Here is a 127,638-nt window from a genome sequence, read left to right as displayed (position 1 = left end):
ATTGTACTGTACCATACTGTACTGTACCTCACTGTACTCTACCTCACTGTACTGTACCACACTGTACTGTACCATATTGTACTGCACCATACTGTACTGTACCACACTGTACTGTACCATACTGTACTGTACCATACTCTACCTCACTGTACTGTACCACACTGTACTGTACCACACTGTACTGTACCATACTGTACTGTACCTCACTGTACTGTACCATACTGTACCGTACTATACTGTACCACACTGTACTGTACCACACTGTACTGTACCATACTGTACTGTACCTCACTGTACTGTACCATACTGTACCACACTGTACTGTACCTCCCTGTACCATACAGTACTGTACCATACTGTACCACACTGTACTGTACCACACTGTACCACACTGTAATGTACCACACTGTACTGTATCATACTGTACTGTACTATACTGTAATGTACCATACTGTACTGCATCACACTGTACTTTACAATACTGTACTGTACCACACTGTACTGTACCATACTGTACCATACTGTACTGTACCACACTGTACTGTACCATACTGTACTGTACCACACTGTACTTTACAATACTGTAATGTACCACACTGTAATGTACCACACTGTACTGTACCTCACTGTACTGTACCATACTGTACTGTACCACACTGTCCAGTGGTGTATAAAGTACCAGAAGGCCGTACTTGAGTAAAAGTACAAGTATCTTACCAGAAATTTACTTAGACAGAAGTAGAAGTCACCTCATAGAATATTACTTGAGTAAAAGTCTAAAAGTATCTGATGTTTAATGTACTGAAGTATTAAGTACTTAAGTAAAAGTAAATGCTGTTAGTATAAACTGAAGCGGTCATTTTGAAAAATATGAAGATTGTTCTTTTAATCCTGTAAACCACCTTAACAACCTTTTTTCTTTCTTCCATCTGAACATGATTTGTGCAATTCATCATTATAATCAGCTGTTGACATCACCTGTTTAAAATCACGTCATTTGTTTTTATCTTATTATTAGCTCTAACTTCCAGCTTTCCAACTTTTTTAGAACGTGTTGTAGGCTTAAAATGTCCATGTTAAGAATTGTAATGAAGTTGACCAGACAAAACATGAAATATAAACGAAAGATATCAATGTAAATGTAAGAAACACTGTAACTTTTTTATTTGCATTTTCTATATTGTCCCAATTTTTGATTTGGGTTGTACAAGTCATAGATATATCTCAACATCCTATAACCACTGAACTTTGGTGAAATTAATTAATCGTAATTAATTAATTGTATTTAAATAATCTTGTTTGGGCCAGATCTACTCCCTGATTGGCATGTGTTAAACTAAAAAAAATATTGGTATTCATATTTTTAAAAAGCACAATTTCTAACTTATGTCAGCTTGAAGAAGCAGCTGAAAAATCATCCATGAAAAGTTGGAAATGTTAAAAACTAGTAAAAGCAAAGAAATAATCTTTTAAACATTCTTTTATTGTTGAGACCATTAAAGGGTTAAAGACGTGCTGCATTTTCCTCAACACCCTGAATCTTTTTACTGTCGGTGTAATACAGAGGTTATCTGAGGAAATATTTGTTTATCAGTTTTTGTGAATAATGGACGTGTCTTCATGTCTGCACTGAATTCATTCCAAACTCATTTAGTGAACCGTTTTATTTGTGGTTCGAATGTAATTGAAAATGGTAGCTAGATATCTGAACAATCTCAACGCTAATAATAAGAAATAAAAATTGGATGCTGTGGTTTGGATCAGTGTGTTTGGTGAGGTTAGACGGAGGTTCTGATATTCCGGGATTTTCGTGTGTTTGGGTGAACAGAGCGACGCGCTTCACTCAGAACGTGAGTTGCCGAAAATTTTTATACTCCAGTAAAGTACAGATACTCCAAAAAACTACTTAAGTACTGTAACGAAGTATTATTTCTTCGTTACTATACACCACTGACACTGTCTGGTGGAAAAGTGACATATTGCTCCACATTTACTTACAGAAGTAACTTCCATCATCATCCTCCTCCTTTTTTATTAGTTTCTTCTGGAATCCTTCATGTTGTAGATCCACAGGGGCGACGTGTCCCTCTTCTGCTGACTGCATTATTACAGATCTGACAGACAGACAGATAAATAGACAGACAGATAATCAAGCTGTGTATTGTTTGTTGTGTTGTTTGTTTAATATTGGCTGGTTCCACCATTTTTAAGAGTTTTGCAGGCATCAAATTCAAACATTAATCTTACGTTTGGATTATTGATAAATGACAGAATCTGTTTACAGAAGTTTAGTTCAAACCTTTCTGATGATCTTTAAATCTAGTTCACCATCCACTCACCATGATTTTTTAAATAATTTTAATGATAGAAAAAATGCCACATAGCCCTAGTAGGCAGTCCCCTAGGACCGGATCCACACATCCCTGGTTATATTTTATACAAATAAAAAATAAACAAATATTTTTTAATCTGGTCGAAAAATAATGACTTCAAATGCAATTCTTCTCTGCATAGAAACTGTATTCATGAAACAGTACAATCTGGATTTAGACCCAGCCATGGTACTAATGATGGATTAATTAGGGTAGACCTATTAATGTGCTCTTTTTTGTTCTTTTAGAGAAGTATGGTGTTCCACAGGGGTTAGTGTTGGGAATCGTATTGTTTACACTCTACATGCTACCATTTGGAAACGTTATTTATAAACAATTTTACTGTTAATTTTCACTATTTTTATCAACACAGTACGATTGAGGATTGAGTAAACGACATAAAAAACTGGAAGTCATGAAACTTTTCTACTAAATTTAGATAAAACAGAATTATGTCTACTGTAAAAAAGTGCTGTACTAATACCTTTACTACAAAACATTAAAAAACTAAACAAAACAGAAAATGTGATGCGTTTATATCAAAATGTGAGATTTAATAATGAAAAAACTCCGTTACGATCGACTGATTCATGTTGCTGGGTCGGTTCAAATGAATCGGTTCATAAGTATTGAATCATGTGATGCTAACAGTTAGCGCAGCAGCTAGCAGTTTGTGTGTTTAAATGAAACTGGAGTTAAATCTCCTCAAATCCTCAGTGATGTTTTATTATGAACTCTAGTTTCATTATTAATTAGAATGTAGTTATAATTAAATATAAGGGTTATAATTAAATACATATTTTACTTACATATGAGGCTCTACAGTACAAACACAGCAGCTTCTTGTTCTTCTGATGATGTTTAATGGCGGTTGGCAGAACAACTTAAGACGCACCAGCGCCGCCAACTGGACTGGAGTTGAACAGCAGCTTAGCAGTAACAAACCTCCATTAGCCCTGTATCCAGGCACGTGCACAGATAGACCCCTAGTGCCCTTTCTGCTGGAGCCCAATTTGTTTCTACATTCATCAGTATTTAAAAATAAAAAATTACCCTCTCTGTCATCAATTCCCCCCAAAAGTGTTTTGATATCGGACGGGCATTTATTTAAGTTCTTGTGAGAATTCTGCCCCTCCTCCTCCTCCGGTTAGCACTCATGCAGTGCTGAGCGCCAGGCCAAACCGCTGCTACACACTTCTCCTCTGACCCGCAGCATCAGACAGACAGGTAACGACAGTGTTTCATACAAAGAGCATCCATGCATAACGCATAGCCTACACGTTCTGTACTCATGAGTCATGAAGTAAGTGATTTCAAAGCCTTGTCCAGCTGTTTACTGACATTTGTCATGTTTAATGAAGGGGGAGGGGGACAAACTGCAGCAGACAGACAGACAGACATACAGAGAATTTAAAGACAGTTTTACTGTTTTACAAATTAGACAAGTTCACTAGATTCACTAGATAAGTAAATCTTACTTATTTTTATGTGAAAGCCTGAAGAAGAAAAAAAAGCATGAGCACAAACATTTTGCAGGAGAATGTCATGTAGCTCTCACAGTAAAGTGTTGCAAATAGATACAAACATACACTATTTTATAATTACAGCATCCTGGCCAAAACGGCGTGTAGGAAAAGTCACCTTTAGTCAAGGAGTTATTTTCATGCCAGCATTTATACTTCAACAGTTGAGGTTTACAAATGAGGAATAATTTTGCTAGGTAATTAACATTACAAACTAATATATGTGGAAGGCTAAATTTAATGCTCTATGATATTAGAACAGCATACAAAAAATGATGAATAAATAGGAAAATGTTATTTAGCTGTCTATTTGATTTTATTGGCATAATAATAGGCCCATTGTTAACATTAACACCCCAAAGTGGGTTTCTGATTTGAAATCAAAGGTAGGTCTTAAGTTGAGCTACATGCCAGTCTGGTGAGGTAAATTGATACTAGTAATGGTATATTATTAGTGTAATGCTTCAACAGTAAAATGATGTATACTGTGTTCTCCCCTTTATGGAGATTCAGTAAATCACTCTTGATTATTATGCACAACATTGATTGATCTCATTTACAAATTTTGTATCGCTGTATCTCTCAGGTAGCTTTACAGTAGAGAGGACTACAGTCAGTCCTAGACGTTCTTCCAAGCAGTTTCTCTAATGTCATGTTTAGTTTTCCAACATGCTTCTCTAACTCTGTTCTTTCTTTCTGATACCTTTAACAATCTGATAATCCGAGTTTGACTGTTTCCTGTGTATTACAGTGTTACAGTGGGGTGATTCCTTATTCTGTGTAATGTTTGAATCCGGCGCTGATGTTGCTCTGTGTATTGGAATATGACTGTAGTGACTCTCACCTCATCCTCCAACCTGCTTAGGAAACTAGTTTTTCTGCTCATTTGAGAGGTCACGATCATCCTGACCCATTTAAAACTGTTTATCACATGTTGACTCAGATGTTACTTATAAAACTTGTTCTTCACGTACCTGAGCGGTTGCTACAGTCTGAGCAAATGGTCACCTGTCATAACATTGTAAACCAGTGAGATGTGTATGTGTGTGTGTGTGTGTTGGGGGGGGGGCTAGGTGGTCAAAAGTTTGAATAAGGTTGACTTGACCAGTGCAGCGACTGGATGGGATTTGTGATTTTCGTATTATTTATGGCTCAGGTGTATTTGAGTAACCATAACCATTTCTATATGTAATGAATATTTAATACAAGAAAATAATATAGTAAAAACATGATTTAAAAAGGTTAAAGATAGTGGAGATGAAGGAGCTCATACATGGAGAAGATGGAAGCTAAAGTTCCTTGAGGAGCAGAAAAGTCCTGAGTTACTTTCTCACCACAGTCAGCAGGATAAATCATCAATCCATCTAAAGTTACTACATCACTCACTCAAACCCAGAGACCCTCACTCACTCACTCACCCAAACCCAGAGACCCTCACTCACTCACTCACTCAAACCCAGAGACCCTCACTCACTCACTCACCCAAACCCAGAGACACTCACTCACTCACCCAAACCCAGAGACCCTCACTCACTCACTCACCCAAACCCAGAGACACTCACTCACTCACTCACCCAAACCCAGAGACCCTCACTCACTCACTCACCCAAACCCAGAGACCCTCACTCACTCACTCCCTCAAACCCAGAGACCCTCACTCACTCACTCACTCACCCAAACCCAGAGACCCTCACTCACTCACTCCCTCAAACCCAGAGACCCTCACTCACTCACTCACTCACCCAAACCCAGAGACCCTCACTCACTCACTCACTCACCCAAACCCAGAGACACTCACTCACTCACTCACCCAAACCCAGAGACCCTCACTCACTCACTCACTCACCCAAACCCAGAGACACTCACTCACTCACTCACCCAAACCCAGAGACCCTCACTCACTCACTCACCCAAACCCAGAGACCCTCACTCACTCACTCCCTCAAACCCAGAGACCCTCACTCACTCACTCACTCACCCAAACCCAGAGACCCTCACTCACTCCCTCAAACCCAGAGACCCTCACTCACTCACTCCCTCAAACCCAGAGACCCTCACTCACTCACTCACCCAAACCCAGAGACCCTCACTCACTCACTCACCCAAACCCAGAGACACTCACTCACTCACTCACCCAAACCCAGAGACCCTCACTCACTCACTCACCCAAACCCAGAGACCCTCACTCACTCACTCACCCAAACCCAGAGACCCTCACTCACTCACTCACCCAAACCCAGAGACCCTCACTCACTCACTCACTCAAACCCAGAGACCCTCACTCACTCACTCAAACCCAGAGACACTCACTCACACACTCTCTCACCCAAACCCAGAGACACTCACTCACTCACTCACCCAAACCCAGAGACCCTCACTCACTCACTCCCTCAAACCCAGAGACCCTCACTCACTCACTCACTCACCCAAACCCAGAGACCCTCACTCACTCACTCACTCAAACCCAGAGACCCTCACTCACTCACTCAAACCCAGAGACACTCACTCACACACTCTCTCACCCAAACCCAGAGACACTCACTCACTCACTCACTCAAACCCAGAGACCCTCACTCACACACTCACTCACCCAAACCCAGAGACACTCACTCACTCACTCACCCAAACCCAGACACTCACTCACTCAAACCCAGAGACACTCACTCACTCACTCACCCAAACCCAGACACTCACTCACTCACTCACTCAAACCCAGAGACACTCACTCACTCACTCACTCACCCAAACCCAGAGACACTCACTCACTCACTCACTCACTCACCCAAACCCAGAGACACTCACTCACTCCCTCACTCACCCAAACCCAGACACTCACTCACTCACTCACTCACTCAAACCCAGAGACACTCACTCACACACTCTCTCACTCAAACCCAGACACTCACTCACTCACTCACCCAAACCCAGAGACACTCACACACTCACTCACCCAAACCCAGAGACCCTCACTCACTCACTCACCCAAACCCAGAGACACTCACTCACTCACTCCCTCAAACCCAGAGACCCTCACTCACTCACTCACCCAAACCCAGAGACCCTCACTCACTCACTCCCTCAAACCCAGAGACCCTCACTCACTCACTCACTCACCCAAACCCAGACACTCACTCACTCACTCACTCAAACCCAGAGACCCTCACTCACTCACTCAAACCCAGAGACCCTCACTCACTCACCCAAACCCAGAGACCCTCACTCACTCACTCACTCAAACCCAGAGACCCTCACTCACTCACTCACCCAAACCCAGAGACCCTCACTCACTCACTCAAACCCAGAGACCCTCACTCACTCACTCACCCAAACCCAGAGACACTCACTCACTCACTCACCCTGGATAGAGCATCAGTCCAATCCCAATCTAGTCGTATCCAATTACCTGATCATAATTCCCCTCTACTGCTACACAAGCCCCCTCCGACACCTCCACTAGCTGGTACTCTCCAGTGTGAGTGCGCTGGTGTTTTTTGAGATTACTCTGTGTAATAAAACTCTTCCCACACTGTGAGCACTGATATGGCTTCTCTCCAGTGTGAATGCGCTGGTGTATTTTGAGATGACCCTGTGTAATAAAACTCTTCCCACACTGTGAGCACTGATATGGCTTCTCTCCAGTGTGAATGCGCTGATGTATTGTTAGATCACTCTGTGTTTTAAAACTCTTTTCACACTGTGAGCACTGATACGGTTTCTCTCCAGTGTGAATGCGCTGGTGTTTTTTGAGATCATTCTGTTGATTAAAACTCTTTCCACACTGTGAGCACTGATACGGTTTCTCTCCAGTGTGAATGCGCTGGTGTGTTTTGAAATTACTCTGACAATTAAAACTCTTTCCACACTGTGAGCACTGATACGGTTTCTCTCCAGTGTGAATGCGCTGGTGTGTTTTGAAATTACTCTGACAATTAAAACTCTTCCCACACTGTGAGCACTGATACGGTTTCTCTCCAGTGTGAATGTGCTGGTGTATTTTGAGATGACTCTGATGATAGAAACTCATCCCACACTGTGAGCACTGATATGGTTTCTCTCCAGTGTGAATGCGCTGGTGTATTTTCAGATTACTCTGACAATTGAAACTCTTCCCACACTGTGAGCACTGATACGGTTTCTGTCCAGTGTGAATGTGCTGGTGTTCTTTGAGATAACTCTGTTGACTAAAACTCTTTCCACACTGTAAGCACTGATAAAAATTCTCTCCAGTGTGAATGCGCTGGTGTCTTTTGAGATGACACTGGTACTTAAAGCTCTTCCCACACTCTGAGCAGACGTTTCCTTCTTCCTGTGTGGGACTGAGAGAGGTGTTAATGCTGACAGTACCAGAGGACGTTTGCTGATTACTGGAGCTTCTGGTGGGCGTCAGATCCTCATGTTCAGTCTTAATCTTCACCAGCGCATCATCATATTTATCATGGTTGCAGCTCTTGATGTGATTGTGGAGGTGATTTTGGGTTGTAGAGGAACGTGGACACGAGGAGCAGGAGAAATCCTTGTTCAGTTCTGAAGCAGAAAATAATCAAATACATTTATAACATTATTAAGCAATAGAACACGAGAGGGAGTGTGTTATCGCGAATAACATCACGGCTGTGATTTGGTCGCAGGCACGAGCCGAAGGCGAGTGCCGTAGACCATTGTATTTTATACAACAGTTTTTACAAAATAAAGAAAGAAAATAAATCAACGAAGCCCTGAATTTCATATTAATTATGCTTTAATATTAACAATACCTTCCGCCAAAAAGTAGTTCCCCAGCGAATGAGTTGCTATGCAACGGTAAACATTCCCTACCTGTACAGTAGGCTAAAAAAAAAAGGCATATAGTTTAACATTACAAAGTTACGCTAGTTTGGAATAAAAATAATAATCGAATATAAATAAGGGAAGTGTGCAGATTAACATATATAAATAACGCAATAACTATTTTCATTCTTAATTAATTTTATTTTTAGCTTTTTCTCATTTTCCTTTCATCTTCGCTTATTCGCTATAACACCCTCCCTCTCGTGTTCTGTTGCTTAATTAAAATATAGAATTTATTTATTTATTAGAGTTATTGTGTTATTTGTATATGTTAATCTGCACACTTCCGTTCATTGTGCAGTTACAAAAAAAAGGCTGCTCTGTAGGATGTGCATCGGCGTCAAACTGTCCGGCTCACTTCGCTGGTGGCCTCTGTACTGTGTTTTCTGGGTCATGTTCTGCACTGAGGACTGCACTCCACCTTTTTCTGTCAGCTAGTGTGGGTCTCCAATAGCTTTTTAACGAGCCCTCAGACCTGTAATTAGTTAATCTATTTAGAGTTCTAAAATACATATGCTAGTTTAAGGTCATTTGATAACTGGACATGCACATTTCTTTTATTTCTTCTTACCGGTGTCCAGTAACAGACATAATCTCCTTTGACTCCAGACCGGCATCGGACAATCTCTGAACTGCTGTGGCTCGCAAGCAGTGGTTGGTGTACATGCGGCTCGTACCAGCCTCTCTGCATATCCGTGGAAGCATAGTTGCAAGCTGATTCACTCCCAGAGGACTGGCGATGTACCACACTGCATCTGCTGCACACGCTGACTTTTTGGGATGTAAATAAAAGGCTGGCGCATTCAGTGGCATTTTGCTCAGATATTTTTCTAATGTTGCAACTGGGCATAGGCTGTCTCCGGGTTTGGCAAACATGAATCCCCTATAGTTTTCACGGTCTCGCTCCATAACGTCTTTGTGGTTGTGCCGTTTTCATCTGTTTTGATAACAAATGACTCTTTTGTAAGTGATCTGTTGCCCTCCTTACCTCGCCGCCCAAAATGAAGTTGGATATCGAACCAAACTTTGTTCAGGAGTCCTCTTGGATGGTTGGGATTACATGCGTTAGATTCCCTGATCATTTTCTCATCTGCGGGTGAAATCGATGGATGATGGGTCGTTTTGTCTCTGCCTGCGCGTCTGATTGTTTTAATTGTTCCGAGGAAGATGTTGTTTGCAGGCTTAAACTCAGGGTCATTCTTTAAACAACAGGAACGACTAAGTGGAGGTTCGTTAAGGTACCTGTTGAGCCCCGTGCGCAGTCCGAGATAACTGCTGATACTATAGGGCTCACCTTTTGCGGCACAGATAGAGCCATAGAAGTGTCGAAGTATTAAGTTCAGCTCAGCCTTTTCAATTGTCGCCAAATTAACCTGAATGTCATTTTGTAACAGCCAGTCTGTAAAGCACTTAGTAGCCCATCTTGTTTGCCGAATTGTATTCTGTTCGTTTCTCGTCAATTCTAGCGTAATCAGCTGTTCTTCCGTCACTGCAGCCGACCTAACAGCGTTTACCGAAACAGAATTTGATGTGCGTTTGCTTTCACACTCTTCTTCAGAGTCTGACCAAACAGGCTTCAGGTCGAATGTAATCTGAAAGTCATCCATTGTATCAATTTCTGGATGCGTATGAGCACTAATAGACCTACAAAACAACCGGCGGCTTGTGTGCGTGAAGCTTGTCGTTATGGCAACGCTTGAGCGGAGTAATACAGTTATTGTGTGAAAAGCCCGTGCTGTTATCACGAATATCAGCACAGTTAGAACGCTTCTCAACCAATCAGATTGTAAGGTCGGAACTACCTGTTGTATAATAAATAATAAAATACATTTATAACATTATAAATAATAAAATACATTTATAACATTATAAATAATCAAATACATTTATAACATTATAAATAATAAAATACATTTATAACATTATAAATAATAAAATACATTTATAACATTATAAATAATAAAATACATTTATAACATTATAAATAATAAAATACATTTATAACATTATAAATAATAAAATACATTTATAACATTATAAATAATAAAACACATTTATAACATTATAAATAATAAAGATTGTTAGTAAATGTTAGAAAGGAAACACATTGTTCACCCAAACTGAGAGTTTATAAATTAAAACCCAAAGAAAAATCTTACTGAGTTCATCTTCATCTTCAGCTTCTTCCTTCTTCACAGGCTTCATCTGGAAACCTCCACACTGTTGGTATCCTGGGGTGAGATGTTCCTCAGAGATGACCACAGGGATTATGGATCCTTCATCTGAAATTCCATGAACATGTGAAGAAGAAACTCAACAACTGAAGGAAACTGAAGGTTGTGGGTTTGATTCTCTAATCACAAATAAATCCTAGTTAGATTAAAACTTAAATCCAGACTGGAGTGTATCAGCATAGGACAGTACGGTACAGTACAGGTTCTAATCCCACTATCCACATTCTCTTATTATTTCTACTGATTCATTATTATTATGCCTGTAGGCTCCTTGTGGAGCAAAGAGCTGCAACCACACCCCTCCACACCCAGTGTTTCCCTCCTCAGCTGGGTCCATGATAGGTCTCTTGCCTCGCCCTCCACGTCTGCTTTGGCGTTCCCACTCTGAGTTTCCCCTGTGGGTTCCAGTCCAGGGCTTGGTCTGTGTAGGGTATGGCCAATCCAACTCCACTTCCGTTTCTTCATGTCCTGGCTGATGGAGTTCTGGCTGGTTCTTACCCACAGGTCTGTGTTGGAGATCTTCTCAGGCCACTTGATGTTGAGGATGTGGCGCAGGCATCTGTTACTGAAGGTCTGAAGCTTATTGGTGATGGTGTTTGTCACTCGCCATGTCTTGAACCCATACAGGAGGACCGCCTATCTGTGAGAGACCCTCACTCACTCACCCTGGATAGAGCATCAGTCCAATCCCAATCTAGTCGTATCCAATTACCTGATCATAATTCACCTCTACTGCTACACACGCCCCCTCCGACACCTCCACTAGCTGGTACTCTCCAGTGTGAGTGCGCTGGTGTTTTTTGAGATTACTCTGTGTAATAAAACTCTTCCCACACTGTGAGCACTGATATGGCTTCTCTCCAGTATGAATGCGCTGGTGTATTTTGAGATGACCCTGTGTAATAAAACTCTTCCCACACTGTGAGCACTGATATGGCTTCTCTCCAGTGTGAATGCGCTGATGTATTGTTAGATCACTCTGTGTTTTAAAACTCTTTTCACACTGTGAGCACTGATACGGTTTCTCTCCAGTGTGAATGCGCTGGTGTTTTTTGAGATCACTCTGTTGATTAAAACTCTTTCCACACTGTGAGCACTGATATGGTTTCTCTCCAGTGTGAATGCGCTGGTGTGTTTTGAAATTACTCTGACAATTAAAACTCTTCTCACACTGTGCGCACTGATACGGTTTCTCTCCAGTGTGAATGCGCTGGTGTCTTGTAAGAGTAGTCTGACGATAAAAACTCTTCCCACACTGTGAGCACTGATACGGTTTCTCTCCAGTGTGAATGTGCTGGTGTATTTTGAGATGACTCTGACGATAGAAACTCATCCCACACTGTGAGCACTGATATGGTTTCTCTCCAGTGTGAATGCGCTGGTGTATTTTCAGATTACTCTGACAATTGAAACTCTTTCCACACTGTGAGCACTGATACGATTTCTGTCCAGTGTGAATGTGCTGGTGTTCTTTGAGATGACTTTGTTTACTAAAACTCTTTCCACACTGTAAGCACTGATATAGTTTCTCTCCAGTGTGAATGCGCTGGTGTTCTTTGAGATTACTCTGTTGACTAAAACTCTTTCCACACTGTAAGCACTGACACAAATTCTCTCCAGTGTGAATGCGCTGGTGGGTTTTGAAATAACTCTGTTGACTAAAACTCTTTCCACACTGTGAGCACTGATATCGTTTCTCTCCAGTGTGAATGCGCTGGTGTATTTTGAGAGCACTCTGTTGATTAAAACTCTTTCCACACTGTGAGCACTGATGTGGTTTCTCTCCAGTGTGAATGCGCTGGTGTCTTTTTAGACTCCATCGGGAACTAAAGCTCTTCCCACACTGTGAGCAGATGTTTCCTTCTTCCTGTGTGGGACTGAGAGAGGTGTTAATGCTGACAGTACCAGAGGACGTTTGCTGATTACTGGAGCTTCTGGTGGGCGTCAGATCCTCATGTTCAGTCTTAATCTTCACCAGCGCATCATCATATTTATCATGGTTACAGCTCTTGATGTGATTGTGGAGGTGATTTTGGGTTGTAGAGGAACGTGGACACGAGGAGCAGGAGAAATCCTTGTTCAGTTCTGAAGCAGAAAATAATCAAATACATTTATAACATTATAAATAATAAAACACATTTATAACATTATAAATAATAAAATACATTTATAACATTATAAATAATAAAGTACATTTATAACATTATAAATAATAAAGTACATTTATAACATTATAAATAATAAAATATATTTATAACATTTTAAATAATAAAATACATTTATAACATTATAAATAATAAAATATATTTATAACATTTTAAATAATAAAATACATTTATAACATTATAAATAATAAAATACATTTATAACATTACAAATAATAAAATACATTTATAACATTATAAATAATAAAATACATTTATAACATTATAAATAATAAATACATTTATAACATTATAAATAATAAATACATTTATAACATTATAAATAATAAATACATTTATAACATTATAAATAATAAATACATTTATAACATTATAAATAATAAAATACATTTATAACATTATAAATAATAAATACATTTATAACATTATAAATAATAAAATACATTTATAACATTATAAATAATAAAATACATTTATAACATTATAAATAATAAATACATTTATAACATTATAAATAATAAAATACATTTATAACATTATAAATAATAAATACATTTATAACATTATAAATAATAAATACATTTATAACATTATAAATAATAAAATACATTTATAACATTATAAATAATAAATACATTTATAACATTATAAATAATAAATACATTTATAACATTATAAATAATAAAATACATTTATAACATTATAAATAATAAAATACATTTATAACATTATAAATAATAAAATACATTTATAACATTATAAATAATAAAACACATTTATAACATTATAAATAATAAAATACATTTATAACATTATAAATAATAAACTACATTTATAACATTATAAATAATAAAATACATTTATAACATTATAAATAATAAAATACATTTATAACATTATAAATAATAAAATACATTTATAACATTATAAATAATAAAATACATTTATAACATTATAAATAATAAAATACATTTATAACATTATAAATAATAAAATACATTTATAACATTATAAATAATAAATACATTTATAACATTATAAATAATAAAATACATTTATAACATTATAAATAATAAATACATTTATAACATTATAAATAATAAATACATTTATAACATTATAAATAATAAAATACATTTATAACATTATAAATAATAAATACATTTATAACATTATAAATAATAAAATACATTTATAACATTATAAATAATAAGATACATTTATAACATTATAAATAATAAAACACATTTATAACATTATAAATAATAAAATACATTTATAACATTATAAATAATAAAGTACATTTATAACATTATAAATAATAAAGTACATTTATAACATTATAAATAATAAAATATATTTATAACATTTTAAATAATAAAATACATTTATAACATTATAAATAATAAAATATATTTATAACATTTTAAATAATAAAATACATTTATAACATTATAAATAATAAAATACATTTATATCATTATAAATAATCAAATACATTTATAACATTATAAATAATAAAATACATTTATAACATTATAAATAATAAAACACATTTATAACATTATAAATAATAAAATACATTTATAACATTATAAATAATAAAGTACATTTATAACATTATAAATAATAAAGTACATTTATAACATTATAAATAATAAAATATATTTATAACATTTTAAATAATAAAATACATTTATAACATTATAAATAATAAAATATATTTATAACATTTTAAATAATAAAATACATTTATAACATTACAAATAATAAAATACATTTATAACATTATAAATAATAAAATACATTTATAACATTATAAATAATAAAATACATTTATAACATTATAAATAATAAATACATTTATAACATTATAAATAATAAATACATTTATAACATTATAAATAATAAAATACATTTATAACATTATAAATAATAAAATATATTTATAACATTATAAATAATAAAATACATTTATAACATTATAAATAATAAAATACATTTATAACATTATAAATAATAAAATACATTTATAACATTATAAATAATAAACTACATTTATAACATTATAAATAATAAACTACATTTATAACATTATAAATAATAAACTACATTTATAACATTATAAATAATAAAATACATTTATAACATTATAAATAATAAAATAAATTAATAACATTATAAATAATAAAATACATTCATAACATTATAAATAATAAACTACATTTATAACATTATAAATAATAAACTACATTTATAACATTATAAATAATAAAATACATTTATAACATTATAAATAATAAGATACATTTACAACATTATAAATAATAAAATACATTTATAACATTATAAATAATAAAATACATTTATAACATTATAAATAATAAATACATTTATAACATTATAAATAATAAAATACATTTATAACATTATAAATAATAAAATACATTTATAACATTATAAATAATAAACTACATTTATAACATTATAAATAATAAAATATATTTATAACATTATAAATAATAAAATACATTTATAACATTATAAATAATAAAATACATTTATAACATTATAAATAATAAAATACATTTATAACATTATAAATAATAAACTACATTTATAACATTATAAATAATAAAATACATTTATAACATTATAAATAATAAATACATTTATAACATTATAAATAATAAAATACATTTATAACATTATAAATAATAAAATACATTTATAACATTATAAATAATAAACTACATTTATAACATTATAAATAATAAACTACATTTATAACATTATAAATAATAAAATATATTTATAACATTATAAATAATAAAATACATTTATAACATTATAAATAATAAAATACATTTATAACATTATAAATAATAAAATACATTTATAACATTATAAATAATAAACTACATTTATAACATTATAAATAATAAAATACATTTATAACATTATAAATAATAAAATACATTTATAACATTATAAATAATAAAATACATTTATAACATTATAAATAATAAATACATTTATAACATTATAAATAATAAATACATTTATATCATTATAAATAATAAACTACATTTATAACATTATAAATAATCAAATATATTTATAACATTATAAATAATAAAATACATTTATAACATTATAAATAATAAAATACATTTATAACATTACAAATAATAAAATACATTTATAACATTATAAATAATAAACTACATTTATAACATTATAAATAATAAACTACATTTATAACATTATAAATAATAAAATATATTTATAACATTTTAAATAATAAAATACATTTATAACATTACAAATAATAAAATACATTTATAACATTATAAATAATAAAATACATTTATAACATTATAAATAATAAAATACATTTATAACATTATAAATAATAAATACATTTATAACATTATAAATAATAAATACATTTATAACATTATAAATAATAAAATACATTTATAACATTATAAATAATAAAATATATTTATAACATTATAAATAATAAAATACATTTATAACATTATAAATAATAAAATACATTTATAACATTATAAATAATAAAATACATTTATAACATTATAAATAATAAACTACATTTATAACATTATAAATAATAAACTACATTTATAACATTATAAATAATAAAATACATTTATAACATTATAAATAATAAAATAAATTAATAACATTATAAATAATAAAATACATTCATAACATTATAAATAATAAACTACATTTATAACATTATAAATAATAAACTACATTTATAACATTATAAATAATAAAATACATTTATAACATTATAAATAATAAGATACATTTACAACATTATAAATAATAAAATACATTTATAACATTATAAATAATAAAATACATTTATAACATTATAAATAATAAATACATTTATAACATTATAAATAATAAAATACATTTATAACATTATAAATAATAAAATACATTTATAACATTATAAATAATAAACTACATTTATAACATTATAAATAATAAAATATATTTATAACATTATAAATAATAAAATACATTTATAACATTATAAATAATAAAATACATTTATAACATTATAAATAATAAAATACATTTATAACATTATAAATAATAAACTACATTTATAACATTATAAATAATAAAATACATTTATAACATTATAAATAATAAATACATTTATAACATTATAAATAATAAAATACATTTATAACATTATAAATAATAAAATACATTTATAACATTATAAATAATAAACTACATTTATAACATTATAAATAATAAAATATATTTATAACATTATAAATAATAAAATACATTTATAACATTATAAATAATAAAATACATTTATAACATTATAAATAATAAAATACATTTATAACATTATAAATAATAAACTACATTTATAACATTATAAATAATAAAATACATTTATAACATTATAAATAATAAAATACATTTATAACATTATAAATAATAAAATACATTTATAACATTATAAATAATAAACTACATTTATAACATTATAAATAATAAAGATTGTTAGTAAATGTTAGAAAGGAAACACATTGTTCACCCAAACTGAGATTTTACAAATTAAAACCCAAAGAAATATCTTACTGAGTTCATCTTCATCTTCAGCTTCTTCCTTCTTCACAGGCTTCATCTGGAAACCTCCACACTGTTGGTCCTCTGGGGTGAGATGTTCCTCAGAGATGACCACAGGGATTATGGATCCTTCATCTGAAATTCCATGAACATGTGAAGAAGAAACTCAACAACTGGAGGAAACTGAAGGTTGTGGGTTTGATTCTCTAATCACAAATAAATCCTAGTTAGATTAAAACTTAAATCCAGACTGGAGTGTATCAGCACAGGACAGTACGGTACAGTACAGGTTCTAATCCCACTATCCACATTCTCTTATTATTTCTACTGATTCATTATTATTATGCCTGTAGGCTCCTTGTGGAGCAAAGAGCTGCAACCACACCCCTCCACACCCAGTGTTTTCCTCCTCAGCTGGGTCTATGATAGGTCTCTTGCCTCGCCCTCCACGTCTGCTTTGGCCGTCCCACTCTGCGTTTACTCTGTGGGTTCCAGTCCAGGGCTTGGTTTGTGTAGGGTATGGCCAATCCAACTCCACTTCCGTTTCTTCACGTCCTGGCTGATGGAGTTCTGGCTGGTTCTTACCCACAGGTCTGTGTTGGAGATCTTCTCAGGCCACTTGATGTTGAGGATGTGGCGCAGGCATCTGTTACTGAAGGTCTGAAGCTTATTGGTGATGGTGTTTGTCACTCGCCATGTGTAGGAGCCGTAACTGACGTAACAGATGACATCACTTGTCATTTCTTTACGACATGACGATGCGTTCTATAATTAGACAGTTTACGTTAAATAGTATTGGGGAGACGGGGGGACAACAAACAGTTTTCCGACCGCATTATACACGTTAACCGGATTTGTTTCATGAACTGTTCTGTACGCATTCCACTATATTTGTTTCTGAAAGTCAACCGGAATTTGTTCAATAAACAATTAATTGCTGGGACTTATTCTGCGCATGCTTATTAGAAATGCGAGTCGGGATACCCTTCAGTCAACCTCAGCCACCAAGTAGGATCTGTTTGGAATAGCCTTAACATTGTCGGAAAACTTCGATTGATGACCGACGCTTCAAAGTGGAATATAACCGGCGGACAGAGGAAAGTCAGCGGTTACACGCAGAACGGAACGGACGCGACGGATGACTGCCGGTCGTGAGTAACGATTTAAATATTTGGATTAAGCGAAGTTATAACTGACGTTTACATCTCGAAATCGTTTGTCGTACAACTAACGGAAATAACAGTAAACGAATTAAACTGGAATCATGAGCGAGAAACAACCACAGAACGCCGCGGAAGCTGCGGATCTTCTAAAAGCGCGGATTGCGTCACGGAGGGGTAAATTAGGAGTATGCACGCGTAAAATGAATGAAATCAAAGCTCTAATGAAGGACGGTGGGAACATCGACCAGGTTGGAGACTACATGAAAGTGTTAACTACTTGCATTCAAGATTTAAAAAACTTGCATAAATTAGTCCAGGAGCTTCTATCAGAGGAGGAAAAGGAGAATGATTATGTGGACTGGTACGAACCGCGTGCAACGAACTTTGACTACTTCTTTAAAGAGGTGGAAATGTGGAAAAGTGAACAACAGCACCTGCAATCGGCTATAGAACCAAAAGACAGTATATCTAATGTCTCTAAAGGGTCATCTAAATCTAAGACCTCCTCTGCTGCTAAGATAGCTGCTGCTGAAAGGGCTGCTCTGGAGGCTCGCTCCAAAGCCCTCCCAACTTTACACGCCTTACAGATGGAAGAAGCCATTATAAAATCAAAAAAGGAAACGGCGGAACTTCAAACACAAATGGCTGAAGCAGAAGCGAAGCTCAAAATATTATTAACTGATGACAAAGCCGAACAAAATGGCGATGCTATGAATTTATACTATGAGGCAAACAAGAAGAATCTCGCTGAATCCACTCTTGTAGAGACCTCTACCATAGAATTCGCTCCTCTAATCACAGTACCCAAGACTCCACTTCAAAGAACTGTCAAGCAAGTACAAGGCAGCTCACAAACATCCACAGATTCATCCAGCCAAGAGGATGAAACTGACCACGGCTTTCAAGATACATCTGCCATGCTACAAATGCAAAAGGAAATCACTGATTTGATGATCAAACAGCAAAATGTTGCTCTGCTACCTAAAAGAGAGGTTCCAATATTCAGTGGTGACCCATTATCCTATCAACCTTTTATTAGTGCCTTTAAATATCTCATTGAAGACAAGACTAGTAGTTGTCAAGATAAACTCTACTTTCTTGAACAGCTCACATCGGGAGCTGCCAGAGATCTGGTTCGAAGTTGCATGCACATGGATCCTAGTAAAGGATATATCGAGGCCAGGCAAATCGCTAATGCTTATATAGAAAGGGCACTACATTGGGCATCCATCAAAGTTGATGACGAAAAATCTCTCCATGCCTTTGCACTGTACTTGAAAGAATGTTGTAATGTCATGCAAGATCTGATCTGGAATATATGGATGAACTGAACGTAGCATCAAACCTAAAACTAATTGTATCCAAACTTCCATACAAGCTCCGCAAGAGATGGCGAACTACAGCTTATGAGTTATACCAAAAGCTAAACACACGTATCAAATTGAAACATCTTGTAAAATTCTTGGAAACCCAATCAAACATCTTACTGCATCCAATATTTGGGGATATAAAAGATTCAATTTCCACTAAAACCACAGCTATAAGACCAAGGGCTGTTAACACAAAGACACCCAACAGGAGCAGTAGCTTTGTTACCACTACGAAACCAGCTAATGAACAGAAAGTCAAACCGACATTAGAAGGGCAACAGCATAATCAAACCTACATTACTGCAACTGCACATCAGCTATGCAGCTTCTGTCAAGGTAAACATGAAATACTCGACTGCATTAAACTGAGTTCAGAGCCGCATAACAAAAAGGTGGAACATCTTAAAAGGAATGGACATTGCTTTGCATGCTTAAAAAAGGGTCACTTAAGCAAAGACTGCAATAGGAGGCTGGACTGCAAATCATGTCATCGTAAGCATCCAACATTACTGCACATTCAGACTGAAACTCCAAGCTCGGGAATTAGCCCAAACCTCGCACTAAGAAGAGGAAACCTTGTCAACAGTGCACTAGCATCAACTGACCACGCAACAGGGGCCAGCAAGGAATGTGCACTAGCAATTGTGCCAGTTCAAGTAAAGGCTGCAAAAGGCAGCAAGATCATCAGCACTTACGCTTTCCTCGACCCAGGTAGCTCTGCTACATTTTGCACAGAAAACCTCATGAATCAGCTGAATGCCAAAGGTCGCAGAACCGAAATTCTTCTACGAACGATGGGACAAGAAAGATTTGTCAAGAGTTATGAGCTCAAAGGACTAGAGATTGGTAATCTAGATGGCACTGTGTACATCAATCTTCCCAACGTATACACTCAAAGAAAGATTCCTGTTTCCAAAGAAAACATAATTACTCACAGTGATCTCGAAAAGTGGCCTCACTTAAGTGGAATCCACCTGCAAAGGATCGATGCTGACATCGAAATTCTCATAGGCGTTGATGTTCCGAAGGCTATGGAACCCTGGCAATTAGTGAACAGTCAAGGTAATGGACCATATGCAGTTAAGACAATGCTTGGATGGGTGGTCAATGGCCCTCTCAATACTCACAAGTCTTTGGGAAAACAAGGAATAGTGTCAGTGACAACCAATCGTTTATCAATGGAGGACCTCAAAGGTCTGATAATCAGACAATACAATCATGACTTCCCTGAAAAGGATTATGATGAAAAAAGGGAAATGTCAGCTGAAGATAAAAATTTCATGAACATGGCAACAAGCTCAGTTAAATTTAAAGATGGGCACTATCATTTACCATTACCATTTCGAGATGATAAGATAACTTTGCCAAATAATTACGAGTTGGCATCCCAGCGAATGTTGGACCTCACAAGAAGATTTAAAAGGGACTTCACATATGCTCTGGAATACAAAAGGTTCATGGAAGAAGTGCTAAAAAGGGGCTACGCTGAACAGGTACCTCAAGAACAAATAACCAGAGATGACGGAAGAGTATGGTATATACCACATCACGGCGTTTATCACAAACAAAAGCAGAAACTTCGAGTGGTATTTGACTGTTCAGCTTCATTCAAGGGCAAAAGTCTTAATACAGAACTTCTTCAAGGTCCCGACCTAGCCAACTCACTTCTAGGTGTTATTCTATGATTCAGACAAGGAAATACCGCTATTATGGCAGATATTGAAGCAATGTATTACCAAGTTCGAGTTCAAGAACATCACCGAGATTTTCTTAGATTCCTGTGGTGGCCACAAGGGAACACAGAAAAACCACTGAAAGTTTACAGAATGAAGGTTCACCTTTTTGGTGCGACATCCTCTCCTAGTATTGCCAATTTTGCCTTAAAACAAACTGCAGTTGACAACTCGGGTCAATGTGGCACTGAAGTGCTCGACACAATTAAGCACAATTTCTACGTGGATGATTGTCTAAAGTCTGTAGATTCAGTGGAACGAGCCATCCAGCTCACTAAAGATCTTACAGAGACATGTGCCAATGGAGGGTTCACGTTGAAAAAATGGGTGAGCAACAGACACGAGGTGCTCGCAGAAATTCCAGAGCATCAAAGAGCTGCAGTGGTTAAACACCTAAACCTAGACAGAGAAAGGCCACCAATTGAAAGAGCATTGGGAATTCGATGGAACATTCAGAAGGACACTTTTACCTTCCAGATAGCCATTAAAAACAGAGTTCCCACAAGACGGGTAATCCTTTCTCTGGTCAGTTCCATCTATGATCCACTAGGTTTCCTTTCTCCATTCATTCTCAAGGCCAAACAAATTTTGCGAAGACTCTGTGAAGAGAAATGTGGATGGGATGCGATCATCCCAAAGTAATTGGCCAAGTTATGGCAAAGATGGCTCGAAGAGTTAAATCAATTAAGTAAATTTGAAGTGGACAGGTGTATAAAACCTGAGAACTTCGGTGCTATAAAAAATGCAACTCTTCATCACTTTTGCGACGCAAGTGAAACCGTATACGGAACTGTAAGCTATCTTCGACTAGCAAACAATGTGGGAAAAACTCACATTGCCTTTGTGCTCGGAAAATCCAGAGTAGCCCCTCTGAAACAGCAAACGATTCCAAGACTTGAATTGGCAGCTGCCACAATGGCTGTCAAATTAGACAGGATGCTAAAAAATTAACTGCACATGAAGCTTCAGAACTCTACTTTCTGGACAGACAGTACATCAGTACTAAAGTACATCCGTAATCAGACAAAACGCTTCCATACCTACGTTGCAAACAGGATAGCAGTAATTCACAGTCTCTCTCAACAGAGCCAATGGAGACATGTGAATTCCAAAAACAATCCGGCAGACGATGCCTCACGTGGATTACATATAGAAGCACTCTTGAAATCAACTAGGTGGCTCAATGGACCTCACTTCCTTTCAGAAGATGAAAATAAATGGCCTGTAATAGAAGAGGTAGGCAACATACCTTTAGATGACCCAGAAGTAAAGAAAGAAGCAACTATAAATTACATAAATCTGCAGAATGATGCAACTACTTACTTGATTTCATACTACTCATCATGGAGAAAGTTACAGAGAGCCGTAGCGTGGTTTCTAAAGCTAAAACGACTCTTACTTAAAAGGCATAAAAATAAAACCCTGGGTGCTACATCTAAAATAAAGGAGGAACAACTAAACTTAACCACGGAAGATTTGGATGAAGCAGAAAAATCAATTATTTGCTATGAACAGGGAAGATACTTTAACACAGAACTGGATCTGCTAAAAAAGGGCAAGTCGGTGAAAGCAAGTAGTCCAATAAGCAAACTAGATCCAATCATTGATGAGGGCATCATAAAGGTCGGAGGTAGAATAAATAAAGCAGCTATGCCTGCAAATCTTAAAAATCCAATCATCCTTCCCAAAGATTCACACACATCCAAATTGATTCTATATGACATCCATCAACAAGTAGGACACTCTGGAAGAAACCACATGCTCTCAAAACTCAGACAGAGATTCTGGTTACCTTCTGCCAATTCCGCTTCCAGAAAAATAATAAAATCCTGTATCTTCTGTAGACGAGTGCAAACCAAGAGTGGAGCACAAAAGATGGCCGATCTACCAATGGACCGTGTCACTCCAGGGCTACCACCCTTCTCACATGTTGGTATTGACTATTTTGGGCCTATTGAGGTAAAGAAAGGTCGATCATTAGTGAAACGGTGGGGAGTAATATTTACTTGCCTAGCCAGCAGAGCTGTTCATTTAGAAGTGGCAAGCACTCTGGACACAGACTCTTGTATCAATGTAATTAGGCGGTTTGTATGCCGAAGAGGACCGGTACTTACTATTAGAACAGATTGTGGCACAAACTTTATTGGTGCACAAAGGGAACTACAGACTGCATTGACTAGTATAAACGATCAAAAAATCCAGCACGCTCTGTTAAATAACCATGTCAAGTGGTTGTTTAATCCACCATTTGCAGCCCACTGTGGAGGTGTATGGGAAAGATTACTTAAACTTCTTCTTTCAGTATTGAAGCAACAGACACTGGATGACGAAATGCTACAAACAGCTTTGTGTGAGGTGGAATCCATTCTAAATGACCGTCCCATTACAACAGTATCTGATGACCCAAACGATCTAGAGGCTCTGACACCGAATCACCTTCTTCAGCTGAAAGTTCAACCTCTGTTACCACCAGGAATCTTCAACAAAAATGACTTGTATGCCAGGAAACAATGGAAACGAGTACAATACCTAGCAGACCTCTTCTGGAAAAGATGGACTACTGAGTATCTTGCACTGACGCAACAACGACAGAAATGGGTAGATGTCAAAAGAAATTTGGAAGTAAATGACATAGTCATCATAGTGGATCATACAGCACCAAGGAACTCCTGGCCATTAGGTCGTATAATGAAGACCCTGCCAGACTCGAAAGGACTCGTTCGTAGTGCCTTGGTAAAAACTAAAGGCAACATTTTACAAAGACCCATCAACAAACTCTGTTTGCTATTAGAAGCTAAAGGACCGGATATGGAGCCAATGGGCGTCAGACCCTAGAATCCACTGCATGCGCATGCTCACTTCTATGTGTTTACACATTCGTACAAATGGACTTTAGAATTGAGCTTTGAATTGAATTGATAATTATTGATTTTCAAATACATGGACTAAGTATTTCATTATTTGTTCATAAACTAAACTTTGAAGAAAAGACAATAAGAATGAACTTGGAACTCGATTTATGTTTGTATGTGTCATGATATAAATGAAGTGTATTTGATTATTTATCTCTCTTATAGTTTAATCATGATATAAATGAAGTGTATTTGATTATTTATCTCTCTTATAGTTTAATCATGATATAAATGAAGTGTATTTGATTATTTATCTCTCTTATAGTTTAATCATGATCTAAATGAAGTGTATTTGATTATTTATCTCTCTTATAGTTTAATCATTATTTTGGCTCCTTTATATATAAGTTTAGGTAATTGTTCTCCTTGAGTATAACAATTAGGGAGCCAATTAGCCAGTATGTAGGAGCCGTAACTGACGTAACAGATGACGTCACTTGTCATTTCTTTACGACATGACGATGCGTTCTATAATTAGACAGTTTACGTTAAATAGTATTGGGGAGACGGGGGGACAACAAACAGTTTTCCGACCGCATTATACACGTTAACCGGATTTGTTTCATGAACTGTTCTGTACGCATTCCACTATATTTGTTTCTGAAAGTCAACCGGAATTTGTTCAATAAACAATTAATTGCTGGGACTTATTCTGCGCATGCTTATTAGAAATGCGAGTCGGGATACCCTTCAGTCAACCTCAGCCACCAAGTAGGATCCGTTTGGAATAGCCTTAACACCATGTCTCGGACCCATACAGGAGGACCGCCTTAGCCTGACTTAGCCTCGGCTTCGAACGGTAGCTGTGGGATGTCAGCTACTGATGGTGGTGGTGGTCGATTAAGAATCTCCTCAAAGTGCTCCACCAAACACGATCTGCTGTTCAGTTTCAGTAGTGATGATTCTGCAGGTTTTGTCCTTGACTGGTTTGGTGAGGTTGAGGTTTTTTCCAGACAGGGTACGTGTAATTCCGTACAGCCTCTTCATGTTGTTTTGCCACTCTGTACTGTACCATACTGTACTGTACCTCACTGTACTGTACCATATTGTACTGTACCACACTGTACCACACTGTACTGTACCATACTGTACTGTACCATATTGTACTGTACCACACTGTACTGTACCATACTGTACTGTACCATACTGTCCTGTACCATATTGTACTGTACCACACTGTACCACACTGTACTGTACCACACTGTACTGTACCATATTGTACTGTACCATATTGTACTGTACCTCACTGTACTGTACCATACTGTACTGTACCATACTGTCCTGTACCATATTGTACTGTACCACACTGTACCACACTGTACTGTACCACACTGTACTGTACCATATTGTACTGTACCACACTGTACCACACTGTACTGTACCACACTGTACTGTACCATATTGTACTGTACCACACTGTACTGTACCACACTGTACTGTACCATACTGTACTGTACCATATTGTACTGTACCATACTGTACTGTACCACACTGTACTGTACCTCACTGTACTGTACCTCACTGTACTGTACCTCACTGTACTGTACCATACTGTACTGTACCACACTGTACTGTACCTCACTGTACTGTACCATACTGTACTGTACCACACTTTACTGTACCACACTGTACTGTACCTCACTGTACTGTACCATACTGTACTGTACCACACTGTACTGTACCTCACTGTACTGTACCATACTGTACTGTACCACACTGTACTGTACCTCACTGTACTGTACCATACTGTACTGTACCACACTTTACTGTACCACACTGTACTGTACCTCACTGTACTGTACCATACTGTACTGTACCACACTGTACTGTACCACACTGTACTGTACCATACTGTACTGTACCATATTGTACTGTACCACACTGTACTGTACCTCACTGTACTGTACCATACTGTACCACACTGTACTGTACCACACTGTACTGTACCACACTGTACTGTACCATACTGTACTGTACCACACTGTACTGTACCTCACTGTACTGTACCACACTGTACTGTACCTCACTGTACTGTACCATACTGTACTGTACCATACTGTCCTGTACCATACTGTACTGTACCATACTGTACTGTACCTCACTGTACTGTACCATACTGTACTGTACCTCACTGTACTGTACCACACTGTACTGTACCTCACTGTACTGTACCATACTGTACTGTACCACACTGTACTGTACCATACTGTACTGTACCTCACTGTACTGTACCACACTGTACTGTACCTCACTGTACTGTACCATACTGTACTGTACCATACTGTCCTGTACCACACTGTACTGTACTGTACTGTACATTTACATTTACATTTTCAGCATTTAGCAGACGCTTTTATCCAAAGCGACTTACACAATGAGCGGAACACAATGAGCAATTGAGGGTTAAGGGCCTTGCTCAGGGACCCAACAGTGGCAACTTGGTGGTGGCGGGGCTTGAACCGGCAACCTTCTGTTTACTAGTCCAGTACCTTACCCACTGAGCTATTACTGGCCCCACTGTACCATACTGTACTGTACCACACTATCTGGTGGAAAAGAGGCATCATGCTCCACATTTACTTACAGAAGTAACTTTCATCTTCTTCCTCCTTCTTTATTAGTTTCTTCTGGAATCCTTCATGTTGTAGATCCACAGGGGCGACGTGTTCCTCTTCTGCTGACTGCATTATTACACATCTAATAGACAGACAGATAAACGTATTTCTCCTTATAGGGAATCAGACTGTTTTAACTGCCTATTTTTTAAACTGTAAACATGGTGAAAATGTTGAAACTATTGTGGAACTGAGCAGCATCAGGTAGAAGAGATCTCTAATAGAACTTTCTTGAGTTTGGTGGAAGCAGTTTTGTGGCCCAAAGTTAAATTATTAAGTGGAACTTAAAACTGTTCAATCAAACATTTCCAAAATACATGAATCAGCCTAAACATGAGAAATGTGATGCGTTTATATCAAAATGTTAGATGTAATAATGAAACTGAATCCGTTACGATCGACTGATTCACCGGTTCAAATGAATCGGTTCATCAGTACTGAATCATGTGTGATGCTAACAGTTAGCGGAGCAGCTAGCAGTTCGTGTGTTTAAATGAAACTGGAGTTAAAGCTCCTCAAATCCTCACAGTGATGTTTTATTATGAACTCTAGTTTTATTATTAATTAGAATGTAGTTATAATTAAATATAAGGGTTATAATTAAATACATATTTTACTTACAGATGAGGCTCTACAGTACAAACACAGCAGCTTCTTGTTCTTCTGATGATGTTTAATGGCGGTTGGCAGAACAACGTAAGACGCACCAGCGCCACCAACTGGACTGGAGTCGAACAGCAGCTTAGCAGTAATAAACCTCCATTAGCCCTGTATTTCTCAGGTAGCTTTAGAGAGGACTACAGTCAGTCCTAGACGTTCTTTCAAGTTTGTTTTACAGCATGCTTCTCCAACTCCTTACTTTATTTCTTTCTAATAACATTATTATGAGTTTGTTTCCTGTGCATTACAGTGTTTACAGAGTCCAGTGGGGCGTAATGTTTGAATTCGGCGTGGCTGATTCTTAGATGGATATATAACATTTCCTCCCTTGGGTTCCCACCCTGACTCATGTTCATGCCTACATGTTGTGTAGATGTCGCCCTTTATTGATTCCATATTTTGTACATATGATAGTTGTCAGTGGTGGATAAAGTACCTGAAGGCCGTACTTGAGTACAAGTACAAGTATCTTACCAGAAATTTACTTAGATAGAAGTAAAAGTCACCTTTTAGAATATTACTTAAGTAAAAGTCGTAAAGTATCTGATGTTTAATGTACTTAAGTATCAAAAGTAATAGTAAATGCTGTTAGTATAAACTGAAGCGGTCATTTCGAAAAATATAAAGATTGTTCTTTTAAGCCTGTAAAGCACCTTAACAACCTTCCTTCCATGTGAACCTGATTTGTGCCAATTCATGATTATAATCAGCTGTTCACATCACCTGTTTGAAATCATGTCATTATTTAGTTTTTTTTTTTTTTTATTGGCCCTCGGCTGGATCTCCAGCCATGGCGACTTGATGAATGAACGATCTGTAGGAATATCGATTCCACTCCATCGAGTCCACTACAGTCTTGTTTCCTTTCAGGTTAATCAGTGCTTCTGATATCAAGTTCTGATATCAACTCCACATTCAGCATAACCCTGATCTACGGAGCCCCTTAGGGGTCACTAAGGATAAAAATATGTGAAGAGCAAAATCCGTACCCTCGGTTTAGTAATCCGTACCCTCGGTATAGTAATCCGTACCCTCGGTTTAGTTATCCGTACCCTCGGTTTAGTAATCCGTACCCTCGGTTTAGTAATCCGTACCCTCGGTTTAGTAATCCGTACCCTCGGTTTAGTAATCCGTACCCTCGGTTTAGTAATCCGTACCCTCGGTATAGTAATCCGTACCCTCGGTATAGTAATCCGTACCCTCGGTTTAGTAATCCGTACCCTCGGTATAGTAATCCGTACCCTCGGTTTAGTAAACCGTACCCTCGGTTTAGTAATCCGTACCCTCGGTATAGTAATCCGTACCCTCGGTATAGTAATCCGTACCCTCGGTTTAGTAATCCGTACCCTCGGTATAGTAATCCGTACCCTCGGTTTAGTAATCCGTACCCTCGGTTTAGTAATCCGTACCCTCGGTATAGTAATCCGTACCCTCGGTATAGTAATCCGTACCCTCGGTTTAGTAATCCGTACCCTCGGTATAGTAATCCGTACCCTCGGTTTAGTAAACCGTACCCTCGGTTTAGTAATCCGTACCCTCGGTATAGTAATCCGTACCCTCGGTTTAGTAATCCGTACATTCGGTTTAGTAATCCGTACATTCGGTTTAGTAAACCGTACCCTCGGTATAGTAATCCGTACCCTCGGTTTAGTAATCCGTACCCTCGGTATAGTAATCCGTACCCTCGGTATAGTAAACCGTACCCTCGGTTTAGTAATCCGTACCCTCGGTATAGTAATCCGTACCCTCGGTTTAGTAATCCGTACATTCGGTTTAGTAATCCGTACATTCGGTTTAGTAAACCGTACCCTCGGTATAGTAATCCGTACCCTCGGTTTAGTAATCCGTACCCTCGGTATAGTAATCCGTACCCTCGGTTTAGTAATCCGTACCCTCGGTATAGTAATCCGTACCCTCGGTATAGTAATCCGTACCCTCGGTTTAGTAATCCGTACCCTCGGTATAGTAATCCGTACCCTCGGTATAGTAAACCGTACCCTCGGTTTAGTAATCCGTACCCTCGGTATAGTAATCCGTACCCTCGGTTTAGTAATCCGTACCCTCGGTTTAGTAATCCGTACATTCGGTTTAGTAAACCGTACCCTCGGTATAGTAATCCGTACCCTCGGTTTAGTAAACCGTACCCTCGGTATAGTAATCCATACCCTCGGTTTAGTAATCCGTACCCTCGGTTTAGTAAACCGTACCCTCGGTATAGTAATCCATACCCTCGGTTTAGTAATCCGTACCCTCGGTTTAGTAATCCGTACCCTCGGTATAGTAATCCGTACCCTCGGTTTATAGTAATCCGTACCCTCGGTTTAGTAATCCGTACCCTCGGTTTAGTAATCCGTACCCTCGGTTTAGTAATCCGTACCCTCGGTATAGTAATCCGTACCCTCGGTATAGTAATCCGTACATTCGGTTTAGTAATCCGTACCCTCGGTATAGTAATCCGTACCCTCGGTATAGTAATCCGTACATTCGGTTTAGTAATCCGTACCCTCGGTATAGTAATCCGTACCCTCGGTTTAGTAATCCGTACCCTCGGTATAGTAATCCGTACCCTCGGTATAGTAATCCGTACATTCGGTTTAGTAATCCGTACCCTCGGTATAGTAATCCGTACCCTCGGTTTAGTAATCCGTACCCTCGGTATAGTAATCCGTACCCTCGGTTTATAGTAATCCGTACCCTCGGTTTAGTAATCCGTACCCTCGGTATAGTAATCCGTACCCTCGGTATAGTAATCCGTACATTCGGTTTAGTAATCCGTACCCTCGGTATAGTAATCCGTACATTCGGTTTAGTAATCCGTACCCTCGGTATAGTAATCCGTACCCTCGGTTTAGTAATCCGTACCCTCGGTATAGTAATCCGTACCCTCGGTTTATAGTAATCCGTACCCTCGGTTTAGTAATCCGTACCCTCGGTATAGTAATCCGTACCCTCGGTATAGTAATCCGTACATTCGGTTTAGTAATCCGTACCCTCGGTATAGTAATCCGTACATTCGGTTTAGTAATCCGTACCCTCGGTATAGTAATCCGTACCCTCGGTTTAGTAATCCGTACCCTCGGTATAGTAATCCGTACCCTCGGTATAGTAATCCGTACATTCGGTTTAGTAATCCGTACCCTCGGTATAGTAATCCGTACATTCGGTTTAGTAATCCGTACCCTCGGTATAGTAATCCGTACCCTCGGTTTAGTAATCCGTACCCTCGGTTTAGTAATCCGTACCCTCGGTATAGTAATCCGTACCCTCGGTTTAGTAAACCGTACCCTCGGTATAGTAATCCGTACCCTCGGTATAGTAATCCGTACCCTCGGTATAGTAATCCGTACATTCGGTTTAGTAATCCGTACCCTCGGTATAGTAATCCGTACATTCGGTTTAGTAATCCGTACCCTCGGTATAGTAATCCGTACCCTCGGTTTAGTAATCCGTACCCTCGGTTTAGTAAACCGTACCCTCGGTATAGTAATCCGTACCCTCGGTATAGTAATCCGTACCCTCGGTTTAGTAATCCGTACCCTCGGTATAGTAATCCGTACCCTCGGTTTAGTAATCCGTACCCTCGGTTTACACTTTCCATTCTTTCTCACCTATCGCATCAACCTTCAAGCTTTACTTTAAATAGTGTCACATGGAAATCAGAATTCAAATTTATCTTAACCATTTAACTCGAAGGAAAAGGTGTTTGTCTTGCAAAGAAGCAGCAGCTAAACTTTTCTGACGGCGATGTTCTGAAGAAACTGAGAGCTTGATTGACCATGCTGGGTTACGTTTTGTTATTAGTAAGTACGAATACTTTATTATTATTATTATTCATGATTTTTATGTGTGTTATAAATCAGTATTAAACTCAATTATATTGGTAGTAAGTTATAAATAATGTAAAGCTGTGTTAATAATGTAAAGGTGTGATTTTACCACTTCAGTTTTTTGTTCTTTGTTAGATGTTTTTATATATTTATATAGTTTTTAGATTGTTATATATTTTTTTGCATTAAATTAGTTTGTTATTTCTTATCTTCTTGCTCTACATTCACGTGGTGTTGTGTGATGCTTGTGATAATTGTGAATTGTTGCTGTAACGCCGCAATTTAGCTTCAAGGATCAATAAAGTCATTAATCAATCAATTAATGTAAAAAATGTGAATAATGTTAAGATGTGTAGATAGACAGACAGACAGACAGATAGATAAATTGATAGACAGACAGACAGATAGACATACAGACAGACAGATAGATAGATAGCTGGCTGGATGGATGTATAGACAGATAGACACAGACAGACAGATAGTAGATTAGATAGATGGATAGACAGACAGACAGATAGATAGTAGATTAGATAGATGGATAGACAGACAGACAGATAGATAGTAGATTAGATAGATGGATAGACAGACAGACAGATAGATAGTAGATTAGATAGATGGATAGACAGACAGACAGATAGATAGTAGATTAGATAGATGGATAGACAGATAGATAGATAGTAGATTAGATAGGTGGATGGATAGATGGACAGACAGACGGACGAGGTGAGGTGATACAGCTTATGATAACAACTATAGTGTCTTTAATTAATAGTTTAAATGCTAAATTGCCAAGATTAGCTTGTGATTTTGACTGGCGACTCAAAGCCACAATCAAGGCAGCAATAGGAGTGAATACTGAAGTGAAAATAGCCCTAGTCAGTACTGAATGGTGTAAAGAGTACTGAATGGTGACTGTATGGGGACGTCATCACGTTGGTCTGACAGATGGAAGTACATCGTATGACCCACTGTATTCTAAAGGGACGCAACTCAAGGACATTCACAGAGTTGTCCCGAAGCCACACCTTTGTTCTCTTGGCTGTGTGCTTCGGGTCGTTGTCATGTTGGAAGGTAAACCTTTACCCCAGTCTGAGGTCCAGAGCACTCTGGAGCAGGTTATCATCAAGGATCTGGGTGTACTGAGCTGCATTCATCTTTCCTTCGATCAGGACTAAACGCCTCGGTCCAGCTGCAGAAAAACATCCCTACATTATGATGCTGCCACCACCATGCTTCACTGTAGGGATTTAGCCAGGTGATGAGCGGCGCCTGGTTGCATTCAGATGTGACGCTTGGTATTCAGGCCAACGAGTTCAATCTTTGTTTCATCAGACCAGAGAATCTTGTTCCTCATGGTTTGGGAGTCCAGACGGTCCGGCATGTTTTTTTTTTTTACTGAGGAGTGGCTTCCATCTGGCCACTCTACCATACAGGCGTGATTTGTGGAGTTGCTGCCTGGATGGTTGATCTTCTGATAGGTTCTCCCATCTCCACAAGGATACACTGGAGCTCTGTTAGAGTGACCCTCGGGTTCCTGCTTACCTTCCTGGCCAAGACCCGTCTTCCCCGATCACTCAGCTCTAGGAAGAGTCCTGCTGGCTCCAAACTTCTATTTACGGATGATGATGGCCACTGTGCTCATTGGGACCTTTAATGCTGCAGAAATGTTTCTATACCTTCTCCAGATCTCCTCGATACGATCCTGTCTCTGAGGTCTACAGACGATTCCTTGTACCTCATGACTTGGTTTGTGCTCTGACATGCACCATCCACTATGGGACTTTATATATACAGGTGTGTGCCTTTCCAAATCATGTCCAATTAATTGAATTTAGCACAGATGAACTCCAATCAAGCGGTAGAAACATCTGAAAGATGATCAATGGAAACAAGAAGCACCTGAGCTATCATTTTAAACAAACTGTTTTCACTTTGTCATCATGGGGTATCGTGTGTGTGTAGAATTTTGAGGGAAAAATAAATGTAATTTATTACAAGATTCTAATGTAGACTCCCCATTGCTACACTCCCACTTCTACAGAAACTCCCTCTTCTGTGGAAATTGAGGATTGTTCATGAGTACTCAAAAAGAGGAACATGTGGCAAACCAAAAACTTGCCCCCGGACCTCAGGGCTTATTTTTGGAGGCAACACTTTTACAGGAAAAACAGCTAAGGATCCTAAATTGTGACCCCCCTCACCTTGATCTAGAAATTCGACAGATGGCTCTAGAAAGTCCTCAAGGTTCTACTGGCCTCCGGGTTTCCTGCAAATGGGGGAACATACACGCTCTTACATTAGGATCCATGCTCTGACAAAAAGGGGCTATTAAATGACCTCCAGAGCCATTCTCCACAATCCCATCCCATCAACCTTCAAGCTCCAGTTAGGATAGTGTCTCATGGAAATCAGAATTCAAATTGGGGTTAACCATTTAACTCCTGTTTCAAGGAAAAGGTGTTTGTTTTGCAAAAGAGCAGCAGGAGGAAGTCCTGAAGATACCCATTTTCATTTACATTTTCAGCATTTAGCAGACGCTTTTATCCAAAGCGACTTACACAATGAGCAACTGAGGGTTAAGGGCCTTGCTCAGGGACCCAACAGTGGCAACTTGGTGGTGGTGGGGCTTGAACTGGCAACCTTCTGTTTACTAGTCCAGTACCTTAACCACTGAGTTATCACTGGCCCTAGATACCCGAGAGTTTTTGGCTATTAGTAAGTGCAAATTCATGGCCCACTGTCTGTAGTTCTACCAAGACTAAACATCCCAGTATGTTGTTTTATTCAGGAGGGTCAGACATGTGAAGAACTTGGTGAGTGGATCACAAAATCTAGAAAATAAGCAATTTGATCTGCTAAACCAAATTTCCAACAAGAAGTCAAATTGTTCAGTGTGACATGATTAAGGTATAAGCAGCTTTTGGTTCAATCCTTCAGTGAAGTATTGAAGCTTTTAAAGATCCAGTCAGTGGTTGTACAGTGGTTTATTAGGTTCTTATGTTGATTCATGTTGTTCATTTTTGGTCCCAAAAGCTGTGTGGAATTATACATTTAGATTAGACTTTATTGATCCCCTAAGTAAAATGAAGTTCTCCAGTAACACATCAGTGATGAAGCAGATGCTGACCATCCTCCTGTTTCTCATAGGTAAGTCTGTTCCTCTTTACACTGAAAAACATCAACACCTGTTAGGCGTTGGATTACAACCCCAAATCAGGAAAGGCTGAGAGTCTCTGATGAGTAAATATGATCAGAGGATCCAGTTTGTCCACAAATGTGTGAGAAAATGATTGAAATGTTTAAAAACAATGAACCTCAAAGAAAGACTGGAAGGGATTTGCATGTTCTCCCTCTACAGTGCAGAATATCATTAAACCATTCAAGGAATCAGGAGGAATTTCAGTGTGTAAAGGTGGAGGGTGTGAGCTTAATCTGAACGCTCGTGATCTTCCATCCCTCAGACGGCGCCGCATCAAGAACCTCCACTCAACACTAGCTGATATAACCACATGGGTGAGGGATTAGTTTATCAAACCTTTATCAGCTCTACAATACAGAGTTACTGCACAAATCATACTTAACACTTCACGGTTTGAAAAAGAAGCCTTATGTTAACCATGTCCAGAAGCGGCGTCAACTCTGGGCTCGGAGGCATCTAGGACGGACCATCACACAGTGGAAACGTGTATTGTGGTGATGAATCAGCATTCCAGCTCTTTTTTGGAAAAAAATGGAAAATAACCATCCAGACTGTTATCAGTGACAGGATGAAGATGAAATATCTCAGGTTCATTCTGTCTGACATCAAATTAAAGTCAAAGTCAATGTAAGAAACTCTGTGTTTTTATTTTATTTGCATTTTCCATACTGTCCCAACTCTTTCTGATTTGGAGTTGTAATAATAATAATAATAATAATAGGGCTGTCACACGATTAAAAATTTAATCGAGATTAATCGCGATTAAAGACCAAAATTAATCGCGATTAATCTCGATTAAAATTTTTAATTGTGTGACAGCCCTAATATAAATGTATTCATCTCAATTAATCGCAAACTAATAATTAAGCAAAATTTGAACAGTTATGCACATTGTTATTGCAAGAACGTGTTTACCAATAAAACATTCATAAAATATGATAAAATTATTAAATCTAAATTCATTGTAGAAAGCACATTATCTGACAAAAGTGAGGATCTTTTCCTGTTCATGACCCTGACACTGAAAACAGGTGCACCAACCATAATGTTTTGATCTAATATAAGGCATCAATAGAGCATCAAAACACAGATATGATTATTTCATAGATCTATTAAGAAAACCCTTTAATACTGTGTTTGTGCAGAAAGAATACTGGGAAATACTCTTCTACATTACCATTTAAACACCTATAAATACCTGAAACAGTCAAGTTAGCAAACATTATCTATAAGTAATTGACTGAAAAAAGTGTTAATTAAAACAGTCCATGTAAACGCTTAGTCCATATAAATATCAGATACGAATGTGTTTTTAGAAAACTACAAACATCACAAATATAAATCATGTTTATAACCATGTGATAGAATAACCTGAATAAACTGTAGAGATGAAACATCACACAGAGTTTCACTTCTTACCGGAGGGGGAGGAGGCGGAGCTACGCGGTTTAGATGGACAGCTCTAGCAGCCAATGGAGATACTCGTTACAAAGCTCGCGTGATTTCATTCATCTTTTCATCAACACGTAAAAAAAGTGAAAACCGCTAAAAGTAGTTTATCATCGGACAGTTCATGCGCTTTACATCCTAATTCATCTGAAATACAGATAATTACCACAGAGACACACATGTATGTGGCACAAACAGCCAAATAAAAATAGTTAGATTAAAAATTTTAATCTTGATTAATTTTTTTAATCGCGATAAAAATTTTAATGCGTTAATCGCGTTAATTAACCTGACCCACTTAAATACTTAAATTAACCCCCCCCCGGTAATACCGTATACCGCTGTATTTCCTGAAGACGGTATGACGGTATGAAAAACGGCAATATCGCCCAACCCTAATTGGGGCTGTATTGTTATTATTATTATTATTATTATTATTAATAATTTTATAAATTAAAACCCAAAGAAATATCTCACCCCAGAGGACCGACAGTGTGGAGGTTTCCAGATGAAACCTGTGAAGAAGGAAGAAGCTGAAGATGAAGATGAACTCAGTAAGATATTTCTTTGGGTTTTAATTTATAAAATCTCAGTTTGGGTGAACAATGTGTTTCCTTTCTAACAATTACTAACAGTGTTTATTATTTATAATGTTATAAATGTATTTTATTATTTATAATGTTATAAATGTATTTTATTATTTATAATGTTATAAATGTATTTTATTATTTATAATGTTATAAATGTATTTTATTATTTATAATGTTATAAATGTAGTTTATTATTTATAATGTTTGTAACGGTAGTGTTGTTTATACCATCACTATTAATAAATCAGGGTCCCACTAGTCTGTCATATGCCGTACTACGATATAATCATTCTCAACCACAGAAAATATCAGCAAAGTGTGTATTGTAGACATGTACAAAAACGAACATTATTAACCACGTATAACCCAAATCTTTATTTATAAAGATGTACAATATAATTATACATACACTATACTCTTTTACAGAATGTCCATTTCTGTAACAGCATGACTTGGATCGATCTCACCAGTTAGTCCTTTTGTTGATAAGGTAGAGATACCAATATGGATGGAGATGGACTTGCTACACTGGAGATCCTGAAGTCCAATGAACTTTTCTTTCATACAGCTCCTTTGCAATCTTTTGCATAAGTCCAGCAATAATCCACCAGTTCTTATGAGCATGTGGTTAGGAACTCCAAAACCATGAAAATTACAAATCTGTATTGAGCATGAAAACAGCGTTTCCTCAATCCGTATCTACCAAACAACATTAAACAGCCGGTTTTGTTTTCTCCCCTCTGGTCCAGTGTCCTTCTTCTTTTATCTTTTTTTCCTCAACTCTCTATCTCATTATCAGTCCCGATTGGTCAGCACCGGTATAACATTTAAATTCATTATGGAACCGCAGGGAAATCGGTTACACAGTTTCAGTTGAAAGGACTCCCGGTCCGAAGTATTTTTTAAGATTAACCACGTGTACTACATCTACATTATTGGGAGTATCAATAAACTGAACTTTATAATTTACCTTACCGAGGCATTTGAGAATTCTTGCTGGACCTTTCCACTTTGGTGCTAATTTTGCACAGAAACCAGTCTCAGCTTTGGACAACGGATGAGCCTTAACCCACACTTGTTCACCAACTTGAAAATGTTAAGATTTTCTTCTCTTATTATAGTAGTGGGCTTGTTTACATTGGGCTTTTTCCACATTGGAGCGTACCTGCTCAATGAGTCGCTGCTGTTTGGCAATGTTCTCGTATGCATCATGTTCTGGGGTAAGTGGTTTTTGAGCAAGCCTTTCCAATGGCCCCTTCAACTTCCTGCCTAGTGCAACTTCAGCTGGCGTAAATCCTGTACTCTCTTGCCATGCTGTGTTGATGGCATACCGGAACTCTGAGATCCACCTATCCCATTCTCTATGATGTTCCTGAACATATGATGCCATCATTGTCTTTAGTGTTCTATTGACACGCTCTGTCATGTTGGTCTGTGGGTGGTATGCTGTAGTCAGTTTTTGGATGACACCCCATTGCTTGCATACTAAATTTAAAAGCTGTGATGTAAATTGTGCCCCTCGATCTGACACCAAATAGACAGGAGTACCCCATCTTGTAAAGATGTCTTTGATGAGTATTGCTGCAATGTGTGCTGCTTTTGCCACTCTCAATGGAAAAATTTCCACCCACTTACTACAGTAATCAACCACAACTAGCAAATACTCATTTTGTTTACGGCTTTTGGGAAAAGGACCCATAATGTCCACTCCAAGCATATATCCCGGCTCCAATACAGGTGTTGATTGGAGGTATCCCGATAGTTTAGTTATCCTTGGCTTGACCTTTTGGCATACTGCACATTCTTTGCAGTGTCTCCAAACGTCTTTCCTGATGTCTGGCCAATATGCTACATCCAGCAACCTACGAAGGGTCTTTATTCGTCCTAAATGGCCACTAAGAGGATTTTGATGTGCATATTGCAGAAACGTTTCTCTTAGGGATTTGGGGATGAACAGCTGAAAAGTATGACCTCGGTCCTGCTTGGAAACTGGCCGAAACAAATAGCTATTTTTCAGAGTATAATGAATTCTATTTGGATCTGGGTTTGACTCTATATCTTTTATTAGCGCTTGTACCTCTGCATCCTCCTGTTGGGCCTGGCTTACTTCTGTCCACTCAATTGGTAACCCTTCACTTGGTATCACAGTTTTGCAGACTGCTATAATGTCTGGTTGAGCCTGGGATACTTGATTATGTGACAAAGTGTCTGGAACAATGTTACATTGACCCTTTCGATAGACTACTTTGAAATCATAACCTTGAAGTCTTAGAACCCATCTGGTAAGTCTTGAAGAAGGATTTGGATGATTAAAAACCCACATAAGTGCAGCATGGTCCGTTATCACTTCAAAGTGGGTTCCTTCTAAATAAGACCTCCATTTCTCAGTAGCCCATACAACGGCCAAACATTCTTTTTCAGATACCGAATATGCCTTCTCTGCTTGGTAGAACAATCTGGAAGCATAAGCAATTACATGCTCTTCTCCCTCTTCCTCTTGTGTTAAGACTGCTCCAATTCCATACTCACTTGCATCTGTCTGCACTCTAAACTGTTTCTGGAAATCAGGTGGTTTGAGGATTGGTGCAGATAGAAGTGTGTTCTTTATGTCCTTAAAAGCTTTCTGGCACTCTTGAGTCCAATTCCACCTCACGTCTTTTCTTTTCAGAGCGTGTAATGGTGCAGCTCTTACAGAGAAATTGGGAATATAGCGATGGTACCATCCTGCTAAACCCAGGAATCGTTGGACTTCCTTTATATTCTTTGGGGTATGAAATTCCTTAACAGCTCTCACTTTTTCTGTATCATTCTGGATTCCCTCGCTAGAGATAACATGCCCCAGAAAAGTAAGTGCTTTCTGCATCAAGTTGCATTTCTTCAGGTTCAAAGTCAAGCCTGCTCACTCTAGACACTGAAACAGTTCTTCAATGTCTTTTAGATGTTGCTCTTCACTCCGGGAATATATGACCACATCATCAATATAGATAAAACAGTTCTTTCCTTTCATACTTCGTAATACATTCTCCATTAATGGTTGAAATGTGGCTGACGAATTTTTTTAGGCCAAAAGGAAGACGCAGAAATTCGAATATTCCTCTGTGGGACACAAAAGCTGTTTTCTGTACACTCTGAGGATCCATTCCAACTTGCCAATACCCACTTCTCAAATCAAAGGTACTGAACAAGGAAGCTCCATGTAATGATTCTAAAATGTCTTGTATTTGAGGCATTGGAAAAGCATCTAAATGCGTTTTGTTATTTAGAGCTCGGTAGTCAACACAAAAACGCATACCACCATCTTTCTTCGGTACTAACACCACTGGAGCCGCCCATGGAGAGTTAGATGGTCATATAATCTGTTTCTCCAGCATCTCATCAATAGTTATAAATGTTATAAATGTAGTTTATTATTTATAATGTTATAAATGTATTTTATTATTTATAATGTTATAAATGTATTTGATTATTTTCTGCTTCAGAACTGAACAAGGATTTCTCCTGCTCCTCGTGTCCCACACAGGAAGAAGGAAACGTCTGCTCACAGTGTGGGAAGAGATTCAGTACCCGGAGTTATCTCAAAATACACCAGCGCATTCACACTGGAGAGAAACCATGTCAGTGCTCACAGTGTTGGAAAACTTTTAATCAACAGAGTGAACTAAAACACCAGAATAAAATATAAATCCTTCTTCGAGTGAGTGAGTGAGTGAGTGAGTAGATGAACAGATGTGGAGCACAAAGGTCATCACGCTCTGTGTAATCCGGTGGAGAGGTTAGATCAGTGTTTCTCAACCTTTTTCAGTCATGGCACCCCATTTAAAGTATTCAAAATCTCGAGTCACCCCAGTCTAAAATGTATTAAAAAGCTGAATAGCGACTTTACTTTGACCGGTGGTAAAGTTCAGAAGCAGACAATTCAAGTCATGTCCAAACCCAAAAAACCCGAAAGGTGAACTGAACAACTGAGATGACTTGTTTATCAGCTGTGTGAGCTCTAAAACTCCAGCTTCCAAAACTTTCAAACTATTTCTATTTTTGAAAATCTCTCCTTTGAAAATTTCCTACTTTGAATGACTGTGTGGCGAGCAGAAGATGAACTTTCCTTAAGATCACGTAAGGAAATAGATGCCGCCCACCATGCAGGTCACCCACTTGTGGTCAGTAGGTGATTCTAAAAGCTTAGTTTTGCCTCACAAAAGAAACTGATCTGATTATAGAAGTGAACTCTTAATATCACTAACATAATAACAGAACTAAATCTAAATACTGATATATAGATTAAACAGCTCTAATACACAGAGATCAATACAGATGTGATGTAAGCATGCAGAACTGATGTTCTTCAGCTGTGTGTACAGTATACTGGTATAACATCATTCCTAACACTAGATCTCCACTCACACACTGTATTAATATAGATACGATAGATAAATGGTATAGTTATGGTACAGGAGGTTTTTGGTCTATCGGTCCTGGATTCTGTAAAGTTACTTTGAGACGATGTTTATTGTAAATAGCTCTGCATTCATAAATTTGACTTGACTGCTTACTGGGACAGTCTGTCTGATGATTTTATTCATAATAAATTCATGAAATAGTCCATTAGCAGCGTTCTGCTACATCAGTGTCTCCAGACAGATCTATGCTTTATTTAACCGACTGTGGGGAAATGAAACACAAGACGTTTGGACTTTTCTGCCCCCCAGTAAACTGAACTTTAATACTTTGAAGTTGAAGCATTGAGTGCTAATTAAATTATGTGTACAGCTACATCAGGTATATCAACATTTACCTCAGGTGTGTTGGAGCATTGGCCAAAGAAGTCTCCACATTGATGATATATAACTAGTAGCATTGAGTGCTAACTGAAATTCTGTGTTCGGCTACATCGAGAATATCAACATTTACCTCAGTTCTGTTGGTACGTTGGTTATAAATTACTCCATATTGCTAATATAACAATAATTACATTTAACATTGATCGCTAACTGATATTCTGTATTCAAATATGTTGGGAATATCAACATGTTCCTCAGTTCAATGCATAAAGTCCTTTGATTGGCTTGGCTGGAAATATCAACCATCATAACCAGTATGACCAGTTTAGATGAGCATGAATCCATCCAGTGAGCATCATGATCTTGTCTAGGCTGGATTATTCATCAGGGTTTCATCTACAGAGTTTGTTACAGGATGAACCACAACATCAACACAGCAACAATATTTCATTGTTTAATAAATACAGGGTTGGTGATTATGATTCAGTGTAAGTGATTAAATATAGTAAATTATAATGAAGAGCACCGCGACCTTGATCAGGATTAATACAGCTGAATGGATGGATGGTGGTGATGTCAGCACTCACACTGCAATCCAGTAGGTGGCGCTAATGAACCTGAACATTATAAACTACCTCGATTCTAACAGAAGAAAGTTCAGCAGCTGGTGTGTTTGTACTAAAGTGAAACATCTGTAAGTAAAATATTGATCCATTTGTTTGTTACACTTTAATTATTAACTACATTCTGATTATTAATAAACTAGAGTTCATAATAAAACATCACTGTGAGGATTTGAGGAGATTTAACTCCAGTTTCATTTAAAACACTATTAGCTGCTATGCTAACTGTTAGCATCACGCATGATTCAGTACCGACGAACCGATTCATTTGAACCGACGAATCAGTTGATTGAAACATTCTGATATAAATCGAGTTATTTTGATATAAACGCATCACATTCCTTATGTTTAGGCTGATTCATGTATTTTGGAAATGTTTGATTGAATCAGTTTTAAGTTCGACTTAATAATTTAACTTTGGGCCACAAAACTGCTTCCACCAAACTCAAGAAAGTTCTATTAGAGATCTCTTCTACCTGATGCTGCTCAGTCCCACAATAGTTTCAACATTTTCACCCTGTTTACATCCTCACAGCTTAATTTTCCTTTTAATAGGGAATAAAGTACATCAATCTGTCTGTCTGTCTGTCAGATGTGTAATAATGCAGTCAGCAGAAGAGGAACACGTCGCCCCTGTGGATCTACAACATGAAGGATTCCAGAAGAAACTAATAAAAAAGGAGGATGATGATGATGATTTCTTCTGTAAGTAGATGTGGAGCATGATGCCACTTTTCCACCAGATAGTGAGGTACAGTACAGTATGGTACGGTACAGTATGGTACAGTACAGTATGGTACAGTACAGTATGGTACAGTATGGTACGGTACAGTATGGTACAGTACAGTATGGTACAGTACAGTATGGTACAGTACAGTGTGGTACAGTACAGTATGGTACAGTACAGTATGGTACAGTACAGTGAGGTACAGTACAGTGTGGTACAGTACAGTGAGGTACAGTACAGTATGGTACAGTACAGTGTGGTACAGTACAGTATGGTACAGTACAGTGTGGTACAGTACAGTGAGGTACAGTATGGTACGGTACAGTATGGTACAGTACAGTATGGTACAGTACAGTGTGGTACAGTACAGTATGGTACAGTACAGTATGGTACAGTACAGTGTGGTACAGTACAGTATGGTACAGTACAGTGTGGTACAGTACAGTGAGGTACAGTATGGTACAGTACAGTATGGTACAGTACAGTGTGGTACAGTACAGTGAGGTACAGTACAGTGTGGTACAGTATGGTACAGTACAGTGTGGTACAGTACAGTGTGGTACAGTACAGTACAGTATGGTACAGTACAGTATGGTACAGTACAGTGAGGTACAGTACAGTGTGGTACAGTACAGTATGGTACAGTACAGTGAGGTACAGTACAGTGTGGTACAGTACAGTATGGTACAGTACAGTGTGGTACAGTACAGTGAGGTACAGTACAGTATGGTACAGTGTGGTACAGTACAGTATGGTACAGTACAGTGTGGTACAGTACAGTATGGTACAGTACAGTATGGTACAGTACAGTATGGTACAGTACAGTGTGGTACAGTACAGTATGGTACAGTACAGTGTGGTACAGTACAGTATGGTACAGTACAGTATGGTACGGTACAGTATGGTACAGTACAGTATGGTACAGTACAGTGTGGTACAGTACAGTATGGTACAGTACAGTATGGTACGGTACAGTATGGTACAGTACAGTATGGTACAGTACAGTGTGGTACAGTACAGTATGGTACAGTGTGGTACAGTACAGTATGGTACAGTACAGTGTAGTACAGTACAGTATGGTACAGTACAGTGTGGTACAGTACAGTGTGGTACAGTACAGTATGGTACAGTGTGGTACAGTACAGTATGGTACAGTACAGTGTGGTACAGTACAGTATGGTACAGTACAGTATGGTACGGTACAGTATGGTACAGTACAGTATGGTACAGTACAGTGTGGTACAGTACAGTATGGTACAGTACAGTATGGTACAGTATGGTACAGTACAGTGTGGTACAGTACAGTGTGGTACAGTACAGTATGGTACAGTACAGTGTGGTACAGTACAGTGTGGTACAGTACAGTATGGTACAGTACAGTGTGGTACAGTACAGTGTGGTACAGTACAGTATGGTACAGTACAGTATGGTACAGTATGGTACAGTACAGTGTGGTACAGTACAGTGTGGTACAGTACAGTATGGTACAGTACAGTGTGGTACAGTACAGTGTGGTGCAGTACAGTGTGGTACAGTACAGTATGGTACAGTACAGTGTGGTACAGTACAGTGTGGTACAGTACAGTGTGGTACAGTACAGTGTGGTACAGTACAGTGAGGTACAGTACAGTATGGTACAGTACAGTATGGTTAGTATTGGAGTCACTAATCAGTAGAAATAATAAGAGAATGTGGATAGTGGGATTAGAACCTGTACTGTACCGTACTGTCCTGTGCTGATACACTCCAGTCTGGATTTAAGTTTTAATCTAACTAGGATTTATTTGTGATTGGAGAATCAAACCAACAACCTTCAGTTTCCTCCAGTTGTTGAGTTCTTCTTCACATGTTGATGAATTTCAGGTGAAGGATCCATAAACCACATGAAGCCTGTGAAGAAGGAAGAAGCTGAAGATAAAGATGAACTCAGTAAGATATTTTTTATCTTGAACAAAATAAAATTTTTAATACTACCACTACCACAATCTTCAATACTACCACAGCCACCACTACTAGTACTACTATTACTAGAACTAAATTCTAATGTAATTGTATAGCACTTTTTACAATAGACATTGTCTCATAGCAACTTTACAGAATCCAGGACCGACAGACCAAAAACCTGCTGTTGAGCAGCACAGGGCGACAGTGGCAGGAAAAACTCCCTTAAAATTACAGAAATAAACCTTGAGAGGAACCAGACTTGGCAGGGATCTCCATCCTCCCTGGGTGGCCACTCCACTCTGTTTGCACTCTGTACCACATTCCACTTGACCGCACATATTGAAACTTGTCTACTTTCATCACCTCAATTCATTTTTCTACCCTTTGTGCCACCCTCCCTTTCATTCATGCAGATTCACTCCTGCTAACTTTTGTTCCACTTCTCTCCAGTGCTCACCTCCATCTCTCCAGGCTCAACTTAACTTGCTCACTTCTCCTGCTACAGATCAGTGTCATCAGCAAACATCATATTCCTGTCTGACCTCGTCTGTCAGCCTCAAATTCCTCATATCCCAGTTCCTCTCTTGGCACTTTATCATGAGCTTCCTCTAGAAAAACCCACAGTGCAGCTTCTTCTGGCCTTCCCTAAACTTCTCCATCAACATTCTCAAAATGCAAACATCAAATCTGCTCACAAACTCTTACTTGTTTTCTCAGTCTAGCTTCCACCACTCTTTCCCAGATCTTCATACTGTGTTCCTCTTGTCTGGCCAGTTGCTTCAAGTCCTTTTCACTTTCCCTAGTGTCCAACTTCTCATGTAGCTCAGCATACGCCCTTTTCTTTATCTTCACCACATCATCTTGTACTTCTGCCTCCTTGTCTGTCTGGAGATTCCAGTTCACCGACCTCTTCCTTCTTAAACTTTCCTGCACTATTCCACCTCCAAATCTCCTTTTCTTCCACTTTTTGCACCTTCCACTTTGTGGTCATTGCCCAGTTGTCTTGCTCCCCTTCACCACCATCCAGTGCCTGTCTCACCTCTGATTTTATCACCAGTCTTTTTCTTTTACCTTCCCCTATCTGATCCTTGATTCACCCTCTCTCCTCCTGCTCACCTCCAGAACCATCCTGCAGACCAGCATCTGGTGCTGTCAAACCACAGTTCTTCCACCTTAGATTTCAGACCAATGTCACTGTTCAGGATGAATCACGTTACAGGACTTTAGCATCGGATCTCAGTTTAACATTTACTAACAATCTTTATTATTTATAATGTTATAAATGTATTGTGGCATCGTGCCTATAGCAGTTAGTGCCAGTAATTAGGGGGCGGAGCATTCATGTTTCCCAGAATGCTCCCTGGGTTCAGTCTAGTTACCGTGAAAGTGTTTCATGGCTGGGTCTGTGGGGTCCGCCTGCGTTTGCATGTGAAAGTAACACTGCCAGTACTGTAGTACTGTTCAAAAGTATGTGTATCTTGGTGAGTGAGTTTAATAAACTGCTGAAATGAGTAATTTCCCTGCCTCTGGGTCCTTCACTTCGTCACAGTATTATAGTATTTATAATGTTATAAATGTATTTTAATATTTATACTTAAGTGTTCCAAGATGGCGCCGAGTATGGCTGCCGTGTTGCGAGCTCCCTCCAGTGTTTGTAGTTTTTTGTTAATTTTATGTATTTATGTAACTTTTTTTACACTAAATGTTGCCAGCACCTTTATCTACGACAGACAGACACTTTTGGACATAAGATCTTCAATAACTCACCGCGCACCGGACTTCGAATTTCTCAACGAAGTTCCATTGTTTGTAAACACAGACGAGCCCCCATTCACCTGGGCAACGCGTCCGAGGAACGCCGGAAAAGGGGCAGCAGAGCCGAAGTCCTGGTCAAGCTGAGACGGCGTACTAACCGTCCTCCTCTCCCCAGCATACTGCTGGCAAACGTACAGTCCTTGGACAACAAACTCAGCGAACTCGGGGCACGGATCTCTTTCCAGCGAGAGACAAGGGACTGCTGTATTAACTGCCTCACAGAAACGTGGTTATCATCGGACACGCAGGACCAAGCCATTGAACCAGCGGGATTCTCTGTGCACCGCGCCGACAGAACAAAGGACCTCTCCGGGAAGAGTAAAGGAGGTGGTGTGTGTTTTATGATCAACAATGCTTGGTGTGATCAGAGAAATGTTCACTTCATCAAATCTTTCTGCTCCCCGGACCTGGAATACCTCATCATCTCGTGCAGACCGCTGTGGCTACCGAGAGAGATTTCAGGAGTCATTGTTACGGCTGTGTACATCCCACCGCAGGCTGATACGGACTTGGCACTTGGGAAACTGTACGAGGCGATTAACAAGCAGGAAACCGCGCGTCCTGAGGCCGCTTTTATTGTTGTTGGGGACTTTAACAAAGCAAACTTTTGCAAAGTTTCGCCAAAGTTTTTCCAGCATATTACCTGCAAAACACGGAAAACACGCACGCTGGACCACTGTTACAGCCCCTTCCGCAATGCTTACAAAGCCCTCCCCCGCGCTCCTTTCGGCAAATCGGATCACTCTACCTATAGGCAGAAACTGAAACGGGAACCGCCTACTCTCAGGGAGGTACGTCACTGGTCGGACCAATCAGACTCTATGCGCCAGGATTGTTTTGATGACGTTGACTGGGAGATGTTCAGAGAAGCGTCCAATAACAACATTGATGAGTACACTGACACAGTCACTGGGTTCATCAGTAAGTGCATAGATGATGTTGTTTCCACTAAAACTATCCGTGTGTATCCGAACCAGAAACCATGGCTGAACTGTGAGGTCCGTGCAGCCCTGAACGAATGTACTGCTGCTTTTCAATCAGGAAATACAGAGGAGTATAAAAAGCCAGCTATGCCCTCCGTAAAACCATTAAAGCAGCTAAACGCGAGTACAGAGCAAAAGTGGAATCGCAGTTCAACAGCACCAACGTGAGAAGCATGTGGCAGGGACTAAACACAGTAACGGACTATAAAGTAAAAACTCGCGGTGCAGTAAACATCAGTGCTGCACTTCCAGACGAGCTAAACACCTTTTACGCCCGTTTTGAGGCAAATCACACGGCGCCTCTGGTAGAACCCACCGCTACTGAACCGAACACACTCACTGTCTCTGTGGCTGATGTGCGCAGATCTTTTAAACGCATTAACACGGCAGCCGGACCGGACGGAATTTCTGGACGTGTCCTTAAAGTCTGTGCGAATCAGCTAGCAGGAGTGTTCACAGACATTTTCAATCTCTCTCTTTCTCTCTCAGTCATGCCAGCATGCTTCAAACTGGCCACCATTGTCCCCATCCCAAAGACTGCTACTGCTTCTGCCTCATGCTTAAATGACTGGCGCCCAGTTGCTCTGACCTCTGTCATAAGCAAGTGCTTCGAGAGGCTGGTCAGAGACTTCATCGGCTCATCACTGCCTGAAACCCTGGACCCTCTACAGTTCGCTTACAGACAGAACAGGTCCACTGATGATGCTATAACCCTGACACTACACACTGCTCTATCTCACCTGGACAAGAAGGACACATATGTGAGAATGCTGTTCGTAGACTACAGCTCAGCTTTCAACACCATTGTACCTTCGAGACTGGACATTAAGCTCCACGACCTGGGTCTGAACAGTTCTCTGTGCAGCTGGATCCTGGACTTTCTGTCTGATCGACGCCAGGTGGTCAGGATGGGAAACATCACCTCCTCCTCACAGACCCTCAACACCGGAGCTCCCCAGGGCTGCGTTCTGAGTCCCCTGCTCTACTGCCTGTACACACATGACTGCACTGCTAGTCACAGCTCCAACGTCATCATCAAATTTGCAGATGACACGACGATCATAGGTCTGATCTCCAACAACGACGAGACAGCCTACAGAGAGGAGGTCAGCTTCCTGACACACTGGTGCCAGGAAAATAACCTCTATCTGAACGTCAACAAGACCAAGGAGCTGATTGTGGACTTCAGGAAGCAGGAGACAGCGCACGCCCCCATCACCATCAACGGAGCCACGGTGGAGAAGGTCAGCAGCTTTAGGTTCCTCGGGGTCCACATCACTGAGGACCTCACATGGACAGAACACACCACACGGGTGGTGAAGAAGGCCCAACAACGCCTCTTTTTCCTCAGACGGCTCAAGAGGTTTGGCATGAGTACCCGTATCTTTAGGACTTTTTACACGTGCACTGTGGAAAGTGTATCGACAAGGCTGCATCACCGCCTGGTACGGGAGCTGCACTGCTCTGGAACGGAAAGCCCTGCAGAGGGTCGTACGGACAGCTCAGCGTATCACCAGGGTTCAACTGCCAAACCTCCAAGACCTCTACACCAGCCGCTGCCTGAGGAAGACCAGGAGGATTATAAAGGACTCCACCCACCCGGGCCACTGCCTGTTTTTACAGCTGCCGAGCGGCAGGAGGTACAGGAGCATCAGGACCAGAACCAGCCGGTTCCGAGACAGCTTCTTTCCCCGAGCCATCAGACTGCTGAACAGCAATGGTCAAGCACACCCCTCATAATCTATACAGTGACCCCCCCCCCCATACCCCCCACCACCATACAACCCATTCTGCACTCTGCACTTTACCATGTGTATTCATATCTCGCACAATAACTGTACATCTCGGACTTATTATTCAATTGTATTTTATATATTTATACTCATTCACTTTTTATAATTGTGTACATCTGCACATAAAGAGTCCTGCATTATATCTGTATATACTGAAATGGTGCTAGTTTTATTCTGTAAGCTTTATTCTGTAAGTTAAGGTGTATATTTTTGTTTTATGTGTGAGGGACCAAGCACCTAAGCATTTCACTCACCTTTCACACCTGTGTTAATGTGATGTGACAATAAAGTGATTTGATTTGATCATAAATGTATTTTATTATTTATAATGTTATAAATGTATTTTATTATTTATAATGTTATAAATGTATTTTATTATTTATAATGTTATAAATGTATTTTATTATTTATAATGTTATAAATGTATTTGATTATTTTCTGCTTCAGAACTGAACAAGGATTTCTCCTGCTCCTCGTGTCCACGTTCCTCTACAACCCAATATCACCTCCACAATCACATCAAGAGCTGCAACCATGATAAATATGATGATGCGCTGGTGAAGATTAAGACTGAACATGAGGATCTGACGCCCACCAGAAGCTCCAGTAATCAGCAAACGTCCTCTGGTACTGTCAGCATTAACACCTCTCTCAGTCCCACACAGGAAGAAGGAAACGTCTGCTCACAGTGTGGGAAGAGCTTCAGGTTCCAGAGTGCTCTCAAGATACACCAGCGCATTCACACAGGAGAGAAACCGTATCAGTGCTCACAGTGTGGGAAGAGCTTCAGGTCCCGAAATGAACTCAAAATACACCAGCGCATTCACACTGGAGAGAAACCACATCAGTGCTCACAGTGTGGGAAGAGTTTTAATACACAGAGTAATCTCAAAATACACCAGCGCATTCACACTGGAGAGAAACCGTATCAGTGCTTACAGTGTGGGAAGAGTTTTACTGGACAGAGTGCTCTCAAAACCCACCAGCGCATTCACACTGGAGAGAAACCATACCATTGCTCACAGTGTGGGAAGAGTTTTAATGCACAAAGTCATCTCAGTTCCCACCAGCGCATTCACACTGGAGTGAAACCGTATCAGTGCTCAGAGTGTGGGAAGAGTTTTAATACACAGTATAATCTCAAAACCCACCAGCGCATTCACACTGGAGAGAAACCGTATCAGTGCTCACAGTGTGGTAAGAGTTTTAATACACAGAGTAATCTCAAAATACACCAGCGCTTTCACAATGGAGAGAAACCATATCAGTGCTCACAGTGTGGGAAGGGTTTTACTGGACAGAGTGGTCTGAAAAAACACCAGCGCATTCACACTGGAGTGAAACCGTATCAGTGCTCACAGTGTGGGAAGAGTTTTAATGCACAGTATAATCTCAAAACCCACCAGCGCATTCACACTGGGGAGAAACCATATCTGTGCTCACAGTGTGGGAAGAGATTTAATACACAGAGTGATCTCAAAACCCACCAGCGCATTCACACTGGAGTGAAGCCGTATCAGTGCTTACAGTGTGTAAAGAGTTTTACTACACCGAGCCATCTCAAAAAACACCAGCGCATTCACATTTTACAGAAATGATGCTCACAGTGTGGGAACTGCTTTAGACACAAGTGTGACACATCAGATTATACCAAACAGGCTAAAATAAAAATATATAAATGCCTCGAGTGAGTGAGTAATGGGAAAATGGTTAGCAATGAATTCATTGTACTGTGTAATTAATAGCTAATAATCAATTACAGGGCACCACTGTCAGTTTTAAGAAAATTGGCTCTATGAACGCAAGCTCTGTGATGTGTTTCCGTTTAGCCTTAGTCGGGCAGTCTAGCTTCTGGTTAAAAGCCTCTTTATTATGTAAACATATCTTTTATATCTACACTCTTTGATTATTTTATCAGTTCTACAATTACAGACTGTAGTTCATCTGTTTCTCTCTATACCGTGTTAGCCTCCTTTCTGTTCTTGATAATCAGGACCCCCACAGAGCAGGTATTATTTAGGTGGTGGATGATTCTCAGCACTGCAGTGACACTGACATGGTGGTGGTGTGTTAGTGTGTGTTGTGCTGGTGTGAGTGGATCAGTCACAGCAGCGCTGCTGGAGTTGTTAAATATCATGTCCACTTACTTACACTTACTGTCCACTCTATTAGACACTCCTACCTAGTTGGTCCACCTTCGCTCATCTATTGCTGCTGTTTGAGTTGGTCATCTTCTAGACCTTCATCAGTGGTCACAGGACGCTGCCCACGGGGTGCTGTATTTATCGCCTTATTTACTCATACCAGCACAACACACACTAACACACCACCACCATGTCAGTGTCACTGCAGTGCTGAGAATGATCCACCACCTGAAAAATACCTGCTCTGTGGGGGTCCTGACCATTGAAGAACAGCATGAAAGCGGGCTAACAATGCATGCAGAGAAACAGATGGACAACAGTCAGTAATTGTAGAACTACAAAGTGCTTCTATATGGTAAGTGGAGCTGATAAAATGGACAGTGAGTGTAGAAACAAGCAGGTAGCATTCATTTCATGATGAATAGACCACTTGAATGGTGTTAAGGACTTGAAATGAAATCTTTTTACATTTAACTTCAAATGAAAGTCATTTTTTTCTCTTTTGTAATGCAAGGTTTTGAATTGAACAGCATATATATTTGATACCCCTTGCTGCCAGCCTGACACTGATAAATTCTGTAATGACTTTAAGTCTTGATAACCTGCCGTAAGAAACATAAGAATAAAAAAAATCTAAATTCCTCGCATTTACAACAAAAATGTTTTTTGGGAAAAGACATGTTAATAGTGTAACATCAAATTAATCAATTGACATGAAAATTTAAAGGTCTAACATATACAGTGTATCACAAAAGTGAGTACACCCCTCACATTTCTGCAGATATTTAAGTATATCTTTTCATGGGACAACACTGACAAAATGACACTTTGACACAATGAAAAGTAGTCTGTGTGCAACTTATATAACAGTGTAAATTTATTCTTCCCTCAAAATAACTCAATATACAGCCATTAATGTCTAAACCACCAGCAACAAAAGTGAGTACACCCCTTAGTGAAAGTTCCTGAAGTGTCAATATTTTGTGTGGCCACCATTATTTCCCAGAACTGCCTTAACTCTCCTGGGCATGGAGTTTACCAGAGCTTCACAGGTTGCCACTGGAATGCTTTTCCACTCCTCCATGACGACATCACGGAGCTGGCGGATATTCGAGACTTTGCGCTCCTCCACCTTCCACTTGAGGATGCCCCAAAGATGTTCTATTGGGTTTAGGTCTGGAGACATGCTTGGCCAGTCCATCACCTTTACCCTCAGCCTCTTCAATAAAGCAGTGGTCGTCTTAGAGTCATTATCATGCTGGAACACTGCCCTGCGACCCAGTTTCCGGAGGGAGGAGATCATGCTCTGCTTCAGTATTTCACAGTACATATTGGAGTTCATGTGTTCCTCAATGAAATGTAACTCCCCAACACCTGCTGCACCCATGCAGCCCCAGACCATGGCATTCCCACCACCATGCTTGACTGTAGGCATGACACACTTATCTTTGTACTCCTCACCTGATTGCCGCCACACATGCTTGAGACCATCTGAACCAAACAAATTAATCTTGGTCTCATCAGACCATAGGACATGGTTCCAGTAATCCATGTCCTTTGTTGACATGTCTTCAGCAAACTGTTTGCGGGCTTTCTTGTGTAGAGACTTCAGAAGAGGCTTCCTTCTGGGGTGACAGCCATGCAGACCAATTTGATGTAGTGTGCGGCGTAGGGTCCGAGCACTGACAGGCTGACCCCCCACCTTTTCAATTTCTGCAGCAATGCTGACAGCACTCCTGCGCCTATCTTTCAAAGACAGCAGTTGGATGTGATGCTGAGCACGTGCACTCAGCTTCTTTGGACGACCAACGCGAGGTCTGTTCTGAGTGGACCCTGCTCTTTTAAAACGCTGGATGATCTTGGCCACTGTGCTGCAGCTCAGTTTCAGGGTGTTGGCAATCTTCTTGTAGCCTTGGCCATCTTCATGTAGCGCAACAATTCGTCTTTTAAGATCCTCAGAGAGTTCTTTGCCATGAGGTGCCATGTTGGAACTTTCAGTGACCAGTATGAGAGAGTGTGAGAGCTGTACTACTAAATTGAACACACCTGCTCCCTATGCACACCTGAGACCTAGTAACACTAACAAGTCACATGACATTTTGGAGGGAAAATGACAAGCAGTGCTCAATTTGGACATTTAGGGGTGTAGTCTCTTAGGGGTGTACTCACTTTTGTTGCCGGTGGTTTAGACATTAATGGCTGTATATTGAGTTATTTTGAGGGAAGAATAAATTTACACTGTTATATAAGCTGCACACAGACTACTTTTCATTGTGTCAAAGTGTCATTTTGTCAGTGTTGTCCCATGAAAAGATATACTTAAATATCTGCAGAAATGTGAGGGGTGTACTCACTTTTGTGATACACTGTAACATTTGATAATAAATAAAAGATAACTCTAATAATCTATATTAGATTATAAACTCTATAATTAATATATTTGCAAACAAAACTTTTTACACCTAATCAAAAGATTGAGGGTAAATTGGTAATATATCCAGTCAGATATTTTTAGTTTGTTTTATGTTTTATTAGGATTATAACGTCATGTTTTACACTTTGATATAACATTGTGATCTGATGAATCTACCGTTTCTGTCATGAATGTAACCAAACACAGTCATGAACAATTTGTATCTCCTATTCACCTCACTCACACGCTTCTGTAAGTAGATTGGGGGTCTGTTCTTTCTTGTACCAGTGTCTGGTGGAAGTTGAGATTGTTCTAAGCTTCAAGCTTCTCAGCATGAAATGGACAGATAAAGAGAGAAAACTTTAAAGAATAATTCATGGAATAGTCCTTTAGCAGCGTTCTGCTACATCAGGGTCTTCATATAGATATAAAAATGAAATATATAAATATAAATGAAACACAGAACTTTTGGACTTTTCTGCCCCCCAGTAAACTTAACTTTAATCAATTTATACTTTGCTAACATGCTAAAAGTTAAAAGTTGGACCGTTCCATGTAAAACACCTTAGTATGAAACTGTAAAAGTCTCAATATTTAGGGATGCATCAATCTAAACTCATAATGTGTAACATGACATTAATGTCAAAGATGTAAACCATTATTAAACAGTGTAAACCCAGACAATCATATTATTTTAGTGTAGGATGTTATTATTATTATTTTCTTGATTATGGGTCAGTCTCCAGTTTTAGTGCATAGACTTCACATAGTCTCTTTCAACCAGAAAGCTGGTTCTTGAAATGCTTCTGTTCAGACTGTTTGCACCAGTTTTTATTCGAACCAATGATGTGTCTTCAACGGAGGGCTCTGCATAATGCAAGAAAACAGTAGTAACAAGATGGTGGAGTGCATAGATTATGCACTCTGAGAGCATTTGTGCTGTTATTTAAGATAGGCAAGCCTACTTGCACGGTCAGGGCTATCCTGTTGGCACAGATGTTACAAATGTTTTCGCATACAGCAGTTTCTACAGTTTGGGCAAATTTCTACTCATGCAAAAAGCACACACTCAAGTTTGGTATAGAAGTTAGGGGTTCATGTCAGCTTGTCAGAAGCTCACCTGGGAGTAGACGTACTAGCCAGGATTTTTCCTGATTAGATGAGCTCCTGCCAAGACTGCACAGGCCTCCCAGTCTAGAGGTGGCAGGATGATGAAAAGCTGATCTGTGAGGTTGTTCTTTTTTTCTTCTTTTGCTCTGTGTTACATGTATTAGTATCAGTTATTAGTTATGGTCATTTATGTGTCATTTTTGCTTGTTATTGTTTGTTAATAAAATATCTACATATTGAACCTTAATCCTCGGTCTCATTATTGATTCCTGAAAGCTTCTGTCCTGTTTTCAGATAAATAAAAACATGTTTAGCCTCACTAAACATGTCCCAGTCAGTGTGCTCAATACAGTCCTAAAGAACAGATGGTTACTGCTGGCCAGGTCTTTTCCTGGTTTAGTTCTGGTTTGTAGTGACCGGTGAGCGTCTCTACGCTGGAATCAGCATAACAGAGATGTGGTCTGAGTATCCACATGTCCACATGTTGGTACAATTTAGGGAGCACAGACTCGAGATTTGCATGATTGAAATCTTCATTATTTTTATCTTTATGCAGTAATGCAGCGCTGTGAAAAAGTATTTAGCTGATTTTTCAATTTTCTCTGTTTTTGCATTTGTCACACTTTTACGTATCAGACCACAAAACAAATTTTTATAATGAAGACCAAATAAACACAAAATGTTTTTAAACAATGGATTTATTTATTGAAAGAAAAACTATGTGCGCGGCCCTATTAACATTTTCCTAAGTTCTGTTGGTACATTGTTAAAAAACTTCTCCATATTGCTAATATAACAACAAGTAATATTAGCATTGATCGCTAACTAAAATTATGTATAGAGCTACATTGAGAATATCAACATTTACTTCAGGTATGTTGGTACACTGGTTAGAAATGACTCCATATTGCTAATATAACAATAATTACTATTAGCATTGATCGCTAACTGAAATTCTATGTCCAGCTATAATGAGAATATCAACATTTACCTCAGGTATGTTGGTACATTGGTTATAAGTGACTCCATATTGCTAATATAACAATAATTACTATTAGCATTGATCGCTAACTGAAATTCTATGTCCAGCTATAATGAGAATATCAACATTTACCTCAGGTATGTTGGTACATTGGTTATAAATGACTCTATATTGCTAATATAACAATAATTACTGTGAATAGTACATAATGAAATCATTACATCTAATGTGTCATAATGTGACACTGATAAGCGTATCAGTATATAAATGCAAACATATATTTATACATGGTCAATAGATTGATTGATCTTAAACAGAAGCTAAAGTGACAGAGTACCGTGTATTTTATTATTAAATATAATCTGTTGTTTGAGTGCTCAATATATGAAGAGATATAAGAACTTTGTGATCTCACCATTAATTCTTATGCTGCACAAACATGACTTACCTTCATCTGCACTAATGCGCTGCTGCAGACAGAAGTTCTCTCTCTTTAATTCCATTATTTTAGTAGTTTTAAAAACTCCAGCAGCGCTGCTGTGTCTGATCCACTCATACCAGCACAACACACACTAACACATTACCACCATGTCAGTGTCACTGCAGTGTTGAGAGTCATCCACCACCTAAATAATAATAAAGCATGTAGAGAAACAGATGGACTAACAGTCAGTAATTGTAGAACTACAAAGTGCTTCTATACGGTAAGTTTTTCAGGATGAACTCAAGTTCATATGTGTGTGAAGGCAGGCGAGCGAATACTTTTGGAAATATAGTGTATATGTACAGTGGTGCCAAAAAGTATTTAGTCAGCCACTGATTGTGCAGGTTCTCCTACTTAGAAAGATGAGAGAGGTCTGTAATTTTCATCATAGCTACACTTCAACTATGAGAGACAAAATGAGAGAAAAAAAATCCAGGAAATCACATTGTAGGATTTTTAAAGAATTTATTTGTAAATGATGGTGGAAAATAAGTATTTGGTCAATAACAGAAGTTCAACTCAATACTTTGTAACATGACCTTTGTTGGCAATGACGGAGGTGAAACGTTTCCTGTAAGTCTTCACCAGGTTTGCACACACTGTAGCTGCTATTTTGGCCCATTCCTCCATGCAGATCTCCTCTAGAGCAGTGATGTTTTGGGGCTGTCGCTGGGCAACACGGACTCCACACATTTTCTATGGGGTTGAGGTCTGGAGACTGGCTAGGCCACTCCAGGACCTTGAAATGCTTTTTACGGAGCCACTCCTTCGTTGCCCGAGCGGTGTGTTTGGGATCATTGTCATGCTGGAAGACCCAGCCACGTTCCATCTTCAATGCTCTCACTGATGGAAGGAGGTTTTGGCTTAAAATCTCACGATACATGGCCCCGTTCATTCTTCCCTTAACATGGATCAGTCTTCCTGTCCCCTTTGCAGAAAAACAGCCCCAAAGCATGATGTTTCCACCCCCATGCTTCACAGTAGGTATGGTGTTCTTGGGATGCAACTCAGCATTCTTCTTCCTCCAAACATGACAAGTTGAGTTTTTACCAAAAAGTTCCATTTTGGTTTCATCTGACCACATGATATTCTCCCAATCCTCTTCTGGATCATCCATATGCTCTCTGGCAAACTTCAGACGGGCCTGGACATGTACTGGCTTAAGCAGGGGGACACGCCTGGCACTGCAGGATTTGAGTCCCTCTCGGCGTAGTGTGTTACTGATGGTAGCCTTTGTTACTTTGGTCCCAGCTCTCTGCAGGTCATTCATCAGGTCCCTCCGTGTAGTTCTGGGATTTTTGCTCACCGTTCTCATGATCATTTTGACCCCACGGGATGAGATCTTGACCCCAAGGGAGATTATCAATGGTCTTGTATGTCTTCCATTTTCTTACAATTGCTCCCACAGTTGATTTATTCACACCAACCTGCTTGCCTATTGTAGATTCACTCTTCCCAGCCTGGTGCAGGTCTACAATTTTCTTCCTGGTGTCCTTCGACAGCTCTTTGGTCTTGGCCATGGTTGAGTTTGGAGTCTGACTGTTTGAGGCTGTGGACAGGTGTCTTTTATACAGATAACGAGGTCAAACAGGTGCCATTAATACAGGTAACGAGTGGAGGACAGAAGAGCTTCTTAAAGAAGAAGTTACAGGTCTGTGAGAGCCAGAAATCTTGCTTGTTTGTTATTGACCAAATACTTATTTTCCACCATAATTTACAAATAAATTCTTTAAAAATCCTACAATGTGATTTCCTGGATTTTTTTTCTCATTTTGTCTCTCATAGTTGAAGTGTAGCTATGATGAAAATTACAGACCTCTCTCATCTTTCTAAGTAGGAGAACCTGCACAATCAGTGGCTGACTAAATACTTTTTGGCCCCACTATATATTTACATGTAGAATATACAGTGTTTTCATGGGGCTCAATAAAGGAATCTGATCTACCCCACTGGACTCTGTAACACTGTAATACACAGGAAACAGTCAAACTCAGATTAACAGATTGTAAAAGGTATCAGAAAGAAAGAACAGAGTTAGAGAAGCATGTTGGAGAACTAAACATGACATTAGAGAAACTGCTTGGAAGAACGTCTAGGACTGACTGTAGTCCTCTCTAAAGCTAGCTGAGAGATACAGGGCTAATGGAGGTTTATTACTGCTAAGCTGCTGTTCAACTCCAGTCCAGTTGGTGGCGCTGGTGCGTCTTAAGTTGTTCTGCCAACCGCCATTAAACATCATCAGAAGAACAAGAAGCTGCTGTGTTTGTACTGTAGAGCCTCATCTGTAAGTAAAATATGTATTTAATTATAACCCTTATATTTAATTATAACTACATTCTAATTAATAATAAAACTAGAGTTCATAATAAAACATCACTGTGAGGATTTGAGGAGATTTAACTCCAGTTTCATTTAAACACACGAACTGCTAGCTGCTCCGCTAACTGTTAGCATCACACATGATTCAGTACTGATGAACCGATTCATTTGAACCGATGAATCAGTCGATCCTTCATTATTAAATATAATATTTTGATATAAACGCGTCACATGTTCAGCTTAGTTTACAGTATTTAATGTTTTATACAAACACACCGAGTTCCTGTAGCTGTGTTTACATGTTTTATAGTTTTATAGTAGAAGTATTAGTACAGCACTATTTTACTACAGTAAACATGGTATTCTAGGGGACAGTTTAATAAGGCTGTGTGACACACTTTCTATCTTTTAGATCGTTAAAAATATTAGAGAATCACGGTGATTTGATGGTAAACTTCAGCGTCAGAAAGGTTTGAACTGAACTTCTGTTCTATTGGAGGTCTTTTCTGTCTGATGCTGCTCAGTTCCACAACAGTTCCAACATTTTCACCCTGTGTACAGCCTCACAGCTTAAGGAATAAGCAGTTAACCCTTGTGCGGTCTTCAATCTTGGGACCCTCGGGTCAAACTGACCCGGAACCAGGGGCGGCTCGTTCCTTCGGGTGATCGGGCGACGACCCACCAAAGGGTGAAAGGGAAGAAATGTTTCTATCATATTAAGCCAGCGTTAAACTGGCGGTGACTGTTCTGGACCGTCTGTCTTGCCTCTGAATATCGTCGTCCAATCAGCGCCGAGTTTTGTTCCGTACGGTACCGCCCTTTTTGAAAATCGCCCGGATCGCTCTGATAGACTCTCATGTCAGGCGCTGCAATACAATCTGAATGGGTTCCGGGAGGGCTCGCACTTACATCCCTGCGTCACACGTAACCTGGTGTTGCGATCTCGTCACCATGACTACCATCACCTCAGTTCGGAGCTACTCCATCGTGTCATAAGGGAAATGCCATCCAGTCATTGTAGTAATCAGGATAAATCAGCAACTAAAGAATTAGGGCCACCCAGACCAAATTTAAACATCAAGCATCTACAAAGGGGGGGGGGGGGGGTCATATAAGTAACAAGTAAATTACAAGTAAGTCATGTCATTTATAAATTGTGAATTGTGATTGCACTTCTTGTATCTCCCCAAATTGTTTAATTGTACTTCTTTATTCATTGCACATCAGCCCCGATGCCCCGATCTTTCTCTTCCCGATGCGCCTTTCTCTTCTCCCAGTTTGTCTCTGCACATCTTCACCTTGTGCCCATGTTATCATTACAGTATAAACACAGTGTTACTGTGTTAAAGCAGCGTTAATTACCACAGAGACTCATATTTACGTGGCACAAACAGCCCAATAAAAATAGTTTGATTAAAAATGTTAACGCTTAACCTAATATATATATTTATATATATATATATATATACTGGTGCTGGTCATAAAATTTGAATATCATGAAAAAGTTGATTCCATTCAAAAAGTGAAACTTGTATATTATATTAATTCATTACACACAGACTGATATATTTCAAATGTTTATTTCTTTTAATGTTGATGATTATAACTGACAACTAATGAAAACCCCAAATTCAGTATCTCAGAAAATTAGAAATATTACTTAAGACCAGAACAAAAAAAAAGGATTTTTAGAAATGTTGGCCAACTGAAAAGTATGAAGATGAAAAGTATTTGCACAGCTTTGAGTCTTTTGTATGTAAAACATAATTTAATTTGAGTGTTATTATTTAATATATGCCAATAGTTTATTTTTGAGCAATTTCTCATGTTCAGCTGAATGTTAATAAAAGTGCCTGTAACATTTGGAACTTGTAGGTTTGTCTCAGAAGTGTCTTTTTGTTATTTATTACCTTATGGGATTGAAAAAAATATCGAGATATATATCGTATATCGTCATTCAGCTAAAAAATATCGAGATATTATTTTTGATCCATATCGCCCAGCTCTAGTGTGAAGCTTTACTTCATTTTATGACTGATGGTAAAGCTGCTCTCTCTCCATGTTCAGAGTTATTTGTGAGAGCAAACTGACAGATGACTTAAGACGTTTATTATTTAAGCTTTAATTTACTCATTGAACGGGTCACCTTGGCCATCTCTCTTACTGGGGATGAAAACCATTCAGTCTATCCATTCTTAGACACACGTCCTTGTGGCTCTTCCAGTGGCTGTCTCTTGGGCTGCTCCAGCGGCACCTTGTGGTGAATATTCCGAGTGAAGGCCATCTTCATCTTCAAATCTGTCTGTCTGTCTGTCTGTCTGTCTGTCTGTCTGTCTGTCTGTCTGTCTGTCTGTCTGTCTGTCTGTCTGTCCGTCCGTCCGTCCGTCCGTCCATCTAATCTATCTAATCTGTCTGCCTATTTATCTGTCTATCTGTCTATTAGATCTTTAATAATGCAGTCAGCAGAAGAGGGAGATGTTGCACCTGTGGATCTACAACATGAAGGATTCCAGAAACTAATAAAAGAGGAGGAAGATGAAAGTTACTTCTGTAAGTAAATATAAAATAATATGCCATGTTTCCAAAAGTCTGTGAGGTACCGTACAGTATGGTACAGTATGGTACAGTATGGTACAGTATGGTACAGTACAGTATGGTACAGTACAGTGTGGTACAGTACAGTGTGGTACAGTACAGTGTGGTACAGTAGATTGTGATACAGTAGAGTGTGGTACAGTACAGTATGGTACAGTACAGTATGGTACAGTACAGTGTGGTACAGTACAGTGTGGTACAGTAGATTGTGATACAGTAGAGTGTGGTACAGTACAGTATGGTACATTACAGTATGGTACAGTACAGTATGGTATGGTACAGTACAGTGGGGTACAGTGTGGTACAGTACAGTGGGGTTAGTATTGGGGTCACTAATCAGTTGAAAAACTTTGCCTTGAACCGCTTTGTGGGACAAAGAAGGCGGGTTGGGCATGGGGTTAGCAACCCCACCCTGCAAAACAAAACATACTACAGAAACCACAACAGCCTGGACTTCAAGAAGCCAGGCAAGAACCAGGGTAGGGAGCTGGAACATCACAACCCTATACGAGAATGGGAAACCAGTCCAGGTGACCAGCGGGATGAGGAGATACAGCATCAAGGTCCTCAGCCTGTGTGAGACCAGATGGAATAGAAGCGGTCTGTCCACAGGGGAGACCATGATCTATTCCAGACATGAAGATTTAGACCATGACCACACCCAGGGAGTAGAGATTCTTAATCGACCACCACCACCATCAGTAGCTGACAGCAGGCCCCGATGGCATCCCTGCTGAGGTTCTGAAGGCAAATCCAGCAGACACAGCTACATCCCCAGAGCAAATTCCAGAAGACTGGAAGCTGGCTACCAAGAAGCTCCCAAAGAAAGGCGACCTGTTCCAGTGTGGCAACTGGCACATCATGCTTCTTTCCATTCCCAGCAAGCTGCTGTACAGAGTCATCCTGGAGAGACTGAAGGATGCCCTGGATAAGAGACTGATATCAGAACAGGCAGGCTTCCGGCAGCACATATCTTGCACAGATCACATCATCATGCTGCTCATCATCATCGAACAGTCCATCGATGGCAGTCCCCGCTCTACATAACCTTCATGGATTTTGAGAAAGCCTTTGACAGTGTGGACAAGGAGACCATCTGGAAGCTGATGCAGCACTACAAGATTCCACCCAAGTTCATCAGCATCGTCCAGCCTCTTCACAGTGAAGACCGGAGTGAGGCATGACTGCAATCTCTCGCCCTACAGTCTTCCTGATAGTCACTGACTGGATCATAAGAAGAACAACCAATGGCACCAGTACGGACGACCTTTACCAAGCAACTTGAAGACCTAGACTTTGCAGATCACATCACTCTTCTGTCCCACAAACAACAACATGCACAGGCCAAACTCACACGGCTCTCTGAAGAAACAAAAAAAGATTGGCCTGAAGATAAGCACCAGGAAGATGGAGGTGATTAAGATCAACAACAAGCAGAACCTCCCACTCCAGCTGCAGGGAGAGAGCCTCCTGGACATTGACCACTTCACAAACCTTGGGAGTGTAGTCAACAAGGACGGCATCGCAGATGAAGATGTTCGAAGCAGAGTCAACAAAGTCAGGCTCACGTGTAACTCTGAGGCACTGTCCCTGCGCAGCAAGATCCACATCTTCAACACCAATGTGAAGGCAGTCCGCCTGTACGGGTCCGAGATGTGACGACACCATCACCCACAAGCTTCAGACCTTCAGTAACAGATGCCTGCACCACATCCTCAACATCAAGTGGCCTGAGAAGATCTCCAACAACCAACCTGTGGGCAAGAACCAGCCAGAACTCCATCAGCCAGGACGTGAAGAAACAGAAGTGGAGTTGGATTGGCCATACCCTACGCAAACCGGCCGGTAACGTCACAAGACAAGCCCTGGACTGGAACCCACATGGGAAACGCAGAGTGGGAAGGCCAAAACAGACATGGAGGAGATCATTTAAGGGCGAGGCAAGAGACCTGTCATGGACCCAGCTGAGGAGGGACGCACAGGGTGTGGAGGGGTGTGGTTGCGGCTCTTTGCTCCACAAGGAGCCTCCAGGCTTAATAATAAGGGGTGTGTTAGAAAACCTAGGGAGCTGCCTTGCTGTCTTACTGTCTACATAGGCAGCTGCCTTAGTAGAGAAGATTCTAATAAGTCAATGACTTATAAGGCAGGTTATTCGAACGCACTACTTAGATAGCGATTCCATCGGGTTTTGCATTTCGCGTTTAGCATCTTGCCATTAAAACCAATGAATTGAGGTAGCACAGCATGCTAACGTCAACATAACATCTTCCTTCATGTACCGATAACGGTTAAATTTCCTGACAAGCCCAAACTTAAAGTTAAAAATCAGTAATATTTTATTTACGTTTGAAAATAACTCCATTAGTTTCTCCGCCTCGTCAGAGAGAAGAGAGAAGAGCACCCGACCCGCAATGAATTCTGGGATTGCCTTGCTCACTAAGGCAGCGTCAGATGCTCACTCGTTCTTGAGCCAAAATAACATTGAAATATGAAGATGCCTCAGAAGTGAGGATTTTAAGGCATCTAGGATTTCGAACAGCCTCCTTCTCGGGAGCGCAGCACAGGATGACGTAAAATGCGTCTATGTAGAGAGAGAGCTAGCTTCTCGAACACACCCAATGAATCAGTAGAAATAATAAGAGAATGTGGATAGTGGGATTAGAACCTGTACTGTACCGTACTGTCCTGTGCTGATACACTCCAGTCTGGGTTTAAGTTTTAATCTAACTAGAATTTATTTATGATTAAAAAATCAAACCCACAACCTTCAGTTTCCTCCAGTTGTTGAGTTTCTTCTTCACATGTTGATGGAATTTCAGATGAAGGATCCATAATCCCTGTGGTCATCTCTGAGGAACATCTCACCCCAGGATACCAACAGTGTGGAGGTTTCCAGATGAAGCCTGTGAAGAAGGAAGAACCTGAAGATGACGATGAACTCAGTAAGATGTTTCTTTGGGTTTTAATTGATAAACTCTCAGTTTGGGTGAACAAACATTTACTAACAATCTTTATTATTTATAATGTTATAAATGTATTTTATTATTTATAATGTTATAAATGTATTTTATTATTTATAATGTTATAAATGTAGTTTATTATTTATAATGTTATAAATGTATTTTATTATTTATAATGTTATAAATGTGTTTTATTATTTATAATGTTATAAATGTATTTTATTATTTATAATGTTATAAATGTATTTTATTATTTATAATGTTATAAATGTAGTTTATTATTTATAATGTTATAAATGTATTTTATTATTTATAATGTTATAAATGTATTTTATTATTTATAATGTTATAAATGTATTTTATTATTTATAATGTTATAAATGTAGTTTATTATTTATAATGTTATAAATGTATTTTATTATTTATAATGTTATAAATGTGTTTTATTATTTATAATGTTATAAATGTATTTTATTATTTATAATGTTATAAATGTATTTTATTATTTATAATGTTATAAATGTATTTTATTATTTATAATGTTATAAATGTATTTTATTATTTATAATGTTATAAATGTATTTTATTATTTATAATGTTATAAATGTAGTTTATTATTTATAATGTTATAAATGTATTTTATTATTTATAATGTTATAAATGTATTTTATTATTTATAATGTTATAAATGTATTTTATTATTTATAATGTTATAAATGTATTTTATTATTTATAATGTTATAAATGTAGTTTATTATTTATAATGTTATAAATGTATTTTATTATTTATAATGTTATAAATGTATTTTATTATTTATAATGTTATAAATGTATTTTATTATTTATAATGTTATAAATGTATTTTATTATTTATAATGTTATAAATGTATTTTATTATTTATAATGTTATAAATGTAGTTTATTATTTATAATGTTATAAATGTATTTTATTATTTATAATGTTATAAATGTATTTTATTATTTATAATGTTATAAATGTATTTTATTATTTATAATGTTATAAATGTATTTTATTATTTATAATGTTATAAATGTAGTTTATTATTTATAATGTTATAAATGTATTTTATTATTTATAATGTTATAAATGTATTTTATTATTTATAATGTTATAAATGTATTTTATTATTTATAATGTTATAAATGTATTTTATTATTTATAATGTTATAAATGTAGTTTATTATTTATAATGTTATAAATGTAGTTTATTATTTATAATGTTATAAATGTATTTTATTAATTATAATGTTATAAATGTATTTTATTATTTATAATGTTATAAATGTATTTTATTATTTATAATGTTATAAATGTAGTTTATTATTTATAATGTTATAAATGTATTTTATTATTTATAATGTTATAAATGTAGTTTATTATTTATAATGTTATAAATGTAGTTTATTATTTACAATGTTATATATGTATTTTATTATTTATAATGTTATAAATGTAGTTTATTATTTATAATGTTATAAATGTATTTTATTATTTATAATGTTATAAATGTATTTTATTATTTATAATGTTATATATGTATTTTATTATTTATAATGTTATAAACGTATTTATTATTTATAATGTTATAAATGTATTTTATTATTTATAATGTTATATATGTATTTTATTATTTATAATGTTATATATGTATTTTATTATTTATAATGTTATAAATGTATTTTATTATTTATAATGTTATAAATGTATTTTATTATTTATAATGTTATATATGTATTTTATTATTTATAATGTTATAAATGTATTTATTATTTATAATGTTATAAATGTATTTTATTATTTATAATGTTATATATGTATTTTATTATTTATAATGTTATAAACGTATTTTATTATTTATAATGTTATAAATGTATTTTATTATTTATAATGTTATAAATATATTTTATTATTTATAATGTTATAAATATATTTTATTATTTATAATGTTATAAATGTATTTTATTATTTATAATGTTATAAATGTATTTTATTATTTATAATGTTATAAATGTATTTATTATTTATAATGTTATAAATGTATTTTATTATTTATAATGTTATAAATGTATTTTATTATTTATAATGTTTTAAATGTATTTTATTATTGATAATGTTATAAATGTATTTTATTATTGATAATGTGATAAATGTATTTTATTATTTATGATGTTATAAATGTATTTTATTATTTATAATGTTATAAATGTATTTATTATTTATAATGTTATAAATGTGTTTTATTATTTATAATGTTATAAATGTATTTTATTATTTATAATGTTATAAATGTATTTTATTATTGATAATGTGATGAATGTATTTTATTATTTATAGTGTTATAAATGTATTTTATTATTTATAATGTTATAAATGTATTTTATTATTTAACGTTATAAATGTATTTAATATTTATAATTTTATAAATGTGTTTTATTATTTATAATGTTATAAATGTATTTTATTATTTAACGTTATAAATGTATTTAATATTTATAATTTTATAAATGTGTTTTATTATTTATAATGTTATAAATGTATTTTATTATTTATAATGTTATAAATGTATTTTATTATTTATAATGTTATAAATGTATTTTATTATTTATAATGTTATAAATGTATTTTATTATTTATAATGTTATAAATGTAGTTTATTATTTATAATGTTATAAATGTATTTATTATTTATAATGTTATAAATGTGTTTTATTATTTATAATGTTATAAATGTAGTTTATTATTTATAATGTTATAAATGTAGTTTATTATTTATAATGTTATAAATGTATTTTATTATTTATAATGTTATAAATGTATTTTATTATTTATAATGTTATAAATGTATTTTATTATTTATAATGTTATAAATGTAGTTTATTATTTATAATGTTATAAATGTATTTTATTATTTATAATGTTATAAATGTATTTTATTATTTATAATGTTATAAATGTAGTTTATTATTTATAATGTTATAAATGTAGTTTATTATTTATAATGTTATAAATGTATTTTATTATTTATAATGTTATAAATGTATTTTATTATTTATAATGTTATAAATGTATTTTATTATTTATAATGTTATAAATGTATTTTATTATTTATAATGTTATAAATGTAGTTTATTATTTATAATGTTATAAATGTATTTTATTATTTATAATGTTATAAATGTAGTTTATTATTTATAATGTTATAAATGTAGTTTATTATTTATAATGTTATAAATGTAGTTTATTATTTATAATGTTATAAATGTAGTTTATTATTTATAATGTTATAAATGTATTTTATTATTTATAATGTTATAAATGTATTTTATTATTTATAACGTTATAAATGTATTTTATTATTTATAATGTTATAAATGTATTTTATTATTTATAATGTTATAAATGTAGTTTATTATTTATAATGTTATAAATGTAGTTTATTATTTATAATGTTATAAATGTAGTTTATTATTTATAATGTTATAAATGTAGTTTATTATTTATAATGTTATAAATGTATTTTATTATTTATAATGTTATAAATGTATTTTATTATTTATAACGTTATAAATGTATTTTATTATTTATAATGTTATAAATGTATTTTATTATTTATAATGTTATAAATGTAGTTTATTATTTATAATGTTATAAATGTATTTTATTATTTATAATGTTATAAATGTATTTTATTATTTATAACGTTATAAATGTATTTTATTATTTATAATGTTATAAATGTAGTTTATTATTTATAATGTTATAAATGTAGTTTATTATTTATAATGTTATAAATGTATTTTATTATTTATAATTTTATAAATGTGTTTTATTATTTATAATGTTATAAATGTATTTTATTATTTATAATGTTATAAATGTATTTTATTATTTATAACGTTATAAATGTATTTATTATTTATAATGTTATAAATGTGTTTTTTTATTTATAATGTTATAAATGTATTTTATTATTTATAATGTTATAAATGTATTTTATTATTTATAATGTTATAAATGTATTTTATTATTTATAATGTTATAAATGTATTTGATTATTTTCTGCTTCAGAACTGAACAAGGATTTCTCCTGCTCCTCGTGTCCACGTTCCTCTACAACCCAAAATCACCTCCACAATCACATCAAGAGCTGCAACCATGATAAATATGATGATGCGCTGGTGAAGATTAAGACTGAACATGAGGATCTGACGCCCACCAGAAGCTCCAGTAATCAGCAAACGTCCTCTGGTACTGTCAGCATTAACACCTCTCTCAGTCCCACACAGGAAGAAGGAAACGTCTGCTCAGATTGTGGGAGGAGCTTCAGGTTCCAGAGCGCTCTCAAGATACACCAGCGCATTCACACTGGAGAAAAACCATATGAGTGCTCACAGTGTGGGAAGAGTTTTAAATCACAGAGTCATCTTAAACAGCACCAGCGCATTCACACTGGAGAGAAACCGTATCAGTGCTCACAGTGTGGAAAGAGTTTTACCCGACTGAGTTATCTCAAAGAACACCAGCGCATTCACACTGGAGAGAAACCGTATCAGTGCTCTCAGTGTGGAAAGAGGTTTAATCATCAGAGTGCTCTTAAAATGCACCAGCGCATTCACACTGGAGAGAAACCGTATCAGTGCTCTCAGTGTGGAAAGAGTTTTAATCACCAGAATGATCTTAAAATACACCAACGCATTCACACTGGAGAGAAACCGTATCAGTGCTCTCAGTGTGAGATGCGTTTTTATCAACAAAGTGCTCTCAAAAAACACCAGCGCATTCACACTGGAGAGAAACCATATCAGTGCTCAGAGTGTGGAAAGAGTTTTAATACACTGGGTAGTCACAAAGATCACCAGCGCATTCACACTGGAGAGAAACCGTATCAGTGCTCAGAGTGTGGTAAGAGTTTTAATCAACAGAGAAAGCTCAGAAGACACCAGCGCATTCACACTGGAGAGAAACTGTGTCAATGCTCACAGTGTGGGAAGAGTTTTAATCAACTGAGTCATCTTAAAAGACACCAGCTCATTCACATTGAAGAGAAACCGTATGAGTGCTCACAGTGTGGGAAGAGTTTTATTACACAGATTCATCTTGAAATACACCAGCGCATTCACACTGGAGATAATGCATATCAGTGCTTACAGTGTGGGAAGAGTTTTATTACACAGAGTCATCTCAAAAGACACCAGCGCATTCACAGTGGAGAGAAACCGTATCAGTGCTTAGAGTGTGGGAAGAGTTTTACTCATTTCAGTCATCTAAAATCCCACCAGCTCACTCACACTGGAGAGAAACCGTATCAGTGCTCACAGTGTGGATACAGTTTTAATACTCAGAGCAAACTCAAAATACACCAGCGCGTTCACACTGGAGAGAAACCGTATCAGTGCTCACACTGTGAAAAGAGTTTTACTAATCAGAGTAATCTCAAAATACACCAGCGCATTCACACTGGAGAGAAACCGTATGAGTGCTCACAGTGTGAAAAGAGTTTTACTAATCATAGTGCTCTCAAAAAACACCAGCGCATTCACACTGGAGAGAAACCATATCAGTGCTCTGAGTGTGAGAAGAGCTTTAATATACGGAGTGACCTCAAAAGGCACCAGCGCATTCACAGTGGAGAGAAATCGGATCAGTGTGGGGAGATTATTGTTTAGTATAAATGAACCCACAGGCTCTGCGTTCATCTGCTCAAACACTCACACATCTTCACTCCAGCTCTCAGTCGTGTGTTTCATTAAGTGAGTGTGTGAGCAGTTGTGTGCAGGTGAGTAAGTCAGGTGATCAGGTGGATTAGTTCTGTATCCAGGGTGTTTTAATGTGTAAATATTGAGAGGATGTGATGTAATACTGATCTGCAGGAAGTGCTTACTGAAAATAAATGAATGGATCACTTTGTTGTCTCGTATTGACCATCCTGTTACCTGCTAGGGTTAGGGTTAGGTTTAGGGTTAGGATCAGTGTTGAGTTTTCGTCTACATCTGCTTACATTCTTCCATTATGTTCTTAGCAGAGGACTGCTTTAAACTCAGTGTCCAGATCAGGATCAGAGATGGAACATCTCACCTTATTGGTGTCGTCGGGGCACTGACTGTGGTGGATGAGTAACCCAGGATACTTGGAAGATCACTCACTGGTTCAGCATTTAGCGGACACTTTTGTCAAAAGTGACTTAAAGTACTGGGACAGTATACAGTCTGAGCAATTGAGGGTTAAGGACCTTTCGATTACTAATCCAGTACCTTAACCACTAGGCTACAACCGCCCTACGTCAAACCTAGGTCTTTTGGTAACTCACTGACTGCGGTGGACAGCAGAAACGTCATACATTTTTTTTATTGTGGTAGCTTTTTGTCTCCTGGCAACAACATGACGTTCAGTTGAAGTTCTGCGCTTTTCACATTTCACAAGAAACATATTTACATCTTTTCAATGTTTGTGTTTTTTGCATTAAATCATGTTGTGGGTTTATAATGAATTAATATGATTGTAATGGTAATAAGTGTAGTTTAGTTTTTGTTGTTAATAAAGAATTTTTAACTGTGTTTTTAAGTGTAAATGATTTGCTTGTATTAGTATCACTTTTCTATAGATTTCGTGTAGCGCAGGACTGACATACTGGCTTGGACGTACTTGTAGAGACGTACTGATCATCATTTATTAAAACTAACCCGACTGATAATAAACCATAGACGAGGCAGCTCTTAGATAAATGCACAACAGAAAACTTGACTAACTCTTAGAACAACTAAGACAAACTTGAACAGGTTTTGGATTCAAAATAAATCAACAACGGGTGTGTTCAAAAACCTAGTGAGCTGCCTTGCTGTCTTACTGTCTACATAGGCAGCTGACTTAGTAGAGAGGATTCTAATAAGTCAGTGACTTATAAGTCAGGTTATTCGAACGCGCTACTTACACAGCGATTCCATCGGGTTTAGCATTTCGCATTTAGCATTTAGCATCTCGCCAATAAAACCAATAAACTGAGGTAGCACAGCATGCTAACGTCAAGTCAAGTCAACTTTATTTATATAGCGCATTTTACAACAGACATTGTCTCAAAGCAACTTTACAAAATCCAGGACCAACAGATACAAAAAAACCCTGTTGAGCAAGCCGAGGGCGACTGTGGCAAGGAAAAACTCCCTGAAAATTACAGGAAGAAACCTTGAGAGGAACCAGACTCAGCAGGGCCCGTCCTTCTTGGGTGGCCAGGAGGATACTTTAAATAAATACACGATTTACATAGAGCATACGAACACAGAATTAAATGATCTAAAAGTTATAACTGGTAATAAATAGATAAATAATAATAGAGTTGTTCTTCGCTGTAGTCTTCAATAATGTCTGTAGTGATTTCTTGTCATTCTTGGTGCAATTACTCCAGTCCGTCACATCTGACAGGAGCAGCATCGTTGTCCCGGCAGTCTCGACTTCATTCCTTAACCTCGGTGGGTAAACAGGTTTCCATCAGAATGCCTTTGGAGTAAAACAACAAAGAATGTAGTTAATAATGTACAATGCTAGTTGAGTAAATCAGTTTTACAGAGAGTTTTAGACTCCGGCAGCCCTAATTATTACAGCATAACTAAGGGAGAGCGAGCAGGTAACAAGGTCATGAAGGCTTTCACAGGACATCAGCGCTCACCTCCCCACCGTCATCAAACCTGAGTGATCGGACAAGAGAGGCAGGACGACAGCAACCCAACATCCCTGATCACCACAAGTTTCTATGACCAAGAACCCCCAAGCCCTGCGCCTTTGTCTATACTAATCAAAAGCCTGAGAAAATAAATATGTTTTCAGTCTAGACTTAAACATTGAGACTGTGTCCGAATCCCGAACAGAGGCAGGAAGATTATTCCAGAGTTGTGGAGCTTTGTAGGAAAACGCTTTTCCACCAGCCGTGATCTTTTTAATTTTAGGAACTATAAGTAACCCTGCATCTTGTGAACGAAGTGGACGTGCTGGGTTGTAGTAATTAATAAGCTCACTCAGATACTGTGGTACAGACCATGTAGCGCTTTATAAGTTAGTAAAAGTATTTTGTAATCAATGCGGAATTTAACTGGCAGCCAGTGTAGAGATGATAGAACAGGAGTAATATGGTCAAATTTTTTAGTTCTACACTCGAGCTGCTGCATTTTGAACTAACTGGAGTTTGTTTATGGATCTACCAGAGCATCCAATTAGAAGAGCATTACAATAATCTAACCGAGAAGTTATAAACGCATGGATCAGTTTTTCGGCGTCATTAACAGATAGTATATTTCTTATTTTAGAGATATTACGCAAATGATAGAAAGCAACTCTAGTAATATTATTAATGTGTGTATCAAAGGAAAGATCTGAATCTATTGTGAGACCCAAGTTTTTTACATCTGGGCTGGGAGTAACAGAGAACGTGTTTAAGTTTAGCACCAGGTTAGACAACTTGTCTCTTGCAGCTTTAGAGCCAACAAGTAAAACCTCAGTTTTATCTGAATTAAGTAAAAGAAAATTACACGACATCCAGTTTTTTATGTCGTTTACACAATCTTCTATCTTACTGATTGTGTCAGTATCATTTGGTTTGGCTGATATATACAGTACAGCTGTGTGTCATCTGCATATCAGTGAAAGTTTATGCCATGTTTATGAATAATTTCTCCTAGTGGAAGCATATAGAGTGTAAATAATAGCGGTCCCAGTACCGACCCCTGTGGAACACCACACTTTACTTTTGTAGTTTCCGAGCATTTATTATTTACATAAACAAATTGCGAGCGGTCAGTCAGATATGATTGAAACCAAGAGAGTGCGAGTCCTTTAACACCTACTGTATTTTCTAGCCTCTCCAGTAAAATGTTATGATCGACCGTATCAAACGCTGCGCTAAGATCTAATAGAACAAGAAAAGAGACACATCCATTATCAGAAGACATTAACAACTCGTTAACTACTCTAATTAATGCGGTTTCGGTACAATGGTTGGGTCTAAATCCTGATTGAAATTTTTCATGAATACAATTTTCATTCAAATAAGAACATAATTGTTTGGAAACGACTTTTTCTAATATCTTTGAGACAAAAGGAAGGTTTGAAATTGGCCTATAATTAGATAAAACATGTGGATCAAGATTAGGTTTTTTAATCAGGGGTTTAATAACAGCACTTTTAAACAATTTAGGTACATATCCAAGGCTAAGGGATGCATTGATTAATGTAAGCAGGGGCTCTACAATAGCTGGGAGTAAATCTTTAAGTAAACGAGTTGGAACAGGATCGAGTATACACGATGATGACTTCGATGATTTAATCAACACAGTTAGTTCATTTTGGGAGATTGGATTAAAGGAATTTAGTTGGATTAACTCGTTACTATTATCACCACTGTTATCACCAATGCTGCTCGGAGTGAGTCCATACTTAACATTGGGAAGTGACACACTCTGACTCTGAAGTCGTATTTTTTCTATCTTGTCATTAAAGAATTGTAAAAAATCATGGCTGGTACAGTCAGGCGGTATATTAGATTCAGTTTCATTGACGTTTTTAGTTAATTTGGACACTATCTCAAAAAGGAATCTAGGATTGTTTTTATTTTTCTCTATTAGGGACGAATAATATAAAGATTTAGCTTTTATAAGTGCATGTTTATACTCAGTTAGAGCATCTTTCCAAGCAATCTTATACACCTCCAGTGTAGTGTGACGCCACTTGCGTTCTAATTTCCGTGCTGCTTGTTTAAGTGTGCATGTGTGGTCATTGTACCAAGGAGCAAGTTTTTTCTCCCTAATCAGTTTAGTTTTAAGTGGGGCTACGTTATCTAAGGTTGCGCGCAGTACGGTCTCTAGGTTTTGAGTTGCCTGATCTAGTTCTTTAGGTTCTGATGCTGATATATTTGGTAATTCTGGTAGGCAGTTTATGAACGCTGCTGCAGTTGCAGATGTAATAGTGCGCTTATATTTAAAACGATTTGGTTGCTGTATATTATTGGACAGGGACACTTCATATATTAGTAGAGAGTGATCAGAGATTAAGTCATTCTGTGGTACAATTTCCAGGTTGTCTATGTTTATACCATAAGTAAGTATTAAATCTAAGGTATGTTTACAGCGGTGAGTGGGTCCTGTTACATTTTGGGTGATGCCTAAAGATTCTAAAATAGAATCAAACACAATTTTGAGTGGATTACATTTATCCTCATAATGAATATTAAAGTCACCGACAATTAAAGCTTTCTTAGTTGATAAAACTAATTTAGAAAGAAAATCGGCAAATTCGTTAAGAAACAGGGGGGTCGATAAACAGTAACCAGTTTAAACATACTAGTTTTATCAGATGAACATTTATTGGCTATGTCAGAGATAAGAACTTCAAACGAGTTTGTTATGGGAGATGATTTTACAGTAAGACCTATGTCCTTGTCATAAATTGCGGCTATTCCTCCACCACGACCACTAAGACGTGGCTTATGTTCATAACTGTAACCCGGAGGAGATGCTTCATTTAAACCTAGATACTCATCAGGTCTAGCCCAGGTCTCAGTTAAACAAAGTGCACTAAGACTATTATCTGTAATTATTTCATTTACAATTACTGTTTTGCATGCAAGTGACCTGATGTTTAGAAGTCCTAACTTTAGTTTAGCTTTACTATGGTTTTCATGATGCTCATTTAGATTAATTTTAATTAAGTTATTATGACATACTTTTTGATTTTGTTTTGGCTTACACCTGCCACGGTAAACAGACACAGTCTCAATGGTTTGTGACCTAAGGATTCCGGGTGACGTCCGATGGCGACTCGCAGACAGTCGGTTTGGCCTGTTAGTCTGCTGCCTGGTCTTGGCTCTGGATAGTCATTTAACACTATCTGCCGCTACACTAACGCGGTGGTAAAGCCTGTCACCTATGCTGCAAGAAATGCGAGCAGCACCCTCCCACGTGGGGTGGACACCATCCCGCTTCAAAAGACCAGGCCTTCCCTCAAAGGTGGACCAATTATCTACAAAATCAATGCAGTTTTCTGAGCACCATTTAGACATCCAGCGGTTCAGCGACAACAACCTGCTGTAGGTTTCGCCACTGGGTCGAATCGGTAAGGGGCCAGAGCACACTACTGCCTCAGACATCGACCTAGCTAACTCACACACCTCTTTAACATTACTCTTAGTAACCTCAGACTGCCGTAAACGAACATCATTAGTGCCGACGTGGATAACAATCTTCGAAAATCTACGATTAGCATTAGCCAGCACTTTCAGGTTTGCTCTGATGTCAGGCGCCCTGGCCCCCGGAATACAAGTGACTATGGTTGCTGGTGTCTCTATGGGGGTCGCAATACGCACGTGTCGGAGCTGAGAATCTCCTATAACCAGAGCACTTACATTAACAGGCTGCTCAGCGGGTGGCTCACTGAGTGGGGAAAACCTGTTGGACACGTGCAACTGAGATGGTCGGTGCTTTGCCCTACGACTATGTCGCAGAGACGTCACCCAGTCGCCCCGCTGTGAGGGCTCTAATGCCGGAGTCTGGGGTTCTATACCTGAACTGCTGGCATTCGGGACTGCTACAGCTGAATCTAAACACTCACTAGTAGTAGTCTGTTCTAATGCCCGAATGCGCCCTTCTAACACTGAGATCTTCTCCGTCAGACTAACAACTAATCTACACTTATCACATGTAAAGTTATCACTAAACACGGAGAAGGAATAACTGAACATATTACACTCGGAACATGGATACAGCGCTCCTACTGGGGCCATAATAACAAAGAAATATACTTAGCTTTACAAGATGAGTTGGAGATGATGTTTATGTTGGATTCACCGGCGCTTCTGCTGGTAGTCACAGAAGAACGGCTTTAATTCCGGATGAAACAGGCGATGATGAGATTCAGGGGTCCTGGGGCTCTCACAAACAAGAGTGGTCTGGAGGATACTTTAAATAAATACACGATTTACACAGAGCATACAAACACAGAATTAAATTATCTAAAAGTTATAACTGGTAATAAATAGATAAATAGATAAATAATAATAGAGTTGTTCTTCGCTCTAGTCTTCAATAAAGTCTGTAGTGATTTCTTGTCATTCTTGGTGCAATTACTCCAGACCCGTCACATCCGGCAGGAGCAGCATAGTTGTCACGGCAGTCTCGACTTTAATCCTTAACCTCGGTGGGTAAACAGGTTTCCATCAGAATGCCTTTGGAGTAAAACAACAAAGAATGTAGTTAATAATGTACAATGCGAGTTGAGTAAAACAGTTTTACAGAGAGTTTTAGACTCCGGCAGCCCTAATTATTACAGCATAACTAAAAGGGAGAGCGAGCAGGTAACAAGGTCATGAAGGCTTTCACAGGACATCAGCGCCCACCTCTCCTACCCAAACCGGAGTGATCGGACAAGAGAGGCAGAACGACAGCAACCCAACATCCCTGATCACCACAAGTTTCTATGACCAAGAACCCCCAAGCTCTGCGCCTTTGTCTATATTAATCAAAAGCCTGAGAAAATAAATATGTTTTCAGTCTAGACTTAAACATTGAGACTGTGTCCGAATTCCGAACAGAGGCAGGAAGATTATTCCAGAGTTGTGAAGCTTTGTAAGAAAATGCTCTTCCACCAGCTGTGGTCTTTTTAATTTTAGGAACTATAAGTAACCCTGCATCTTGTGAGTGAAGTTGACGTGCTGGGTTGTAGTGATTAATAAGTTCACTCAGATACTGTGGAGCCAGACCATGTAGCGCTTTATAGGTTAGTAAAAGTATTTTGTAATCAATGCGGAATTTAACTGGCAGCCAGTGTAGAGATGATAGAACAGGACTGATATGATCACATTTTTAGTTCTAGTTAGCACTCGAGCTGCTGCATTTTGAACTAACTGGAGTTTTTTTATGGATCTACCAGAGCATCCAGTTAGAAGAGCATTACAATAATCTAACCAAGAAGTTATAAACGCATGGATCAGTTTTTCAGCGTCATTAACAGATAGTATATTTCTTATTTTAGAGATATTACGCAAATGATAGAAAGCAACTCTAGTAATATTATTAACGTGTGTATCAAAGGAAAGATCTGAATCTATTGTGACACCCAAGTTTTTTACATCTGGGCTGAGAGTAACAGAGAAAGTGTTTAGGTTTAGCACCAGGTTAGACAACTTGTCTCTTGCAGCTTTAGAGCCAATTAAGTAAAAGAAAAAGAAAATTACACGACATCCAGTTTTTTTACACAATCTTCTATCTTACTGATTGTGTCAGTATCATTTGGTTTGGCTGACATATACAGCTGTGTGTCATCTGCATAGCAGTGAAATTTTATGCCATGTTTATGAATAATTTCCACACCACACTTTACTTTTGTAGTTTCCGAGCATTTATTATTTACATAAACAAATTGCGAGCGGTCAGTCAGATATGATTGAAACCAAGAGAGTGCGAGTCCTTTAACACCTACTGTATTTTCTAGCCTCTCCAGTAAAATGTTATGATCGACCGTATCAAACGCTGCGCTAAGATCTAATAGAACAAGAAAAGAGACACATCCATTATCAGAAGACATTAACAACTCGTTAACTACTCTAATTAATGCAGTTTCGGTACTATGGTTGGGTCTAAATCCTGATTGAAATTTTTCATGAATACAATTTTCATTCAAATAAGAACATAATTGTTTGGAAACTACTTTTTCTAATATTTTAGAGACAAAAGGAAGGTTTGAAATTGGCCTATAATTAGCTAGTACATAGAATAGGTTTTTTAATCAGGGGTTTAATAACGGCACTTTTAAACAATTTAGGTACGTACCCAAGGCTAAGGGATGCATTGATTAATGTAAGCAGGGGCTCTACAATAGCTGGGAGTAAATCTTTAAGTAAACGAGTTGGAACAGGATCGAGTATACACGATGATGACTTCGATGATTTAATCAACACAGTTAGTTCATTTTGGGAGATTAAAGGAATTTAGTTGGATTAACTCGTTACTATTATCACCAATGCTGCTCGGAGTTCATACTTAACATTGGCAAGTGACACACTTTGACTCTGAAGTCGTATTTTTACTATCTTGTCATTAAAGAATTTTAAAAAATCATCGCTGGTACAGTCAGGCGGTATATTAGATTCAGTTTCATTGACGTTTTTAGTTAATTTGGACACTAAGGAATCTGGGATTGTTTTTATTTTTCTCTATTAGGGACGAATAATATAAAGATTTAGCATTTATAAGTGCATGTTTATACTCAGTTAGAGCATCTTTCCAAGCAATCTTATACACCTCCAGTGTAGTGTGACGCCACTTGCGTTCTAATTTCCGTGCTGCTTGTTTAAGTGCGCATGTGTGGTCATTGTACCATGGAGCAAGTTTTTTCTCCCTAATCAGTTTAGTTTTAAGTGGGGCTACGTTATCTATGGTTGTGCGCAGTACGGTCTCTAGGTTTTGAGTTGCCTGATCTAGTTCTTTAGGTTCTGATGATGATATATTTGGTAATTCTGGTATGCAGTTTATGAACGCTGCTGCAGTTGCAGATGTAATAGTGCGCTTACATTTAAAACGATGTGGTTGCTGTATATTATTGGACAGGGACACTTCATAAGGAAGTAGATGAAGTGAGAGTATTCCCAGGGAGGAGAGAGTGGTGATAGGAGCAGACCTAAATGGACATGTTGGTGAAGGAAACAGAGGAGATGAGGAAGTGATGGGTAGGTTTGGTGTCAAGGAAAGGAACCAGGAAGGACAGATGGTGGTGGATTTTGCCAAGAGGATGGAAATGGCTGTAGTCAACACTTATTTCCAAAAACGGGAGGAACATAGGGTGACCTATAAGAGTGGAGGAAGGAGTTCACAAGTAGACTACATTATGTGTAGAAGAGGAAACCTGACGGAGATTGGGGACTGTAAGGTTGTGGCAGGGGAGAGCGTGGCCAGACAGCATCGGATGGTGGTGTGTAGAATGACTGTTGTTGTGAAGAAGAGAAAAAGTGTCAAATCAGAGAAGAAGACCAAATGGTGGAAGCTGAGGAAGGAAGAATGTGGTGAAGAGTTCAGAGAGGAGCTGTTAAAGGCTCTGGGTGGTAAGAAAGAGCTTCCAGATGACTGGGCTACTACAGCAACAGTGATTAGAGAGACAGGTAGGAAGGTACTTGGAGTGGCATCTGGACAGAGAAAAGATGATAAGGAAACCTGGTGGTTGAATAGTGAAGTGCAGGAAGCGATTCAGAGGAAGAGGTTAGCCAAGAAGAAATGGGACATTGACAGGACTGACGAAAGTAGACAGGAATATAAGGAGATGAAACGTAAGGCAAAAAGAGAGGTAGCAAAGGCAAAGCAGAAGGCGTATGAGGAGTTGTATGGGAGGTTGGACACTAAAGAAGACGAGAAGGGCTTGGCCAGACAGAGGAATCAGGCTGGAAAGGATGTGCAGCAGGTTAGACTTGTTAAAGATAGGAATAGTAATGTTCTAACAAGTGAGAAGAGTGTGATGGTAAGATGGAAGGAGTACTTTGAGGAGCTAATGAATGAAGAGAATGAAAGGGAAAGAAGAGTAGAGGTCATAGGAACGGTGGATCAGGAAGTAGGAAAGATCAATGAGAATGAAGTTTGGAAAGCTTTGAAGAGGATGAAGAAAGGGAAGGCAGTTGGACCTGATGACATACCAGTGGAAGTATGGAAATGTCTAGGTGAGATGGCAATGAGATTTTTGACTCAATTATTCAATGGCATTGTTGAGAGTGAGAAAATGCCAGAGGAATGGAGGAGAAGTGTGCTGGTGTCCATTTTTAAGAACAAGGGTGATGTACAGAGTTGTAACAACTACAGGGGAATTAAGTTGATGAGCCACACAATGAAGATCTGGGAGAGAGTTATGGAAGATAGACTTAGACAAGAGGTAACTATTTGTGAGCAGCAGTATGGTTTCATGCCAAGAAAGAGTACCACAGATGCCATCTTTGCTTTGAGGATGCTGATGGAGAAGTACAGAGAGGGTCAGAGAGAACTTCATTGTGTCTTTGTTGATTTAGAAAAAGCGTATGACAGAGTGCCAAGGGGGGAGCTGTGGTGTTGTATGAGGAAATCTGGAGTGGTGGAGAAGTATGTCAGACTGGTACAGGACATGTATGAGGACAGCAGGACAGTGGTGAGATGTGCTGTAGGAGTGACAGATAGCTTCAAGGTGGAGGTGGGACTACATCAAGGATCGGCTCTGAGCCCCTTCTTGTTTGCTTTGGTGATGGACCGACTAACAGATGAGGTCAGGCAGGAATCCCCATGGACTATGATGTTTGCAGATGATATTGTAATCTGTGGTGAACAGGGAACAGGTGGAAGATAACTTGGAGAGGTGAAGATATGCACTTGAAAGAAGAGGAATGAAAGTCAGCCGTAGCAAGATAGAGTACATGTGTGTGAATGGGAGAGAGACAGGTGGAACAGTGAGGCTACAAGGAGCAGAAGTCACAAAGGTGAAGGACTTCAAGTACTTAGGGTCGACTGTCCAGGAAAATGGGGAGTGTGGTAAAGAGGTCAAGAAGAGAGTCCAGGCAGGATGGAGTGGATGGAGAAAAGTTTCAGGAGTGATTTGTGACAAAAGGGTGACAGCAAAGGTCAAGGGAAAAGTTTACAAGACAGTGGTGAGACCAGCTATGTTGTATGGTTTGGAGACAGTGGCATTGACAAAAAGACAGGAGAAAGAACTGAAAGTGGCAGAAATTAAGATGTTGAGGTTCTCCTTGGGAGTGACAAGGATGGATAAGGTTAGGAATGAGATAATCAGAGGTACAGCACAGGTTAAACAACTAGGAGATAAAGTTAGAGAGGCCAGACTGAGATGGTTTGGACATGTCCAGAGGAGGGACAGCGAGTATATTGGTAGAAGGATGTTAGATATGCAGCTGCCAGGAAAAAGACAAAGAGGAAGACCAAAGAGGAGGTATATGGATGCAGTTAGAGAGGACATGGGAGTAGTTGGGGTGAGGACAGAGGACGCAGTGGACAGAGTGAGATGGAGGATGACTCGCTGTGGCAACCCCTGAAAAGGGAAAAGCCGAAAGAAGAAGAAGATGAGTCTAAGTCTATCTTCCATAACTCTCTCCCAGATCTTCATTGTGTGGCTCATCAACTTACAGTACAAACACAGCAGCTTCTTGTTCTTCTGATGATGTTTAATGGCGGTTGGCAGAACAACTTAAGATGCACCAGCGCCACCAACTGGACTGGAGTTGAACAGCAGCTTAGCAGTAATAAACCTCCATCCCTGTATCGCTCAGGTAGCTTTAGAGAGGACTACAGTCAGTCCTAGACGTTCTTCCAAGCAGTTTCTCTAATGTCATGTTTTGTTTTCCAACATGCTTCTCTAACTCTGTTCTTTCTTTCTTAAACCTTTTGTAATCTGTTAATCTGAGTTTGACTGTTTCCTGTGTATTACAGTGTTACAGAGTCCAGTGGGGTGATTCCCTATTCTGAATAATGTTTGAATCAGACGCTGATGTTGCTCTATGTGTTGGAATATGACTGTAGTGACTCTCACCTCATCCTCCAACCTGCTTAGGAAACTAGTTTTTCTGCTCATTTGAGAGGTCACGATCATCCTGACCCATTTATGAAAACTGTTTTTTTAATGTTGACACAGATGTTACTTATAAAACTTGTTCTTTTTGCTACAGTCTGAGCTAATGGTCACCTGTCATTACAGCTGTTCCTTATTCGTCAGTAATTAAACTGTGTAAACATGTGCTTCATGTGGGTTTCTGTGATTACTTCTGCCTCTGTGATCCTGCGTTGTGTTTCAGTCTGAGTTAAATCTAGCTCCAGTTTTAAGTTTTGTCTCTTGGATAGTGTCTCTCTGTGTTTGTATTTAGACTTGGCTTTAGCATCAAGACCATCACTTACTGTTCGTGTAGTGCTTAAGAGTAGATTAGTTCAGGGACCTCTTGTTAATTTCATGGTAATAAGAATTAGCATTTTGCATAGGGTTTGTCCATTTTTCCCTGTCTATCTTTCAGTCTGGTTCTTGTGTCTTTTTGTTTATGGTTCCTTATGTGGTCCCCTCATCCCAGTATAGTGGCAAGGAATAACTGTTGGCATATTAAAACAGCTAACAGTTTGTATAAGGTTTACTTAACCAGTGAAGTGATACTAATAACAGCTAATCACATTTATAAAACACAACGACACCAAAACGTGTTTTATTAAAGAAAATCATATTTATTTATTACTATTACAGTCTTATTATTTCATTATTAACTCACATCATTTCTACATGTAATGAATATTTAATAGAAGAAAATAATACAGTGAAAACATGATTTAAAGAGGTTAAAGATAGTGGAGATGAAAGAGCTCGTACATGAAGAAGCTAAAGTTCCTTGAGGAGCAGAAAAGTCTTGAGTTACTTTCTCACCACAGTCAGCAGGATAAATCATCAATTCATCTAAAGTTACTACATCACTCACTCAAACCCAGAGACCCTCACTCACTCACTCACCCAAACCCAGAGACCCTCACTCACTCACCCTGGATAGAGCATCAGTCCAATCCCAATCAATTTGTATCCAATTACCTGATCATAATTCACCTCTACTGCTACACACGCCCCCTCTGACACCTCCAGTAGCTGGTTCTCTCCAGTGTGAATGCGCTGGTGTTTTTTGAGATCACTCTGTTGATTAAAACTCTTCCCACACTGTGAGCACGGATACGGCTTCTCTCCAGTGTGAATGCGCTGGTGTATTTTAAGATCACTCTGTTGATTAAAACTCTTCCCACACTGTGAGCACGGATACGGCTTCTCTCCAGTGTGAATGCGCTGGTGTATTTTAAGATTACTCTGTTGATTAAAACTCTTCCCACACTGAGCACGGATACGGCTTCTCTCCAGTGTGAATGCGCTGGTGTATTTTGAGATGACCCTGTGTAGTAAAACTCTTCCCACACTGTGAGCACTGATACGGTTTCTCTCCAGTGTGAATGCGCTGATGTATTGTTAGATCGCTCTGTGTTTTAAAACTCTTTTTGCACTGTGAGCACTGATACGGTTTCTCTCCAGTGTGAATGCGCTGGTGTCTTTTGAGAGCACTGTGTAATAAAACTCCTCCCACACTGTGAGCACTGATACGGATTCCCTCCTGTGTGAATGCGCTGATGTACTGTTAGATCACTGTGTTTTAAAACTCTTTTCGCACTGTGAGCACTGATACGGTTTCTCTCCAGTGTGAATGCGCTGGTGTCTTTTGAGAGCACTCTGTGTAATAAAACTCTTCCCACACTGTGAGCACTGATATGGTTTCTCTCCAGTGTGAATGCGCTGGTGTGTTTTGAAATTACTCTGACAATTAAAACTCTTCCCACACTGTGAGCACTGATACGGTTTCTCTCCGGTGTGAATGCGCTGGTGTCTTTTAAGAGTAGTCTGACAATAAAAACTCTTCCCACACTGTGAGCAGTAATACGGTTTCTGTCCAGTGTGAATGCGCTGGTGTATTTTGAGATGACTCTGACACTTAAAACTCTTCCCACACTGTGAGCACTGATACGGTTTCTCTCCAGTGTGAATGCGCTGGTGTCTTTTGAGATAACTTTGACAATTAAAGCTTTTCCCACACTGTGAGCAGTGATACGGTTTCTGTCCAGTGTGAATGCGCTGGTGTAGTTTGAGATAACTTTGACGATTAAAACTCTTCCCACACTGTGAGCACTGATACGGTTTCTCTCCAGTGTGAATGCGCTGGTGTATTTTCAGATTACTTTGACAATTAAAGCTCTTCCCACACTGTGAGCAGTGATACGGTTTCTCTCCAGTGTGAATGAGCTGGTGTATTTTCAGATTACTTTGACAATTAAAGCTCTTCCCACACTGTGAGCAGTGATACGGTTTCTCTCCAGTGTGAATGAGCTGGTGTATTTTCAGATTACTTTGACAATTAAAGCTCTTCCCACACTGTGAGCAGTGATACGGTTTCTGTCCAGTGTGAATGCGCTGGTGTAGTTTGAGAGCACTCCGAGAACTAAAACTCTTCCCACACTGTGAGCACTGATACGGTTTCTCCCCAGTGTGAATGCGCTGGTGTTCTTTGAGATTACTCAGGAACCTGAAGCTCTGTCCACACTGAGAGCACTGATACGGTTTCTTTCCAGTGTGAATGTGCTGGTGGGTTTTGAGATGACACAGGAACCTGAAGCTCTTCCCACACTGTGAGCACTCAAACGGTTTCTCTCCAGTGTGAATGCGCTGGTGTATCTTGAGAGCACTCGGGTACCTACAGCTCTTCCCACAGTGTGAGCAGATGTTTCCTTCTTCCTGTGTGGGACTGAGAGAGGTGTTAATGCTGACAGTACCAGAGGACGTTTGCTGATTACTGGAGCTTCTGGTGGGCGTCAGATCCTCATGTTCAGTCTTAATCTTCACCAGCGCATCATCATATTTATCATGGTTGCAGCTCTTGATGTGATTGTGGAGGTGATTTTGGGTTGTAGAGGAACGTGGACACGAGGAGCAGGAGAAATCCTTGTTCAGTTCTGAAGCAGAAAATAATCAAATACATTTATAACGTTATAAATAATAAAATACATTTATAACATTATAAATAATAAACTACATTCATAACATTATAAATAATAAAATACATTTATAACATTATAAATAAAAAAACACATTTATAACATTATAAATAATAAATACATTTATAACGTTATAAATAATAAAATACATTTATAACATTATAAATAATAAACTACATTTATAACATTATAAATAATAAAATACATTTATAACATTATAAATAATAAAATACATTTATAACATTATAAATATTAAAATACATTTATAACGTTATAAATAATAAAATACATTTATAACATTATAAATAATAAACTACATTTATAACATTATAAATAATAAAATACATTTATAACATTATAAATATTAAAATACATTTATAACGTTATAAATAATAAAATACATTCATAACATTATTAATAATAAAATACATTTATAACATTATAAATAATAAACTACATTTATAACATTATAAATAATAAAATACATTTATAACATTATAAATAATAAACTACATTTATAACATTATAAATAATAAAATACATTTATAACATTATACATAATCAAATACATTTATAACATTATAAATAATAAAATACATTTATAACATTATATATAATAAAATACATTTATAACATTATAAATAATAAAATACATTTATAACATTATAAATAATAAACTACATTTATAACATTATATATAATAAAATACATTTATAACATTATAAATAATAAAATACATTTATAACATTATAAATAATAAAATACATTTATAACATTATTAATAATAAAATACATTTATAACATTATAAATAATAAACTACATTTATAACATTATACATAATCAAATACATTTATAACATTATAAATAATAAAATACATTTATAACATTATTAATAATAAAATACATTTATAACATTATAAATAATAAAATACATTTATAACATTATAAATAATAAAATACATTTATAACATTATTAATAATAAAATACATTTATAACATTATAAATAATAAACTACATTTATAACATTATACATAATCAAATACATTTATAACATTATAAATAATAAAATACATTTATAACATTATTAATAATAAAATACATTTATAACATTATAAATAATAAAATACATTTATAACATTATACATAATCAAATACATTTATAACATTATAAATAATAAAATACATTTATAACATTATATATAATAAACTACATTTATAACATTATATATAATAAAATACATTTATAACATTATAAATAATAAAATACATTTATAACATTATAAATAATAAAATACATTCATAACATTATTAATAATAAAATACATTTATAACATTATAAATAATAAAATACATTTATAACATTATAAATAATAAAATACATTTATAACATTATAAATAATAAAATACATTTATAACATTATAAATAATAAAATACATTTATAACATTATAAATAATAAAATACATTCATAACATTATTAATAATAAAATACATTTATAACATTATTAATAATAAAATACATTTATAACATTATAAATAATAAACTACATTTATAACATTATACATAATCAAATACATTTATAACATTATAAATAATAAAATACATTTATAACATTATTAATAATAAAATACATTTATAACATTATAAATAATAAAATACATTTATAACATTATAAATAATAAAATACATTTATAACATTATTAATAATAAAATACATTTATGACATTATAAATAATAAACTACATTTATAACATTATACATAATCAAATACATTTATAACATTATAAATAATAAAATACATTTATAACATTATTAATAATAAAATACATTTATAACATTATAAATAATAAAATACATTTATAACATTATACATAATCAAATACATTTATAACATTATAAATAATAAAATACATTTATAACATTATAAATAATAAACTACATTTATAACATTATATATAATAAAATACATTTATAACATTATAAATAATAAAATACATTTATAACATTATAAATAATAAAATACATTCATAACATTATTAATAATAAAATACATTTATAACATTATAAATAATAAACTACATTTATAACATTATAAATAATAAAATACATTTATAACATTATAAATAATAAACTATTTATAACATTATAAATAATAAAATACATTTATAACATTATATATAATAAAATATATTTATAACATTATAAATAATAAACTACATTTATAACATTATATATAATAAAATACATTTATAACATTATATATAATAAAATACATTTATAACATTATAAATAATAAACTACATTTATAACATTATAAATAATAAACTACATTTATAACATTATAAATAATAAACTACATTTATAACATTATAAATAATAAAATACATTTATAACATTATAAATAATAAACTACATTTATAACATTATATATAATGAAATACATTTATAACATTATATATAATAAAATACATTTATAACATTATAAATAATAAACTACATTTATAACCTTATAAATAATAAAATACATTTATAACATTATAAATAATAAACTACATTTATAACATTATAAATAATAAACTACATTTATAACATTATAAATAATAAAATACATTTATAACATTATAAATAATAAAATACATTTATAACATTATAAATAATAAAATACATTTATAACATTATAAATAATAAAATACATTTATAACATTATATATAATAAAATACATTTATAACATTATATATAATAAAATACATTTATAACATTATAAATAATAAACTACATTTATAACATTATAAATAATAAAATACATTTATAACATTATAAATAATAAACTACATTTATAACATTATAAATAAAAAAATTATAACATTATAAATAATTAAATACATTAATAACATTATAAATAATAAACTACATTTATAACATTATAAATAATAAAATACATTTATAACATTATAAATAATAAAATACATTTATAACATTATAAATAATAAAATACATTTATAACATTATAAATAATAAACTACATTTATAACATTATAAATAAAAAAATTATAACATTATAAATAATTAAATACATTAATAACATTATAAATAATAAACTACATTTATAACATTATAAATAATAAAATACATTTATAACATTATAAATAATAAACTACATTTATAACATTATAAATAATAAAATACATTTATAACATTATAAATAATAAAATACATTTATAACATTATAAATAATAAAATACATTTATAACATTATAAATAAAAAAATTATAACATTATAAATAATTAAATACATTAATAACATTATAAATAATAAACTACATTTATAACATTATAAATAATAAAATACATTTATAACATTATAAATAATAAAATACATTTATAACATTATAAATAATAAAATACATTTATAACATTATAAATAATAAACTACATTTATAACATTATAAATAATAAACTACATTTATAACATTATAAATAATAAAATACATTTATAACATTATAAATAATAAACTACATTTATAACATTATAAATAATAAAATACATTTATAACATTATAAATAATAAACTACATTTATAACATTATAAATAATAAAATACATTTATAACATTATAAATAAAAAACTACATTTATAACATTATAAATAATAAAATACATTTGTAACATTATAAATAATAAAATACATTTGTAACATTATAAATAATAAACCACATTTATAACATTATAAATAATAAAATACATTTATAACATTATAAATAATAAAATACATTTATAACATTATAAATAATAAAATACATTTATAACATTATAAATAATAAAATACATTTATAACATTATAAATAATAAAATACATTTATAACATTATAAATAATAAACTACATTTATAACATTATAAATAATAAAGTACATTTATAACATTATAAATAATAAAATACATTTATAACATTATAAATAATAAAATACATTTATAACATTATAAATAATAAAATACATTTATAACATTATAAATAATAAAATACATTTATAACACTATAAATAATAAAATACATTTATAACATTATAAATAATAAAATACATTTATAACATTATAAATAATAAACTACATTTATAACATTATAAATAATAAAATACATTTATAACATTATAAATAATAAAATACATTTATAACACTATAAATAATAAAATACATTTATAACATTATAAATAATAAAATACATTTATAACATTATAAATAATAAAATACATTTATAACATTATAAATAATAAAATACATTTATAACATTATAAATAAAAAACTACATTTATAACATTATAAATAATAAAATACATTTGTAACATTATAAATAATAAAATACATTTATAACATTATAAATAATAAACCACATTTATAACATTATAAATAATAAAATACATTTATAACATTATAAATAATAAAATACATTTATAACATTATAAATAATAAAATACATTTGTAACATTATAAATAATAAAATACATTTATAACATTATAAATAATAAAATACATTTATAACATTATAAATAATAAAATACATTTATAACATTATAAATAATAAAATACATTTATAACATTATAAATAATAAAATACATTTGTAACATTATAAATAATAAAATACATTTATAACATTATAAATAATAAACCACATTTATAACATTATAAATAATAAAATACATTTATAACATTATAAATAATAAAATACATTTATAACATTATAAATAATAAAATACATTTATAACATTATAAATAATAAAATACATTTATAACATTATAAATAATAAAATACATTTATAACACTATAAATAATAAAATACATTTATAACATTATAAATAATAAAATACATTTATAACATTATAAATAATAAACTACATTTATAACATTATAAATAATAAACTACATTTATAACATTATAAATAATAAAATACATTTATAACATTATAAATAATAAAATACATTTATAACATTATAAATAATAAACTACATTTATAACATTATAAATAATAAAATACATAAATAACATTATAAATAATAAAATACATAAATAACATTATAAATAATAAAACGCATTTATAACATTATAAATAATAAAATACATTTATAACATTATAAATAATAAAATACATTTATAACATTATGAATAATAAAATATATTTATAACATCATAAATAATAAACTACATTTATAACATTATAAATAATAAATACATTTATAACATTATAAATAATAAACTACATTTATAACATTATAAATAATAAAATATATTTATAACATTATAAATAATAAACTACATTTATAACATTATAAATAATAAAATACATTTATAACATTATAAATAATAAACTACATTTATAACATTATAAATAATAAAATACATTGATAACATTATAAATAATAAATACATTTATAACATTATAAATAATAAAATACATTTATAACATTATAAATAATAAAAAACATTTATAACATTATAAATAATAAAATATATTTATAACATCATTAATAATAAACTACATTTATAACATTATAAATAATAAAATACATTTATAACATTATAAATAATAAAATACATTTATAACATTATAAATAATAAAATACATTTATAACATTATAAATAATAAAATACATTTATAACATTATAAATAATAAAGATTGTTAGTAAATGTTAGAAAGGAAACACATTGTTTACCCAAACTGAGATTTAAAAAAATTAAAATCCAAAGAAATATCTTACTGAGTTCATCTTTATCTTCAGCTTCTTCCTTCTTCACAGGCTTCATCTGGAAACCTCCACACTGTTGGTCCTCTGGGGTGAGATGTTCCTCAGAGGTGACCACAGGGATTATGGATCCTTCATCTGAAATTCATCAATATGAGAAGAAGAAACTCAACAACTGGAGGAAACTGAAGGTTGTGGGTTTGATTCTCCAATCACAAATAAATCCTAGTTAGATTAAAACTTAAATCCAGACTGGAGTGTATCAGCACAGGACAGTACGGTACAGTACAGGTTCTAATCCCACTATCCACATTCTCTTATTATTTCTACTGATTCATTATGCCTGAAAGCTCCTTGTAGTACTTTGCTCCGAGGTCTTTTTCACCTGCTTGTCTTGGCACTGGTTGATTTTCTGTCAATAGGAGAGCAAAGTTTTGCATACAGCTCATTTGAATGCCACTTCTGATTTCAACCCTAACCCTAACCTAACCTAAACCCTAACCATAACCCTAACCCTAAATTCTAATCTTTACCCCAAACCCTATCTCTAACACCAGATCCCAAGCCTTAGCCACAACCCTAGGGGGGTTTGGACACCCATTGCAGCTCTGAATATCCTTTATAGACATAAATATGTATTGTGTTTGTTTGGATTGAGCTTTTACATGAAATGTCATACGATATTAACAGATTTTGGGAAGCTCTTTGAGTTGAATGATTCATCAGAAACACTACATTTTAAGCTAACCAGTTCTCCCTCCTCATATCTAAAAACTCACTGGTCATTTTTAATCCTCTGCGGCCATCTAGTGGCCATTTTTAGGTATCCACGTGCTACATTGGTTGTTGCAGAGCACTGTATAATGGTGATCTTTCTTCCCTTGGAATCATGCTCCATATTTACTTACAGAAATCATCTTCATCCTCCTCCTTCTTTATTAGTTTCTTCTGGAATCCTTCATGTTGTAGATCCACAGGGGCGACATGTCCCTCTTCTGCTGACTGCATGATTACAGATCTAATAGACAGACAGACAGACAGATGTATTTTATTCCTCAATAAACAAAAATCCAGGAAAATTCTTTTAACTGAATGTTTTAACTGCCTATTTTTAAGCTGTGAGGCTGTAAACAGGGTGAAAATGTTTAAACTGTTGTGGAACTGAGCAGCATCAGGCAGAAAAGATCTCCAATAGAACTTCTTGAGTTTGGTGGAAGCAGTTTTGTGGCCCAATGTTATTAAGTCGAACTTAAAACTGATTTAATTAAACATTTCTAAATTACATGAATCAGCCTAAACATAAGAAATGTGTTTTAGTAACTGGGAAGAAATCACAGATTCTTACGTTTGGATTCATGATAAATGACAGAATCTGTTTATAGAGGTTTAGTTTAAACCTTTCTGATGTACTTTACATCTAGCGCCTGATAACATGCTGTACTAATACTGTTAAATTTTACAACCTGTAAACTACCTGTAAACAACCTGTAAACAACCCGTAAACAACCCGTAAATAACCTGTAAACAACCTGTAAACAACCTGTAAACAACCTGTAAACAACCCGTAAACAACCTGTAAATAACCTGTAAACAACCTGTAAATAACCTGTAAACAAAGCTACAAGAACTTGGTGTGTCTGTATAAAACATTAAATACTGTAAACCAGGGGTATTCAACTAAAATTTAAAGAGGTCCAGTTAGAGAAAATTTCTTGAACCAAAGGTCCGGAATGTTTATACTTTATACTTGGTCATTTATTTATTGAGGAAAATGATCCAATAGTACATATTTGTCAGTGGCAAAAGTATGTGAACCTCTAGGATTCGCAGTTAATTTGAAGGTGAAATTAGAGTCAGGTGTTTTCAATCAATGAGACGACGATCAGGTGTGAGTGGCACCATGTTTTATTTAAAGAACAGGGATCTATCACAGTCTGCTCTTCACAACACATGTTTGTGGAAGTGTATCATGGCACGAACAAAGGAGATTTCTGAGGACCTCAGAAAAAGAGTTGTTGATGCTCATCAGGCTGGAAAAGGTTACAAAACCATCTCTAAAGAGTTTGGACTAGGGATGTCCCGATCACGTTTTTTTTGTTCCCGATACCGATCCCGATTATTAATTTTGATCCCGATCCGATACTGAGTCTCAAACCGATACTTGTATTTTCTAGATATTGTCTAGATAAGAACTGGATAACACTGTTCACACGGTGCACACTTCAACTACATTACAGTTATTCACATTAATCCAGTGTACATGTTTAACAACTGAATAGCTCTGCAGTGCTGTAGGGAAAAATGCTGCATCCAAACTATTGGCTTAATGTTTTTGTATTTTTACAAAATCAATCAAAATGAGTGAGATAATTACAGTTTTACTTTAAACTTGACATTTGAAGGAAAAAAAATGCAGTGTTTAATGCAGTGATACACTAAACATGAACAGAAATCTGTGTAGCAGCTTCACTTGAATATAAGAAAAAAAGTTACTTAACAGCATTACAGTAAAACCTGAATACCAAAATAAAATGGACAGGCTCTTTTGTTATGAAGGAAAGCCAGTTTTTAAAGTGCTTGTATTGTGACAATGGTTTGATGGACGTTTCTATGCAAAGTGAGTGTGTTTTGACCCTTTGGGGTTTCCATAGTGCATGCAATAGCGTGCCTGGCTCTAGCTGTCCGCTATTCGGTACCGTAACAGAAGAAGTTAATAAAGTGTTAAATGCTCCTGACAATATGTGAATATAGCGTGTACAGTGGAACCTCGGTATACGTCCTTAATCCGTTCCAGACCCTTGGACTTACCAAACAGGACGTATACCAAACAAATTTTCCCATAGGAAATAAAGGGAAAATGATTAATCCGTTCCCATGAACAAAATCCTGTTGTTATTGGCATATTATACGTTGATGGGGTTGTATAAAATAATTTATAAAACGGATAGTTCCGGTCCTAAAATCTGATCGGCTGAGCCGCGTTCGAAGCCGCTGTAAAATCCCTGATAAAAGCGCACCTGTGACCACCTCACATCATCCCATATTAATACGCCACTGAAAAGAACAAGTACAAACTTGGTTGAACACTATTCTAACTCATGTACTATACAGTGTATCACAAAAGTGAGTACACCCCTCACATTTCTGCAAATATTTCATTATATCTTTTCATGGGACAACACTATAGACATGAAACTTGGATATAACTTAGAGTAGTCAGTGTACAGCTTGTATAGCAGTGTAGATTTACTGTCTTCTGAAAATAACTCAACACACAGCCATTAATGTCTAAATAGCTGCAACATAAGTGAGTACACCCCACAGTGAACATGTCCAAATTGTGCCCAAATGTGTCGTTGTCCCTCCCTGGTGTCATGTGTCAAGGTCCCAGGTGTAAATGGGGAGCAGGGCTGTTAAATTTGGTGTTTTGGGTACAATTCTCTCATACTGGCCACTGGATATTCAACATGGCACCTCATGGCAAAGAACTCTCTGAGGATGTGAGAAATAGAATTGTTGCTCTCCACAAAGATGGCCTGGGCTATAAGAAGATTGCTAACACCCTGAAACTGAGCTACAGCATGGTGGCCAAGGTCATACAGCGGTTTTCCAGGACAGGTTCCACTCGGAACAGGCTTCGCCAGGGTCGACCAAAGAAGTCGAGTCCACGTGTTCGGCGTCATATCCAGAGGTTGGCTTTAAAAAATAGACACATGAGTGCTGCCAGCATTGCTGCAGAGGTTGAAGACGTGGGAGGTCAGCCTGTCAGTGCTCAGACCATACGCCGCACACTGCATCAACTCGGTCTGCATGGTCGTCATCCCAGAAGGAAGCTGACGCACAAGAAAGCCCGCAAACAGTTTGCTGAAGACAAGCAGTCCAAGAACATGGATTACTGGAATGCCCTGTGGTCTGACGAGACCAAGATAAACTTGTTTGGCTCAGATGGTGTCCAGCATGTGTGGCGGCGCCCTGGTGAGAAGTACCAAGACAACTGTATCTTGCCTACAGTCAAGCATGGTGGTGGTAGCATCATGGTCTTGGGCTGCATGAGTGTTGCTGAAACTGGGGAGCTGCGGTTCATTGAGGGAAACATGAATTCCAACATGTACTGTGACATTCTGAAACAGAGCATGATCCCCTCCCTTCGAAAACTGGGCCTCATGGCAGTTTTCCAACAGGATAACGACCCCAAACACAACCTCCAAGATGACAACTGCCTTGCTGAGGAAGCTGAAGGTAAAGGTGATGGACTAAACCCAATTGAGCACCTGTGGCGCATCCTCAAGTGGAAGGTGGAGGAGTTCAAGGTGTCTAACATCCACCAGCTCCGTGATGTCATCATGGAGGAGTGGAAGAGGATTCCAGTAGCAACCTGTGCAGCTCTGGTGAATTCCATGCCCAGGAGGGTTAAGGCAGTGCTGGATAATAATGGTGGTCACACAAAATATTGACACTTTGGGCACAATTTGGACATGTTCACTGTGGGGTGTACTCACTTATGTTGCAGCTATTTAGACATTAATGGCTGTGTGTTGAGTTATTTTCAGAAGACAGTAAATCTACACTGCTATACAAGCTGTACACTGACTACTCTATGTTATATCCAAGTTTCATGTCTATAGTGTTGTCCCATGAAAAGATATAATAAAATATTTGCAGAAATGTGAGGGGTGTACTCACTTTTGTGATACACTGTATATACGTACATATATATATATATATATATATGTGTATATATACTGTATATATATTTATATAATAAACAATAATACATAAATATTGCCTCTAATTTGTGCAACTGATCTCAAACTTTCAGTCGTTTTCTCTGTTCCTCTCTGCTCATCTCTCTCTCTCTCTCTCCATTTTACAGTCCGCGCTTTCAAATCGCTACTACATACTGAACAGTACGAGGTGAAAAGTACATGGAAATGTTCAGATTAATATAAACAGTAATCCTGATCATTAAGCGGGTGTTTCGCCCAAGAAATAGTGTAATAGTTTGCGAATGTTATGTTCGCCCTCATGTTGCCTAGCAACACGGCGCACCGTTAACGGGACCTGAACATTATATAGCGCGTTATAGCTATAGAGTTATAGTGCGGGTTGTTTACTGAATGGTAGCAACTGGCGTAATGACGCTCGTGGCTTGGTTTGGCGAGAGATAAACAAGTGTCGGTGTCGTGACTCATTTTGACCCGTACAAGTTCTAGCATCCGAGTCGTATTCCAAATAAAGGTCGTATACCAAGCTAAATTTTTCGCCTCTAAACAGGACGCATACCAAGTTCGACTTATACCAAAGCAGACGTATACCGAGGTTCCACTGTATTTATTTCTTTATTAAGCGAGTGCATCACTACGTTGTTTTGTAAACTGTAGTGATCCTCGACTCACACACCATATAGATAGTAAAATTCTACAGTAATGAACGCAGCTCTGCTCCCACCGCCTCGTGAAACGCTCTTATTGCAGACGTTACACTTCGCTATTGGACTTGTTTTACTTTCCAATTTAAAGTGTTTCCACACAGCGGACATGCTGACGTAAAACAAAAGATCGGGATTAGGATCGGGTTTAGTAAAGCCGATTCCGATCAGTTAAAAAATGCCTTGATCGGCCCCGATCCCGAGCTTTGAGATCGGATCGGGACATCCCTAGTTTGGACTCCACCAATCCACAGTCAGACAGATTGTGTACAAATGGAGGAAATTCAAGACCATTGTTACCCTCCCCAGGAGTGGTCGACCAACAAAGATCACTCCAAGAGCAAGTCGTGTAATAGTCGGCGAGGTCACAAAGGACCCCAGGGTAACTTCTAAGCAACTGAAGGCCTCTCTCACATTGGCTAATGTTAATGTTCATGAGTCCACCATCAGGAGAACACTGAACAACAATGGTGTGCATGGCAGGGTTGCAAGGAGAAAGCCACTGCTCTCCAAAAAGAACATTGCTGCTCGTCTGCAGTTTGCTACAGATCACGTGGACGAGACAGAAGGCTACTGGAAGAATGTTTTGTGGACGGATGAGACCAGAATAGAACTTTTTGGTTAAAATGAAAAGCGTTATGTTTGGAGAAAGGAAAACACTGCATTCCAGCATAAGAACCTTATCCCATCTGTGAAACATGGTGGTGGTAGTATCATGGTTTGGGCCTGTTTTGCTGCATCTGGGTCAGGACAGCTTGCCATCATTGATGGAACAATGAATTCTGAATTATAACAGAGAATTCTTAAGGAAAATGTCAGGACATCTGTCCATGAACTGAATCTCAAGAGAAGGTGGGTCATGCAGCAAGACAACGAGCCTAAGCACACAAGTTCTACAAAGAATGGTTAAAGAAGAATAACGTTCATGTTTTGGAATGGCCAAGGCAAAGTCCTGACCTTAATCCAGTGGAAATGTTGTGGAAGGACCTGAAGCGAGCAGTTAATGTGAGGAAACCCACCAACATCCGATGATGTTTTAGGTCATATTTATGCAGAAATATAGAAAATTCTAAAGGGTTCACAAACTTTCAAGCACCACTGTATATATATATATTTACGTTTTCAGCATTTAGCAGACGCTTTTATCCAAAGCGACTTACACAATGAGCGGAACACAATGAGCAATTGAGGGTTAAGGGCCTTGCTCAGGGACCCAACAGTGGCAACTTGGTGGTGGCGGGGCTTGAACCGGCAACCTTCTGTTTACTAGTCCAGTACCTTAACCACTGAGCTATCACTGCAATATAAATTATAACATATATATTGATATATATTATATATGAGTAGCCTAATAGTTGTATCAACATCTGCATGTAATCAATAACTGACTGTCAAATCAGATGTTTGTTTGTTTATTAGGATTATAACGTCATGTTTTACACTTTTGGTTACATTCATGACAGGAACGGTAGTTACTCATTACACTTGCACGTCTTTGGACTGTGGGAGGAAACCGGAGCTCCCGGAGGAAACCCACGCAGACATGGGGAGAACATGCAAACTCCACACAGAGAGGACCCGGACCGCCCCGCCCTATCAAACCTTTCTCTTATCAAATGAAGAGAAAATAAAAATAAATTGTGCTCCAGTGGGACGTAAGAACAGAAATGAGTCTCTCCATCACGGATTAAATGCTGTAAACAAAGCTGAACACGTGACGCGTTTATATCAAAATGTTACATTTAATCATAAAACTCGACTCGACTGATTCATTTTGCTGAATCGGTTCAAATGAATCGGTTCATCAGTTCTGAATCATGTGTGATGCTAACAGTTAGCACAACAGCTAGCAGTCTGTGTGTTTAAATGAAACTGGAGTTAAAGCTCCTCAAATCCTCACAGTGATGTTTTATTATGAACTCTAGTTTTATTATTAATTAGAATGTAGTTATAATTAAATATAAGGGTTATAATTAAATACATATTTTACTTACAGATGAGGCTCTACAGTACAAACACAGCAGCTTCTTGTTCTTCTGATGATGTTTAATGGCGGTTGGCAGAACAACTTAAGACGCACCAGCGCCACCAACTGGACTGGAGTTGAAAAGCAGCTTAGCAATAATAAACCTCCATTAGCTCTTTATCTCTCAGAATCAGAATCAAAATCAGAATACTTTATTGATCCCAGAGGGAAATTGCAGCAAAACTGAGCGTCCATGTTGCTGCGCAGCGGCGGACCAGGAGATAAGCATTTTCACAGCGAAAAAACAGACCAAGACTCTCTCTACTAGCATGTTTCGAGAGGGCACAGCTTCTCTAAGTTGCCTTATCAAATAAATAAGCTATTAAAAAGGTAAATAAAGTTAAAAAGAAAACGAAAGTAAACACGAACGGGAACTACTGTAACTGGCTGCATGCACGGCTCCGCGCATGCGCACATGATAGCTTTCAGCTAGCTTTAGAGAGGACTACAGTCAGTCCTAGACGTTCTTCCAAGTTTGTTTTACAGCATGCTTCTCCAACTCCTTACTTTATTTCTTTCTAATAGCATTATTATGAGTTTGACTGTTTCCTGTGCATTACAGTGAGTCCAGTGGGGTGTAATGTTTGAATTCGGCGTGGCCGATTCTTAGATGGATAGAAAACATTTCCTCTCTTGGGTTCCCACCCTGACTATTACTCGTGCCTACATGTTGTGTAGATGTCGCCCTGTATTGAGTCCAAGTTTTGTAGATATGATAGTTGTAACCTCCACTTAATGGCACTTGTGTATCAGTAACTTGATATTTTTCCTTTCAGGTTAATCAATGCTCCTGATATCAAGTTCTGATATCAACACCACATTCACACATTATTTTTTTTTGAAATAATGAAATATTTAGCTGTGTTAATGCTGTGGTTCATCCTGTACCACAGACTCCTACTTTAAGCTGAAGGAATATTTGGTCATACGTTAGAAGCCGTCTTTCCTGAACATTTCCATGCTTCCACTGGTACATCATCTGGGCCAACTCCCTTTCTACTCTTCATTCTCTTTGTAGCTGCCCTCATCTCCTCCTTGCTGATCCGAGACTCTCCCTGGTTCTCCCCGGTCTCTCTGATTCATGAAACTGTGAGCCATGCTCTAATCAGCCTTGTAGAGCTGCATGGTGTGTCATTTTCTCCAAAATTTAAATGATTTAAGTACACAATTTTACACCATTTACATTGTAATTTACATTATTTACACATTTAGTGATCCAGTTTTATTCTAACAAAGAAAACATGTTTAAAAACATAAACAAATTAAGTTTTACTTTCTTATATACAGTATGTAAGGGGGCCAGTTATAGCTCAGTGGTTAAGGTACTGGACTAGTAAACAGAAGGTTGCCGGTTCAAGCCCCGCCACCACCAAGTTGCCACTGTTGGGTCCCTGAGCAAGGCCCTTAACCCTCAATTGCTCATTGTGTTCCGCTCATTGTGTAAGTCGCTTTGGATAAAAGCGTCTGCTAAATGCTGAAAATGTAAATGTAAATGTAAGTGATTATCCTGTACTCACCTACCGCATCAACCTTCAAGCTTTACTTTAAATAGTGTCACATGGAAATCAGAATTCTAATTGATTCTAACCATTTAACTCGAAGGAAAAGGTGTCGAAGGAAAAGGTGTTTGTCTTGCAAAGGAGCAGCAGCTAAACTTTATTGACTGCAAGACGTTCTGAAGAAACTGAGAGCTTGATTGACTGTGCTGGGTTACGTTTTGTTATTAGTAAGTACAAATACTTTGTTTTTATTATTATTCATGATTTTCATGAAAGTGTTGTTACAGTGTTGTTATATATACAGTATATACATATATATATATTAGGGCTGTCACACGATTAAACATTTTAATCGAGATTAATCGCGATTAAAGAACAAAATTAATCTCGATTAAAATTTTTAATCGTGTGACAGCCCTAATATATATGTATTCATCTCAATTAATCGCAAACTAATAATTAAGCAAAATTTGAACAGTTATGCACATTGTTATTGCAAGAACGTGTTTACCAATAAAACATTCATAAAATATGATAGAATTATTAAATCTAAATTCATTGTAGAAAGCACATTATCTGACAAAAGTGAGGATCTTTTCCTGTTCATGACCCTGACACTGAAAACAGGTGCACCAACCATAATGTTTTGATTTAATATATAAGGCATCAATAAAGCATCAAAACACAGATATGATTATTTCATAGATCTATTAAGAAAACCCTTTAATACTGTGTTTGTGCAGAAAGAATACTGGGAAATACTCTTCTACATTACCATTTAAACACCTATAAATACCTGAAACAGTCAAGTTAGCAAACATTATCTATAAGTAATTGACTGTAGCTATATAAAAAAAGTGTTAATTAAAACAGTCCATGTAAACGCTTAGTCCATATAAATATCAGATACGAATGTGTTTTTAGAAAACTACAAACATCACAAATATAAATCATGTTTATAACCATGTGATAGAATAACCTGAATAAACTGTAGAGATGAAACATCACACAGAGTTTCACTTCTTACCGGAGGGGGAGGAGGCGGAGCTACGCGGTTTAGATGGACAGCTCTAGCAGCCAATGGAGATACTCGTTACAAAGCTCGCGTGATTTCATTCATCTTTTCATCAACACGTAAAAAAAGTGAAAACCGCTAAAAGTAGTTTATCATCGGACAGTTCATGCGCTTTACATCCTAATTCATCTGAAATACAGATAATTACCACAGAGACACACATGTATGTGGCACAAACAGCCAAATAAAAATAGTTAGATAACATTTTTTAATCTTGATTAATTTTTTTAATCGCGATTAAAATTTTAACGCGTTAATTAACGACAGCCCTAATATATATATATATTGTTACATAAACGTGTCTCTGTGTGATGCTTGTGATAATTGTGAATTTATTGTCAATAGAGTCATTACTCAATCAATTACAGTTTTTCTCAGTCGCTTTGGTGCATTTCTCACATCACCATTAACATTTGCACAACAGTAAATGCGTTTCTCAAAACAATTAGTACAAACTGCAAAACCTAGTTGATAACCTGCTAAAGCGAGTCACTTGTTAAAAATGGAGAGTTCATTCCTCAAAAGCAAGTATTCATGTCAATGAAAGTGTCAGTGTCATCAAAATAAAAAGTCCTGACACCATTGTTTATGAACAAGATAGTCAAATGGCTTCGTCATGCTTTCATTACGACAGTTCACTCTGTAAGTGTTTTCCAATGCAAAAAAGTCAGATCATGGTGACACTACCTGAAAATGCTCAAGACAGCACTATACACTATTAGCACAGCCATGTGAAATCTACACTTAATTACTGTATTTAGTGAGGTAAATGAGTACAAGACACTCAATACGTATGTGTTACATTTTTACTGCATATGCTCTTTGCAATTCTAACTTGTTCACAGCATTGTGCTAAAGCAAAGTACAAACTTATTTACAACAAACATAAGAAACACCCTTTGGGTAGAGCTGTGCACGACTGTAAACAATATTGCAGTACATACTGGAACTGAACTGGAACATACAACATACTGATTTTGACAACTAGTTTAACATTTGTGTATGTAATGATTTAAGCAATGAAATGAGGACTATTAGCTTCATAGTGAATGACTGTTCAGCATTCATTAGAATAGTTCATTTTGACTGACATGACATAAGCAAATGATGATGTTATAAAACAGCAGAGAATTGTATGGAAGTGATTGATGCATGTCCAAAAGCATTTTCAGTTTGTTGGAAGGAATGAGAAACTGCTACTATGATGTGCACAAGTGACTAACTCTTGTGGAGGTTGAACTAACAGTTATGAGAATTTTAATTCTGATCAGAGAAATCCACCAAAGCAGTTGAGAAAAACTGTAACTGTAAAAACATGAATAATGTAAAGATGTGTAGATAGATAGACAGATAGTAGATTAGATAAATTGTGACCCCCCTCACCTTGATCTGGGAAATTTGACAGATGGCTCTAGAAAGTCCTCAAGGTTCTATTGGCCTCTGGGTTTCCTGCAAATGGGGAAACATACACGCTCTTACACAAGGATCCATGCTCTGACACAAAGGGGCTATTAAATTACCTCCAGAGCCATTCTCCACAATCCCATCCCATCAACCTTCAAGCTCCAGTTAGGATAGTGTCTCATGGAAATCAGAATTCAAATTGGGGTTAACCATTTAACTCCTGTTTCGAGGAAAAGGGGTTTGTTTTGCAAAAGAGCAGCAGGAGGAAGTCCTGAAGATACCCGAGAGTTTTTGGCTATTAGTAAGTGCAAATTCATGGTCCAATGTCTGTAGTTCTACCAAGACTAAACATCCCAGTATGTTGTTTTATTCAGGAGGGTCAGACATGTGAAGAACTTGGTGAGTGGATCACAAAATCTAGAAAATAAGCAATTTGATCTGCTAAACCAAATTTCCAACAAGAAGTCAAACTGTTCAGTGTGACATGATTAAGGTATAAGCAGCTTTTGGTTCAATCTTTCAGTGAAGTATTGAAGCTTTTAAAGATCCAGTCAGTGGTTGTACAGTGGTTTATTAGGTTCTTATGTTGATTCATGTTGTTCATTTTTGGTCCCAAAAGCTGTGTGGAATTATACATTTAGATTAGACTTTATTGATCCCCTAAGAAAAATGAAGTTCTCCAGTAACACATCAGTGATGAAGCAGATGCTGACCATCCTCCTGTTTCTCATAAGTAAGTCTGTTCCTCTTTACACTGAAAAACATCAACACCTGTTAGGCGTTGGATTACAACCCCAAATCAGGAAAAGTTGGGACAGGATGGAAAATGTAAATAAAATAAAAACACAGAGTTTCTGACATTGACTTTTATTTGATGTCAGACAGGATGAAGCTGAGATATTTCATCTTTTATCTGCTCAACTTCATTTCATTTATTAAGAAACATCCATTCCTGCATTTCAGGCCTGCAACACATTCAAAAAAAAGTTGGGACGGGGCAATTTAGTGCTAGTAATGAGGTGAAAACACTAAATAATGATGTGATGTTAAACAGGTGATGTGAACAGGTGATTGTAATCATGGTTTGGTACAAAAGCAGCATCCAGGAAAGGCTGAGAGTCTCTGATGAGTAAAGATGATCAGAGGATCCAGTTTGTCCACAAATGTGTGAGAAAATGATTGAAATGTTTAAAAACAATGAACCTCAAAGAAAGATTGGAAGGAATTTGCATGTTCTCCCTCTACAGTGCAGAATATCATTAAACCATTCAAGGAATCGTGATCTTCCATCCCTCAGACGCCATCAAGAACCTCCACTCAACACTCAACACATGGGTGAGGGATTAGTTTATCAAACCTTTATCAGCTCTACAATACAGAGTTACTGCACTAATCATACTTAACACTTTACTGTGCAAACAAGATGCCTTATGTTAACCACGTCCAGAAGCGGCGTCCACTTCTCTAGGGGTGTGTCAGTACCAGGGTGTATCATGGTATGGGGGGGTGTCAGTACCAGGGTGTGTCATGGTATGGGGGTGTGTCAGTACCAGGGTGTATCATGGTATGGGGGTGTGTCAGTACCAGGGTGTATCATGGTATGGGGGCGTGTCAGTACCAGGGTGTGTCATGGTATGGGGGTGTGTCAGTACCAGGGTGTATCATGGTATGGGGGTGTGTCAGTACCAGGGTGTATCATGGTATGGGGGCGTGTCAGTACCAGGGTGTGTCATGGTATGGGGGTGTGTCAGTACCAGGGTCTGTCATGGTATGGGGGTGTGTCAGTACCAGGGTGTGTCATGGTATGGGGGGGTGTCAGTACCAGGGTGTGTCATGGTATGGGGGTGTGTCAGTACCAGGGTGTATCATGGTATGGGGGTGTGTCAGTACCAGGGTGTATCATGGTATGGGGGCGTGTCAGTACCAGGGTGTATCATGGTATGGGGGTGTGTCAGTTCCAGGGTCTGTCATGGTATGGGGGTGTGTCAGTGCCAGGGTCTGTCATGGTATGGGGGGTGTCAGTACCAGGATCTGTCATGGTATGGGGGTGTGTCAGTACAAGGGTGTATCATGGTATGGGGTGTGTCAGTACCAGGGTGTGTCATGGTATAGGGGGGTGTCAGTACCAGGGTCTGTCATGGTATGGGGGTGTGTCAGTGCCAGGGTCTGTCATGGTATGGGGGTGTGTCAGTACAAGGGTGTATCATGGTATGGGGGTGTGTCAGTACCAGGGTCTGTCATGGTATAGGGGTGTGTCAGTACCAGGGTGTGTCATGGTATGGGGGTGTGTCAGTACCAGGGTGTATCATGGTATGGGGGTGTGTCAGTACCAGGGTGTATCATGGTATGGGGGTGTGTCAGTACCAGGGTGTATCATGGTATGGGGGCGTGTCAGTACCAGGGTGTGTCATGGTATGGGGGTGTGTCAGTACCAGGGTCTGTCATGGTATGTGGGTGTGTCAGTACCAGGGTGTGTCATGGTATGGGGGGGTGTCAGTACCAGGGTGTGTCATGGTATGGGGGTGTGTCAGTACCAGGGTGTATCATGGTATGGGGGTGTGTCAGTACCAGGGTGTATCATGGTATGGGGGCGTGTCAGTACCAGGGTGTATCATGGTATGGGGGTGTGTCAGTTCCAGGGTCTGTCATGGTATGGGGGTGTGTCAGTGCCAGGGTCTGTCATGGTATGGGGGGTGTCAGTACCAGGATCTGTCATGGTATGGGGGTGTGTCAGTACAAGGGTGTATCATGGTATGGGGTGTGTCAGTACCAGGGTGTGTCATGGTATGGGGGGGTGTCAGTACCAGGGTCTGTCATGGTATGGGGGTGTGTCAGTGCCAGGGTCTGTCATGGTATGGGGGTGTGTCAGTACAAGGGTGTATCATGGTATGGGGGTGTGTCAGTACCAGGGTCTGTCATGGTATAGGGGTGTGTCAGTACCAGGGTGTGTCATGGTATGGGGGTGTGTCAGTGCCAGGGTCTGTCATGGTATGGGGGTGTGTCAGTACCAGGATCTGTCATGGTATGGGGGGGTGTCAGTACCAGGGTCTGTCATGGTATGGGGGTGTGTCAGTACCAGGATCTGTCATGGTATGGGGGTGTGTCAGTACCAGGATCTGTCATGGTATGGGGGGGTGTCAGTACCAGGGTCTGTCATGGTATGGGGGTGTGTCAGTGCCAGGGTCTGTCATGGTATGGGGGGGTGTCAGTGCCAGGGTCTGTCATGGTATGGGGGTGTGTCAGTACCAGGGTCTGTCATGGTATGGGGGTGTGTCAGTGCCAGGGTCTTTCATGGTATGTGGGTGTGTCAGTACCAGGGTGTGTCATGGTATGGGGGGGTGTCAGTGCCAGGGTGTGTCATGGTATGGGGGGGTGTCAGTGCCAGGGTCTGTCATGGTATGGGGTGTGTCAGTACCAGGGTCTTTCATGGTATGTGGGTGTGTCAGTACCAGGGTGTATCATGGTATGGGGGTGTGTCAGTACCAGGGTGTGTCATGGTATGGGGGGGTGTCAGTGCCAGGGTCTGTCATGGTATGGGGGTGTGTCAGTACCAGGGTGCATCATGGTATGGGGGTGTGTCAGTACCAGGGTGTATCATGGTATGGGGGTGTGTCAGTACCAGGGTGCATCATGGTATGGGGGTGTGTCAGTACCAGGTTGTATCATGGTATGGGGGTGTGTCAGTACCAGGGTGTATTATGGTATGGAGGTGTATCAGTACCAGGGTGTATCATGGTATCAGGGTGTATCATGGTATGGGGGCGTGTCAGTACCAGGGTGTGTCATGGTATGGGGGTGTGTCAGTACCAGGGTGTATCATGGTATGGGGGGGTGTCAGTACCAGGGTGTATCATGGTATGGGGGTGTGTCAGTACCAGGGTGTATCATGGTATGGGGGGGTGTCAGTACCAGGGTGTATCATGGTATGGGGGGGTGTCAGTACCAGGGTGTGTCATGGTATGGGGTGTGTCAGTACCAGGGTGTATCATGGTATGGGGGTGTGTCAGTACCAGGGTGTATCATGGTATTGGGGTGTGTCAGTACCAGGGTGTATCATGGTATGGGGGTGTGTCAGTACCAGGGTGCATCATGGTATGGGGGTGTGTCAGTACCAGGTTGTATCATGGTATGGGGGTGTGTCAGTACCAGGGTGTATTATGGTATGGAGGTGTATCAGTACCAGGGTGTATCATGGTATCAGGGTGTATCATGGTATGGGGGCGTGTCAGTACCAGGGTGTGTCATGGTATGGGGGTGTGTCAGTACCAGGGTGTATCATGGTATGGGGGGGTGTCAGTACCAGGGTGTATCATGGTATGGGGGTGTGTCAGTACCAGGGTGTATCATGGTATGGGGGTGTGTCAGTACCAGGGTCTGTCATGGTATGGGGTGTGTCAGTACCAGGGTGTGTCATGGTATTGGGGTGTGTCAGTACCAGGGTGTATCATGGTATGGGGGTGTGTCAGTACCAGGGTGTATCATGGTATGGGGGTGTGTCAGTACCAGGGTGTATCATGGTATGGGGGGGTGTCAGTACCAGGGTGTGTCATGGTATTGGGGTGTGTCAGTACCAGGGTGTGTCATGGTATGGGGGGGTGTCAGTACCAGGGTGTGTCATGGTATTGGGGTGTGTCAGTACCAGGGTGTATCATGGTATGGGGTGTGTCAGTGCCCTTGGTAAAGGTCATATAGTGTGGGTATAATAAATTCTATACTTTAATGAGTTTCTAAACGTGGGTATACTTAATTCTATAGATTTATGAGTTTTTATACGTGGATATAATGAATTTTATACTTGGATGAATTTCTATATGTGGGTATAATGAATTCTGTAATTTGATGACTTCTATATGTGGGTATAAGGAATTCTATAGATTGATGAATTTCCATAGTGTGGGTATAATAAATTTAATGAGTATAAAAAATAATAAGAGTTTCTAAACGTGGGTATAATGAATTTTATAGTTTTTCATGAGTTTCTACAAGTGTGTACAATATATTCTGTAATTTGATGACATATGGGTATACTTAATTCTATAGATTGATAAGTTTTTATTCATGGGTATAATGATTTCTATAGTTTTTCATGAGTTTCTATATGTGGGTATAATGAATTCTATAATTTTATAACTTTTCTATACGTGAGTGTAATGAATTCTAGACTTGGATGAATTTCTATATGTGAGTATTATGAATTTTATAGTTTAATGAATTTCTAAACGTGGGTGTAATGAATTCTATAGTTGGATGAGTTTCTATTCGTGGGTATAATGAATTCTACAGTTTATCATAAGTTTCTATACGTGGATATAATAAATTCTATAGGTTAATGAATTTCTATATGTGTGTATAATAAATTTGGGTATTTGATGACTTATATGTGGGTATACTTAATTCTATAGATTGATACGTTTTTATTTGTGAGTGTAATGAATTCTAGACCTGGATGAAATTATATATGTAAGTGTAATGAATTCTGTAGTTTGAAAAAATGTTGTATACGTGAGTGTAATGAATTCTATAGTTTGATGACTTTTATATGTGGGTATTATGAATTCTATAGTTTAATGAATTTCTATATCTGTGTATAATGAATTCTATAGTTGGATGAGTTTCTATTCGTGGGTATAATGAATTCTATAGTTTAATGAATTTCGATATACTGTATGTGTGTATAATAAATTTGGTTATTTGTAACATATGTGGGTATACTTAATTCTATAGATTGATGAGTTTCTATACGTGGATATAATGAATTCTTTACTTTAATGACTTCTATATGTGGGTAAAATAAATTTTATACTTGAATGAGTTTCTATACGTGGGTATAACAAATTCTATACTTGAATGAGTTTCTATACGTGGGTATAATGAATTCTATACTTGGATGAATTCTATATGTGGGTATAATGAATTCTATACTTGAATGAGTTTCTATACATGGATATAATGAATTCTATACTTGGATGAATTCTATATGTGAGTATAATGAATTCTATACTTGGATGAATTCTATATGTGAGTATAATGAATTCTATAGTTTAAAGAATTTCTATAGTGTGGGTATAATAAATTCTATACTTTGATGAGTTTCTAAATGTGGGCATACTTAATTCTATAGTTTTTTATGAGTTTCTATACGTGGGTATAATGAATTCTATAATTTTATAACTTTCCTATACGTGAGTGTAATGAATTCTAGACCTGGATGAATTTCTATATGTGGGTATAATGAATTCTATAGTTTGATGACTTTTTTATATGTGGGTATTATGAATTCTATAGTTTAATGAATTTCTATACATGGGTATAATAAATTCTATAGTTGGATGAGTTTCTATTCGTGGGTATAATGAATTCTATAGTTTAATTAATTTCTATATGTGTATATAATTTCTGTTTTAAATCTCACACAGACCAAGTTATTAACAGTTTAATGACCTGAAACCTTAAATCAAAGCTGCAGGATGAAAGTAAACTCTGATCTACATGTTGTTTGTGTTATATTTACATCTGATTTGACTGAGGTTGAACAGATGGATAGAGAACATGAAGGTCGTTTGCATTACAAATTGATCTAAAGTAAATAAACAAGACTAAACAAGAGCAACTCTGTTCAATACTGGAGACTCAATAAAGCAGTCAAACCCAGTTCTTACCTCTTTATGATTACAGAATCACTTTAGTAATTAAACATATGAAAAAAATAGATTTTGACATCTGATCTGGGTGTCACAAAGAAATCCTGGTGTTCAGCATTAGGTTAGACAACTCGTCTCTTGTGGATCTCAAGTCAAGTTTATTTATATAGCGCTTTTTACAATGAACATTGTCTCAAAGCAACTTTACAAAATCCAGGACCAACAGACCAAAAACCTCCTGTTGAGCAGCCGAGGGCGACAGTGGCAGGAAAAACGTCCTTAAAAATACAGGAAGAACTTTGAGAGGAACCAGACTCAGTAGGGACCCCGTCCTCTACAGGTGGCCTGGAGGAAACTTAAAAAAAATAGGATTTGAACTAAAAGTTATAACTAGCAAAAATAATCTGAGTTCTTCAGCATTCAGTCCAGTCTGTGATAAAGTCCGTACCGAGTTCTTTACATTTTTAATGCAAACATGCCAGGTTTCCGTCACATCTAGCAGGAGCAGCATTGTTAGTCTCAACAACCTCGAGTGGGTAAACAGGTTTCCATCAGAACCACCTCGGGGTAAAACAACAGAAGATGGAGTTACAATGTGAATCATTAGAAGTAAAATATCAGTTCTGCAAAGAGTAGCTTTAGGCTTCGCCCACTAATTATTACAGCAGAACTAAAAAGGAGAGCGAGCAGGTAACAAGGTCATGAAGGCTTTCACAGGACATCAGCGCCCACCTCTCCACCATAATCAAACCTGACTGATCGGACAAAAGAGGCAGAACGACAAGTGCAGGTAGTTTGCAAAACAAATTCAGCTTAGGAAGATAAACAACAGCTCACTTTCTTGTCTTAGGGGTAAATAAGGACACGCCACCATGTTTAACAAAGAACATTTTTATGCAAAGTTGCTTGATTTTAGGGGTTACGTGTAGGTCATTTTTGGCAACAACTACTCAGGTGAAGGTACATTTTACAAACGTAACAGATGATAACAATGGGCGGCACAGTGGTGCACTGGGTAGAGCTGGGTAGCACTGCAAGAAGGTCCTGGGTTCATGTGTATATATACAACCCCAAATCAGAAAGAGTTGGGACGGGATGGAAAATGTTTCTTACACTGACTTTGACTTTTATTTGATGTCAGACAGGATGAAGCTGAGATATTTCATCTTTTATCTGCTCAACTTCATTTCATTTATTAATAAACATCCATTCCTGCATTTCAGACCTGCAACACATTCCAAAAAAGTTGGGATGGGGGCAAATTAGGGCTAGTAATGAGGTGAAAACACTAAATAATGATGTGATGTTAAACAGGTGATGTGAACAGGTGATTGTAATCATGGTTTGGTACAAAAGCAGCATCCAGGAAAGGCTGAGAGTCTCTGATGAGTAAATATGATCAGAGGATCCAGTTTGTCCACAAATGTGTGAGAAAATGATTGAAATGTTTAAAAACAATGAACCTCAAAGAAAGATTGGAAGGGATTTGCATGTTCTCCCTCTACAGTGCAGAATATCATTAAACCATTCAAGGAATCAGGAGGAATTTCAGTGTGTAAAGGTGGAGGGTGTGAGCTTAATCTGAACGCTCGTGATCTTCCATCCCTCAGACGCCATCAAGAACCTCCACTCAACACTAGCTGATATAACCACATGGGTGAGGGATTAGTTTATCAAACCTTTATCAGCTCTACAATACAGAGTTACTGCACTAATCATACTTAACACTTTACTGTGCAAACAAGATGCCTTATGTTAACCATGTCCAGAAGCGGCGTCCATTTCTCTGGGCTCGGAGGCATCTAGGATGGACCATCACACAGTGGAAACGTGTATTGTGGTGATGAATCAGCATTCCAGCTCTTTTTTGGAAAAAATGGAAACGAACCATCCAGACTGTTATCAGTGACAGGATGAAGATGAAATATCTCAGGTTCATCCTGTCTGACATCAAATAAAAGTCAATGTAAGAAACTCAACCTTTGGGGTTGTAATAATAATAATAATAATAATAATAATAATAATGATAATAATAATTAATCAGTAAAACTCTGCAAGAAGGACTATGCTGCCTCTTTTTAACTTACTGGCAGGTTTGGTTTTCTGTGGATTCCCAGATCATGTGATGGAATCTAATTATTTCCCTTTTACTCCACCATGAACAATAACCTTTTGTGGTCGCTAGATGGCGCTATACATTCAGTGTTAACATGAACCTCCTAAAGTAGATCTCAATGTGCTTTTCTGCATTAATGCTGCCTCACAGAAGTGTAAATGACCTTCACCAGATCTCAAACTACAGACGAGTCCGATCCATGGAGGCCCCACCTCACAACTTACAGGAGTTAAAGGATCTGCTGATGACATCTTGGTGCCAGATACCACAGCACACCTCCAGGGGTCTAGTGGAGTCCAGGCCTTGACGGGTCAGGGCTGTTTTGGCAGCAAATGGGGAGCAACACAATAGGAAGATGCCTGATCGGTGTCCTATAGACCAGATTGTTGTTTTGAGTAAGATTTGATACAGATAGTAATAAAATATATTGATAACAGATCAATGACCGTAAAGCTTAAATCAAAGCTGCAGGATCAAAGTGAACCCAGGTCTACATGTTCTTTTGTGTATGTGTTGCATTTCGATCTGATTTGGTTGAGGTTAAAAGTAGACAGGTACAGAACATGCAGTTTGCATAACAAATGAGTTTACAGTAAATAAACAAGAGCTACTTTGCCTGATATCTGAAACTCAATAAAGTTCTTCATGTTTAAGTAGTAAAAACTCACTAGAATAGAATCTTTATTGTCACTATTGACAGGTACAATTACATTTATCATCTGTCCATTAGAGCTAGTAGCAGCAATAGAGAACAATAGTAGCAGTAAGTTGTGGTTCTTTATCTGGATGGGAAACGGTGTGATGGAGGCCACAGTACATTATCCTTAGGAGGAATAAAGCGAACGAGCATTCATCGTCCTTCAGTTCAGTGTGTAATAGAGTAAAGGCTAAAAGTAAAGTGCCACCAGGCCACAAAATGCTTTACAATCAAGTAAAATAGAATATAATAAAACACAAAATTAAAACTCTGCCTCGGACATCGACCTAGCTAACTCACACACCTCTTTAACATTACTCTTAGTAACCTCAGACTGCCGTAAATGAACATCATTAGTGCCGACATGGATAACGATCTTCGAAAATCTACAATTAGCATTAGCCAGCACTTTCAGATTTGCTCTGATGTCGGGCGCCCTGGCCCCCAGAATACAAGTGACTATGGTCGCTGGTGTCTCTATGGGGGTTGCAATACGCACGTGTCGGAGCTGAGAATCTCCTATAACCAGAGCACTTACATTAGTGTTCAAAAAAATAGCAGTGATTTAAAAAAAGTGAATAAAGCACAAAATCATTATAATAACTTTTATTTCCATAAATGCAATGCACTGAAAATACTAGACTTTCAATTCTAAATCAGAACATTAACAACATTTAGCCAGTTTGTGTTAATCCTTTACAGAAAGTTGAGAAAAATGAATATTAGGCTGTTCAAAAAAATAGCAGTGCAGCATTTTTCTTTAAAAACTCAAAAAAAATTTCTATAAACTGAAAAAAAAGTTTGAGGTTTTACTTTACTTTAAATTACTGAACTAATATTTAGTGGCAGAACAATTGTTTCTGAGATCTGTGTTGCATGGAGTCGATCAACTTCTGGCCCCTCTGAACAGGTATTCCAGTCCAGGATGATTAGACGACATTCCACAGTTCTTCTGCATTTTTGGGTTTTGCCTAAAAAAAACGCACTTCAGATATCAGCCCACAAGTTCTCTCTGGGATTGAAGTCAGGGGATTGGGCTGGTCACTCTATTACCTCAATCTTGTTTGTCTGTAACCAAGATGTTTTGGGTCATTGTCATGTTGAAACACCCATTTTAAGGACATTTCTTCTTCGACATAGGGCAACATGATCTCCTCAAGTATTCTGATATATTTAAACTGATCCATGATCCCTCGTATGTGATAAATAGGTGTAACACCATGGTATGATAAACATCCTCATATCATAGTTTTGTACCACCATGCTTTACTGTCTTCACAGTGAACTCTGGCTTGAATTCAGTGATCGAGGGTCGTCTGACATACTGTCTACGTCCACTAGACTCAAAAAGAACAATTTTGCTTTCACCAGTCCACAAACGTTGAGCCATTTCTCTTTGGCCCAGTCAATGTGTTTTTGGCAAATTTGAACCCATTCAGGACGTCTTTTTCTTAACAACGGGACTTTACAAGGAGTTCTTGCTGGTAAATTGGCTTAATTTAATCATCTTCTGTACTCACTGGGAACTTCAGATGTTCCTTGATCTCTCTGGAGGTGATCACTGGCTGATCATTTGCCATTCTGGCTATTCTTCGATCCATTTAAACAGTAGTTCCACGCTTCCTTCTGCATCTTTCAGGTTTTGGTTGTCACTTCAAGGCATTTGAGATCATTTTAGCTGAGCAGCCGATAATTTGCTGCACTTCTCTGTATGTTTTTTCCTCTACAATCAACTTTTTAATCAAAGTACGCTGTTCATCAGAACAATGTCTGGAACAACCCATTTTACCCAGTATTTCAGAAGGAAATGTGCTATGACCAACCTGTGCAACATTTGCCCCCCTCCTACCTTAAATAAGGGCCAAAATTGACACCCGTTCTTCTGCAGAATGAATGACTTCACCAATTGAACTCCTCACTGCTATTATTTTGAACAAGCCCCTTTCAATCAATGCTTCAATAACTCAGAATGAGTGGGATGCATGTCCTAATTGTTGGGTTTGTTTTGTTTTCATTACTCTAGAACACTTTCAAGTAAATTATTTGCTATGTAGAAATGTGATTTATCAGGTTAATGGTGTTGGACTGCTATTTTTTTGAACACCACTGTACATTATCAGGCTTCTCAGCGGGTGGGTCACTTAGTGGGGAAAACCTGTTAAACACGTGCAACTGAGATGGTTGGTGCTTTGCACTACGACTATGTCGCCGAGACGCCACCCAGTCGCCCCACTGTGAGGGCTCTAATGCCGGAGTCTGGGGTTCTACACCTGAACTAGCAGCATTTGGGACTGTTACAGCCAGAGGTGGAAAGAGTACTAAAATATTGTACTTAAGTAAAAGTACTATTACTTTGAAGATTTTTTACTTAAGTACAAGTAAAATTACTAGTCTAAAAATCTACTAAAGTAAAAAGCAACTCATTTAAAATGTACTCTTAAAATGTAAGAGTAAACGTTACTGAGTTACTTGTTTAACAGAAGGAGGGACATTATTTTCCAACAGAAGTTGATACAGCAGACGACACACAGCTCACCAGCCATGCAGCATATCAGCAGTTCATGTATGGATTAAACCTCTACACACCTAACACACTAAATCGCTGTATTTTATAGCTTGTTGGACTTGACGCTAACTAACTTGGTTCAGGTCAATAGTGCCAACTTGGGTTGCCAACTTTCAGAACTGGAAATAAAGAAACACCCTGGGCTGGCGGGTTAGTGGCAGGCATAGGGTGGGGGGTGGGGGTGTCGGGTGTGTACCTGGGGGGGGGTGTTAGGCGATTAGGGTTACACCTATAAAAAATATAATGGGTCTTACATAGGAACATGATCAAAATCCAAAACAAACCAGCAGAATCTCAAAATCACATTTATGCTCCGTTTTACTTCAAATAAATGAACATAATAAATCACAATATTTCATAATGTCTTGCTATCGTTGCAAAATGAAAGCGTACCGTAAACAGCAGAACCACGACCCAGATTAGTCACACAGCAACAGAAAATCATAACCTATCTGCTGACCTGATCTATATCCATGTGTTGTTCCATTAGGGATAGAATCCACTTTATATAAGACCATCTTGTATGTTTCCAGAATATATAAAACCAGACCCAACTGTTTTATCCACCTAACTAATGAAAACTAGATTTATTCTCTCAGCTTTCCCGTAAAAAGATTAAATTGGTGATTCGTTCACTAAACTGTCATTTATACAACAACCAATGAAGAAAGAGATTGAAATTACACCCAGAATGTGAATTCTGAAGCTCTGATTGGTTTATACATCTGAATCTCTTCACCAAATGAACCGATTCATGGAGTTGTTTATGCACAACATCATAATGAAACGGAGTGAGTCGTTTCTGACTCGTCAACTCAGTGATTCATTTCGCAAGCCCGACTCTAAAGCACAATTTCGTAAATGCTCAGCGGCCGGATCACACAGCCTAACGGGCCGGTTTAATGTCGAGTTTTTTATATTTTACTCAGTAACGGATGTTATTTAAAATGTAGCGAATTACAATTCTTAATACAAAACATACTTAAGTAAAAGTAAAATTACAGGTTGTAAAATCTACTTTAAAAAGTACAAGTACACAAAAACTACTTAATTACAGTAACGCGAGTAAATGTAATTCCTTACTTTCCACCTCTGGTTACAGCTGTATCTATACACTCACTAATAGTTATGTTCTAAACCCTCGTCTGAAGTTCTAGGCCAAGTCAGAACCTCAAACTGGTTGTTGTGCTCCTCAAACTGTTCTTGAAGCATTTTAGCTTTGTGGCAGGAAGCATCGGTGGTGGACAGGGGTCAGCATGGGCACCCTGACTGGTCTGCAGCTCTGCAGCCCCATACACAACAAACTGTGCTGCTCTGTGTATTCTGACACCTTTCTATCAGAACCAGCATGAACTTCTTCAGCAGTTTGAGCTACAGGAGCTCGTCTGTTGGAACGGACCACACGTGCATCAATGAGTCTTGGCCGCCCATGACCCTGTCGCTGGTTTACCACTGTTCCTGATAGATACTGAGCACTGCAGACTGGGACACACCCCACAAGAGCTGCAGTTTTGGAGATGCTCTGACCCAGTCGTCTAGCCATCACAATTTAACCCTCGTCAGACTTACTCAGATCCTCACGCTCGGCCATTTTTCCTGCTTCTAATCAACTTTGAGGATAAAATGTTCATTTGCTGTCTGATATATCCCCCCCACTAACAGGTGCCGTGATGAAGAGATAATCAGTGTTATTCCCTTCACCTCTCACTGTTCACTGAATGTGTGCATGTCTTCCTCTGCTGTGGGTAAAAGGCCAGCAATTACATGTCAGAGGCCCAGAAGAATTCAATTCAATAAGAGACCAATTTTAAATGACTGTAAGACTGAACAATCATATCTTCCCTCCTAATGGACGAGCTTTGCTGCCTCTAACTGTATGATAAGATCTCGGGTGTAATATAGAATTGTTAACAGTGAAGGTTTCTGTATAAACATGTTTCAGTTTCAATTTAAGGTAAACACGAACACTCACTTCAGCTTTCAGTTCTATTTATTTAACAGTATAGGAGAACAGAATAAAACAATAAGAGCAGTGTACTGTACATGGAGCTTGTGTGATAAAGACATTAGTTATTAGTTAGTTAATTAGTTAGAGTTATTAGTAAGAGGATTTGCATTTTGATTAAGAAATGAGCTGTTTAAGTAAAAACTCGTCTGTGCTGTTTGCTGGATTTACAACTTTATTCCTGAAGTTAAAAGTAAAAACTTAACTAGGCTGTACGCAGTAAACTAGGCGGGGTTTTTTCCAGTCAGGGAGGAGAAGTGGTTGGACAGAGGGCCAAGGTTTAAGAATTATAATTCACTACTTTTTTATATATATATTGTTTATGCATTTTCTCCCTTTTAGCGCGTCCATTTGCTCGATTGTGTCACGTTTCCTCTCGACCAATGCCGATCCCCGCTCTGATTGAGGAGAACGAAGCTAACCCACGCCCCCTCCGACACGTGGGCAGCAGCCGTATGCATATTGTCACCTACACTTTGACGAGTGCAATGCAGATCAGCACTGTGTATGGAGAGACGCACCCTGACAGCACTCTCTCCCTCTGTGCAGGTGCCATCAATCAGCCAGCAGAGGTCGTAATTGCATTATCTGGCTTAATATCCCACCCCATCTAAACAACAGGCCAATCGTTCACGGCAAAGCTGAGACTCAATACGATGTATTCGAGATCCCAGCTCTGGTGTTCTAGCATGTGTTTTTACCGCTGTGGGTGTGGTTCAACATCATGGGAATGCTTAAGTTATGGTTAAATGATCAAAAGTATTTTCATTTCATAAACAAACTCATAATAACAATAATCATCATCTTCAGTAAAACTCAGTAAGTGATTAACCAAGTCGCTCGAGTTAATGTCATCTTCACCTGATCTTACACAAGCTTAGTGAACAAAATAAATTCAATTACTATTCCATTAATATGACATCATTTTACATTTACATTACATGTAGGGTTAAATGCCTTGCTCAGGAGTCCAACAGTAGCAACTTGGCAGTACGTTAACCGCTAAGCTGTTACTGTCCTTTTTCATTTCAGAATCTGAGCACAGTGCAGTTTTGTCCACTCATATTTACGTTCTCATTCTTTAATTCACTCTTGTGAAACACCACATCGCCCGGCTGCACGTTCCACTTCAGTGTGATGTCAGTCAGTCCATGATCTCCTAGTTTCTGCTTGATCTGAAGATTAGAACAGAAGCTTCAGTTAAAGATTCAGCTTTTTGCTGCTGAAGTGGAGATGAACTGAACTTTATCAGTAGAACCTTGTAGAGAGTGAGACCTTCTCACCTTCTCCAGGAGCGCCACCTTCACTGCAGGATCGTTCATGTTCTGATCTGACTGAACCTTTAGCCTCAGAAGTTTCAGTTGTTTTGTAACAACTGGACACAAAAGCACAAAATAAACAAAATAAACGTCTTTACATTATTTACAGTGTAAACTAACGAGCGTAACCAGACTTTACTCACATCTGTAACAGAAGAAAGGTTTGAGGTACGAGCACAGAGCATCAGCAGCCTGACCGTTATTCAAGTAAACACACGTTTCTTTCTTCTCATAATTATTAGGTTCTCCAAGCATCCAGGTAATGTTGGAGAACTTGGTCTGGTCTGTCCACTTCCAGGAGTCTCGGAACAGACCAATCCAACAGCTAGACGACTGATCGAGCGATTGTATAATGGAGTGTTCTGCTAAGGTTCTTGCGCTGGCCAGGTCAGTGTGATGCTGTCTGCAGTAACTCTGAGCGTCGACCCAGATCTTCGGACCAGGATAGTAAATGTACCTGGCATCGCCAGACAGGGTGGCTGTAAGAATTGTAAAAGAAAGGGTTAATACTTACTAAATAATTTAAATTGAAAGTTAAATGTCATACAGTAACTCACTGGTGAAGCCCGCCTTCCTCATAAAGGTTTATTTTTGTGACTAAGTAAATGGAACACATTCTTTGTCTGGCTGTATTTATCATATTTAACTCTATGTGGATTCATTACATTTTGGCCTGGGCATGACTGTTTGGTACTGTCCACATATTCTTGATAAGGTGGAAGTTAAATGACATAACAGAACATTTTATACCACCAGATAATTCAGGTACTTTTGTGTAGCAGATTTGTGAAAACTCAAAATAAATGTATTAAACTTGAATTAATTTGGGGCGGCACAGGGGCTTGTGGGTAGCACTGTCGCCTCACAGCAAGAAGGTCCTGGGTTCAATCCCCAGGCGGGGTGGTCTGGGTTTTTTCTTTGTGGAGTTTGCATGTTCTCCCTGTTTCTGCGTGGGTTTCCTCCGGGAGCTGCAGTTTCCTCCCACAGTCCAAAAACATGCAGTCAGGTTAATTGGAGACACTGACTTGCCCTATAGGTGAATGGGTGTGTGTGCCCTGCGATGGACTGGCCATGGTCCATGGTGTTACTGTGTGCCTTGTGCCCATTGAAAAGCTGGGATAGGCTCCCCGCAACACTAATTGGACCCAGCAAAAAGTCCAGTGTTGAACTAACTCCCACAGGGTTTATATAGCTCCACACTCTTAAGAGTTAAATCAACACTTTCAAAATAGTTAAATGTTTAACACCTTGTCAGAGTTCCTGTTTTAACTCATAAAACAGAGTTAAAGTAACTAAGGAAGTACAAACTTTAGCTAAACTTGAACCGTGGTAGCCTAGTAGATAGAGCTTTGGGCTGTCAACCGGAAGATTGGTGGTTCAAATCCAGGCTCTGCTATGCAACCACTGATGGGTTCTATCTAAAAATAACACTGCTCCGAGTTATATTTTACTATTTCAGTAGTATTCATTTAACTCCCTACATTATTCTTCTAATAATATGAATTAATTCCAATACACCAAATAATTTTCAAAAATAACATTTATTTTTCCTGGTGGCGGCGGTTGAAGATGCAAAAGCAAAGACAGGCCATTTGTTGGTCATAGGCTGAAGACAAAGTCACAATCAAATAATGGAAAATTCATCAAATGTAATACTTTCACAGAGAGGTGTTGCGTTTTAAAATGTCTATCTATTGGTCATATTTTCCCTTAAATCAGATAAACTTTGTAACAGAATAAACAAACTAAACCTTAAACTCTACAATAATGAATGCATGAATTAATGCAAAAAAAGCCTGCAATTATTAGATTCAACTTTATTGTCATTGTGCAGAGTACAAGTACAGAGCCAACCAAATGCAGCAGCATCTAACCAGAAGATAGAGATTATTTACATATAATACAGTTAAAGTGCAGTAGTGTCCAGATTAGACATATATTAAGAACAGTAAACAGACAATGATTGTCCAGTGTATAAACTAGTCTATAATTACAAAGTTATGAAAGGTGAAAATTATAGCAAATGCATTAAAACACACATGTCGCCTCGAGATCACTTCCTGGTGAACTTTCTGCAACACGTGACGCAGCTCTGGTGTTGAAGTGAGCCTCTTGGCCACTTTTATGATATTTGGCTTGAAGAACACATTCTGTCTTGTTATCAAAACAGGAGAGTCTTAATCAGCCTTTAATAAAGAATTAATTTTAAACTACTAGTTGTACTACTACATTAAATGCTTAATTTCAACCCAGTATAAACATCATTCCAAACTTACCAATCCTTTTGTATCCAGAAATCTTGGGAAGATGGAAAGGATATCAGCACTTCTGCCTGGATCATTAACAAGTTTCTGGCGGTGCTGAAAAAATGTCCCTCATCATCTTCTCAGATTCTCATTTAATCTGAAAAGAGATTAAATATCTAACTTAAATGTATGTAATTGTCATGCAGTTATTTGAGACAAATAAAAAGAATATGGAACACACATACCCATGATTATCAATCATATGAGCCACCAATATGTTAACCATTTGCCCAGAATAATCATTGAAAAAAGAACAAAAACAACCACAGTACACAGTTACAGTACACAGTTCCCCAGTAGGCAGGGAGAAAACAAGTCATTTAGCTTGCTAACCTAGCTGACTAGACGGCTGCACACGCAAACAAAAAAAATCACACAGGACCAAAAGCAGCTGATGTAACTTAAGTGGCAGCAATCAGCTGCAGTCAATTAGTGCAGCATTCCTACAACAGAAACTTTCTCTCTCACTCTCACACACATCCTTCAGTACAGCTATGTTTTATACTGACAATATCATCATCAGTGTACACTTTCATTAAGACTGAATTAATTACACTTACCGCGTAAACTTGAGAGGAGGAAAATGGTGCCGTCGTCTCCTTGTCTCCAACCGAAGAAGTAAAATGCATGGACAGAGTTTAAGTTAATCTAGAGGCGGAGTTTAAGTTAATCTAAGTTAGGTTAACAATCCAATCAACTCTGCCAAATAACTCCAACACTGAACACAATTTAAATCCGAATGTGTTAAAATGACACTTTGAGAGTGAAAATCAACTCTGAAATGTTTAACTCTGAAATGTCAACACAGCTTTTGCTGTGGATAAGCGGTTAAGAAAGTGAATGAGTCTGTTTTAGCTACTGTCCCAACTTTTCTGGAAATAGATGTGTACATGTCTCCTACAGTGTATGTAAACGTTTTTCTGTATTTAAGGAATAAGAAAGAGTGAAAAAAATCTTTTGTCCAGTCTTTTTCAGCAGATCTTAGTGGCCAATTTTGTCTGCTGCAGGCACTACCGATTGTGTCCACTAGAGGGTGCCCAGCCACCCGGTTGCCAACTGCGTCTGCTGAGCAGCTGAGCAGGCCAGTGGCGTCACTGAAACTTGAACTGGAGAATTAAGACTTGTTGTTGGTGGGCTGCGCTACCTAAGTCCCCGGCTTTTTTCACCTCAATGTTCTGAAGTTTGTAACCTGATGTAGTTTCTTACCATCAAAGCACATAAATGGAGCGATTATAGTACACTTGTTATCGAACCACTCCCCGTAAGATATCCAGCCACACGTTTGCTTTCCTCCATTATTGTTCGGCTCTGGCAAATCCAAATCCCACTTCGTCCAGCTTCCGAGCGGCTCGTTTCCGAGTGACCAGCGCCAGCTATTCACGTCGTTGTAGAGTCCAATCCAAGCACTGGAGGTGAACATGTTCTTCTGAGCTTCAGCTTTGAGTTGAACCATTTCGGCTGCGTTTTCGATGGTAGCCAGGTCGACGTGGTGGGTTCGGCAGTAAGTCAGGGCGTCGTCCCACGTTTTCGGCCCCTGAATCAGATAGTACTTACGAGGGATGGACAGGTCGAGGGGGGTGACTCCTGTGGACGAGGATTTCAACAGTTTAAGGTTCATTGTTCATTTCTGACGAGTCAATAATCCTTCAAAGTTTTGTAATATCAGACATCAGTAATATCACTTTAAGCTTTTAGTGGGTCACACATTTACATACTGATGCCAAAGCATGATTTTAAGCAGCACATTAACCATCTATGAAAACTCAGCTGCATGAGAGGACAACACATTTTTACAACATCATTTCATTCAGTCAGAGTGATCAATTGTTTTCTGTTTGGCTATTTTAATTGTATTGTTTCAAAGTTATAAAACACAGACCACTGAAGCCATTTGAAAAGGAGAAAAAACCCAAACCCAAAAGCCCAATGGTTTCTATAAATTCCCATTAAGCGTGGCAGTTAGCTTAGCTTGCTACCATGGTTCCATAAGCCACATAACCTGTGGAACCTGCAATAACCAGCCTGATTGAACTCTCCAATGAGTCGAGCTGTTTAATAAGAGCTGGGTTTTTCCACCAAAAGAACTCTTGGTTCTGGTTCTTGAACCGGTTCTGTTCAGTTTTCTTTGAACCTTGGTGTTTTGTAGAGAACTGACCCACGTTTCCACCAGTATTTGGGAACCAATTATTAACCAGTATTTGGGAATCAATTTGCGTCATCAACGGTGGGCATTACATTAAGAAAGTAAAGAGCAGTGGTAGAGTGGGGATTTGTGCATTTTCACCGTAAAGTGTTTACACTGTCCGGGTCACCTTTACCACGTCATATCACACCGTTCATCTCACTGAAAATATCAGCGCCTATCAGCGGCAAACTGGCTCAGGATTTAATCAGGTGAACTTTAAAAGGTGAAAATGCAGCACAAACGCGGTTTAGCAGCTTCTCAAACCTCGACACGCAGAAGCCAGTATTATGTGGTGCCAGATTAGACGCTGATTCTCAGTCTGGAACCTCTTTTTTCAGCGGAAACACACGGAACCGGTTCAAAATCAAGTTGACAAACCACATCATTTTCTTCCGTTCGGACCACTGGCTTGTTATTCCGCAGTAGAGAGCGCGTACGCATCACTCGATTAGTTATAATTTAGAGAGGTTTGGTGTTCCTAAGTTGTTATTGCATTAATGGAAGCGTTTTCGACTCTCCTGGAATGATTGGACGTTAACCATTCTCATGTTGATTGTTTGAGGTAAAGAATAGTACACAGGCACGAGGTGAGTAACCAGTGAAAACAAGACAGAATAGTTTAAAAAAGGTTTGCACACCAGTTGTTTTTGACTCGTGACAATAAACGTCTTTATTTTTTCTGCTAATCTGCATCCCTTGCTTTTGGTTCAGTATTTGCACACGGCTGAAGAGGATTTTTCCATAACAGTATCTCATTAAACCAGCAGTTCAGTCTGGAAAACCTTCCAAAGTACCAGAGTTCAAACAACTGAGCAAGAAAAGTGGAACAAGATTCTTCCACTGAGACGTAAAAAGATTCATCGCAAGTGTCACAATAGTTTGCAGTCGTTACACAAGTGATTAGGTTCAGGTTTTAGATACATGATGATTTAAAAGCTGCATTTTATGTTTTCATTTGTTTATAGTTGAAAGATATGATACACACATATATAAACAATGTGTACATTTGTGTTTACATTGCTTATAGAGTCTTCTAAAGAGGGGAGGTGGTGGTGAAGGGGTTGTTATTTTAATCATTACAATATATAAACTGTTCTGATTAGTATTTTTGGAGGTCTGTTACTGGTCTCTTCATATCATAATGTTCCTCTTAGAAGAGTGAAGAACCTTTATTTATCATATAAAGGGGTAAATGTAATGGAATGATCTTCTTGCATAGACCAGCTTGTCAGAGCGCAGGGTCAGATATTGATAAGTAGAACCTGGATTTGAACCAACAATCTTCCGATTGATAGCCCAAAGCTCTACCCACTAGGCTCCCCCTGTCCCTATTACTACTCTGTTATATACTATTATTATTCTCTCAGATTTGCGACTTTAAATGATAAACCTGCACATCATGTAGTAAATACAAACACGGTAACGTACTCGACTGCTGTAACGCTGATATTGTCTCACCTGTGAAGAACAGGAGGATGAAGAGTCGCTGATCCATCACTGACGTTACTGCAGAATCAGTATGAAGACAGAAATGTGCTCAGCGCGGCTCAGCGGTTGTAGCAGACTGAATTCCTCTGTTTAGCATCTTTATCTGCGCTAGAGAGGGCGTTCGAAACAGATTTGCTTGTGTTTTGTATTTATTAGCATAAATACGTCCGTGTTTAATGCATTGATTAGTAAGCACAATGGCTTTAGCTGTGAACATGATTCTGTTTCATTGTGTTTTATTGGCTATTTGAAGAACTGGGTCCTGAAATTCTGCTTAATTTTTTTTTTTTTTTTTTTTTTTACATAAATTTAATTAAAAACAGCAAAAACAGTGAAAACCCTAACACTCCATGTACTTTTCTGCATTACACTGTGTTCCAAATTATTATGCAAGTGAAATATTAATAAGAATTCAATAAAACGAGCATTTAGGTTTTAGTTTTTGAAATGAAGTGTTTGTTTTGTTTCTCATATTTTTTAGATCTCTGGTATGAATCTCAGGCAGGTTTGTTAATTAGATTGCTGGATGATCTTGGTTAAAGGGAAAGTTACTTACAGAGACTGCACACCCCCATACCATGACACACCCTGGTACTGACACACCCCCATACCATGACACACCCTGGTACTGACACACCCCCATACCATGATACACCCTGGTACTGACACACCCCATACCATGATACACCCTGGTACTGACACACCCCCATACCATGATACACCCTGGTACTGACACACCCCCATACCATGACAGACCCTCTGTGACACCAGCTATGTGTTTTGTCCGGCATCCGTGAGGGATGTGAGCTTGTTCTGTCCTCTTCACTGCCTGGACAAACATGGCGTAGTTGTCAGGTGAGAGTTCAACGTCCAGAAGAGCATTTGCTGTTAAAGGACTTTGGGAGTTTAGCTTTGTGTATTAACTCCAGCTGTATATTTTCCATTCAGCTTTCGACTAGCTCACCATCACTGTCAGTAGAGTCGTAGCCCCACATTGTGTGGTGAGTTAAAGTCTCCGATCACAACAGCAAACTTCTTTCTGCATTTGGGTGGTAGGTCGGGCCATACGAAGGGGCTGGCAGGTGGTTTGTACAGAGAGGTGATGGTGATCTCTGTCCGAGCTGTTGGTATGAATGTCACTGACATCCAGCTGATCCATACCTTGGATGATGGATTTCAGCTACCAGTTTCATGCCTTGTCATTTTGGCCCAGATGGGTCTCCTGCATACAGATGATGTTAGATCCGTTGCAGTGGCTAGCTAGCACATCAGCCTTTGTTATAGTGTATCCTTCAATGTTAACTGAGGTCGCTACTAGCGCTGGCATAGTGGCTCACGTTGGTGGTCAATGGGTGCAGAATGGGCTTCTTCAGTCAGTTACTGTAGTACGGCTTCTGTCATCAGCATTGCCCAGGACGCGCCACATGGAGGCTTCTGCATACATCCCATAACACGTTATAAGTCTGGGCAGCGCTAAAAAACAGTATTGAATGCCCATGGCCTTTGACCCCTCAGATGGCATTGTATTAATCAATTACAATATGCTTTTGTATGAATAGAACTGCATGAATACTTGTTTATTTTTAATTTAAATTTTTCCTGACATACTGGGTGACCAAGCAAACAGACTCGAGTTTAGTGTTTATTCCTGTTTACAAGATCCATCAACTTTAATATTAACCATCGAACCACCCGTCACTGCTTAGCTTGTACGTCTAGATGTAAATCCAGGTTTCATTAAAACATTGTGTGTGTGTGTGTGTGTGTGTGTTTTGATTTTCTGGTCGTTCAGAGGTCGTTGAATGACCTTGCTGTACACAAAGTAGATGGAAATGTAAGGCAAGGCAAGGCAAGGCAAGTTTATTTGTATAGCACCTTTCATACTCAGTGGCAATTTAAAGTGCTTTACATGAGGAAATAATTAAAAGCAATAAAACATTCCTGAGATCTAGAACCTCAGAAAGACTTCTTGCAAACATTTAGTTACAATTAAGAGAACATGAAATTCAAACAAGAGAGATAAAAATTAAGAACATGAAAAATTAAAAGAAAATATTGTAAAATATACCTTACAATTTGGGAAATACGAAATTAAAACAAGAGAGATAAGCAATTAACATGAAAACTAAAAGAAAATATAGTAGAATATACACTACAATTTAGAATGTACACTACTCTATAAAAAGAATTATTAAGAGCAAGAAAAACTAAAAGAAATATGGTAAAATTAGGGTAATAGCAAAAATTTTGAGCTCAATCATAGGCACAAGAAAAAAGAAAAGTTTTTAACCTGGATTTAAAGATTTCTACATTTGCGGAACATCTAATATCTCCTGGCAGTCTGTTCCAGTTCTATGCAGCCCAACAGCTAAATGCTGCTTCACCATGTTTAGTTTGGACTCTGAGCTCAACTAGCTGACCTGAGTCCATGGATCTAAGAGATCTACTGGGTTTATATTCTCTAAACATATCTGAGATGTATTCTGGGCCGAACCCATTCAGTGATTTATAGACCAGTAGCAGCACTTTAAATTCTATTCTGTAACTAACCGGAAGCCAGTGTAGAGATTTTAGAACTGGAGTGATGTGCTCAGTTCTCTTCGTCTTAGTTAAAACTCTAGCAGCAGCGTTCTGAATGAGCTGTAACTGTTTAATGGTCTTTTTGGGAAGTCCAGTTAAGAGACCATTACAATAGTCCACCCTACTGGAGATAAAAGCATGGATCAGCTTCTCTAGGTCTTGTTGGCACACTAGACCCTTGATTTTGGCTATATTTCTAAGATGGTAGAAGGCTGTTTTGGTGATGGTTTTAATATGGCTGGTGAATGTGAGATCTGAGTCTATTAGAACGCCAAGATTTCGGACTTGGTCTTTGGTTTTTAGAGACCGGGAACTGAGGTGTTCACTGACACTAATCCTCTTCTCTTTGCTGCCAAACGCGACAATCTCTGTTTTGTCCTTATTTAACTGTAAAAAATTCTGGCTCATCCAGTTATTGATGTCCTCCAGACACTGACACAGTGAATCTATTGGGCTGTAATCATCTGGTGAGAGAGCCAGATATATCTGTGTGTCATCTGCATAACTATGGTAATCAATGTTGTTAGCCTGTAGCATTTGGCCTAATGGCAGCATATAAAGATTGAACAAAAGAGGTCTGAGAACTGATCCCTGGGGGATTCCACATGTCATAGCCACCCTGTCAGATTCATAGCTGCCAATAGTGACGAAGTAACTCCGGTCTTCTAAATAAGACCTGAACCAATTAAGGACTGTTCCGGAAAGTCCAACCCAGTTTTCCAACCTGTCCAGCAATATTCTATGATCTACAGTGTCAAAGGCAGCACTAAGATCCAGTAAAACCAGAACTGATATTTTACCCGAGTCAGTATTCAGCCGTAGATCATTTACCACTTTTATGAGAGCCGTTTCAGTGCTGTGGTGAGCTCGAAAGCCTGACTGAAATTTGTCAAAATAACCACTGGAATTCAAAAAACTGCTGACTTGATTGTAAACAACTTTCTCAATGATCTTAACTATGAAAGGAAGATTTGAGATCGGCCTGTAGTTGTTTAACACAGACGCATCCAGAGTTCTCTTTTTTAGGAGTGGCTTAATGGCAG

General features: G+C 37.2%; 3 protein-coding genes and 2 pseudogenes across 3 annotated transcripts; 2 read left to right on the top strand and 3 right to left on the bottom strand.

Annotated features, from left to right (window-relative positions):
- Positions 1-6,156: 6,156 nt before the first annotated feature.
- LOC134300269 (zinc finger protein 239-like) lies at positions 6,157-8,288 on the bottom strand (the record flags this gene model as incomplete). Its single annotated transcript, XM_062984992.1, has 1 exon — positions 6,157-8,288. A coding segment is annotated over one exon (1,008 nt), but the record flags the coding sequence as incomplete, so codon positions are not given.
- Positions 8,289-11,222: 2,934 nt separating this feature from the next.
- Positions 11,223-18,497, bottom strand: LOC134303300 (zinc finger protein 502-like). Its single transcript, XM_062988666.1, has 4 exons — positions 18,342-18,497; positions 12,622-12,799; positions 12,562-12,568; positions 11,223-12,530 (listed from the first exon to the last, which is right to left on the bottom strand). The coding sequence occupies exons 1-4, from the start codon at positions 18,495-18,497 to the stop codon at positions 11,651-11,653; spliced, it is 1,221 nt and encodes a 406-aa protein (XP_062844736.1). The 3' UTR covers positions 11,223-11,650.
- Positions 18,498-48,317: 29,820 nt separating this feature from the next.
- Positions 48,318-71,475, top strand: LOC134303290 (zinc finger protein 665-like). The gene is made up of 4 exons (XM_062988655.1): positions 48,318-49,784; positions 50,630-51,520; positions 69,331-69,884; positions 70,305-71,475. Exons 1-4 carry the CDS (start codon positions 48,318-48,320, stop codon positions 70,630-70,632), a joined length of 3,240 nt encoding a protein of 1,079 aa, XP_062844725.1. The 3' UTR covers positions 70,633-71,475.
- Positions 56,686-64,818, top strand: LOC134300621 (uncharacterized; annotated as a pseudogene).
- An 11,719-nt stretch (positions 71,476-83,194) lies between the features above and the next one.
- LOC134303272 (zinc finger protein 271-like) lies at positions 83,195-121,960 on the bottom strand (annotated as a pseudogene).
- Between the last annotated feature and the right edge of the window lie 5,678 nt (positions 121,961-127,638).

The sequence above is a fragment of the Trichomycterus rosablanca genome, chromosome 2, assembly GCF_030014385.1.
Source record: "Trichomycterus rosablanca isolate fTriRos1 chromosome 2, fTriRos1.hap1, whole genome shotgun sequence".
Classification (NCBI taxonomy): Eukaryota; Metazoa; Chordata; class Actinopteri; order Siluriformes; family Trichomycteridae; genus Trichomycterus; species Trichomycterus rosablanca.
Note: the sequence above shows the minus strand (reverse complement) of the source record. Positions and strands in the feature narration are given on the sequence as shown.

What these genes read in the sequence shown, in the direction of transcription:
- LOC134303300 (XM_062988666.1), bottom strand. Translation starts at nt 18,497, where the DNA reads ATGACAAGTGATGTCATCTGTTACGTCAGTTACGGCTCCTACACATGG. An exon ending in TCTCCAACACAGACCTGTGG is followed by an intron (nt 12,800 to 18,341) that starts GTAAGAACCAGC and finishes ATCTGCTCACAG; the next exon opens with TGTGGGAAGAGCTTTAGTTC.
- LOC134303290 (XM_062988655.1), top strand. Translation starts at nt 48,318, where the DNA reads ATGTGGCAGGGACTAAACACAGTAACGGACTATAAAGTAAAAACTCGC. An exon ending in AAAAACACCAGCGCATTCAC is followed by an intron (nt 51,521 to 69,330) that starts ATTTTACAGAAA and finishes CAGCGCATTCAC; the next exon opens with ACTGGAGAAAAACCATATGA. An exon ending in TGTGGTAAGAGTTTTAATCA is followed by an intron (nt 69,885 to 70,304) that starts ACAGAGAAAGCT and finishes CAGTTTTAATAC; the next exon opens with TCAGAGCAAACTCAAAATAC.